Source organism: Calonectris borealis, chromosome 1, assembly GCF_964195595.1.
Source record: "Calonectris borealis chromosome 1, bCalBor7.hap1.2, whole genome shotgun sequence".
Classification (NCBI taxonomy): Eukaryota; Metazoa; Chordata; class Aves; order Procellariiformes; family Procellariidae; genus Calonectris; species Calonectris borealis.
Window position 1 is genome coordinate 84,701,788 of NC_134312.1, and position 140,045 is coordinate 84,841,832.

Here is a 140,045-nt window from a genome sequence, read left to right on the forward strand (position 1 = left end):
AGGGCAGCTGCATTGATGGACAGAGGCAAGAAATGATTAGAATAATATCAAATTAGGTTTTTCAGCTACCAGTGTTGTTGCACTTTTACAGGCATCTTTTAATGGTGGTGTTTATGTTGGTGCAGAATGGTCTACATTTGGTGCTGTTTCCACCTCTTTAAAACCAAGGTGAGCTAAATCAGTGCAGGCCCTTTACATGTATACATGTCACATTAGGACAGGTTTTCATTAACATCCCTTGCCATGGTTTCAGTCTGCCATCAAGTCAGAATAGCGACTATACATGGGGAAGGTCAGAAGAAAATTCAAGTGATCTGGTTGAAGTCAGCTGAACCTACAGGAGAGACAGTGATTTATATCAATGCAGTTGCAGTAATGCCTAAATCTTTGTTTGTTCAAATTCCTTTAATGTCAACAGTAGAATAAAATATAAATGAGTATTTAAAAGATAAGTCAACCTTTACAGTCCCTGTGAAGGTATAGCAAATGGAGGGATAAAAACTGGAAAGGTGGTGCTTCCTAATTTTCCCCACAATATAAACTCTTATCAATTTGTCTGCTAACGTGTAACATCATTTGCATTTCTTCTACTCAGTGCAGTTGCTATTCTCCTTTCTTACATCCTTTCAGAAGCAGTGTAAGTGCTGTCAATGCTGACACTGAGAAGGACTTCAACAGTTTGTATATTTTGGATGTAGCCGGTTTAAAAAAATACCTTGACAATAGAGCTTTTTCTAAATGTTACAGAATCTAAAGCAAATCACTTTTAAAGTTGCCACTTTTGTCCCCTTCCTCGATTATGTTTAAAAGCTTATAGGGTATCCTATTTTTTAATATAATATAATATAATAAAATATAATATAATATAATATGTAATATTTAATATAATATAATAAATATATCATTTTTATTTTATTTTAAATTGCTATTCATGTCCCCAGGCTCTCTATGTGCACATGAAACATCCTCTCTATGCATGCACCTGTACACCTACCTCCCTCTGATGCCATTTTAAACTGAAAGGGCATGTCTGATTCAGGCACTGTGAGCTGTCCCGATTTCATTACATCTTGTAATATCCAGTACTCTCCATAGCCCCTCTACTGGATTCACAAGGTTGTACGATGATCTCAGAGCGACGTAGATCTCAGCGCTGCAACATTTGAACATCAGAGTAGCCCCTTCAGGGTGTGATTTTTGAAGCTGATCTGCGCAGGGGGGAGGGCTGGGGGTGTACCACTCGTGGTTTTGGACTGTTAGGGTAGGCAAAACTACCAACATCTGTTCCAACTTGGAGGACTATTAAGTGTCAATAAAATGGTACAAAAGGCTGGGCCCCAAGTGAGACAGATAGCATAGTGATGGGAAAGCTCGGCTGTGACTTGATCCCCACCGGACCGGCTCTGGTGAACCTCTCTGCGTAGGTGTAAGACATCCCTCTGCTTCCCAGCAGTGACTTCTTTAGCCAGCTCTGGTTACTGCTCCGGTGCACGATCGCCACGCTGAGACAGGAGCATTAACCCTGCTGACTTTGCTCCAGGGTTTGTGATGTCCAGAAGAGAAGGGAGAAGAGGAGGAGGAATCTGTCACATCTTTACTGGCGTTCAACTCGTGGCCACAGCCTCGTCCGTATGGAAAACTTGTGCCAGTTTAATTAAAGATGGTGTTTCTACGTGGTCCAAAGTCTATATGGACACACGTAACTGGCCTTTCAGGAGGGATTTATATATTTGTTAAGCTTAAAGTGTTACCTGTCTCCCTAAGAGAGCGGTCTTGGAAAAGGTGCCCTGAGAGAAGCCGTATTTGCGCTCAGCTGCTTGGAGAAAGGGGAGTGCCAAAGGACATGTGAAACAGCCAGGAAGAATCGGCCCTGAGACAGTACAAAGGACCAGAAAGGAAGGATGTTTGTGATAGTAAGAAGCTACAGAAAGAGCAGCGAAGGAAACCCCAAAGCACAGCGAGGGAAGAAGGAAGGTCCTGACAACTTCTCACCGTAGCCTTCTTGGCCATGAGAAGCCTGAAGCATGTGGCCAAATCACCAACCAAACAGCAAAGAGCTCACTGACTGCCTCTTCTCGTGCTCAATTCTTCACAAATGTTGAACTGATTTGAAGGAGTTGAGCAGGTATTAATTAGAGTTTCATGGATTCCCTTAGGGTATTTTGTGACTGCCAGACTGCCTGCCCTCTAAGCACTGCCTTGTTGATTTGGAAATAAAGAGGTGAAGAATTCCTTATTCTTGTAGATTGGACAACAGAAAGCATGACCATCAGTCAAAAAGAGATGGATCTTGTCCAGGCTCCTGCACTTCGCAGTGTTCCCACTTCTAATGGGTTGGATACAAAGTCAGATGTGAACCTCCCAAAACTGGGGACAGATGGAGCAGGCCTTGACCGCATGTCCCTGCCCACTGAGGACCTCAGCAACACCAGCGGAACAACTGCAGGATAGTGTCAGACCTCAGGTATTAATGGAGCCCATCAGCAGTGTGAGTCCCAAGAAAATTCATTTCAGCCCCAATTCACATGGCTAGTAGTGCTGCATTATTGAAATGATACATTCAAACATCTTACAGCAGTTCATTAATTTCTCATGACTCAGATGTAACTGAAGGCCCAGTTACCATGAGGATATGTGAAGGCCAGGGAGACAAAGAGAGAGAGGGAAAGAAAACAGCTGGCATTTAAATGCCTCTCCAAGACCTTTACAAATAATATGCCCCAAGATCACTTACCTGTCTGCTGAGATGCAGTAATCTCTGGGGTGAAATGCACCAGGAGATTTTAATTTCTAGGAAGGCTGATTTTGTATCTCATCCAAAATACCACGCTGCCATCGCTATAGCATCCCTGGTAACGTAATGCGATCAGTACCAACTTGGAAGGAAGAGAACTTTTTGCTGAATCACTGTCACTGCTTCTGATCTTGGGTAAAGGCACTGGGGTCAGCGCAGCTTAAGGGAATATATGTATGGAAGTGTTTGCTTTATGAGTCACCCACGCTATTTACTGCGGCACAGTTCTCCCTCACACCATACTGTGGCACCGATACCTGACTTTTTAGAGGGAAGAGTGCTTCACCTTGAGTCATCTGCTGTAGCTGTCCCTAAGTTACCCTCTGCTGGAGAACGACGCTTGCGTGCAAAGCAGAAGACAGCAACGTGAATGAGAAGCGAAGGTGCAGAACAATGTTAATTATTCATATCTGCCTGCCATGAGGGCTGGCCAACTATCTTTGTCAATGTCATGGGGTAAGGATGGGGAAAAAAATAACAAGATTCTTTTCCGTCCCAAAAAGCACAACGGTTAAAGAGTTGTGGATCCAGTGCACTGACAAACAGGAGAGCTAAGAGGAGAGCCTTCATAACAGACCAGGGCCTGCAGACACAGAGCCACATCTCTTAAAAGATTGTGCTTGGACTGCAAGAGGAAAAATGGGGCTTCTCATGCTGGTGTGCTGCAGCTCCCTCCCGTGTCCACAGCGAGCAAGAGCAGCAGGATGCCTCCAGTTATTTCCCTGCGGTTTGTCTGGTATGTAAAATACTGAACTGCTTCCCAGCCAGCGATTCCATCACCAAGAGCATCCCCCCCATCCGCACCAAGCTCTCCAAATGGAGGGGTGCTGCTAGCACAAGTGGCCTACCCGCACTGAGCAGCTGGAGGAGGACACAGTCTTCCAGTTTGAAAAAAGGATTTAAAGCTCAAAAGCAATCAGAAGAAACCTTGTCCAGGACTAGAGGTGAACCCTGCACTCTGTGGGAGATGGTGATACATCAGCGCATTGCTAGACCAAAACATACGGCATCAATGAAAGTTTCCAAATAAATGTGTTCAGAATGCACAAGGTCTTCAAGATACTTTAGTTATCCAGTGAAGCAGTAACAGAGGCTTGCACGACAACACAAAGGCACAGAAGAAAACAAAACCCAAACCAAGCTCTGTGGAAAGGTATAGCCCAAACATACTGCTGTGTGGACTTCCAGAAAAAGCCAAGGATCTGAGAGGATTCCTCAAACCGGGGTGTGGTTTTAACTTCCATCACTTTCTTTTGGTTGTTTAATCACCCTTTGAGCCTCCCCACTGGACTGAGCTTTAGCCAGTCCCTGAAAACAGGCATGGTGGTGCCTCGCTCCAGTGAAACAGAGTGATGGTGCTTCAGTGAGGGCTGCCCTGGCGAGGAGGGAAATGCCTAGCTTTCCCCATCCCCTCTACCCATCCTCAGGTACCACCCACCGCCGGTGCTGCCCCCACGAGTCTTGGGAGGACCAGAAAAAAGAAGAAGCAGTCATTCTGTCTTTTTTTCTTGAGCACTGCCACAACCGATGCTCAGCCACTGTTAGGTAGGAAGGGGGTGGCTTCAGTTATGTCGCGTGCGGGTAACACTCTTGGGGGTCTATCATGGCAGCAAAACATAGTGAGGATTTCCTTAGTAACTGCCTACAAGGCATTATCGGGTTTTATTCCTAGTCTGCAATTTGTTGAGAACAAACAAGGGTTACCTAGCTACCTGTATAAGCCTTAGGGGACACAGCTTTCCCCTACAAGATTTCTGTCTTTCATTGCTCTATGAGGGAGGGAGCTCGGGTCATTTCCTAGCTTTCTCCTTGGCTTCAGGACTGAGATTGTCTTGAAGCTCATACAAGGGGCACCGTCCAGCCAGTGCCTCCTCAGACCCAGAGAAGTAATTCCAGGAGCAGCAAAGGGAAAAGAAGTCTCCGAGAAAGCAACAGGACACAGGAGATCCTGGGGCTGTTGGAGGAAGGGTTAGGGGAGAGTGGCTTTTCCAGTGGGCTGATTCATAAGCAAGGGGTCAGATCTCATTCTTCCTCTTCCTTTCTCAGTTTATGTCTCTCCCATTTCCCTACTTTTTTTTTTTTCTTTTTTTGCACACGTTTTCCTTATTCCCCAGCTTTCTCAGACTGACCAGAACGGCAACGGCGTTGCAGAACGGACCCCGTGCCGCGGTGCCTGTTCCCCGTCTCCCCCCCCGCACATGAGCCCGGCCCTGGGGGAAGCCCCGTCCCCAGCCCCAGCCCCGTCCCCGTCCCCGTCCCCGTCCCCGTCCCCGTCCCCGTCCCGCCGGGAGGCGCCGGGCCCCCCTCCCCGCCCCGGCGCGGGGCCGCGGGGTGATGTCATCACTGTTGCTGCCAGCCGATTGGCTGCCTGCCAGCCCGCCATCTGCCCGCGGCCGGCGGGGCGCCGGTGCCCGCTCCCCCCCCCTCCCCCGCCCCGCTCCGGCCCTCCCCGGTGCCGCTGCCCGCTGCCGCTGCCCGCGCTCGCCTCCTGCCGCAGGCCAGGCCGCCCGCACCCCCGCCCGTCCGGAGCGCCACGCCCGGCGCGGAGAGACCCCCGCAGTCGTGGCGGCTGGAGGAGCATCGCCTTGCAGGGCGTGCCGGGTGGGCCGTGTGCCCGGAGCGTGGCAGTCCGCGGGAGTACCGGGGGGAGGCGAGGGTCCGTCCCGGCACCGTGGCGAGCCGAGCGTGTCCTTTAGGCAAAGAGGGATGCGGGCTCCGCGGCGTCCGTGTGCGAGAGGCAGGCGGGAAACGGGTCAGGAAAGAGGAGCAGAGGGCCGGGGTGGGAAGAGGCAGGCGCCGGGGGGGAACGCGGCTAGATGTGGCGGCGCAAGGAGGAGGAGAGGGGCTGCGTAGGAGGGTGAAGCGAAACGGGACACGAACGTGTAACGTAGACGCAAGAATCCGTCCCTGGTGCTGGGCCATCCGGGGGGAATGGGAGGAGCGGGCTCCCTTCGGAGGATAATAAACTCTGGAATGAGGGTGTGGGCTGCTGCTCCTCGCTCCCCCCCCTCATTCCAGATGCATGATGACACCACGTCCCATCATCTCGCTGGCTTCTCCTTTTTCTTTCTTTCTTTTTTTTTTTTCCCCCAAAAAATCGTATTTTGAAGACAACCAAAAGTAGAACGTGTTCTGGGTGTGGCTGCATGTGATTTACCCAATAGCCAAAGTGGGGGGGATCGCTAAAGGGGAGAGACGGAGCGTCTGCTGCTGAAGGGAGTGGAGACCGAGGGCTGCAGTAAGTGATGGGGACCCTATCTCTTCTCTCAGTGCTCCTCAAGATAATTTAAAAGTAGAAGAGAGTGGAGGGAGATAACAAGGGGAAACTTTTCTTTGCATGCTGGAGGTGCGTGGAGGGGGGCTTAGCCAACTGGATGAGAAAAGAGAGAGAGACTGGAGAAAGGAGGTGGACAGAGAAAGAAAGCAGATGGAGTTATGTGTTCAGTCCAAAATGTTTCAGAAACACCTGGAAAACTGTCCAGATTAGGAGAGAGAGAGGTGGGAGGGAGGCTGGGAAGACCAAATTGTTTTGAGAGGGAAACGGAGGCAGAAAGCAACGAGTTTCTGTGCGGTAGGGGAGGGTATCTCTGTTCCTGCCTTAGCTTTCCTCTGAGTCCTCTCTCCTCCACTCTACAGGGATGAAGACCTCTGGAGCCTGTATACTGTTGTGTCTCTTAGCACTCTCCTTGTCCCCAGCTGGTGAGTCCTTCTGCCAGGGGGAGGATTTCTTCTCCACCCCGGCCCCGCGGAGTTTCCTACACAGGCTAATGTGCAATGACCTGAGGAGAAAGACAGAGACATGTAGATGGACGGTGAAGGGGGAAGGACCAAACAGGAAAGGCAAGGTGGATATAGGGTTGTAAGGAAAAATTTAGGAACTGGGGACTGGTTCCCATATGTGTCCACTCTCCAGTAAGTACTGGGAGTCGCAAGAGACAGGGGTCCACAGCCCCCACTGCAGGGATGTTTGGGTAAGCAAAACAGCCAGGTCGAGTTGAGAAAGAGGGTTAGCTGTGCTTTGTGCTTACTTAGACTGCTGTACCACCTGTGTTTGCATCATCTGCAGAGCATTTCCCAGTGCTCCACAGAACTTGTTCTGTCACAGCTGTGAAACATTTGCTGTCACTAGCGGTTCCTGCTGGAATGGCCCCATTCCAGGCCACTCGGCTGCCGGGAGGTTTTGTAGCTTTTTGTATGGCTGTTTTGGGAAACCTAGCCTCCATAGTTCAAACCACTCTCTGCTTTCGTTGAGGTTGTTGTTGTTCTGTTTTGTTGCTCCACTTCTTTGTTTGCTTGGAGTTACTTTGGCAAAAATTCAGGTGGGATCAAATTTGTTTAAAAAAAATACCAACACAAAAAGAACAAAACAAGAGGGCAGCATCAGACATTATAGTTGGAAGACTCAGCAAAAGAAGATTAATTCCAGTGAATGGAAAAAGCTTTGCCCGGGAAAGACTGTATGTAGGAGACAGATGACTGCACCTATCACATTCAAGTTAGGTCATTCCAGTCTACTTTCCTCGGTCCTCCCCTCATGCTGAAGCCTGATTCTCCTCCCAATAGCACTTTTTCCTGTAAAGGTGCACAGTAGAGGATGTCATGTTTGTGACTGTGAAGCAGGGAGGTGAGGCATCCAAGAGATGAGCTTGTTGGTGGCCTACGAAGTTAGAGGCAGAAAAAAAAGGCTGTGGTTTTTATGATGCATGAAGGAAGCCTGAAAGAAATATTTCTTACTTTTGTGTATTTTGTTCTAGCATTTCTGCGTTTTTTTGTTTTAACTTGGAAAACAACAGGAGTCACTAGCTGGTTTCTCATTGTCTCTTTTGTTTTTGGGTGAGCTACAGATTCGGTGAATTAGGGTTGCGGTTTTCTCAGATCTCAAAGAGGAATTTATTGCAACTTGGACAGTAAAGTCCAATCATTTATAAAGCATATGAACTGGGTACCATAGCAAATATAAATTGAAGTGATTGAAAATCTGATAAGAAAGTCCCTTCTTTTGTCTCCTCTCCTCATATACAGGGGTTTCACTTCACTTCTGTCCTGTTGTTTTAGAATTATCTTCTAAATTAGTTTTCTAGTTATCATCTCCTATGGAGGGGGAAAAAAAAAAGCTAGTAAGAGCTGACTTTTCAATGTTAGAAAAACAGAGGGGAGCCTTTTTCCATATGACTCCTGTTTTAAATCTGGCACTGCTGGCCCCTGCAGTGGTTTCAGAATTTGTGTCCTTCCTTTTGTATCAGAAACAATTAAGAAAGCATTCAATATAATTTTTCTCCTCTACTTGTTACCATTAAGAGATTAGCCAGAACAGGGGAAGTTTTGGGCAGCACTACGTTGTGCACTTAAGTTATTATAGATGTCTGGCTCTCCCTGGGTCAGCCACCAGCAGCTGAGCCCTTGCTGGCAGCTGGGTGGGGAAGGGAATAGCTGGGTCCAGCGACTCCTGTAATGCTGCAGAGCGGGATTATATAGGGGTCCCAAGAGTCCCTCTGCAGCCTGCAAGTAACTGCTCTTGGAATGAGGAAGAACTAATACTAAAGCTCCAGACCTGATAGTTTTTACTCAGGCAGTGCTCCCATTAACGGAAAGCTAAAGGCTGAGTTCATAAGACGTAGCAGGGCGTACTGTTTTTTGGGCTGGTCCTGCACACATCCCTGCAGTGCCCCAGATCACTGGGTTTTTCCTGCCAACTCCTTCCTTCATCCCACCCCAGTTATGCAGACATTTCCCTCCTCTGTGGCTAGCAGGAAATATTTTCCTATTCCTGGCTGCTGTAGGAAGCAGCTCTCTCACCCTTTATATTTGGACAAATGAACAGTCTAGCTCAGTTTCAATTTCTCCTCTTCCACACAGCACGCACAGCCAAGCCTTCATCGTTCTCCCTCTCCAGTGTGCTCAGGAGCTGAGTATGCTCTGTGCTCCATAGTCAGGCAGGATGATGGACCAGATAATTATTTGCCTAAGGAGCTACAAGAACTGCAATCTGTTTCTTACCGTGCCAATGACTTAATCTGTGACCCCAAGCAAATAATTTCCATGACTCAGTTTGCTCTTTTATAAAATGGAGATAGGGATTTTGACTAACCTCCCGAGCAGGGAGGCAACGTGCAGTTTGTTTTCAAAATGCATCAAATGGGGTTTCAGAAATGTAAAGTCCAGTAGCAGATCTGGAGGTATTTACTATCTTGTCCCTGTGCCTACCCTTTAACCCTGGTGGAAGCAGCAGGGATAGGATCAGGACCTGCTGTATGTACAAGCCTTGAAAGAACAAACCCAGCCAGCAGTGGAGGCTGAGGCAGAGGGGAGAGCATTTCTCCTTTCAGCAGAGGGCAGTGGTGTCTCCTGGACAGATAAGCATCTCACAAACATTTCACAAAGCCTGCCGACTGTCGAAATCCCTCTCTCTGTCCTTTTTTCACTGCCCTCTCTTCTTTTGCAGACTGGTTTCCATGGATCGTCAATGGGCAAGAACTGGAAAGTGCAACTGGTAAGTATTACATTAGTACGCATGTTATGTGCTAAAGACTGCTCATGTGACCCAGTTGTCCTGTGTAGTTACAGCCTGTTTAATTGCAAATGCTGTTCTTTGTTTCTTTGCCTCTGACATTGTGAGCTTGCCTTTCAGTGAAGATTAAAGAAGACCTCCAAGACAACCTGCTAAGTGTTGCGTGTTCTTTACAAATAATTCACTAGCGTTGGGGTCCTGAATGCTTAGCTGAAGCGCATGAAGTTATGTTCACAGTCAAGGGTTCTGGGAGATCCACGAGAGCTGATAACTCTTCAGCCATGAGATGCTCGGGGAACTCTACTGCTGCTCGGGAAAATCCCAAGAAAAAGGGTGCACAAGTGGCATGGTGCTTTAGCAAGTGAGGCCACTGAGAAAGGATATTGACTGGTCTTCATACTGGCTGTGTTGTTGGGGGTGAATTGCTTTATCCCTCTGGACCTTTTTCCATTTCTGTGGCATGATAAGTTAAACATATGTTTGCATCATACTTCAGCACCCAGAAGAACCACAAGGGCCTTTTCTTCAAACAGAAGCCCCTGGCTAAGCCATCAGACATCTCCCAGCTATGCTCCTGTCATGTGCAATACCTGGGGCTTCCCAGAAAACTATTCAGAAGCCAGGCTAAAATGTAACCACCAGGCTTCCCTTTCCTTCACACTTTATCCCTCCATCACACCTATCCCAGCTCTGCCATCATTTGCCTTTTAAAGAAACCCATCTGCTGATGAATTTCTGCAGTCAAGGCTAGGTTCTGGAGTTGCCTCCCTCCTCCTCTGCAGTGGGTGCCTCAGCTGTCTGTCCTACTGCTGCGGGAGCTATCAGCACCTTCATTTCAGACCTCTTTCTTTTCCATCGAGATGCCCACAGTGGCCATATTTGAGAAGTCAGAATAGGAATCCAGAGTTCAGTAAGGGTTGATGCAACATGTGCACTAAGAAATCCAGTCACTGAAAAGGGGGGCAGATGCGGGTGGGATGGGGGTACTGTGTTTGTTTATGTATTTACTGGATTGGATCCCACTGTCTCATGAGCCTACCATGGCAGCCAAGGTAATTCAAGCTAGCTATGTAAGGCACCACAAAGTAAAGACAAGCTCTCTCAAGGACATTCTCTTTTTTCCAGGTGAAGTTAGCACCGACTCTCTTATCAGCACCTCTGGTAAGCTCCTATCTCTTGGCAACTTCAGGCTCCCTCTCCCCTTTTCACCTTTACTCTGGCCTACATAGCCCCAGAAATTACCCATTATGCTCAGAAACTCCTCCATTTTTGACATCCAGCAGTGCTCTTCCAGTGTTTACGGCTATCTGGGAGTCCTTTCTGTGCTCTGTGCAGGGAGATGAATTTTGGGGTGGGTTAATGGCCTGTTCTCCAAGGAAATGCCAATCTCACCAGGGCTCTCCAAAGCTGTTTGCACTGCAGGAAGCCATGAAACCCGAAGCTCACGCAGCCTGGGCTTCCAGAGAAGGTTGCAGGAAGGAAGAGAGTAAATGATGAGGGAGAGAAATTGGTCAGGTTCACCAGTTAACTGGGCAGCACTGGGACACGGTTGTGTCTGTGTCTGCTGACAGCTAGCGGCCATGCTTGAGTGCTCAGGAGACAGAGGTGGCAAAAAACCTGAAAGATGGTAATAAAGGAAACTCTGAACAGTGGTGGGATGGGGAGGTGGAAATATTCGTCTTTTAGTACCGTCTTCCCTGCCGTGCCTGCAGCTATGTCACTGGGGGGCAGCAAAATGTATACAAAAGATAGGGTGGATGGAGGACACTTGAAGATGAGCACTTGTAGCATGCTATGTGCCTCCTTAGAGAGCCAAACGTTGCTGTGGAGGTAGCCCCGGGGGAAGGGCACAGAGCTGATGGGAGTGTAGGCATTTACAACACAGGCTAATCCTGCCGACTCACAATGGGGAATGGAGGAGGAAGCCAGAGGCTCAAGAGGGAGCCTCCCCACTTTTTCCATATGAGTCCTGTTTCAAATCCAGCACCCCTGGCCTCGGCGATGGTTTCTCTCTCTGCTGGGGCAGTCTCTCAAACACATCCCTCTGAGGTGGGGGGGACCAGGCAGGGCAGGGAGAGGGAGAACACATCTGGTCGACGATACGGTTCAAAAGACAAAGGAGAGGCAGCAGCGCTTGGCTGTTGCTGGGAAGTGTGCTGTGCAGGAGAGCTCATCTGAGAGTGGTGTCCTGTTCTCCAGGACAGCAGTTCCATGGTCTCTCCTCTGCCATGTGACTCTGCTCATCAGCTGGCTGGAGTATTGTGAGTCAAGCTGACCAGCTATCATGGGACAACACTGGAGGAGAAAAGTGGAAGCCCAATATCGTATATGCAAGGTGTATGATCTTCCTGGTGGGGATGGGAGGTGAAAGCAACCTGTGTCAGTCTCGTGTTCAGTGTGTGAGACCTGACAGTCTGTAGGAGGGTAGATAAGACTTGGTGTCCAGACCAAACTGGCGGTGGCTAACCTACATCTAAACCTGAAAAGACTAAATGTGAAGCCTTTACAGCAGACTTTGGCTTCAAATGCTTATTGTTGAGGGATCAAGAAGAAACTCTTCAGAAAGGATGTGCCATGGGACCCATCTCTGCTCTACAGCATCCCATCAGCTCTAGGACACCCGGCATATTCGCAGGGAAAGCCTGCAGTTACTCTGACAAGTCAGATAACAACATCACATAGCGTTGTCTATGAACCAGATGTGGGATGGCTACTGGTCAGGAGTGGGGAGCCATCGGTAGAACTGTGGGAGGGGGAAAAAGGCTGAAAGCTCAAATTAAGATCTTTCAGAACATCTTCTCTTTTTCCAGCTGCAGCTGTCACACCACCTGTGCTTCTTAGTCCTGGTGAGTTTATTCTCATTTCACAGCCAAATGTTGTGGACCCCCCTTCCCTCTCCTTGCCCAGTCCCTTGCACACCCAGAATCCTGCCTTCTCTGACTGCCCCTAACCATAGCCCAGATGCCCAAAAGACTCCTCTCTATGCCCATCTGTTTTGTCTGTGCTTCTGGCTGACACTGTGGCACGTGAACAGGAGAAGTGGAAGTCCTCTATAACTGTTGATGAAAACTTGAGCCTGGCAGTCAGTCCTCCGAGTTCCTTTCCAATTTGTCACTGGGTAAATAATAAAATGTACCGATTTACTGCAGGTGGGCTGCTTTATCAGAGGGAACAACAAACCAACCTCCTTTTGACCCCTTGTCATGGACATTAAAGAACCAGCGGTCTGGGAATGCTGTTTCTTAAAGGAGTCACTGTTCCTTAGTAAGAGGCAGTCAGAGGCTCCTTCGCTGCTTGCCTAGATGGACGGCAATTACAGCAACTAAATACGTCTACTTGACCTTTTGAATTATAAGTCAAGATGCCCTTACAGTGTCATTTTGAACAGTAGTGGTAATGCTTTTTGGTAAAGCTGGGACAGATTTTTAGCATTGTTGGCTGGGTAGCTGGCACTAGATTCATACTGGATTTGTACCTTCTCTTATGGTTTCATGTCAGTAACAATGAAAACTTTTTCCACATTAAAAGTTACAATGGAGGGCTCTTGAAAGAGCTTTCCTGTTACTTGATGTCTAGGAAGCTGATGTCTAGGAAGGAATAATGGTAAATCACACTAACTTTGCTACCCTCTGTCTTCCAGTTCAGTCTGACAGCGAAACTACGACAGCTTCGTCAGGTATGTTTAAGTTTGCTGCCTGCACCCCCTCCCAGACCCGCTTTCACCCACCCTGTTACCTCTCCAGGCAGGTGCTGGCTGAGCACTGAGCTTTGTCTCCTCGGAAATTCCCTTTACCCTGTTCCTTGAGTTAGAAGTACTGGAGAATGACGGTAGTGGGAGATGAAGTCTTCCCCTGGGTGGCATGTCCGAGAGGGGAGGAACCGGCAGATCACCAGACCAGATACGCTAGGTCAATATTCTGTCATTGTCAGTGGCCAAGACCTGGCATTTCAGAAGGAAATGCAAGAAAACCCATCATAGTTAGCTACGGGGTTGATTGTCCAGAAAAGAAAGAAACTAGATTTGTGTCCTGAAGTGTGAGATTGCAGATCTATTAGAAACATGTGTCTTAAACATGCAACTACAATTTACATTTTGTTTATTTGTGTCTGTCCCCTTTACAGCATGTGCCTTCTGTATTGAGGATTCCCAGTGGGCTTGTTTTGCATTTCACTCAGCTTTCCCTTACTTTTGTCTTATGAGGCAAGGGGATCAGAAATTTCCTCTTCTCTCAGAGGAGAGTGGAAAATAGAGGCTAGGGGCCTTCCCTAGAAGCCTGGAGGACAGTACCTAGTGATTAAGTTATATGTGTGCACCTGCCAATGATGCACCGGATTGCACCTCTGTGTGTATGTGTGTGTGTTCCCAGATTGTCGTGAAGAAAAGTTCCCTTGCACACGCCTGTATTCTGTTCACAAACCAGTAAAGCAGTGTATCAGCTACCTCTGTGTTACAAGGTAAGAAACCAGCAGTCCCTAAGAAAAACCCTAGAAACTCTCCAGAAACAGCATGTCCAGTTCAGCAATTGTTTCCTGTGAAGACTAGAGGTTCCCTCAGGGAACCAGTTGGTGAGATTAATCCTATCCTCAGTGTGTCCTTTTAGTGTGATTAATTAATAGCTATTCATTAATAACTATTAATTAATTAATAACTATTACCTGTGCAGCACTAAGGAGCTATACTGTAATCTGTATTTAAGATATTTGGCCATTTCATGAAGTCTTGACAAAGATTACTTTCCTATTGACAACAGCCTTATTCTAGACTAACTAATCCTAAAAAATTAGAATTTGCCTCCTCATCAGTGAATATACATGTTTATTGCCTGTATCCTTTTTTTGTTTCTTTGGGTCCCTGTGCCTTTCGCTCCTGTCCTTGGCATGTTCCTGGTGATCCCTCAGCGTGCGTCGCATGTACATAATAAACAAGGAGGTGTGCTCTCGCATTGTCTGCAAGGAGAATGAGGTCATGCAAGGTGAGTGATAGCACAAGCTAGCCTAGAAGAATAGCTGCAGCCATTTGATAGAGTCTCCAAGCTAACCAATTACCCAACCCCAATCCATATGTGGTAGTTTCCTTGGACTTGGTTTGGGGGAGCTCTAATGCAATGCAGCCTTGCATCCAGTACGCACCATGAAAAACACTGGGAGGCAGATATCGTACTACCAAGAAGAATGAGAGATCTGCCTTCCTCGATCTTGATCACACTCTGCTAGCCCCAGACACACCCTTACTCAAAGTTGCATTCCTTTGAGGTTAAAGAGTAACTCTCAGTATTTCTATTCATGAATAAAAACAGGATCCAGTCTAGATTTCTTAACGCAGTTTTTGTTGCAGCAAAATACAAGTGATTTTAATATGTATTGTACATGAATAAAGCAAGAAGGAAATGAATAAAAGCCTAAGGACTTGTTCACTTGCCTCATGTCTATGAGGATTCAGCAGTTCCAACAATTTCTGTAGATGCAGTGAAGGATGTACCTCTAACTATTCTGGTGGTGAAGAATTTGAAGGAAGCTTTGATTATCTGTCAACCTGTGTGTGTCTGCTATGTCTTCAGATGAGATCTGTCGCCAGCTGGCTGGCCTTCCTTCTCGACGTCTCCGCCGATCTGGGCAACCCCCGCATCTCCCTTGCAGACAACTCCTGGAGCAGCAGCGCAGCAGGCCTGATGCTCTGTGAGCTACCAACAGTAGGAGAGAAAAAGGAAGGGAGAGAAGAGAAATCATCATCTACTACCTACAACCCAAGACAAGTCCTTCTCGTTTGTGATTTCCCCACCATTTCCTTGCTTCTCTGCCTTCCCCCACATCCTCTTCTTCAGGTGCTGCAGTACACAGAGTCCCCTCTCTGCTAGTCTGTCATGGTGGCTGTTGTCATCTTCTAAATCTGTTGCTGAGGATGTGGGATGCTCCCCTCTTTTCTCTCCAACTCTGTTTGGCAGGCCACGAACTGCTCATTTCCCAGAGGTCCTTATAAATGTGCTGCATCTTCTCTTGCTTTGCCCCTGCAGAGAGACAGACATGGGGACAGGACGTAGTCCTCTCCAACGGTACAGATGCCCTAAGCTGCGTCTTATGCCCTAGGACTCCTGGCCTAGGTTTCTGGCATGGCATCAGTGTGAGTTCGGATATGGTTAGTCAGCCTGGGCCTCTCCAGTCCTCCTGAGCCACTGAGTTTGCTGTGTGATAGCACAGCGTCCTCCTGTGTCTGCTGGCCTCAGAGAAGTGACAGAACTGGGAGATGAGCTGTCCTCAACCCAATGCAAACCTCATTGTCCCTGTATGGCAGCAGATCATTTATAACTACCTCTGGGAAGTTCTTTGTCTCAAGCCCATTGCCTCCCTCACACACAACTGCTACCAAAAGGAAGAATTCTGGATTTAGTATGGCATTATATTTTTCTCAAGAAGATTATGTTGGAACAGAGTGCTGCCTCTTCCTTTCCCTCCTCTCCTCTCCCCCATTCTGTCCCTCCCTTCCCATTGAAGAAATCTCTTGATGCCCATTCCAGGCAAGTTCCAGGGAGCAGTAAGTATGGCTGCCTCTGCTTCTAAGCCCAAGAGAGCCCACGAGGAACCTGTGTGTTCTCACAGTACTGAGAACTTGCAATGAATTAGCTTGTCCTGGTGACTTGTCTTGGTCTGGCTACCTCCACACTCTCCAGCTGCTGAGCCTGCTTTCAGTATCTCTACTTGAGTTCCTACCTCCTGTCCTGGGAGCTCCTGCACAAAGCAGAAAGGAGTCACAAATTGGAATGGGATGCGGGAGAAGAATCGTTATCTGGGATCCCTGGGTTTTCCTGCAGGTTCTCTGGCTGTGCTGACCTGCACAGAGCCAGGTGCTGGTGGGGAGGTAAACATATCTGCAGGTATAAGCGCTTATAGAGGCAGGCCAACCTGGGGAAAAGAATTCCCTCTGGTAGCACTGGATGTCTGTGGTCTGCTCGAGAACTTTGTTTTCCAGATACATGGAGGACATTGCCAGGTATATGGGCAGTTTTCACTATGCGACTGGGTAGGGTAAGTGGGGAAGAGCTGTCTGAAGTGTATTAATCACTCTATGTGACTCTTAGTGGCATGATTCTGTGGGGCACCGGAGCTGAACAGCTTAGCTCACCGCAGCTTAACACCAGCAAGACCCTTTCTCTAGGACCTCTAGGCGTTGTTCCCAACTAACAGAATGCCAGTTTGCTAGAGTAGGCATTCACCCCTCTCACATCATATGCTCTGCTGCTGAACTGAGTACCGTTCAGCCTTGCGGGAGCACTGGTCTGCTGCACAGAGCCAGGGTCACACAATATAGGGGACAGTTTGCTGTCGTTTGCAGATGTCTCCAAAAAAAAGAGCAAAACAATGGCAGATTTCTGCTGTATGCAGCAAGAAGCTGGTTACATCCTCTGTGTAGGGGAAGACTCCCTGTGCAGACACAGATTTGTTCCATATAAGGACAAAATTGGCCATAGATGGGCTAAATCTCTCTATATTAATCCAGTATATGGGAGAAAGAATTTGAAGTTATGCGGTGACTAGAATTTCATCCTATCTATAGGGGCATCGCACCCCTGCACAGAGGATGATGCTCCTCTCGAGTACTGGAGGCTCATGAGACTAGGGATGGAGGAGGAATTTCTCTGTACTGAGAGTGTGCACGTTTCTGTAGAGAGGAGGGCACTGAGAGCTTGATCTCAAAGACATTCAAGCCACTGGCAGCCGCCGTCTTCTATGCTGGGACGCCTGTGGAATTTGCCTGTGTGGAGGAAGGTAGGATGGAGATGAGGTGTTAGAGGGAGCTCTTGGAAATTGGACTAGGCCAAGTCTCTGCTCTGTATTTAGAGTTGAATGTAAGCTGATATAGATATATAACTGTATAACATAGCTACTGTACAGTATATAGAAATTTAACATTCATACAGTTTGGGGAATGGTTAGAAGCCTTTCTGTTGCTTGCTTTCTGCAGGGACAGGAAGAGGTGCTCCTCTCCAGGAGAACACTGTTTTAATGCTAGAGTCCATATAATGCACACAAAAATATTAAAAGAAAATTTATTTCCTGTTATTCTTGGCAATTCTCATGTGTTTGGGTTTATTTGTCTCTAGCTGTATTTTTTCCAGATTTGTGAGCAGACTTGACTCCAGCCCAAATCTGTCATTTGGACCTCTTTACTCCCTGCTAGCCCAGTCCTCCGCTGCCACCGTCCCTTCACTTGTGAATCACAGGGCTTCCTGGGGAGGTCATCATTTTTTTGAGAGAGATACAGAAAATTATCTTCAGCATTTTTTTTCCATGGATAGCTGTGCTAGATTTTCCTGACAGTTGATAGCTGCTGAGCACAGGGATAACTCCTCCCAGGCCATGAGATTTGTGCTGAGAACACATCTTCTCACTGTGCAGGTGCCATGACCTCCTGGTGGAGAATTGCCATCTCCAAGTAAAATGGTAAGATGGCTGAAATTAGAGAAGAGCTGTGATAAATCATCTCATAAGCAAAGAAGAATTTGTTCCCTAGAGCCATTTAACTCAGTAATGGGAATAACTGAAAGACTACATTAAAAATTACACATCTAGGTCAAAAGGATTAGGAAAATTTCTCTTTCATTGAATTTCTGACTTTTGCATAGATTCATCAGGCACTGGCTGTACATCATATTTTGGTTGAAAAGATGGAGCACTCAGAGCATGGGCGACCTTAAGCAGTGTCTTCATGTGCAAGCAGTCAAGTCTGCATTTAGATGGTATTTCTAGAACAAAAGTGGCTGTGGCCCAAATTACCCATTAAACTGCCTCTGACAGTGTCCCATAGTTCTTCAGGACTAAACCACACAATGCAGGTTATTGCACAACACTACCCCCTAGAATCAATGCTCCTTCCCGGCTAACGCTGCGTGTCCCTACCTCAGACTTATAATGAAAACAGCCTCAGCCCGCGTGACTGTAAATGTTGCTCCCGTCTACACGGGCCTGACCCTGCTCTGACTCATGAGCTCTTGGCCTTTGCAGTGCCCCTCTATCGGCACGTTCCACCAGCTGTGTGAGCAGAGCACAACATACGCCGTCGACTTTTTGTAATTCGGTTTATTCTTCCCTTTCCTTACAGTACTGGAGTCCACAGACAGGCTTCCCCATCTTCATTAGCAGTTATCCCACACACGGATTTACCTCCCCTGCCATTCCAGCCCGAATTGTCATGGTGCTGCGTTGCTGGTCTCTGGACATTGCCTTCTCTTGTAAGCTGGGGAAATGGTTTTAAATATAGCTCCAGCTAGGTCTGTTTCTCATGAAGTTGGACTAGCCACAAAGCAAGCTGCCAGAGTCCCATTTTAGAAGCATGATCTAGAGTTTGTGGCCGATTTTCATAATCTCTTCTGACCTGGAGCGGGAGTTAGATGGCCTGCAGTCGCTTCCCACACAATGGTTGTTCTTGCTCATTTCGCTGTCACGGCTCCTGAGAACCCATCAGTGTTGCCAGTTTGAAGGCTGCTGTTTCAAGGCCAGTGCTCTGATGCCTGGTCTCCAGTTTGAAGCTGGAGTCCCCGCAGGGGAGCTGGCCACACCGAGGGTTTCCGCTGCACCTGGAAAGCAAGGGATGTTCCACCTTCCCGTCTCTCCTTCTCCTCTTTGTTCTCTGTTTTCCTCATCTCTTATCTTTCTTCTCTCTTCACATGTTCATCTCGGAGCAAGAAACACGGTGAGGAGGACAGTGGGGCTGAAGTGGGGAGGGAGGAAGGGTCCTCGATGAGGTGACACATGGCATTGCCAAGTGGGGCTGTGGGTGGTGCTTGGCCCATGCCGGCTCCCCTTTTCTCTTGCCCCCTGATTCTCACGTGCTGTGGCTCCCTCAGCTGCCAAGATCGGGATTTTCTGAAGGGAAGGACCTGCCAGTCAGAGCAGGGAGGGGAGAATGGCACCTCAGGTCAACTTGTGCACTGTGGGAACAGCAACTGCATGCCGTGAGGTGGTGGCCCTGGTTGCAGAAACAAGGCGAGGAGGAAGGGGAGTCCTGCGGGAAAGCACGGGAAGGCCGTTGGAAGCAGCTGCCATGTCACCTGGGAGCTCCATGTTGCCTGGATCTTGTCCACAAGAACCTGCAGCACGAACAAAACGTGTTGTCATCAGGCCTCTCAGCTTGGAGGGATCCCTCAAGAGCATACTGCTGGCTGGGGTGTGGGCTTGTCCTTCACAGGGGGGAGCGGTGCTTGCAACCCATCCAAAAAGAGCACCTCTATTACATAAAGAGTAGCTGGGTTGAAACCAAAAGAGATTTCAGTTTAAAATTAAAAAAAGTTGGCTTTTTTTAAAAAAAAATAAGATTTTAAAGGTGCACCATCCCATAACATTTACTCCTGGCACCAGATGGTCTGGCATTGTTTGACAGTGTACATTTGTCCAGTTGTGAACAGCCCCTTGACTGGGGCACAGGAAATCTGAATTTCATTTCTGGATCTCCTCTTCACCTCCTGCTCTCTGATCTTCAGCATATTGCTTCGTTTCTCTCTGTCCCTGCCATCCTTAGCCCTTGTAATGTAGCAAGCTGGAATCAACTCCCACAAAATAGACAGCTGGATTTTAGTCCATTAAAAAAAAAAAATTTAAAAAGTGTGTGAATCATCATGAATAAATTTGATTGTCTACTTTTGCTATTAATGTAAATGATTCTTTCAAATAAAAATGTTTTCAATAATATAAATTATATCGGTTAAAATGCAAGCTGCATGTACTTGTTGCTACTGTGTTGAAGTATATAAAAAAAATGAATTGGTGAAAGTCATCAGCAGAGCAAAGCTTCATTTAATGAATAAATTTCTCTTTCAGAATACTGTTTCGGGCATTTTACTAAGATTACAATTTCCATACAAATACAGCTTGTCATAAATGAGACATTAACAAAAAGTTGTAATAAATAAACATGTCATTCAATGTGCCTAAGTAATAAGTAATGTGAGAACTCACCTGCTTAAATATAAGAATAAATGTACATGAAGCCGTGCATTTTTTTAAATAATGCTCCTTATTGAGATAGTATACCTTCCCAGTTAAGATCATAGATAAAATTACATTGAAAGTTAGCAAACAGAGCTAACTTCAAAGCTAATCAGATTGCTCAGAGCCTTATCCAGCTGAATTTTGAAAAAGTCTACAAGGATGGAGAATCCACAACCTGTTCCAGTGCTGCACCACACTTAAGATGGAGAATATTTTACTGATGTCAGATCAGAAATTCCTTTGTTGCAGCTTTCGTCTGTTGCCTCTATTCTTTTTGCTGTGCATCTCTGAGCAGACTCTGTCTCCATCTCCCCTACAATACTGCTGCAGAAAATTGAAGAAAATAGCAAGAAGAAACATTTAATTCATACAAAGCCTGAGTTTTATTGCAAAACAAGGAATTTTAATGATTACAATTAATTATCTTCCTTTGGGGAAACTGTGTTAAAAATGCAAAACATGATGAAAATCAATGGTTCAATTAAAGGATTTACACTCTGTGTGCCTGAAGCAGGACACTTTGTCTGCACCTACTTCTCGTGCACTGCCTTCTCAGCCTGAGGCCACTTTCGATTTCTCTGCCTTGGGTTTGGTAGCCTTGGGTTTCACGGTTTTGCCCTTAGCTGGATCTTTGCCTTTTTTGGTCTGTCAGCGCTCATATTCTCTAAGCTCTTGCCTGCTTTCTTGGCCATGGTGGCTGCCAGTTTCTTGGCTTGCCGTGGGATTTCCTTCACAGCCACAGCTAATCTGGGCTTCTTGGCAGTGCTGGTCAAGGGTCAGGTGGTTCTTGGCCTTTGCTGCCTTCTTGGCACCTTCCTCTAGGCTTGTTGAGTTTAAGGGAGCTAGAAGTACCAAGTCCTCTTGTGCTGCCTTCGTCCAGGCTCCTGAGGCCCAGCTGTTGTCCTTCTGTACTGTGTAGACTTCAGTTCCCTTTCAGAGTGGTGAGAGAAAGTTCTTTTGTGTTTCTTGGAGACAGACATCGCCCTCATAATCAGTCCCCCTGGAGACTGGGGGCTTGCCGGGTTTGGATCCTCCTGCCACCTTCTCTGGCTTCTTAGAGAATGCCTTAGAGGCTGGAGCAGCAGTGGCATGTGCAGCAGCAGCAGTTGCTTCCAACATGATAGCCAGCACAGCCTACCAACGTGACGTCTTGACCAAGGTTTTGGTTTCACGTTGATGCACATGTCAGCATGCCACCTCTTGTATTGGGTGCCTTGTACCTACAAAGCCCTTCCATGCTGACGGCATTCCTGTGGGGCTTACTGCTCTGACCGTTCCCTTGCAGCACCAAGGTCAGATGGTATTAGAAACACACCCACTAGAAAATGCTTACACCTCACTGTGTCTCTTGTCTGGTACCCAAATAGCACAGATCAGCTGGAGCAAGCTGCGTTGGCCATTATTATGGATTGACAAACAAAACCTCTTTTCTTCCACAGCCTAGACTTAGCCTCCAGCCTGGTCCTTGTTGTGGAGGAAGGGTTCAAAAGAGTTTCTTTTCTGCCTGGTGCAGTGTGAATGTAGTCATTCCTGAGATTCCCCACACCGTGGTCACAGGTAATTTTCTCATCAGCTCTGCTTGAGCCCAGCACCCAGCCCAACACCATTTCTCTTAACTCCACTGTCCATCAGCTGGTATCTTTGTAGTTTCCCTTTGGTTTAGTTTAGGAAAGGCATCTGAACTCTCCATAGTCTCTGCAAGCCGCTTTGCCATTTCTGTTCCCTGACAGTGCCCAGGGGCACTGCTTCAGGGTAGATTTTTGCCTCTCCAGCCTGTGAGCTTTTTTGGTCTTGTCACCAGTTTTCCAAATCAGGATGGGACCAAGCTAGCCACCTTAAAATAAATGTGCCTGTGCCCTACCCTACCTGTACCTGCACAGAAATGATAGAAGAGATGAGTGGACACGGTGTCCCCTCGTTGAGTATAGACTGAGCAAAGGGAAATTAACTGGTTGCGTATGTGAATGCAAGAGCTGTATATTTTAGCGAGATACAGTTGTTTTGGGGCCACATCTGAGTGGGAAGCAGAAGCAATGCTACAAGCATTGTCTAAAACTAACGGACACCAGTGAATTAAAATTTCTGATAATAATAATTCATAATCAGTAGTTTCCCAGGGTCTTTGTTTCCCCTTCAGATTCTTCCTCTTCTTTCTCTCCTCTGTTTTCCGGGAGCTTCTACCAGACCTTTCCTCCAAGCAGAACCCATGCTTTTGGCTGGAACATGAAAGGGTATTTTTAAACTCTATGAAACTTGCTGGGAATTTCTCAGACTCTTGGATACCCTCCCCTGCCTGGGCAGCTAGCTCAAGTGTGTCACAACTCTGACCTCACTGCTTACAGCAGAAACTTGGGAGCCTCCCATGTGGTCATGGCTAAAGAAATAACTGATGCTAACAGTCAGCGCAGCAAGGCATGGCAGTGCATTAGCAAGGAAGGAAGACAGCAGAGATGTCACAGCAAAGGAGGAGATCCTCATCATGCAACCAGAATCACTTTTCACCCCCTTCTCCCTCTCTTCCTTGGCCTCAGGATGGGTCTCCCATTCCACCCCCGTTGCCAAGAGCACTGGGCCCCCTGGAATAGCATCAGGGTGTCAGGGGCAGACCCTAATTCTACTGTCTGACACTTTGGCATTAAGGAGTAGAGGTTAATGGTGGCATCCCACAAACCTTCTGAATGTGGCCAGTGATAAGAGCATAGGAGCAGCTCTGAACTCTGGGGGGAGGAAAACAAGAAGTAGCAAGGCTATCTTGAATCTTCTGAAAATGCTTGCTTTGTTGATAAGAAAACTTCATAAGATGCAAGAACACTGCTCATGAGGACCTCCAGCCAAAGAAAGCTTGTACAACTGCAGGGAACTCAACACATGACTGCAAGCCAAGGAACGTGCAACCTGCTGCTCTTTAGTGAGCTCCCAAGCACTTCTGTCCCAGCCTCTCCAGCAAAGGACTTCTCCAAAGACAACACGGAAATTAAAATCAGGATTTACCACCCAGGCCCCAGGTGCAAGCCCTTTTTGCACTGAGTAGCATGAGCTGCAGCAACTGCACAAACAGGAGCTAGTAACAGGCAGCTTTGGTCTGTGAAACCATAACCACAGCTAGAAGGCGAGTCTCATTGTGAAAAACTGTGGTGCAAAACTGAGTTTCTCCCCGTGACTAGCAGATGATTGCAGAGATACGGAGCCAGTGACTTCCATCAAGGAGGGGGAAGATGGGAGCAGGGTCTGGGGTGCCCAGACTAGGGGACTGAGCTATAGAACGGAGTAACATTGGAATGCAGCCTGCAGCTCCCTGTGCAAAAAGAGGGTGTTCTCCAGGTCTGCGCAGCACGGAGGCAGAAGCCAAGCCAGATGGGCAGGGCGCGCTGGAGGCTGGAGCTGCATGCACTGCTATGGGAAGCAGCAAGGGTGCAAGCAGCTCTGGTGGGTGCTTTCCCATCCCCAGCTCTCAGTACGGGGAAGGCGCATTCTGCTTTGATCGCAGACTCTCTGTTTTTCTTAGTGTAAATGAGATAAGCTGCCAACCGTGTCACGGCCTCAAGCTAGAGAAGGCACTTGACATTTAGTGCAAGTACTTGGACTTTGGTCACATTTCTTACCTGCATTCGTGATGGGGAAGCCATTCACCAGGTCTCAAACCCCTCAACCCAACCCAGCCCCTTTCCTCCCTTCCTGCTGGTGATCCCAGCAAGTGTCAGTCACTGGTAGCAAGGGATGGAACTGCTGCTGTCTAGAGACATGGTGGAGGGAATTAATAAAGGTGGGGAGAGAAAAAATTGTGGGGTCACAGAGGCAGGATTAAGGGTCATTAGTTCCTATAAGGAGCCCCAGGCTGGGCTAGCAGAGAGCTGCAGGGCAGGAATGAGAGGCTCTCACAGGACTGTGGTTGAAAAACGTGTACTCAATTCAATAGTTTCACCCTAATTTGCCTCATCCCACAGCACCAAAACAAGCTCAACAGTGGAACAAAAATAAACTGCGAGTCGAGTCAATTCTCCAGGTAAAGGTTTTGCAGTGCAAGCCTGGAAAGCCAAATTACTAGTAAAATGCATAATAATGTATAATCTTAGTGCACACCCAGCAACAAGATGCCCTCAATTCTGCATCAGTGGCATCATCTCCAATCCTGCAGCATACAGCAGTGCACAGCGCAAGGGTCCAGGTTTCATAAACCCACCCTCCCAGTGGCACTCCCACACGTCCTGAGCTCCTGCTTTCCTTCCTTCCCACTTCCCTCTCATGACCTGGGATCCCTGCTCTTGTCTAGATGCAGCCTCAGTGACGCTCACCCCGAAGTGCTTTAGATTTGCATTTGCAACCCCCCATCATACACCCCCCTCTGGGTGATGTCCACTCCAGGCAGACCTCATACACCTCCTCACAGCTTTCAGGTATCTCCGCGGTGCTGCATATTCCGCACCACGAAAGGCAGTGCTTTATCATGCAACTGCTGAAACCTTCTCCCTGGGCATGGCATCCACAGCTGTGTCACAAGATGAGTTGGCAGCTCTAGGGACAAGGCCCTTTGCCCCATGTCCTAGACAGCAAGCTGCCTCTACATCTAGTGCGGATTTTTTTTACACCACGGACTGGAGTAATGGGAGTGGTCTGCCTGGCAGGGGTGCCTGAGCAAGTGCGTTACCTATGTGTTGGGTCTGTCGTTCAAAATAGGGTGATGAATCTTTGTGGAACGAGCACAGAATATAATGTGATGTGCTTATAATAAAGAAGCACTTTAATATACGCTTATGCTTGATATATGCTTATATTAAATAAGCGTATTTTTTATATATATATGTGCTTATAATAAATAAGCACATCAGCTTATTTATTTGCCTGTGTCTAACTGCAAGGAACTCTACCATTCCCCTGCTCGAGGTCTCTGTGCAAGTCAGTGTCCGTGGTGCATCAGCACTTGTTGAGCAGAGAAAGTTTTGCTGCTTGAGGTTTTCACTTGAGGCAAGGGGAAGCAGGTGTCTGCGTTTCTTGTGTTCAGCGTAAGAACCAACCAACTGGTGATGTCGGCGCTTGTTTCAAAATGCAATTTCTGAGCAAAGGGTGAATGGAAAAAATAAATATGTATTTATATCAGTACACACCAACACACGACTTCCTGTTGACTAAACAAGCAACCTCTCCTCTGCTTCGGGGCTAGGTAATTACTTTTAATTATTCACCACATTTTTGCTCTCTGATTTCTTAGCAGTTTGCTTTCTGAATCTTTAGTAACAGTAATGGTGATATTTCTCCTCCGCCCTTACACCTGACCATTGCTCTTCAGCCTGCTGTTATTTCTCTCTCGTTGTTCTCACTTCAAGAGAGGGAACAGAGCTCCGAGCACACAGTAAACTGAAGGGATGCTAGGACATCCTTCTGTGATCCTGATAAGCTGGAGCAGTGTCTCTTGCTAGATAACCCTCCAAACACACCAGCGCAGGGACCCTTTCTAGCCTTCCCCACCGGTCTTTAGCCGACCCGGGGTTTGATCAGAAACAGAGATGGAGTCATCTTCAGGAAAATTGTTTTTCTCTCCCACTCCCAGTCCCCTCTCCAAATAAGTTTGCATTGAGCAGAAAGGAAGGAAAACCAGAGTGGTCAGCATCTCTCCTCCTGTATTAGCTCCCAGCCAAAAAGGTCCCACCACATGTTAAAGATTTGGCAATTTACAGCCAGGGAGGAAGCTGGACTAGCAGCTAGATCAGGGATCAGCAACATTTCCATGGTTTTCCAAACTATTTTATTTTCAACCAGAGCAGAGAAGACATCTGCTAATGAGCAAGATCGTGCCTTGGCAAGAGACTGCAGCTCGTGCTTTAGGCAGAACTGCATAGGAGCTGAGGGTCCCTCTCGAAATGTCGCCCTAGACTTGCTATGAGACACTAAAAACACATCCACACCAAGATGTTTCTGCTCTGGGGATTAGAGCTAGAGGCAGAGAATCGCTGCCACTGACTTTGTGCACTCACACCTCCAGTGTGAGGGAAGCTACTGGTCTAAACGAAGGTCATTAGAAAGCCTACATCAGTATTTAGACTTGAAAGCCGTGCCAAAGAGTGACATAAATATACATTCATTCGTTCTTTCTTTTTTATCTCTGTGGAGAGCAAAGAGGTTCTCAACATTTAAGGAAAGAGCTGATGTTTTAAACATGGAAGAATGAATTCCATTTACAGGCAGGACCAGAGAAAGGATCTAGTTAAACGTTTTATGAGACTTGACACGTTAAACCTTTGAGAAAATCATTATGCACAAATTTAATTTATGGGGAAGACCAGGCTGGCCATGAAGATATTTCTTGACTCCTTTCAGAGCAGAAAATGTTATGTAAAATCTTCTGCAAGCTTTTGGCTATGGAAATTAGAAGCCAGAACAAGAATAAAGCTGAAACTACCTTAATTTATCTGATGAAACACAAACAGTTGTGATCTCTAAGAAGCAAATTTCCCGGGGTGTGTTGCGCTTTTTTTCTTTTTTTTTTTTTTAATGTCCTGTGTAACAAACATCCTCCTTTCATTATTAAAAGGAAGAACTAGTATGAAAGGGGGACAAAATGACTCTTGGTCTGGCCTAGGAGATTTGTCACAAGGTGATGCTAGGGCAAAGGCTGAAAGGGGACAGCTGTTTCATTAGCAGAGGTGTCCTCTTTGACTCTGTTAAGTAGGACAGGGATTTGCCAGGATTGCAGGCTCTTCTTGCTTTGGTCAAACACTAGGAGCCAGATCCTCAGAGAGGATAATTGCCACAACTCTTGAGACCAATGCAGCTGCCAAAATGAGGATTTGTTGAGCGTGTGCCCTACCCAGACATTTCCCCAAGGAGTAGGGCAGCCCAGCCCTGGACCTTCCAAGAGTGCTCCTCCTTTTCCTGAAGTGTGCCATGCCAGCCGCTCTCACAGACAAGTCCTGTCAACGTGCTGGGCTTGAGAGTCATCTGCTCTGTTCTGGCAACTCATCTCTCCTTTTCATGTTTTTGCATATGCTGGTTTCACACAGTCCTAGCATGCTGAAAGCCAGTAAAATTAATAAGGAAAGTAAATGAAGCAGAGAAAAAACGAAGAACTACCCTAGCGTGAGGTAAACAAAAGCCCTGTTTCTCAACCGTAGCACTGACCGTGCCCCGCTTGAGGCAGAAACGGAGCAGAATATCGCCTGGCTGCCTCCTCAGCACCCTGCCCGGCCGAAGCCGCTGCCCCATCCCGTGGCTGTCCTTCAGCCCTGCAGAGGGGATGGGTGCCCGGGCAGGTGCTGCGGGGCCGTGGTGGGGCAGAGCCCGGGCGGCAGAGAGCCGTGTTGGCGGAGCGAAGCCTGTGCATCCTGAGCGTGAGCCCGGGCGTGATGGCGTACGACCGCAGGCCTGCCGGGCGCAGCCGTCGGACGGAGGGTCCCGGCAGCCACCCTGCTGCCGGCAGATCGCAGCGCCGGTGCGAGCTGGAACAGCAGGATCAGGCCCTGAGTCTTTCCCCACCAGTCCTTCGCGTACAGATTTGCAATGCAGGTTCGCCACCGCTCCTGGCGTGTCGACGCGGCTCAGGCGCCCGTGGCCATGTTCAGGTGCCGAAGTGGGGCCAGGAGCCCCCCGCCAAACGCCGGGCTCTCTCTGGAGCGAGGTCCCCCTTACTCTCTTCTTCGGCTTCGGTGTTGCCCCATGCTGCCACACAGCTGCCGGGCCTTTCAGGGGGACACGGAGGAGCAGGGGAAGCCTGCCAACAATTTGGTGTTCCCTGAGCTCCTTCCAGCTGGGCGGCTGCGGGGCGCTGCGCAGAGCTCCCTCCGCGGCGGGGCAGGGCAGGGTCACCATCTTCGCTGCGCAGCTGCGTGACCCGAGGCCCGGAGGGATGGTGTGGTTTTGCCCACATTCACGTTAGTGGTACACAAGATCCCAGGCCCCCCTCTAACCACTAGACAATGCTTCCTGCCTCGTTATGTTATTGATATTAATTCAGAATAATTTTGCAGGCGGGGAGGGCCCAATGGGGAGTGCAGCGGGGGGAGGCGGCCAATGGGTGCCGAGCATCTTTCAGAACTGATGCCCCTTCTTTGCTCTGCAGCTCCTGCAGCTCCAGAGACCTTTCTAACTCCTCCCTCAACCACACCCCGATGAAACCCAGCAGGGGGTAGATAGGGGTGAATGGGGAGGGGACACACGGGGCAGTCCACGTTTCTGTACATCAAGTCAGAGGGCTGCACAGACGGAGCCTGCGAGACAACCTCCCTGCAATCCCATCACCTGAGAGAGACCCTGGCAGTCATGGACAGGTAAAATGAGTGCCTGCGGTTTCTTGCTTATATAAGAAACGAGGGTCTTTCCCTTACAATTATCTGCTCTCCATTTGGTGCTCACTGTCCCGTTCCCTTTCCCCATCTGACTCAGTGATCTAGCTCCCCACCCCGTCCTGCTCTTGCACCTTGCATCTCTGTGTCTGTCATTCTTTCTCTTTGACTGTCTGCCACTCTGTACTCTTTTCCCTTTCTGTCATTTCTCTTTCTCGTGACTATTCTCTGTTCCTTTTCATTCTTTTTCTTTTCTAGAAACAAAAAATGATAACAGAAAGATGAACATTCAGATGCTATCCGCCGCTTAAACACCTCAATCCCTGCCCACTCTTCTCTCCTTATCCACCTATTCTTTCTCTTGCACCAGGTTTCTGTCTTACTCTGTTTCTGCTGCTCACACCCTTGTGCTCATAAGCACAGACTGTTCCAGCATTGGATTCCTCTACTTGCACTGCAATTACTCTGCAAGCTAATTATCACTAATCACTCTCCACAATTGCATATCATTCACACACTCAGGGGCCTTCCCTCTGATTTGAGGATTGGCTTCATGAATCTTTATTTGAGGAGAAGGTCTCTGTTCAGTCTACTTCTTCAGTGCCCACATATAATCACAGCTCCTGTGTCCTGCTGCTTTCCCTTGAGCTATCCTATAGCTATAGGAGTTGCACATGTATCCAGCACTTTGTACCTAACTGCAAATTTGCTCAGTTCTTCCCCACAACATCTGTTCATTCATTCTTCTTCTTCTTGTACCAGTCGTGTTCTGAAATCCTCCCTAGCAAAAAAACCCTGGGACGGTGAACTCCAGAGAGAAGGAAAATCAGGAACTGATGTTAATGAATATTTCTAGTTGAACAAATGGCTTCTGTGATTCAAAATTTTCTTGACTTTGTGCTGACACTGAAAAATAACACAAGTGATCATAATTTTATTTTCCTGGGTTTTGGGGTCATTTCTTGTTCTTCACCCTTATTTGCATCCACATGCTTCTCTGCGGGGGCAAAACCATTGCATAGAGAAAAATGGGAAGAAGTGAGAAAAGGGAAAGTTAGAAGAAGAATCAGAAACATTTTGAAAGCGAATGTTTTTGCCCAAAACTTGACAAAAAAGAGAAAAGGGAAAGCCTGTTTTCCCTAAACTTTTTGATGTGTTGAAAAGCATTTTTCCTTGTGGGCTTTGATGAAACATCAACATAATCGTCATTGTTTTTCACCTCTTTCTATGGTTCTTCGACTAGCAATTGCAGTTTTCACTGTTCCTCTGCTCTGTTTTCTGCTGTTGTGGCACACCCCAGGTAAGAGCTTTGCAACCCTCTGGCCTATCATACCTGCTCATTTCCCATGTGATTGTCTGAGCTCCAGATGGGATCATCTGGACAACCTGAGGAGCTGTCACACATGGAAGGGGTGTCCCCTCTCCAGCACCTCTGTTACGGAGGGAAGTCTTCCCCACATCCCTGCAATGGAGGGAGAAGCCTGAGGTGAACCCTGGTTGACGGTTTTGTCAGCGGACCAATACGTGTGTGTTAGGGAATATACACACATGTTCATACGTGTTTGTACAAAGCCAGGGAAACAGGGTGAATCTAAGGTGGTAGAAAGTGGGGTGGCTCTAAGTGTGAGAAATAACTCAAAACTGCTGATGAAGAACATACAGTGCAAGAGAGAAAAGTGGGTAGGGGACACTCACCCAACGTGACCTGCCAGAGGAAGGGGTGATGAAATGCAGTGGGATCAGTTTGTGCTCTACTCCTGACACAACCTGCAAGCCCAGCAGAGCAAGACTGGGCCAGTGCTTACAGGACAGACCTCCAAGAACTGCCTGAGGCTGTGTTGGGCTGAATAAAATGCTTAGTAGGGATGCTTTGCTCTCTGAGTGTGTGCAGGACTCTGCAGAGCCTTGTCTTCTCTATGGACTTTCTCCTAGCAGGAGACAAGGCACAGCTCCCATGTGATCTGCTTCTCTAGGAGCATGTCTATGAAGAGTGGCATAACTGAGTATGTGTGTGCTTGCTCTTTCTGTGTGAGCAGGACAGGTATTTTTGCATTGCAGGCTGAGGGCCACATGGCAGGAAAGAGGATGTGTGCAGGTGGCTTGCCTATCTGTGGGACAATCAGGGTGGCAAGGGTGCTTGAGGGAAGAATGTGCCTCTCTGGTGATGCGGTGTGAGGTGCAATAGGGAGTGCTACAGGAGAGCAAAGCTCGTGCACTGGGTAACAAGAGGCAAGAGGATGTGCATGATTGTATGAATGAGCACCTGTGGTGCAGTGGCCATGTGTGAGGGCGCACAACGGAGAGAAGCTCCTGGAGGAGCAGAGAGGATGCCACTGTTAGCTGGAGATTAAGTGCTCTGCGGTGCTCAGGCTTTATGGTGACGTTGGCAAACAGATGGAGGGTGTTTGTATAAGAAACTTTTCCTTGCTTAGACTCTCAGATTTAAATCAGATTTAAACTCCTGACAAACCCAAATTCCCCTTTCCTACACCTCACTGGAGACGTGCCCCAGAAATCCCAGCTCGGTATCATTTAAACTGACCCCATCTCCCTGCTGAGCATCAGCTTATCAGAGGGAAAAGATGACAAAGGACGTGATTATTTTTAACCCATTCACTTCTGTTTTGCATTGCTGTGGGGGAGGTGAGTATCTCACCTCGATGAACACAGCTGTTCTCAGTTGCCGATGTCCCTCCACTTGGCAGTGAGGCTGTTAGGTATGGCTCATGACTAGCTTACCCTCCCCGTGCTCCTGCTGCCTCTGCCCAGCGGGATCCCTGGGCATGGGAGCAGGACCCCACCAATCTCAATGTTTGTCTAATGTGGGAACGGTACCTGTGTCTGGAGAGGCGTCAGCGTGCCTACCCCATGACGTGTTCTCAGCTGCTGTATGGCACCTTACCCGAGCCCCTAGCCCTGCGCACTTTCAACCATGCTCTTCTTTTGGGCAATGCTGGGAAAAGACTCTGTCCAGTCTTCTATAAAGAGGCTCTAATTTGATCCATCCCTTGCCCCAGTGGCTTTTCAGGGTTTCGTACAGCAGAAATATTTCTTAGTGACTCAACTCCAGACCCTCTCATCTTCCCACCTTCATTCTTCTCCCTCACTGGTGTCCACCTTTTGGATATTTGCAGATATTTTCGCACTCTTCCCAGCCATAGTTGCTGTTTGACTAACCACTGCTAATTCACTTACTGTTTCCACTCACAAGGTCACCTGCTTCATCCCCACAGTCACGTCTGCACCCTTTCCTTAACATATTGCATGCAAATTACTGATGCTTTTCTCGTACTAAGAGGCCTGGACATGAGAAGGGTATATTTTTGGTGCTGAGGCCTCAACAAAGACATGGCCAACTGCTGGCTCCAGGATGGGGCTAATGTAAATTCTCTCTTGTCTTCTCCTGTAGCCTCCTGATGAAAAGGAAACTCTTCCTCTACAACTTCAAGAACCTGCGCTGGGCCAAGGGCCGGCGTGAAACCTACCTCTGCTATGTTGTGAAGCGCCGTGACAGTGCCACATCGTGCTCCCTGGACTTTGGATACCTGCGCAATAAGGTACAGGGAACACCTTGGCATCCTGTTCCTATATCCGTGCTGATGTGCATGCAGCTCCAGTTTGCCTGGGGCAGCAGGGCAAGGAGGGCTGCGACAGCAACGCAGGCACGGGCACATGTGTCCACGAGCATGGACACTGCACATGGTACACACTATTTGGGGATGCAGCCTCCAGGTACACCTGTACTTTATGCTATCCCCAAGCGTGTTACCAGCCAGACATCCATACTCCCTGCTGCTTTACCAGTCTACCTACTTTTCTGCTTAGCTCCCACCCATTCCTCTTGTCGTACATCCCTACACATCAGTGCGTCCCAGAGCTTTTCCACTTACATACCACTGTGCCATCTCCCTCTGTGCGCTGACCTAGGACCTGCCCCCCACCTTGTTTCTCCTCCCCTCACATCCCATCCAGCTCAAACCTCCCTCCTCACCCCTCTTACGCCCTGCTTCCCCCCCGCCTCACGCCTTGCCCCTCTCCCTCTTTCACAAGATGGGCTGTCACGTGGAGGTGCTCTTCCTGCGCTACATCTCAGCCTGGGACCTGGACCCGGGCCGCTGCTACCGTATCACCTGGTTCACCTCCTGGAGCCCCTGTTACGACTGCGCCCGACACGTGGCTGACTTCCTGCGCGCCTACCCCAACCTGACCCTCCGCATCTTCACGGCACGCCTCTACTTCTGCGAGGACCGCAAGGCAGAGCCTGAGGGGCTGAGGCGCCTGCACAGGGCGGGGGCCCAGATTGCCATCATGACCTTCAAAGGTGAGATGTGCAGGCGAGAAAGAGATGATGGAAAGCTATGGGGGGTTAGGAGACCCAGGAGGGCGGGAGAAGCTAGGACAAGGAGCCAGAGAAGATGATGGCAGGATGTGATGATTTAGTGATCCTAGGAGAAGTCAGTGTCCTCTCTGGGGCAGTCTTGAGCACTCTGTAACTCCCCTGTGCCTTGCACAGATTACTTCTACTGCTGGAACACGTTTGTGGAGAACAGGGAAAAGACATTCAAGGCCTGGGAAGGGCTGCATGAAAACTCTGTCCATCTGTCCAGGAAACTTCGACGGATCCTCCTGGTGAGGGCCAATTCTCTTCTCTTTCCAGTGCCTCTTCCCCTCAGCTTCCTCCTCTCTTCCTCGTTGTAGTTCATCTCTGCTCTTGCTGCCCATCTCTGCCATGTGCCATTTCATTCATTCGTGTGTCTTCACCTTCCACATCCCTCGTGCCTCTCTCGTGCCCAACTTCCTTCATATCTCCTCTCCTCATTCTCTTCTCCTTCTTCCACCTCTCATCCCATCTCCTGCCATTCCTTCCTCCTTCCCCATCTTCATAGGTTCCTGCTCACTTGACAACTGACCTACCATTTATATTTTGTTCTGCAGCCACTGTACGAAGTAGATGATCTGCGAGATGCCTTTAAAACTCTGGGACTTTGAAGTAAATGTCATCAGCAATAAGAAGACTTCACAAACACTTGTTCTTTGATTTCCAACTCTGTCCCTTACAACAGATCTTTCTCTTCTTCCCTCTTTACATCTCTTTTCCTTACAGCCCTGTGTCCAGAGATAAGACTATCCTTACTTTTTCATTTCCAAGGAGAATTAGGCTGATCTTCTGAAGACACATTCCCTAGACTCACACCTCATCCATTGCTAGCTGGGAATAGTCAGGACTGCGATGACATTGCCAGAGAGCGATTTGCCCTCCCTCGGTCCCTGCAGAGCTAATTCAGGTGGTTCACTAAATGGAGTTCTGGGTTTAGCCTTGCCCAGGTGGGAGCAGACAGCTTGCAAAGCTGTTTGTACGACTGTGTTCTCACTGGCACCGCACTCATCTGCACATTTCACGAGGGCTTCAGGGAGCACATGTCTTGGCTCTTACAGCTGCACTACACTGAGCTGCTCTGTGTCCTCCCTGTGAATCGGTGTATTTGTCCTTCTGGATGTGGGTAGGAAGTTGAAAACCATCACCATTCAAGTGACTATAGCCTATGTCCTAACAGCAAAATCAGCCAGTTGTTGGAAAGCTCGACTGAGGGTATTGAAGTGAGCCCTGGACAGCCCAGGTAGCTTAGCCTGAAGCCTCACTCGAAGCCAGCAGGTCTTCTAAGTGGATTGTGTGCAGGCCCAGGCCCTGTAGTGCCTCCTGTCCAGAAAGGAGGGAACTTCAGTAGCCATGGGTCCAGGTTTTGTGCCCTAGGAGAGGTTGAAACTAGACAGTAAAAGCCTAAAATGAAAGCAACATTTTCAAGTGCAAACTGAGCAAGACATTTCCCATACAAAAATAGGAAGGCCACTCAACTCCTATTAACTATATGTTGAGAGCCATGGCAGCTCGAGGTCAGTACTGATCGGTGTGTGGACCTCTCACCCAGCCAGGAAAGGAGCCACCAAGGCACTTCACCACTGCAATGTTTTTCCAGCGTACATCTACTGGAAAACACACTTCATTTCCACATTGTATTGTCCCTTAGACTTAATTTTTCATTCATGTAGGTTGAGGTTGTGTCTTTTTAGGCAGTGTATTGGCATCTACATCAGTCACCATCTGTTTCTTGACATACCTCAGGGAGGAGCACCACAGCTTTCACTACTGGAGTACTTTTCATCCACTGAACATTTCCTCCTAGATCAATCCTGCAATATGCTCCTTCCCCAGGCAGCTGTCCTCTGCTGGAGGCACCTTAACAGTCCCACAGTCTCCTGTTTTTTCAGGCCTTTTACTGCCCATAATATGGCTAGATATGGCTAGTTGGTGACTGGACTGAGAGCTGACCAGAAAAAACACCTGGCATGAGCAAAGCTATACAGCCTGGAGATAGATATCTTTTGTAGGGGGCAAAATCAAAGCATCCTCCTGCCTGGCAATCACTGTGTTTCCATTAGGGGACCCCATCAGCACCTGGTCTTGTGGGCAGTCTTTACCAAGTTGAAGACATGGGTTCATAGTACATGCCTACTCACCACCACCTTCCCACTACCTAAATTACAGATGGATTGTCCTCTGCAGTCTAACCTCTTGAGGCTTTGCCAAGGCTAAGTGTGTCCCACATTCTGGGGGTGCTCTGTCATTTCCTTCACGATGGCTGCGAGTTCTCTGCTCCATCCTGTTGCTCTTTCTGGGTAAGGCTCCTGTGTCGCTCCTCAAAACACCTCCTCTGGTGATAGGCCAGCCACAGGAGGACAGCAGAGAGCCCTGCTCCCACAGTGCCACCTCCTGCTAGGAAAGGTCACAGCTGGGTGCATCATAAGTTTCCTACAACTTCAGGCTCCTGAGCACTCTCAGCTTGAGGAATTTTGACCAGGAATAGCAATGAGAGTTCTTTGCAAAGCATTAATTTGCAAACATGGTGTTGTATATTTGTTTGATACAGTGCATATTATTTATATAAATAAAGGTCTTACAAATGAGCACCTGGTTTTGTCATTATTTTGGTATCACGTGGGTGAGGGAAGTAAAAGTTGACACAAAGGACTGAAGTGTCATCTATCCTTTCTGATTTCTGGAGAGACAACCTCTGTTGTCTTTATCCTTTTCACTTGTAACTTTGAAGTTGTTAACAGATCAAGGAGGATAAAATGTTCAGGCAATAGATACTTTGGAAATACTACCAAAAATCTGGGATGTAAATGCTAAGTTGTTCAAGATGCTTCTTCATTTAGGGACATGGTTTAGTGGGGACGGTGGTGTTGGGTTGACGGTTGGACTTGATGATCTTAGAGGTCTTTTCCAACCCTAATGATTCTATGATTCTATGATTCTATGATTCGTTCATTACAAGCCTATCGTCCCCATTCATGACTTGTAATTCACCAAAGTGGACACAGAAGAAGTGCTGATTCAACCTAGTTCACAAAACAAGAAGAGAGACAGAGATGGGAAAAGGATCTTTCTCTTCCAACTTTTGGTATTGGCCTGTACAACACCCTTGTCCTTCTGAGTGAAATTGTTGGAGAGCTACTAGAAAAAGTAGCATTTTCTAAAAAAGCAGTTGGAACACTGGATTTTGCTTAAATGCTGTCAAACATTGAGTTGAAGATACGTGTTGAAACATAACAATTGGTGACATTATACAATAAGAGAATAGATGCAACAAGTAGATGCAAAGAAACATGCACTGGATTTAGAATACATCCTAGGTTGCTTCTTCTGAATCTAAAGCAGATTAAATTCTGAGTGGACTGTTTAGATAATCTATGTGATTTAGCTATAGGAATTTAGCTCTGCTGCTACAGAGATCCTTTTTAACTGCACTTTTTCTGTTCTCAAATGCCAATTCCTATTATTTGTTACAAGGTATTCTTTAAATTGGCATTATTAATTAATTGGACCTCAAATGCATTGGGTGTTTCTGCCAAGAATAACTCCCTGGAGGATGACTGTTATGTAGTAACACTACTTTTTCAACCTAAGATTTTTTTACTTGCTTTGTAGACTGTGTATATAGGGAACATTTCACTGCTGTTTACATACTTTTGAGCACCACTTATGTTCACAGCCTATCCCTTATGGTGATGGGCCTGTGGTGCTAGCTGAAAAACCCAGTCTCACTTGGTCCAACGTCACATGGCTTGCAGCGATGAACAAGGCGCATCCGAATAGCTGTACAGCTGCTGCCCCAAGCTGTGCTTTCCACGAGTGTGCCCACCACCCCGTTCTCTTGTTACTCGCACCCTAAGGGCTACAGCCACAATTAATGACAGGATACAAAAGATTCCCAGCAAATCTGGCACGAACGTGAGCTCTCACCAGGCCTGCGCCCCCATGACTGGGTGTGTAATGTTTTGGGTGCTTTTTGTATGCTCAAGCTTTATACACCGTTACCGTAAGCGTACCCTCACGAGGCACAGGAGCTGCTAAAAACCATCCTGCCCATGGGCTGGGGGTAGCTCCTTCATCCTCACTGAACGTCATCCTGCGTGTCTCTGCACCTGCGTGACCTTGTGGCAATCGGACCCTTGGGACACATCCCAGTCTTATGACAACTGACATGTGCTTTATCACCCTGAGCGCTGGGATAAGAGACCACCCGCTCTGTGAAAGTTCCAACTCTGCAGCAGAGCGAGGTACAGGATCAGTCTTTGATAATGGAGGAAACAAGATGAACGGGGCATGGGATGGTTATTGGTACAGTGTGGAAAACCGGGCATGGTTGCCATCTCCTGGTGCACGGGGGTGTTTGGAACCCTTTACGAGGGTGTTGGCCGGAGGGATGTTGTTCCTCGCTGCAAACAGCTCCCGGAGTCCGGCTCTCGACAACCCCCAGAACATGCCCATTGAAGAGCAGGACACTGACATCATTCCCACAGCTGCACACAGCATTACTCCAGGTCAGTACACAGCGTCCTTGGACATCACATTGCAATAATAAGAAACATATTACCATTAAACAATGCAAAGACATGCTCCAGGCCCTTACAAATACAAGGGGGATTTTCAAAGCATGTCTCCCCCCTGCTTGCCCTCTCTCCCTCTCCACATGCTAGTACTTGGAAACCAGGACGAAACCTTGGAAGAAAGGAGCTTCAGGGTCATGGAGTCCAGTCCCCTGCTACTTGCCCCTTCAGGGGTTTTTAGCCTATATGTATTCGTGTCCAACATTGTCCTCTAACTTGAGTAGTTTTTTCTTCCCTCCCTGGTGCTGCCCCTTTGGTGTTTCTATGAGCAGAAATTTCATTATTTAATCACATATGTATTAAATACTTACAGCAATGGAAATCAGATTTGGTTCGCAGAAGAAACGTGGAGGGATTTGGCACAGAAGAGACCATTTGTTCTGACAACGCCAGCAGGGATAAGCAGAGCCTCTGAAGGGGAAGGAGAAAGCGAGCTGCTGCAAGAGCAGAGGTCAGAGCAGAAGGGTAGGTGCCAAAGTATGGCAAGTATTTTGAAGGCTGCCTTTGGCTTTTAAATCTCTCATACACTTTTGTGATAGGCAGGTTTCCCTTCAGGCTTCCAAACCCACATAAGATATAGCTAAAACACCATTGTTGCTGCTGCTGTTGTTATGATTATTAAGCATACCGGTTGAAGGACTGATGTGACTTTCAAAAGTGCAGGGCTAATATTGAGAGAGGTAATCTTCCCACCTAGAAGGGGCCTGTCTCCTCACATGGGTGAGTGCAGGTGGCACCCAAGTTCCAGGGCAGGGAGGATGTTGATGTTTCCATGCTATAATCATGTAATTAATCACAGTTAAGGACTAGCCTACTCTACAAGCTGGAACAATGTTTTTACCAGTCCAGAGGGACAGAAGAAGATGAGAGTAGACCAGCTCTCTTCTGTGGTTGCCTCTACAGGCTAGCAGTGTGGTAGACCCGCCTCCAGGCCCAGTAGGAGCACAGCAGGGATACAGCAGATTGCAAGTTCACTCTGGCAGCTAAAACTGGTGTAAAAAACCTTCACTGGGCTGACTTTGAACTGGCAGGCTTCCAAATGGCCCAGAGAAAGTTTGTCCTCCTGCCTTCAGTGAGAAAGGGCTGAGCCTTTCATGAAGAACCATGCACTCTGGCTAATTCATGAAAGTGAGTCCCTGCACTTCAGATAATTCAGGCACTTCTGTGTAGCTGAATGACTTGGTATTGCCCAGAGCTGACATTAGCGGTAGCAGAACTGTGACCCATGACAGCGATGGGGGTGCCAGAGATCTCTGCCTTATTACGTCCCAGTGCTCAGCTGTAGGAAGAGATGATCCCCAGCCAGATGTGACTAGGGGAGGTGGGGGCACCAGCCTGTGACACTGTTCACTTCAGAGTCCAGGCTCCACTAGGAGTACGGCACCATCGCTCACGCTGCCCTGTTCATCATTTCTGCTTTATCACGTGTCCTCTTGCTCCCTTAGTGATAGTCCTACACATTACAGGACCATCACCACTGCAAAGTTCTTGCCTAGGATTGGACTAGGATTGCTGCTGAGCGAATGGGCACATCTCTGGTTCACTCCTCTGACCCAGACTCACTTCTACTGGGGCAGGGCCACAGGACCCTGAGCACACTCCAGCTGGAGTTGTTACAGCCTCCATAAAATGCTGTCTCCACTTTCAGCTGTCATCAAGATCCTGCTTCATTTCCTCTCCCAGAACAGCAGTGTAGCTGCTTACACTTCAGAAAGGGCTATTGAGTACTCAGAAACCACATTTGGCCTAGGAAGAGCTGAAGAGAGCTGGAGCCTGGGAGTGTGTCAGGCGAGAAGTATTACTTCTTCCCACTTTGTTCTTCTCTTTCCTAGTATTCCACTTTCAGGAACCCGTTGTTGCTGTGTTTCTCCTTTAGGACTTCTAGCAAGACTGATTAGCCCTCTGAGAAGGAGGAACAAACAAACAAGAAGTTGGACAGAAAACCAGATAATTACAGGGGACAACAAATGAAAACATTTATTTTGGGAGTAAGAGTCAGAGAGTCAAACTGTAACTATAGGGAGCTGAAAAGGGACATAAAAAAGCACATCCCTGTGCAGGCATCCACTGCTCCCTAAGGAGCCAGTGGACACTTGCCAATGTTGCTTTGAGATAGGATGATGGAACAGGAGTAGGCCCAACAGTTTCCAGGATGTGTGTCCAAAAATCATCAGCTTGCATACCCATCTCATATTCTTGCTAGTGCTGACGTACTGTTATTAATCCCAAGGCATTCCTCACAACCTGAAGAGAATCACACCTACTGCACCACCTGTCCGAGAGAAGCTGCACTGGATAATGCTGCAGAGACCTATGTTAAACGAAACTGAGGAGCCTAGTGGGATCTCATTTTCTTCCTCCTTCATCGATCATTTTGTCCTCTGTTGTTCTGCTGTATATCCTGATTTCTCCCTTGCTTTTCTCCCTTGGCCACCACCCCATCCTCATCCAAGGTTCTCTGCCCTGGGGCTAAACAGATGAGTATTAACTGAAGTTCAAAGCAAGAATAAGGTACCTCTTGGTGTGCCAGGAATAACCCCTCTGTCCTGCAGTAAAGGCACTGTCCTCTACCTTGCCTGCAGGAAAACTATTTCATGGTAATAGTTCACTGAGATGGGCCTTGGACTGTCAGGAACAAAGTTGGAGGATTCACAGCAGGGTCTGTACTCACCTTCAGATGACTGCAGGAAAAAGCAACTAATTTGGAGCCGGTTACCATACTGCTGTTATAGGGTTAAGATCAACTTTGAGCTGGTATATATTATTCCTTACTGGACTACTGGTCCTTTCTCATGTAGAACGATGTGGTTGACACAGCCCTAGCTTCTGGACCATCTAATCCCCTTCACATAGTGCTACTTACAGAAGACTCCTGTTCTCTTTCTTGGGTCTTCTCAAACGAATTCTCTCCCATCAACCCATCTTCCCCTCTTAATTCAAATTCACATCTCATTTAATCTCCAGGCAATGTCATCATCCTACTCCAAAGACCTGAGCCATCCAACCTGCCATCTTCATCCAGAGTTGGAGTTTTAGGTACACTGAGGTCCGACCTTTCCAAAGTCAAAATCTGACTGCATATTTATTCTAAGGTACAGAAACGTAGGAACACCTGCCAGCATTTTTAGATTATTTCATGTGAACTAGCAATGTGTCAGTAATTTCCACACTGCTATGAGTAAAGCCTTCTCTGTGCGATGCTAAGCTGAGAGCAAGATTCTATGGTGCTAAAGTATTTATGGCAAGAGACATGGACGGGCCTTCAGGTCTGGCAGATTTTCTTAACACTTAGGGTTTCCGTTTTGTGCTGGTTATGGACGCTACACGTTGTTGTATAGCTTTGTGCTGTTGTACTTTCTAGATTCTCAGATGGGATTCAGCTAACTTCTGTAGCATAATGAAGTTTCAAAGCAAGACACAAATGGAGATGTTTAAAGATATATACGTTGATCAGGCTCAAATCCAGTTGCCACATTCCACAGCAGACCAGTAACTTACAAGTTATGTTGATGAGTGGTTATGGACCCCAGTGTACTCAACTACATGTTGATCAAGTGATTTGATTTCTCCCTAAGGAAACAAAGAGTTAACACTAGAATGGCCAGAAAGAAGGCATGGGACTGCAGCCAGTGGACCTGGACAGGGGGAAGAAAACTTTAGCCACACTGTACATTGCTTGGAGTAATTTTATTTGGTTAACATAGCAGACACTCCCCAGCAGCTGCGCTCAGCTTTAGATACTCTCTTAGACAGCAGGAGCTGGAGCTGCTTCCTCAGCCTGTAACTTTTCTGCCTGTCTTGATTGTATGCTAAACATCTGGAGACGTTGGCGTGTCCAAAGAATGCTATAAGCATTAATCAACTAGAAGAGATAGGCATAGCTCCCACCAGCCCCTGCCTTATTCTTCAAATAATCATTTGGGCTTGCATGTTGCAGATCCCAGCAGCAGCACATTCCCCAGTGGGATCACACAATGGGCCTCCTGCTTGGAGAGGTTAGGTATCATGAAACATGGAGCTCCCAACATGATTCATTCAGATGTTCTGCATTATTTATAGTGCAAACTGGAAACTGCTGCAAGGCCAAACACACCTGTATCTTCTTTTTGGCTTCTGCTTGTAGAGATAGCTCAAAGCTTTCAATACCTCCTACCTCACCATTCCACTCAGTGCTTCCAGCTGGAAAAGCAGAGATTTTTTACTCCAGTTTGCAATGAACAGCTAGGACTCCAGAGTGTGGAATTACAAGGGAAGGATATGTGCCCAGGAACTGAACAAGAAAAGCAAAGTTTCCACAGAGTTGATGTTTTCCCCTTTATTCTGTTGTTTCTACAGTTATAAAAACAGGGAGAATAAAACCTTAAAATGAAGCAATATAATCCTTAGTAATATAATTGTATTATATTGTAATAAAAGCAGTAATATAGTAATAATAATATTACATAAATAGCATGAAGTATTTTCTGAAACATACACACAGAGCCATAAAAATGATCTTCATAAGAAATTCTCAAAACCAGAATGCATTGCTCTGATTGCTTCTTTGGAACAGATCAGAGCAAGAAAAATGTTACTCACTGGCCTCTCAGGAGGGTACTTGCAGAATAATCTGATTGCAGAATCAGCAGACATGAAAGGCCTGATCCTGGGGCATGGTCCCCATCCCCATTGGACTCTCTGGAAGCCTTGTAAAGACCCAGAATACTGTGTCCTGGCTGCCGGGCTGCATCATCTGAACTTCCTGATGGCTTCTCACATGCTCCTTCTGCAGTGTCGAATACTTAGCAATGCCCAGCCAGTTAATAAAGAGTCTTCTCTGGTGACAGTATGAAGCTCATAGTTCAAGGCTGTAGTGGGGAAGACTGCCGGGGACTGGCTTTTCCCGTCTTGTAAATAATGTTATGATGCACAAAGTGAGCTTGAAAGCATGCTGCTGATGCTTGTTAGTATTCAAAGTTTTCCAACAACGGAGGAAGCCCCTATCAGGGAGAAAGAAATATGAACATTAAAAATCAGATGACAAAAGCTTAAGTTGTCTCTTCAACATGATCCAGAGTTTGAAAACACAGCATCTAGTCCAAGATATTGCTCTGAACTACCTTCAGCATGTCAGATAATCTCCCTTAGGACACAGCTTTCCAAACAACAAACAAGGTAGTATTACACCTCTGTGCTCAGGGGTCTTGGTCGGCCCCAAGAACTGTGTCAGCTGGCAATGGTCAATCAGACTTATCTGAACATGCACAATTAGTACAATGGGACTGGGTGTTCACATGGGCTGAGCGCATAGACCAACCTTACCTTTCCTTCAGTGGAGAGTTGGTGGTTAGTCAGAACTACTGATAATGGGCCCTATTCACCTTCATTTTAGGGGTGGCTTGAGTTTGGCTGAGACAGCGAAACAGTTGAGCAAGTGCCTGACTTTCAGCATGAGTGTCCCAGTGCAAGCTCCCTAGCCACCAGGACTCTGCAGTAATCAACAAGGTTGCCAGGGACACAGGGAGGGACAGGACATTTGTTAACTGGCTCTTTAAAACCAAGACCTGAAGGGCATATTCACCTCGTAGTGCTGCCCAGGGAACTGTGCTGAGTCAGCTGTAGGTTGTCAGTACTCACAAGCATTTAGCAGACAGCTCTGTTCAGCTCCCTGGTGAGCATCACACTATGCATTTGATTGTGCATAGGGTGCTAAATTATTTAATCATCTCAGACATTAGGAGACTCAGGAAGGCTGAAAGCCAAGGGAAAAATATCTCCTAAACGTTATATTGCATTAACTACTTTGTTAGATCAGCTGACTGACTGGATAATGACACTGACTGTGTATCCTGTCAACTGAATGTCTTAGACAGTTAGAATTAGAAGGTAAGGTCCTGAGGTATTAAAAGACATATGTAAAGTTTGGGGTGGATGGAACTGAAATGGATGGAACTGAAATGAAGTCTAATGTGTACCTTTTCCTCAGTCAGAAATAAAACAAGGCATTTATTATATCCTACAAACAGGTTAGTTTTTCTCCTCCTAGACTTTTTCCTGTCTGTATTATGTAGCTCTGTGCATCCCTTCCTCTTATCTCCTGCCATTCATTCTCCTAGCCCCCATTCTACATATAGAGACCAGTTCAAGCAAGAACTGGCTTGCCCCACAAAGGGTGGCTGAGCCAGGAAGTTAACTCCAGTCCTGGTCTTCTCTCCTGTTCAGTAGACCACCTTCTCTTTCTTGTATAGTAGGATAACAGGCCATACAAATAACTTCTGCAGTTGTATGGATTGCAAGAAATAGGGAATGCAGATCTCAGTCATATGATACTTCTATGTGTAAGCTCTGATCCTGGAAGTGAATCCACCCATCTGGGCTTTTGAACGTGCTCAGAACTTAACTAAAACCAGTGGCCCTGTCCTGAGAGGCAAAAAGAGTGTACTTCAATCATGTTTACACAGCTGAATGAGCTTTTGGGATCAAATAGCTCCAGTAAGCTGCAAGCTAATGAACTTGTAGCTGATCCGTGTAAAGGATCAGCTAATTTATCCTTTCCTTAGTAAAAAACCTGAGGTAATTGCTAAATCTCTTCTCTACTCCTGGCCACAAAGGCACAATGTAGCAGCATAGTCCTTGGCAATCTCTTGCCCACTTGGCCCTCTGTTCATGCAGCACCAAGCCCATGCTTATTTTTCCTACTATCATTTCTGCTAACACCATTGCCAGGATCCTCCAAGCCTCCTTTTCCTAGGATTTTGCATTACTTTTCACTCTCAGCATTTTCTTAAAGCGTCTACTAACCAAAATGATATGACGGAGCTCTATCCAATTCAGAAAGATGTATGAAGCGAATCTCCAGGGCCAATAATAATCTTCTCCATGTTGGTATGCAACAAATCTTTTCCACGAGTAACTGTAATCTGAGAAGAGAGATATCCAGTCACTCTTGATGAAAGGCGTGCCCAGTTCTTTCTTCCTGACTATGTCAGTGAGTCACTTCTTTCTCAGTAAGACAACGGTAAAGGGCAGGAGAAAGATATTCATCTGAGGGTATTCATGCAAGGGACCAACAATGACTTGCAACTACACAAATAAGTTAGTGGAAAGGGGAACCAAAACTCTACAAATAGTAATACGTCTAAAAAGGGGAATTGCCAGAGAGAGAGAGATCACTATGGTGGCTTGGGCAACCCCTATCACAGATAGCACATCAGGGCATAAAGCCAGAACATGTTGGCCAAGGGAGAAGGAATCAGTGAGTGGCAGGCTGCTTCTTTGGGAGGGACTGAAAAGGGAAGTGGCACATGCAATCAGGGCTGTTCAGGCATGCCTTTTGGCAGCCTTGTGGCTGATCACAGCAGCTTCAGGTAAAATAGAAAACTTGTTGCTTCAGTCATGAATCTGTCTGACTTATCTCAATGATCAGGGAAAACCTGGAGTGAACACCCTAACATTTAGCAGTTTCATATTGATCTTAGTGTTGATAGGATGGCCAGAGCTTCTGTCAATGCTCTGGTGGTATAACCCCAGAGACGAGTTCCCCAGATAAGCAATAATGTCCTTTAAGATTACATTTGACCTGGTAGGTTTTGTAGCTGAAGTGAAGCACACTTCAGTAGTAAGTATCCAGGCAGGTATGTGTGATTCATCTCTTCAAATGTACATTCCTTTCTGTGAGTTACTTGTCTGGACTATTTTTACAGTCAAACATCAACAGGCAAGCAAGATATACCTACAAAAAGACACACAGGCAAGACACAATTGTCCTCTGTGATGCATCATCTGAAAGTCTCCTTTAGATACGTCTCCTTCTCTTCCCCAGCTGGGAAATCAATTACTTGCTGCAGCTGGCAAGGTGATCTGCATATATGTGCTAGGAGGGACAGGTTCTATCTTACGCTCGGGATTTTTCACTGCATATAAAGGAGGTATGGATGGCTAGAGAAAGACATATCTCTCCTTGTTCAGATTTGGCAAGAGGAAATGACTATGGTGGTCCTGCTGCACTATGGGATTGGGGAAGAAATAAGGCAGAAGAGAGTGGCATTTTTGCACTCACTAGTCCTCCTCAATGCCAGTCATCACCACTATTACAAAGCACAACTGCTGAGAGTGCACATAATCTCAGAACTTTCAATACACACCTAGACAAAGCCAAAGAGTATTTGGGTTACCTGCAAGATTCATGATACGTATAATGACTCCATTCATTGCCAGGTTCCTGAGACCTTGCTGGTTACGGATATCCAGGTGCCTGAATAGCTTGGCTGCATATATTTCCAAGGTCACATTGGGATGTACCCTCAGGAACTCCAGAATTTTTCTGGAGCATTTCCCACAGGGGGTGATAGGTAGGATCCAGGTGATGGAGCAAGAAACTGATGGCATGGCCTTGAAACAATTTTCCAAGAAGTTGACTTCAGCATGTTGGGTAGAATTGTTTGAGCACCAGCTCCTCCAGATGGTACCTGTGCTCCACCTGATTTCATACAGTAGGTACACCACCTTTGGATATTGGTTAGGCAAAAAATTTCTTTTGAAGTCATTTGGCTGTATCTTCGACCTGCGACAAAAGTACCAGCAGTACTATGATCCCAACACTTCAATGATGTTTGGTCCCATTGTGCATTGCCTGCTCTCAACATCAGCCAAGCCTCCCACTCTCAGCCTTTCCCATCTCAAATGAGCATCTTGAAGAATGTTGCAATCTAATGATCTAAATCTGGAATTTGATGAAGGCTCCAGAATTATTCCCCTAGAGTGGCCCCGGTGAAACACCCACACACCTCCTTGAGAGTTGTTGGGAGGGTAAGCAATCCCATCACCACTCTGAGAACAGCACTGGTCAAAGCAGTGAAACAACTGGAAAAGAAGATCAGAGAAAGGGATGGTAAAAGGAAAACAAGGCACAAGGCTTCTTAGCTTTGCTTGTCTCTGGAAGTTGCCATGGGGCACAGGCAGCACACAGTGATAGAACTGTATCTCTTACCTTTGGTTGTTCTCTCTGGGTGCAGGATCTATATAGAAAAGACTTGTGAGTTATTTGCAATAGTAAATCAGAAAACAAAATTTCCTCTACACCTCCTGTCCTGGCCCCTTTCAGTCTATACGCTCCGTGCCAAATCTCTTTTATCTAAAAGGACTTAATAAGTAATCCCTGCACAGCAGGGTAACCCCTCTGGGATGCAGGAGTGGTGGATTTCTCCCTGGGAGCTAAACTTGATGGTTGTTTAAACTATGCTGTACATGAACCCTTGCTCACTTTAACACATTAGGGTTGACTGTGATCTCACTCAAGTTTAACTTCACTGATTTCAGCATCTGCTTTTTCCTGACTAATCGAAGAGCAGAATCAAATCTCTTCTCCCTTTGTGTCTTTCAAACCGCTTCTACTAGGCAAAACTTGAGCTATTTTCCTGTTGGTACTCATGTCAATCTAGACAAAAACATTTTCACAGCCAATGGTTCTTTCTTTTCTTAGTATGAAACTGTTTCAAAAGCTGAAAAAATATCAGTGTCAAGGAAAAAGATCAGAAAGGAGGGTGATTTCTGATTAACAAATACCTGTGGAGTGGTACCACAGACCTGCCTGAATATATACATTTTGTCTCTCGTGGTGGCAAAGAAGTTTGACCCTATGACTCATTAAACCCTTCCCAGCTGAGGGTGTAGATGAAAACAATTGCAGGTGATCAAGGCTAGTTATTTCTTTTGTAAAAGTCCATCCATAGCAAACTTAAGGATCTAAGAACCCTCATTTTATTGAAGGAAAGAATTAATTTACTTAGGATGAAGATACTAAAGGCACTTTTCCATAGCTCTTAGCTCTTTAAGATGAGGAATTATGAAATATACACAGTGAAATTACATACACAGGAATCAAATAGTTTTCAGCATCAACAGAGACCTGATCAGTTCCTTGCACAGCCTTATTGCACTGATTCTTTAAAAGGCATTTTGTAGCTGTTTATTGCATTGCAAACAGAATAGGTAAAAAGATAAGCCAATAATTTGCTCCATTCTTAATTGCCTTTGAGATCTCTTTCCACATTAAGAGGTCTTTTGGAATTTGAATTCTTTCTGCCTAATGCCACATCAGGGTTAACAAAATTATATTAACATTTTGAAACTGGAACTAAGACTTAAGATGCGGTAATGCATTCAAAGAGATAAAAAAAACAAATCCACAAATGTCTCCTGTGTATCTTCCTGTGCCAACACACACATTTGTCTGTACTCACCAGTTCCTCAGATACAACTACAACAAATATCTACACTGAATATGGAGAAATAGCCCTGCTTTTCACATACATGTACTTACCGCTATCAGTGACAGCAGCCATGGATTTTTCTGTGTTTGTCTGTTGCCCCTTGGGTGATGGATGTCCCTTTATTAGTCTTACATTTGTTTCAGTTTCTATTCCCGAAGAGTGAACTTTGGGCATTAGTAATGTTAGTTACATGACTATTTCCTCCCGGTGTCCACTGGGTGAAACTGAAAGCAAGTTCCTGGCAGCAAAAGACTGCAAAAGAGGGTGAGTCCCATTCAGAAATGGACCTGGGGGTGTAGGCAAGGTTGCCTGCCAGAAACTGGAATTAACAGGTGAGCCATTTTTTTGCAGTGCAGAACAGAAATTATATCTCTTTACTACTACTAGCCCCAGAATAGAAAAGCAACTCTTCTCTAGTCACCCCAATGCACCAAGAGAGAAAGAGCATCTACACAAATGGCATCAAGTCACACAGCTCTGGCATGGCAGATAACTTTTCTGGCACCAGCTATCATCAGAAAGTTGAGCAGAACCCGGTGGAGAGAGGGAAACAGAAGACGTCATCTGCAAAAGCTTGTGATTTTATGGATCACCAGCAGGTGGTGATGGTTACTGCCATTTCCCTTCATGGGACCATTCTGTGGAGTTCCAAGGACCACTCATTGAACCTGGGTCCTCAGGTAAGCAAGGAAGACCCTGTGAGGACACATCTACAGCTGTGGTCAGCAACTGGGCAGACACTCTCAGGCTAACTCTAAGCAAGCTGCCCAGCATCCAGGAGAGCTATGGCAGTGGACATCTTGTTGTGAGGGGACACCCAGATATTTATGAAACTTCACAACTGAGAAGAGCTCTGTACTCACGTGGGCACCCTGAGAGCAAGACCTGAGCCAGCTGGTGAGTATCTGCAGACGCTATTGGTCATGACAGATCAGTTCCCTGAGGTAAAAAGAATAGGCTTTTTCCAGTGCCCTGAGAAATCTGCTCAGCATTATGAGCTGGGCATCACCTTCCTGTGATCTGTCCTGTAACTCACACAAGATGCAGCAAAAAGTTTTTCCAATTTAATCTGAAAAATGAGTGTAACAGTGCTAGTTGCTAGTGAGAAGCTTTCCTCTGACTGGCACACCCAAAACTGGCTTACACAGCAAAGCGATTACAAAAGAATTCTTCATATGGCTTAGCTAGAGATGACTGTGCTGAATCAGTCGCTACCACTTACAGTTTCCTCTGGTTTTGTGACACAATTATTTTGTGGCCTGATGCAAGCTGCAGAAATGGATCCCTGGTGAGCCATCGTCCAGTAATGTGCACTCCCTGAGGACAAAGCCATTGCCTTCCTCAATGCCAAGTCTGACTTGGGATTGTAAAGCTAGGGGAGTGATTTATTTGTATCCTCTGAGGCCAGCCCTCAATATTCTATTGTCAAAAAATATTCAATTTCCTGCAAGGACAGAACAAACAGAAGTGAACGTGAATGGTGGAGTACAGAGGGAGGAGGGATTCAGGCACTGGCAAGGCCCTCTGTGAAGGAGAAGGCTAATCATGGCAGGTTATCGGGCAGCGCAGTGCCGACACAGCATCTGCCTTCAGGGCCTCTTCTGCTGCTACGTCACCACTCACTTCACAGCACAGAATTGTTCCCTGGTGGCTGCATTAGTTCATACCTTAAGAAGAGTGAATGGGATCAACTCAGACGCTCAGAGACTTCTTGAAACAAATAAAAAAGCATTTGACTAATGTGGTTTTGAGTTCATGGACATGATACTCAGTAAGGCCAGAAAAGCATTGATACTATAAAATTCTCTTCATTTCCTTCTCTCTGCGGTATATATTTACAAATATGCAGTTGTAAATTAGGCTTTGAGATGCTTAGTCTGATCTGCAAGAAATGGCTTGATTAGCAGCGGTGCTCAGTAGCAGTAGTTCCTGGTATAAAACCAGCAATGCGCCACAGAAATCAGAGAGAGAAAAAACGAGTCTAAGCAGAAGCAGGGAATTTGCAATGCAACATTTCCAGGTGTCTCCAGGAAGCTGAATGTGCTCTATGAGATGGTGGAAAACCAAAAGAAAAAAAAAAGGAAATGCCATTCTGTCGTTCCTGCCAGCCTAATGTGAGGAGAGGAATCCCTTCCAAATCTGGCAGTTGGTTTAACCCTAGCAAAATCAGAAAGACAAGGTTACCACACAAGTGAATTTTCATGCTTCTAGGAGACCTTGCACATCCTATCTACGGGGACCAAACTTCAGTGCTTCAGAGGATGATGATAACCTCCAGAAGGGTCGTATGTCTGGGTGGGAAAACTGTTTCTTGGCCTTTATGAGCAAACAGCAGTAATCCTGTATGCCTTTAAGTTGCTATGCGTCTGTAGCAAGGGTCATATATATGGGTAGGACCTCATACTACTCAAACAGCCATGACCAAAATATTTTTTTGTATTTCTCATGCTGTCAATTATCTCCCCTTATAGAAGTTGCTTAAGATAATGTTGGAGATAAATGCGAAGGTGGTTTGTAATGCTCAGCTACTGGTAACATCCGAATATATCTCACCCACTCCAGCAAATGGATTTTTTTAAAAATAACCACCACCTTCATATGCATATCTCCTGAACATAAATGCATTTTTGAAGAACATACACAGCAAAGGGTACACAGAATGGTGGACATACACTCACTCATGACTCCTTTAGCCACCAGGTTCCTTAGACCTTCACGATAATATTCCCTTTGGTGGTAGTAGAGCCGTGCTGTATACATATGACCAGATTCACCGGGGGTAATCATCTAGCAACTTCACACTTTCTTCAGAACACTATGCAGAGGGACTCCAGGATATACACTAGGTGGACAGAGCTAGCTTTCTACAGATGTCTTTGTAATGGTAAATTTTGTGTTAGTTCAAATGTTCTGCTGCTGGCATATTTGACAGTAAAAGGAAAATCCACTGTATGTTTGTTTGGATTTAATGGAGTTTTCTCAGTAGATATCTACATTTTTATGGAAAGAAAAAACACACAGAGCCTTTTGAGATTTACTCTGTGAACTTCAAACTTAAAAAAGGGCTAAAACGTGTCTCTGTGTGTGTATGAATATATATGTATGAATACACACTCACACAGATATTTACATATATATGTATGCATAATAATGCAATAATCGATGCAAAAACCAGCTTGTAGATACACAAATACACATCATTAGCAGCATATGAGTTTACAACTCTGACCGATAAGCACACCCTACTATGGCCTTTTTATCTCTCCCAGCACCTTCGCTTTCCTTTCCTCTGCAGGTCACACAGCATCATCATACTTTACTGAGACTCTTGTTCAGTTTCCATACGTGGAAACTGAAATGTAAAAGATTAAGAAAACTGATGACGCCCTGCTACTACTGGGTGAGGTTTATGAGTCTGACTGTGAACAATGAAGTGGAATGGCAGCCAGTGAGGCTGCGTGGGCAGAGCCCTGACCCAGGCAAGGAGAACAGGTGGTTAGTGGGAAGGACTTACCTGTGTCCTTACTTCAGTATTCATTTTTTTTAGTTAAACAAAACACCCCAACATCCTTGTAATATAATTCTTTCACATTAACTGGTGAGGCTATAGAAATCAGAGGAGTGGATCAAATATGAGGAGTCAGCGTGAGAAAAGAAAAGCTGCAAGTGAACATATCTGTATTTTGGACTATGATTTTCTACTCTAAGCAGTCCTTCTACACTCATCTCACACTACTTTCCATCACAGAAGTTCGATATATTTATCTTTCTGATTTTGCCTCTTTTCTAAATCTTTGTTTCAATGCATGTGCTGTGTCAAAGCACTCGGCAGAACAGTAAGTATCCCAAACCCAGTGGACATCAGGGTGTCCATACTCCATTTGAGAGGCTGAGTCTGGCATACAGACATCACAACTGGCAGGTTTTTAAATAGCAAGGGGGGCAACAAAACCAGATGAACTTCACTTGAGAGAAAGCAATGGTTCATCTGTTCCCTTCCTATCCGTCATACTGGAGAGAGTGTTCAGAGCAGCTCTAGGAACTTCCAGCGCTGAGCTTTTCTTTTCCAAGCACTCAGGTATTGCTCAATGGCGACCATATGGTTAAACTCTCCCCAAAATTCATGTGTAAGCTGTAGCTCCCGTGGGAGGTAAAACCTCCATCAAAAGCAGAAAACACCCGCCAGAACCAGGCATTACAACCATTGAGCACCATCAAGGATGGAGTTAATTTTCTTCATAGCAGCCTGTATAGAGCTGTGGTTTAGCCTGATCACCAAAACAGTGTTGATAACACACCAACACTTTAGCTGTTGCTGAACAGCGCTTGCACAGCATCAAGGCTTTCTCTGTTTCTGACTTTGCTCCCAGGTGAGTAGGCCAGGGGTGGGCAAAATGCTGGGAGGCAACACAGCTGGGACAACTGACCCGAACTGACCACAGGGATCTTTCATGTCATCTAACAGTATGCTCAACAATAAAACTTGGGGAGATTTTTTTCTGAAGTTGCTGTGGCTTGGAGACTGCCTCGTCATCAGTCGGCTGGTGGTGAGTGATTGCCTTTGCATCATTTGGGGTGTCTTTTCTTTTTTTCCCCTTCTATCTTTATCTTGATGCATGAGATTTCTCGCTTTTGCCCTTCCAATTTTCTCCCCCATCCCATGGGGCGGGGGGAGGGGAGAGCAAGCAGCTGTGTGGTGCTTAGCTGCCTGCCAGGGTTAACCCACCTCACCATCTCATGTCCACAGGTAGGCTAGAAATCCACCCTACTTGGGTATCCACAGGTAAGCTGCTAAAGAGGTATTGTAAGAAGTCTTCAGAAGACTCCAGAGATATGGGGTTGCTCTGCCAGGATCTTCATGATTCAGGCCCTATATTACTATGTAAATAGTCTTTCCACCACAGCTAACACTCTTTCTCCTGTCACTGGCATGGAGTAGGACTGTGAGATAGGAACCTGTGTGTTTAAGCAGCAGTAAGTGCTTTATGATATTCCTCATAGCAGAGGCAGGACAATATTCAGGGAACCATCTATCAGTACTCTTGACAGCTTTGAACTTGCACAGTCACGGCATGTGGTGCAGGTCCAGGGGACACCTGGTACAGCTGTGAGATAACGCTCCAAGGGAAGAGATTTAGGGAATGCAGCTGAAGCACTGGGTCCCAGCTACCTTTTCGCAGCCTGAAGCTTAGGCCAGTCAGCAGTACCAGCAGTTGCTTAGGCCACTGCCACAGTGATGGTTATGGATTGTGTTCATTGCATGAGTAGATCTTAAGAGCAGTGAGGGATTAAAAGGTGGATATGGGGCTAAGCAGTGTTTGTGAGCAGCAGATGGCAGAAGTGGAAAACAAATAGATGGGAATCAAGATGTAGTACGGAACTATGAGGGTGGGAGGGCAGACCTTATATTAAAAAATCCAGCTGAGCTGTCATGGTTCGCTCAGATTTGGAGGCTAACACAGTTACTGCTTGTCGTGTAAGACAGGCAGGGCTGCAAGATGGGGAACATATCCATCTGCACCTCCTTTGCCACAGCCTGCTGCCCAGTCCACAATCCCCCTTCATCAGAGGCACTTAAACTGAGACCCTCTGCCTCCCACCACCATGGCTAAGGATCAAGGATGAACAGAGACTTCATTTGGCGGGAAAACTGCTCTTGGTTTAACCAGACCCGTGGTAGCAATGGATGCAGCGTAAACAAGGCAATGCCAGTGCAAAGCACTGTGGCTCTGCATCACGTCTCTGGGGCTGCAGATCTGGAAGCAGAGCTGAGCCAGGGTACCAAAGCCACTTTGGGAAGGTAAAGCTTTGGCTGCTCCCTGTTCAGAGCTCTGGGATGCCACCAAGTGACCATCCACATGCACAGGTGGGGTGGCACATACAGAGCATGCTGGCATAGGAGCTCTGATCTGCTGAAGGAAAAGTCCAAGCCAAAACAATGATGGAGCTCCAACCCCTTCAGCACCTGACAGATTTGAGCCTCAGCAGGGATGCTGCAGGGAGAGAGACAACAGCTAGCAGCACCTTTGTCCAGTTAGGAAACAGACTGTGAGGAGAGCAGTCATCACATTGTGTTGCAGGACACTGGCTTGGGCTGGAGGTGGAGAAGATGTGAACAGACCAGGTAGCCAGAATGGGGTGCTGGATGAGGCCTTATTCTGCATATCATCTATAACGCCTAAATGACTGAGTTTAAGCACAAATCTCCGTCCATAGGAGACTAAAATGTCACACACCTCAAGCAGGGAACAGAAAGGCCACAGTGCATAAGGGACTAGCAGTGACCATAGAGGTGCCGCTTGGGACTGGGATTCAGGCCCTGCTGTTTCTCTGTACAGGAGAACTACAAGACATCCAAGTACAAAACATCACCCCTCAGCTCCCAGATCTTCTTCCCATCGTCATATGCATGTGCCACATGGTTAAATGGCAGTGCTCCAGCCAGCTATGGCAGCAACAAGAGTATTCTCCTGTTTCATGACTTGGCTTTTGTCTCTGCCAGTTCAAGAGAGACGGCTTCTGATTTCTAAGTTACTATTGAGACATATTGCTCAGCTGCATCATTGATATTTGGCCTACCAGGACTCATTTGGTATGTTTATTTTTACTATTACATTAGATACAGCATTTGGTATTTCATTTCCTTGTTCTCACACACACACCCCCTGGGGAGAACTGAACTGAATGTGGGGTCTCTTCTTGCTTACTGTTTGACCACAGACTGATTTGCTAGGCAAATGTGACTCAAAAAGAGTGGCTTGAAATAAAAATTTCATCATAGCGTTACAGATAAGCAGAATATAGAAAACTGACCAGATAGCCAGAGCTACTGTTTTCTGTGACCAAGTCACAGCAGCTCTTGCCAGACACTGCCAGGGCGCAGCTAGGGCCAGCTACTCCCTGAGGGATGAGGAGTCAAGTCAAGCAAGATAAAGCAAACAGCAAGGAAGGAGCCTTGCGCCTTGCTAGGGCACATTCCAGTGTACCCAGAAAAGGAGAGCAGGGCAGGCCCAGGGCTAGCAGCCAGGATCAACTAGGAGTCCAGATTTTCAGGCAGGTTCATGCTGATGAGGCAGATCCTAAGTCCTAGGTCAACCTGGGAAGTCAATCCTTAGGTCAGGATCAGGTCCTGTGATGGCAACCATGGTCACATACAGACACAGTGATCACTGGACTGGTCCATAGAGTTGAGACAGGTTTGAGGTCAATCCAGGAAATCAGTTCACAGGTCAGGAAACAGATCAAGAGGATCCATGGCTGACCATGGGCATGGACATAGGCATGGGTGTGAGAGATGGAGACAAGCACACCTACGCCATAGCTCAGGCAGGGACTAATAGCGCAGGCTTGAGCTTAAATTGAGTTCCTGGGCCATCTATGGTCAGTGTGTCAGTGGAAGTCCCAAGTGAGGGTGGTCAAGGCAATTAAGGTTTTTTTAATGCCCTCAGGGCCCTGAGAAACACAGACCATAACAATTGCCTTCAGTTTTTATTGTGAAAACAATTTGGGGTTCTTGCTTGCCTGTGACATAGGAATGTCACAGCCTTTCTTTGGCCGAGAGCTGGTTACAATGCAAACAGGGGCTGAGTGCGGTAAGCCAAGGCCAACAGGATAAAGTAAACAAGAGCTAAGCATAATGAGCCTTGGCATGGATGGTGGACCAACAAGCAAAGAACCATCCCCAAAGCTGTTGGGAAAGTATATTGTGATATCATTTGACTGGCAGCCTGTGCCAACAACTAGCCACAAAGACCTTCAGCAGTAGATATTGAGGGGGGACACTTGGTCCACTTGATAAATTGAGCTTAGCAGTTTCACATTGTCTGTGTTTCTTTTCCCCCCATAACAACTTGTGTGATCAATTTTCTCTGCCTCTTGAAAGCATCCTGAAGTTGTAAGATGTAAAGACCCATATCTAAACAAGAGGACGCATCTACCAAAGTGGACATTATTTAATTGAGGAGTGCTGCCATTTTGTGAGTTACAGGTTGTCATCTTTTAGTTTCCATAAGCCAGATTCTCTTTAGGCTAGACTGGTCCAAAACCCTGGGTAATTCTATTGACTACATTAAAAGATTAGCAAAACAAATGAGATAAGAATCAGACCCAATCATAGCTTTAGAGTTTAATGACTAAAATGACAGCAGTAAACTGTACCTCTGCACAGTACAGAGAAGCAAACAACCAGACAGAGGAGCAAACAAACCAGCTTGACTATTGCAAGGGATACAGCTGCATTCCTATAGTTCTTTGTGCGGCCTAATGTGCCTTGCTCTTCAAAGAGTTTCCAGTGGATGCATCTAGTGGTCCAGTTCCAGGATGGGCTTGTGGATAAAAATACTTTCTTACTTCTTTTAGCCAGCTGAGTGAAGCTGCTGAAATGCAATGACCACGGATACTGTAATTATCATTCCATAGTCACACTACTTGGTGGATGGAGGATTTGCTTCTGTTGAATGGAGCATCTGTGGACTTTTTAAGTTGCTCTTTTAAGATCAAGTGCCACTGTCAGTTACATGTTATAGCTCCCACTGAGCCAGTGGAAAATTCTCTAGGCTAGCACAGTCTTTCAAATGCAGAGATGTGTTTCAGTAATTAATTATGAGACATTAGTATAGCAAGAACTGACACTTATTTTGATTTGTTGATCAGTTTAAAAGAGAGACAAGTACTTATTTATATGGCAAGCTGTGAACTTCTGGAACCTGCTGCCCCAGTAAACTGTGGCCACAGATGGCAGGACAGGGTCAAAAGACATCTGAGAAATTCATGGTAACAAATCCATAAACAGACACTAAAGGGAAGGTGTAGGGTTCCCAACCACAGTCATTGAGGGTATTGAGGTAGTGTGACTGGATCATAATGAACCACAGATAGTGGCCAGCCTTGTCTGGGTTCTCCCTAAAAAGCATCTCCTCCTGCCGCTACAAAATACAGTGTCTGGACTATGCGTTCTTCCCCGATGGGACATTTTCTGTGTTTTTAGGTTCACTTTTGTTCCTTTTCCAGCATGAGGTAGGAGACAAGGCTAGCTGAGAGGACAGCAAGTCTCCAGAGAGGTCCCTTTTGGCACCCTGACCTTCTCTTGCCAGAGATTCATTTTTCAAGAGTCAAAGGAATAGCCTGTTTTCATCAAAATGCCTCAGTTGAAGTAAGTTACAGTGAATTAATCAACTTTTGGGTGCTAATTTAGCAGTCCTCTTTAAGTACCCTTTTCCCATCAGCCTGTGCACCACTGGGCCACATCAGAGGAAGAAAAACGTTAGCAGATTATTGGGTCTGGGACACTGTTCCCCATTCTGGCTGCTACCTGCCTCCATTTCCACATCCAGAAGTTTCTCATCAGGGATATTTAGCACTGTCCAGTATACTCAAGACTCCCAGTGACAAGCTGTCTGTCCAGGATATTGGTGGCTTTTAGAAACTGAGGAATATTAGCAACATTTTATGATTGTTATCTTCTATATACAAGCAGTAAGGCAGCTGGCCATCTTCTGTGGGTGGAATCTCTTAGTAGAGGATGAGAGATAACATTGTTCTGTTACTTGTTGAGGTCGGTCACCTCACAGATAGGGATGTAGACAAAGCAGAGACATTTAATACCTTCTTCACCTCTGTCTTTAACACGGATGATGGGCCCTGGGAACCCCCAGAGCCCTGTGTTGGAAGACCATGACTGGGAGATGATAAAGTCCCAGCCAACCCCAAACTTGTTCGAGACTTGCTGCTCCAGCTGGATGCACATAGATCTATGGGGCCCGATGGGATTTGTCCCAGGGTGCTGAAAGAACTCACTGATGTCATCGTGGGACCTCTCTCCATTATTTTTTAATGGTCTTGGGAGGCTGGAGAGGTCCCAGTTGACTGGAAGCTGGCAAATGTTGTTCCAATTTTCAAGAAGGGTAAGAGGGAAGACCCTGGTAATTACAGACCTGTCAGTCTTACTTCAGTGCCTGGTAAAATTATGGAGAAGGTTATTCTGGGAGTTACTGAAAAACACTTGAGAGGCAACGCAGTCATTGGTCATAGCCAGCACGGGTTCATGAGGGGCAAGTCCTGCTTAACCAACTTAATTTCTTTTTATGACAAGGTCACCCATCTAGTTGACCAAGCAAAGCCAGTAGATGTAGTGGTTTTGGATTTTAGCAAAGCTTCTGACACTGTCTCTCACAGTATTCTTCTGGATAAAATGTCCAGCACACAGCTAGACAAGTCCATAATAGGCTGGGTGAGCAATTGGCTGACGGGTCAGGCTCAAAACTTATAGTAAATGGGGTTACATCAGGCTGGCAACCAGTTACCAGGGGGTTCCCCAGAGCTCAATTTTAGGGCCAGTGCTCTTTAATGTTTTTATAAATGATCTGGACATGGGAATCGAATGTACATTAAGTAAGTTTGCCAACGACACTAAACTAGGAGAAGCTGTGGCCTCCCTGAAGGGTAGAGGAGCTTTATAGAGAGATCTGGATAGACTCGAGAGCTGGGCAATCACCAACTGTATGAAATTTAACAAGAGCAAGTGCCAGATTCTTCACCTGGGACACGGTAATCCTGGTGCTGATCTCCTCTCTCTGGTGACCAGCGATAGAACAGGAGGAAATGGAATGAAGCTGAGTCAGGGGAAGTTCAGCTTGGACATTAGGAAAAGGTTCTTCACTGAGAGGGTGATCAGTCACTGGAACAGACTCCCCAGGGAAGTGGTCACGTCACCAAGCCTGTCAGAATTCAAGGAGCATGTGGATAACGCTTTTAGTCATATGCTTTAGTTTTAGGTAGTTCTGCAAGCAGCAGGGAGTTGGACTCGATGATCCTTATGAGTCCCTTCCAGCTTGAAATATTCTGTAATTCTATGATTCTATGAATGGAAGATCCTGAAACGAAAATAAAAATATGACATTTAGATCCTTTAACAGTTTCACTTTAGACTTGCTGTGATTTGAAATGGACATAGCAGGAGAAGTCCATTACTTGTAATAGCCCAGGGTATTTCTTTTCCACAGATGCCATATAAAAGGGATTTCCCAGATGTTCAATGACCTACTTAACCATAGATTTCTTTCACTCTGTTTCACTAAAAATAGCATTTGTCAGAAAACTCTAATACATTGAAATAAAAATGCTGCAGAACTTCTATTAGTTTTGCTAGATTTTTTTTTGTACACGGTCCTTCCAGGTCAAGGATGTGGACCTCTTCATTCTAGCAGGGTCTCTTGTCTCCAGGGGCACAAACTTTCAGCACCATTGGTGAACACACTCTCTCTTCTCTCTCCTGGCTTTCAGGAGGTCTGGCACAAAACAAAAACAAAGGTTGGATTTTTCCGGGGGACAGACATTCTGTTTTGAACAGCTTTTCTCATCTCGCAGAAACTTTACCCTTCGGACCAGTCAGGGAAGTTGCTGAATCAAACCTGGAAGGGACTTTAATGAAGTACATAGGGGCCCAGTGACTGGGAGGAGATGTCAGACCGCTGCAGATATTGACAGAAAGTGGCTGACTATCATCATTCAGTGAACAGAAACCCATGCTCAGATCCAGATTAGAAAGGAATCTGGTGGAGGGTTTCTGGGATGAGACTGGAGTTTCAGCTGATAATCAAGGGATTGCCCACTTTGGAGCCTGAAGGAGAAAAGCTGCACTCTTAGCCTTTGCTTGGTAATATGATGGAGGAAAATCCACAGTGCTTCTCTCCCAATGGGACAGGATGGTTTCTATGATTTTACTATATTACTTTTTCCAAAAGCATGCTGCAGCACTCTTTAAACTCCAAGTAGATAGAACAGCTTCTTTCCTGCTCTTTACAGCTCAGTGAGCCTAGACTGCAAATCATTTCATGTGGTTCCCCCTATCCCTCAGAGTCTACTAACCTTCAAAACATCGTTGAGCTTCAAAAGATTCTTAGTTATCGCTGATTGAAAGCCCACAGTCCAGGAATCATCATCAGCATCTCCCTGGATAAAGTTTTCCCAGCAGTAATTATAGTCTGGAGAAATGGAAGCAAGATGACTAACCTGAGTTTATTCAGATACCAGAAAAGCTCAGGGAACAAGACTTTTTAACCTCTTCCTTGTGCCCATGACACAGAGACAGCTTGGCCGTGGACAGACCAGCTGCCGGATGATGTCCACTCCATATTTGGAACCAATGCCATTCTCTCTGCGCATTTTTTTTTCCCCTCTCTTGTCAGCGGAGGGCCCCTTCAGCCACCCTTATCCCAGAAGCTGGATTTAGTCCCCTAGGACAAGGGAGAAGCAGCCTATCTCCTATTCCCTCAGGAGTGACAGAAGGATGGTGTCTATAAACAAGGGAGAATTTTCATACAGGTCTGGTTGCTAAGAGTCCTGTTCCCCTTCTCCTGCAATATTTGAACATCTTTTTTTGGATGCGACACTCAGTCACTGAATGGTGATGGATGTGCCCCCAAAGAAGCTGGGCAGGACACTGGGCACAGAAACAAGCCCATACCAGATTCACCCATGCACAAAGTTCACCAGTTCACCCCTTCCCAGTCCCACAAATTACGGGAAACCTTGCCTTCAATTTCCATGACAGCAATGGTCACTCCCGCCAAGCTCACAAGTTTCTTCAGACCCTGGCGATTTTTTTCATCTTCTATGGAATAAAGCCGTGCTACATATATGTTTATCTTCACATTTGAGTGCATCTTTAAGAAATTCAGTATTTTATGGCAGCATTTCGCACAGGGGCTCCAGGACAAGTACCAGGTGATGGAACAGTTGACATAATTATTGGATCTTCTCATCTTAAAGATCTTCTCCAGGAAGTAGACTTCAGCATGGTAATAATGTTCATTTCTGACCCAGTGTATCCAATGCTTGCCATCCTCACCCCACTGCAGTTTGCATAGTAGATACGTCTCCCATGGAGCCTTATGGGGGTCAAAATGATACTTTAACACCTTCTTAGATATATACATGCTGAAACAGAAGAGAAACTTCAAGGAATCACTGGTTACAACTTTGTTTTCGGTAGTTCTCCAGTACACAAAAAAAGGGGGAGGGTGGAGGAAATGAGAGGAGAACTGAGAAGGGCAAAACATGAGAGAGCAATGCAAGGTAAATGGAGAGGTAGGCACCACAGCAGGGTAAAGGAACCAAACTCTGAACCACCTAATCCTCCCTTTGTCTGCCACTTCATGCAGAACTTTCACCTCCTCACCCCTCCCTATGGCTATCCTCTTCCTCATCAGCGTGAGGATTTCTAAAAGCTTTCCATATCTCTTTATGCGTCAGACATTTTTCCAGGGCTCCTATGTAGCCCTTTTCAATGTAGGGAGCCATTGTGAATTTTGTAAAAACTAAAAAAAAAAAAGAAAGAAAATAAATCCACTGATAAATTATGAATCTGAGTATTTCTCCTTATTGGATTCTCTTGCTGTTTGTATTTTCATAAGGATTAGAACAGTCAGCACAATCCTACATGAGAGAAGGAAAAAGAAGTGCTCTATACAACAAGATGCAGTTCCCAAGAATGACATCTGTTGACAGATAGTCCATCTCTTAGATCCGGATCTATTCAGTTCAGAACAGACCTCTAAATATTGTCAGTTCAGTAACTATACAAAGACTGCTAGTGTTGGTCGTGAATGTATCCTTTATATCAGTTCATCTAATTCTTACAGAAGGTATCTTTACGGTTTTGGAAAGCAGTGTTACAATAGATTACAGAGATCTGATTTGTTCAAAAGTATCTGTAGTTGTTGACATCTGATTATAACATGCAGACAAGTTAAAATTTTCACGTCTTACTTAAACTGATCTTAAGCACCCTCTTGCCTGTGTCTTGACCATAAAATATTGCACTTTGGATAAGCTATTGCAGTGGGTGTCCCGTGCATATTTTCAGGGACATAAGCCATTTCCTTAGAACAATCTTGCAATACACTAATCTTCAAGATATAGCCACCTTAAAGATATGTTAAACCAAGTGAAATGTATTGTGTAATCAACTTAATGCAATATAAACAAAAGTCTGCATTCTTATAAAAATCTGCTACAGCTATAACTTGCTATTTTTAAAATAATGGATTAATGCAAATTTAAACAGCTCTAACAGAAGGACAGACAAGAAATTTTAAAAACATCATAAAACGTTCCCATGCTATAGAATATATACATAATCCCAACACCTATTCCCTTTTCTCCCCAAACCAGATAAGAAAATACTTAAAATAAGTTGTGAGTTTACAGATAAATTGCCCAAAGCCATGCAATCACTTTAATTTTTTTACTTTTATAGCTATCACAAACAGTCCTTGCTGTTCAGCATTATTATGTACGGTACACATATACACAGGGAGCCTAACTCAAAAAAATCAAGCACTTAATAGCTGGTTCCTTGATACAAATATGAGACAAAATTAAGAGTTAACAAATAAAAAAAAAATTTAAAAGTCCTAAAACATTTTTAATATTCTTTCTAAATTTGGTTCATCAATCTTATGAAAGTGAACTTGTAACCCTTTCAGAATTTAAGAGCTGGAGAGAAATAGACCAACTGTAAAGACTGACTGAGTATTTGAAAGGTGGATTGCACTCAAAAATGTTTAGAGGAGTTAGGGGAGAAAATGGCAGAGGGATGACAGCCAACATAACTGTCTCCTAGACTTTATTTTCTTTTCCATTAGTATGCAGCTGCTATGTAAATGTGCATTAAACCTTGAAAACATATTTACTGATGACAAATATCTTTTAAAATGTGTTATTTATACTTTTCTATTGTCCCGTCATCTGTAACTTGAACAGGAATGCAATCAGTTTATTTTAAAATGTACTAGTTTTATGAAAACAGCTCCTAAACCTAATACCTCTCTTATTAAAACTTTGTGTAATAAACTGCACTATTATAGATATTTAATAATTTTCCTTCCTTCCTCTAACACTTTTTATTAGGAACTATTTAAAATTCTGCTCATAGCAAGATAATAATAGTAATAATGATAGTACCTAAAAATGTACAAGCATAGATGTGTCAAAACTTCTTTAATCTGCCTTTTCCCTCCATTGCTAATGCTTTGCACAGCCGATGCACTTCTTTACTAAACTTTGCATTAAAACTTTTTTTCCCCCTCTATTGGACAGAAAATGTCTGGTCTGACACTTCCTGTTTATTTTGTGGCACAACAGCCTTTTCAAGACCTCGAAACAGTCAATTCTCTTTATGATTCTCTTGCTGCCCAGCATTGGACTGAGCCAGCTCCCACCTTAGCCCTTCCTCAACCCACACCCATCCTTCACTCGTTTTTATCGGCGCCTTTTGTTCCCTGCCATTTTATGGCTCCCACGAAAGTTTTATGCCGGCGGGAACTTGCCCAACAGGCTCAGACTTCGGTGCAGCCCCCTCGCCCGCTGCAGTTACACCGGGGACCAGGGCTCCCACTCGGGTACGCTGGCACGAGTGTCACCCTCGCCCTTCCCCAAGCAAGGCAGATACTTTGCACAGACAGAAAGCAAACCCCTGGGGCGACAAAGCGAGGGGTCCCCTTGGGGTGGAGCAACACAGAGCTGAAGCTGGAGTGGTTTTTTTTTTTTTGGTCAGCAATTTTTTTTTTACCCTCTCAGCCTTTTCTTGTACATGGCTTCTCCTCTCCCCGTGAACCCTCCGGCTCCGCTCTTTTGCTTTGGTGCTGTCCTCCTTTCTGTTTCTGTTCCTGCAGACCAGGGCTCTGTGCCCAGCCGAGGAAGGAGCACACCCCCAGGCTCCGCTGGCTCCGGGTGATGTAAGAGGAAAGGGAAAAAAATGGTTTGACTGCGGTTGCTACCACATAATGACACGTCTTTACAAGCCTGCCCTTAGCGGCACTCTTTCCTCACCCCGCAGCCGGGGAGTGAGGGCTGATACATGCTTCCGGTTACAAACGTTATAATTGGACGACCCCTTTGAAGCCCGCTTGTGAGTTTGGGAAGGATGATAACACTTCGTTGGCAGAAAAATGAGATTTACTCTTCTGTGCAGGAAGCTCCTCCCAGCGGTGCAGCTGCGCTGCGTGGCACGCAGGCCTTTCCTCCCCAGCCCCGAAGCTCCGCTCGGCCTCACGCCTCGCGAGGTCTTTCCGTGCTGTCAGAGCTTTGTCAAGGACGAGGTGCTCACAGATACCTCTGATGAGAGACTTTGCTCGCAGGGTGTCAGCAAAGCTTACTCACTTTCCCTGCCAAACCCAGAAGGTGGAGAGTTCCCCCCGTGGAGGAAGAGAGGGGACCGTGCATTGGGAGCCTTGCAGAAGACGTGGCGTTCGAGGAGCTGGTGATCTCGAACAGGCCATGTCTGCTCTCTTGGGCCTTGGGCTTAGGGGTTGAGACACCCGTGTGTGACTCATGTAATCTGTAATTTATATACACAGGCCTGTGCTGCGCTGTGCTGCACGTGCAGCGTGGCCTTCAGGCCGAGCCACGCTGCACAAACCCCTCGGCCGCGGGATAAACTTACCTGGCGGATTGTAACAGAGGAGCCTGCAGGCAGCTCCTGCGTGGTACCAGCAATTACGCCACCGGCCTGGCCCTGCCCTTATCTACACGGGCAGCAGGAAGTTCGAACATCCTTTAGGAACAGAACTGTGTTCCTGTAAGAAAGTGCGTAGTAGCTCAGAAGACCAAAAAGGGGGAGCTTCCCTTCAGGGACAGGATCTGCGCCGTGTGCCATGGGGAAATCCATCCGGGGTCTGCCCAGCGCTGCGTGAACGCGGGGTGCCCAGCATCTGAAGGGATGTTAGATTTACTCGCTGCCTATATTCCTCTTCTTATTCTGTCTTATTAGAACAGCTGTTTTATTTAGCTATTTGTTGTCAGGCCTTTCTTATTGAGATCCAGTACCATCTCTCTTGCACACAGGCGATCCTGGCCAGGCCACTGAGATGCGCACAGCTTGGTGCAGGTGAGTATATGGATAAGACAGTGCGAGGGGGCAAAATCCATTTATTTTGAGATTTGTGAAATAAAATCACATTCCCCTTCCTTAAGATCTTTCTGAGTTTTGTTATACTAATTTCCTATGGAGACATTTAGGAAAGATAGTAGCTCCCAAGTCCCACAGAGTTACTGCTGTTCACCTAACCACCATGCTAGAAGAACACAGTGCAGCTCAGCAACTTTGCCAGCCCCCTTCTGAAAAGCGGGGAGGGGGGGAGGTCCGCAACTTTGCCAGCCCCCTTTTGCCAAGGCAAAACTAGCAAGACTCACAATCCAAGGGTGACACCGAGGAGCAGCTACAATTACCAGTGACTCAGAAGCTCATGTTCTGCTTGCAGATTAACTGCGCTGTGGATGCAGACAGCTTAGCTGGCTCCATGCAAAGTCTGGCTGGGTTCGTTAGCTGAGGCCCAGCACTGCCTGCTCAGGTCTGGAAACATTACAAATACTTTCACAGGAAACCAAGTCTAAGCTAACAAGGACCAGAGAGAGCTCTGCAGAGACTCTGCAGACATGTTTCTGAGAGTAGGAGCCCAGGGAACAGGGGGCAATGACATCCGAGTGACTCCTCATAGACCCATGAAGGGACCAGCTCTCCCTCCAGCTGAGCTATGCCTCACTCTGCGTGCCGGCAGCCCTCTGTGGTTTAGGAGGTGAGGTTACCTCAGGCTCAACACTGCTTGGATACACAGAGCCAGCTTTGGACTAGTACAGTGACAGAGCTATTTGGCCCTCCAGGAACTGGCCTTGGGGTTTTTTCCATTGCCTGGGATATCCCAAAACTGCATGAGTTGACAGTACGAGGATTTTGGTTTCCATTTCTCTTTTCATGGAGTACCTGAAGAAAATGGCTGAGCCTTGTCTCTTCTGAGGGACAAGGAGCTTCAGTGGTTTCAGGGCTGATGCTGGAGCTGGTGCCAGATGTTGACACCAGCTTGTCAAACTCTCTTGGCTTGAGTGCTGGCTGCCTCAGAAACTGCCTCTCTCCATGAGGGACAAAGTGAGCACTGTGGGCTGTTGGCTAACCAATGCACACCACCCTAACCTGATGGGCAAATTTTGTGTGCGTCTTGGAAGAGGCTGTAAAGACATGCATGACCAGTGTGTTCATTTTGACATGATTGTTTGTGCATGTATCATAAGTATCTGTGGCAACAGTGCGTCTTTCTGAAAGCTGAAAAGGATCACAGATACTATCGGGAAAGGTTTGCTAGGAATGCGAGGAATGCTAGGAATTGCGAGGTATTAAATATGCTACTTCTGTCATAAAAAAAAAAACACAAATGGAAGTTCGTGGTGGAAATTCATGAAGATCAAGGTTGTGATAAACACACCTACCTTTGACCGAAAAACTTACAATACTAAGGAATAGGCCTCTTTGGAGATTTCAGATTGAGACGCAGAACACTTTTAAGATAAGATGGTGATACTCAGCCTGTAATGGACTGCGTGGAGATTTGATGAGAAAGTTTCCTGCAGGATAATGTGCAGTATGCATTTGTTTACATGATCCATTCCAGTGACCCTGCTCTGACAGCAATAAACATCACCTGAGATGAAGTCAAGAGATGGGATGGTACTTTCCTAAACTGCAGCAGCTCTGTTCACTAGAATATGCCTGTCAACAACTTCCTCCAAAGATGTAAGCAGTATGTGATGGGCTGACACTAAGCAATGCCTATATCTCTTCTCCAGAAGCCATTTCCCATTCTATATATTACTTCACCTCTAGCGCCACAAACCATATTGCTTGTATCTGTGACCCCTGAAAACCCTTAGTAGACAGACACACACTCATTGCAAGAGCTATAATTTCTCAGGATTAGTAAATTTACTTGATTATTTAATTGATTCTCAGTCACATACTCTCCATCATGCAACCAATGTGAATGACACAGGGGTATAAAACTAACACAGCTTGAGACACAAGAACATGGCATTTTCTAGGTCAGGTCCTCTTCCAGTCTTCCAGGCTTCCTCATGTCTGCTCCAGGCTTCCTCATCTCCCGTGTGCCGCAACAGCAATATGGCGTGCTGATCTGGATTTCCTGCAGCTTGGGGAAAGAGATGTTTTTGCTATGCTGTGGTGACTTCACATCATGTTGTCAAGCCACAGGTTAACCTTCTGGCAACAAAAGGCTGGATGTTGAGGGCTTCCAGTTTCCAAACACCAGGGCTTGAACTGCCTCCTCCTGCTGCTGCAGTGTCCTAGGACTGGATGAAAATGACATGCTACACTGCTGAGATAATGTTAGCCCTCCCACCACAGAGTGGGATGTCTTTACTTACCCTCGTGTCACGGGATGGGGGTTGCCCTCAGAAACACCAGTCCCTTTCTGGAAAGCTGCCCAAACATCTGCTCTGTGCAACAGGAGTGCATCCTTGCAATGCACAGAACGAGCCATGCTCGGTACCACCTGGAGCACCAGCTTCACACATGCAGGGCATATGCTGGTACAAAATCACAGCTCGGGGGAGTCGTCAGAGCCCTGTCAGAATGTGGCTGTGGGCCCACACCTGAGCTAGAACGAATCTGCAGCACCTACCGATGACCACCAGCACTGCCTGGGTCTGGCATTAATGGTCAGGAGTCTGCCAGGTAACTAATAAGTATTATTAATTACAGGGTTCTGACAGGGTTGTAGAGGAAGCAAGTTAGGTAATTAGATTGGTAGACACCCAATGAAGAAAAGAAGAAAACTGGTGACTTTGATTGATGTGTCCACAGTCATTTTGCCTTTTGAGCACTCTGGCTGTATTTGTTATCTCGGTGAAAGATTGGATACCACGATGAAAAACATCATGTGAGATCATCAGCAGGTAGGTAACTCAACCAGGAATACAAAACATCTTGTTCTGACAGCTCAACCATGGGACATATGAGTCATAATGTTTTAGTTCAATTTACCTCATTCAGTATGAGATATTTATATTTATCTTTATATTTATCTTTATTACTCAATGAAATAGAAACCATAACATAACTGCATTTTTTGTGATTCACTTTCCTCTTTTAAAAGCTTGCAGTGTGTCAGGGAATATTTCCTACACATATATTGGATGTTGGTTCCCCAGTAGCTGGGCCTCTCTGTCTCCCACATCTGTTTGTGAACTTGTTAAGGAGCCTTTATCACCTCCCAGAGTTGAATAGGATAGGAGAATCCTGGTACAAGCCAGGAGCTTTATAGGAAACAATTGTCACCAAAACCAGTGTACCACAAAACTACAGCATGCCCTAGCACTTCTCTCTATAGCCTCTTGGATGTTGTTGACCTTTGCTGTCAGGTTCTCATCTTTCCTTACAGCTCAGCCCCTCTAGCCTCAGACCTGTGTCACAGCCACTCATCTGACATTATATATATGTCCAGGCCCCTGGGACAAAGAACAGGAGGGACAGTTCAGAGCTCAAAAAACAAGAGGCAAATAAATACCCCAGAAAAAAATTACTGATCCCTGTTGTTAAGCTTGTTTCCTTGTTTTATAAGGCACATGCTGCCCAAATGATTTTCAGAGGATTTGAATTGGATGATAATGGGGGCAGACAGTGAAATAGCTTCTGTTTTGAAAGCTAGTGTTTGAAGAAAGAAAAAGAGAATGGGAAAAGTAATTTCCTGATTTCAGGCCTGAGCAGTGCAATAGCATAAAGGATATCCCTCTCTCTTTAAAGGAGATCTCTCTTTTCTGCATCATCTATGTGTCATCCAAACGCTTCTCACTGCCAAGAGACTCCCCTGAACGGTGACACTGCCCACCTCAATTAGCTGGTCGAGAAAACTCGTCCCATAAAGAGGGAACGTGAGTCAGACGGAGGCAAAGCAAGCCAGGCTGGGATACAACACATCTGTGCAGCTCTAGTTGTCCATTTGCAAGGTCCTTTCATTACCAGAGGAATTTCTTGGAGACACTTGTGATAAAAGGAGCCAGTCCACCCCTCAGCACTACCCAGCTTCCTCCATGCCACCCCAGAGGCAGCAGGCAGTTGCCTACACATCCGTGGCTCGGCAGTATGAGGGATGGGCCAGCAGAGCTGAGGAGACTCGGGCAGGATTGGCCCCTGCTATTGCCTGTGGGACAGCCTGCACTAGGCACAGCCGGTGGGAAATCTGCCCCCGCGTGCTGGGGCCATCGTTGCTCCTATCCCCAACCTGAAAATGCCCCATCTCATTCCAGCCCATGGACAGTCCTTTGCTGCACCAACACCAATAGCTCTGGGGAAACCCTGCCTGCCCTGTGGTTCAACCCTAATGTCTGCAGACTTCTTCTCAGAGACAAACACACAAGCATCGCAAGGGCAATGTAGCTAGGCAGTGGAACTTATCTCTGTCCCCAAGTCAGCCCTGCGTCCATCTCCTCTCTTCAATCTGTGTATCTCCAGAAGGAAAATTCAAGCTGCAGCAGCAGGTAGTAGATGAGTGAAAGGAGAGATGGGGATAAAGAGGTTCTCTAAGGGTATGGTGGCTGTGCAGGGGGTGGTAGGGCCAAGGGTTTTGGCAAAAGCCCATGGCAAGGGAAAAAATCCCAATTCAGGTGAAATCTACTGTGAGACAGGGAATGAGGAAAACTTCATTTTCTTCTCTCTGGCCCCAGTATGTCCTGGGTTTAGCCTTAGAAAGATACAACATGAGCCAGGACAGCTTTATCTTGAATTCAAGCAACAGACGGTGTCTATACTGGGATTTTGTAGTCATGCCTGAATGAGAAGGAGCAGGGTGAGCTGTGAAATGGGCTCAAATCCAAATCCCAAAACAACAGCCAAAGTTGCTTTATTGGGCTTGCATCATATCTTTGCAGATGGTTTGAAGCAGGATAGCTCCACTTACTACAGCACAAATTGTTCATAGGGCTGCAGCAGGACTATCCCTGGCTGTTTGTTATCGCTGTTCTGCTGCCAGCTACCACTCTTGCGGTTCTGTTATTGGGAAAGACAGGATGAATGGTCTCCTCCATAGATTTTTTAATGTTTAATTCTAATCCACTCAGTTCTGCAAGAGGTAGTAAAAGAGCTTGGAGAGCAGCTCTGCAAAGGAACAGATGGATTTGGGCCAAAAATAACCAGGCACGCAAGCAAACCAAAATGGAAAGCTGCAATGTGATATGAAACAAGGTATCACAAACTTGGGAAATTCCATTTTGCCAGAAATACCTTTTCTGACTGACTTCAGCCAAGCTTGAAGACAGCTGGCCAGAAATCGGTGGTTCTGTTTCCTGAAAAGCATCACCCTGATGAGATGTTTTTATTCTGACTCACAACACAAACAGGGTCCCTCCTTCCCTTCCCTCCCAGTCTCACTGGTTTCTCACCCACATACTGATAGCCTGTGGCATGCGTAGCTGGGATGCCACAGAGCCAGGTTTAAAAAGAGGTATGAACCTGAGTCTCACCCAGGAGTGGCTACCCAATTAATCTCCTTCTTTTCAGCCTGGAGAACCCTTGCCAAAGAAAAAAAAAAAAAAATTGAAACCCAAAACTTTCCACAGAAACCTTTTTATTCTGTCCAAGCAACCTTTCCCTATGAAAGCCAAATAATCCTGGCCAGCTCAGCTCTCATTCCTGCACGCACTGCTGTGTCTCCAAGTTAGAAACCAGCTCAAAGGGCTGCAGGAACAGATTGTCCTTAACTGAGGAGAACAAAAGCTAGGACTAAGCACACACGGGTGGGATTTACATTTTGACAGCTTCATCTTCAGAAGGCTGAGGCTTTTCTTAAACATAGGATCGGACTCTGCTGCTGTAGCAAGTACAGCTCCTACCTTTTCTTCTCCTGCTGTCCCCCACCCCTACTGGGGCAGGAGGGCACAGTTCCCTGATGTGAGTCTCTGAGTTTTAAATAAGGGGTAAGGGGTGAGCACTGTCGAAGCCAAAGGGACTGCTGAGCTGGCTAGTGTCCATGGCACACTGAAAACAGTATGGATATTCAACATGATAGTGTGGGAAAGTTCTCCTGCCCTCAACAGTGAGTGGCCACGAACTCCTAAACCTCACTGTGCCACAGCCACAGCACCTTTGCTTTGTTGGTGCTAGTGGATACTCTCATCTCCTCCAGTCTGGGATCCTGTCATCCTTACCATCAGGCAGGAAAGGAGTACATGTGAGGCTGTGCGGCAGCAGACCAGATAGGTGGATAGGGCTTTCTTCCGAGGCACAACACATTTTGACACAAATAAAGGGCATCTGCACCCATGCAAACATTGAAACAGCTGGAAGTTGGAGATTAAAAAACTATTGTTACTTTGGCCCCTGTGAGCATGCAAAGAAGCCTGATGCAATCTGACTGTGCTTTAGGAAGCAGAGTTGGAAAGCAGATGAAGCTGCCAGGTTGATACCATCCCCTGGTTTCCTTGGAGAGATTGCCACCATGCCAGAGAGGCTGTCTCAGCAGCATGGTTGGTGGAAAGTTCTCAGCACTGATGTCCTTGACAGTGCCCTCAGTGGTGCCAATACCACGCACGCTGAGAGCACCTAACTATCCCCACAACATAAATGGACAATAGTGAAGGAGGATCACGAAACAGAATAAGAGAATTCTCCCTCTCCATTAAAAAAAAAAAAAAAAAAAAGCATTAATAAAAAGAAAACAGAGCAGAAAGGGGCAAAGCAGAGGTCTGGTCTACACTGGTATGGTGCCTGCATCCTTGTAGCTGATGGCAGCTACTGTTGCAGTCATATTGGTGCAAGCAACGGGTGCATCAAAATCAACTCTATCAAGAGCTATGTTTGTCTTCAAATCAAGTTTGCTTTGGTTACTGGCCAGAGACTGCTGCATGTCACATAGAAGCAAGGAAACAGAGCAAGGAGATACAGAGTCATGAAGCAAAAAAATACAGGGACACGAGAATTTAAAATGGCAGGCCATCTGGAGAACAAAAATGAACAGGAAAAAATGCATGAGAGAAATAAAAGCAAATAAGAGAGAGAACAAGAATAAGCAGAAGAACCTGAGGGGAGATCAGAGATGGGCCAAGCACAGGATACTCCTCTGGAACGTTGCACTTCCATCCGGTCTGTGCGAGGGGAAGGAAACGCTGGATACCCTGTGCTACGAGGCTCATTCATCCCATGCGCAGGGAAGACAGACCAGAAGAGCATGACAGGTGGTGGAGGGGAAGGACATCCTTCTCCTAGCTCAGCTGAAGCCTTTAATCTTTACCAGCCTGGCTTCTGGCATATGCCCCAGCCCTGTTAGCAACAACATCATCCTAAAGCAGGGGAAGTTCAGCTTCATTTCTTATAGTCTGCTTGATTCCCAGGCTAATGAACCCTCCAGGAGCTCAGGCCACGTACCCTCGTGGTTTAGACCCTAGAGATTAAGATCTTCAGAACCCATTTTAGCTGAAGGGCTTGTTTGCACAGGAAATTTCCCCCAGTTGTGTCCTTTATCTTACAGGCATCTGCCTAGTGGAAACTCTAGTGCACAAGTCACTTACCTGCAGCACAGGTAGCAAAACCAGCACCCACGGAGAATTTGAATGGCCTGCAGCCAAGCCAGCAGCTGGTAACTGTGTGATGCTGAAAGAAACACAAATAAAGAGTAGTGAGTCTCAACTGCCACTGAGAACAGAACAGCTGAGTCAACACCTCTGCAAGATTTCTAGTGGCACGTTCAGTCTTTCCTTTGCAAAAAGACAGAGTCTGGTACGTCACCCTAGAAAGGATGCTGGTCTCTCCCTGTGCAAACAAGCAAAGATGTGCATTTTGCACCAATTAAGCTCGGCCCAGCTTGCAGCCAGTTAAGTTGATACCAATGCAAATACTAATTTATAGAGGTTGTATCTGGGACTTGCTGTCCAAAACACAGGCACAGGTGAGCGCTGTGAGCCTGAAGAGAAATCAAGCCAGGGAAGAGCAAAAAGGCACAAGAACCGTTGTGCAGGGGGGAAGCTATGTTTTCAAGCTTTTATTTTGGATGCAGAATGACTAAACAGAATTTCCTGGATTTATGTGCTGTCATGGCAGATATCACTGTATATCCTGTTCAGGTTCACAACACTCTCTGGATGTCTTGTGAAGGTACCTGAAATTGTCCTCTCAGGAATAGCCTTCAGGAGCCAATCCTCTTAGGAAGGAATAGGCAAAACAAGAGGAGAATAAAGGAAGAAAGCTCATGTCACTAAATTCTCCAAGATTTTACTCATGTGATAATGGCGGACAATGCTATGAGAGAAAATGCACAGCATCACCCCTTCCAAGGAGAGGGACTTCTTCATCTGGATGATGTTTCCCCATTTGTCCTGTCCCTCAGCTGCAGCTCAGCTCTTGTTTTGAGGCCTGGAAAGAGTTGTTTGTGTGTGGGAAGAGAGGCCCAAGTTTGTAAAAGACCTCTGCAGTTCAAGCCTGTCTCACCCTATGTATGGAGCAGCCGTTACGGAGAGCTGTGTCCGTGGTGCCTTGCTGCCGTGTTCATAGCAAGCCGGTGACCAAGAGGAATTTCTCAGTCGCTGAGGGAGGGAGCAGTTTTCCTTCATGAAGCTGCCAGCTTGAGATCTCCTGGAGACTGTCACTGAGAGATGGGAAGAAGGGAGGCAGGACAAACGCTCCCAGCGTATCTCCGCCCTGTGTCTCAAAAGGCGCCGGGGCACCAGGGCGAGCCCACCATTAGACCGAGCTCTCTGCATCCACTCTCACTCGATACCACCTTGCCCTGCCCGGGAGGGGCGGTAGTTTGGGGGGTAACCTACCCCATCTCAGCTCCCCGCCCCTGCCTTGTCCAGTCCTTCCGCCCCCTCGGGAGACCGCCAGCTGCCAGTCCCCTCACCGGCTTTGCTTCCAGCCCCTGCCCACCTCACTCGCCATATACTCAGCGACGCTAGAAACGCCCTCGCCTCCTCTGGGGCCCTGGAGCAGCCCAGCGGGCCGACCTCCCCCAGCACCCCGCGGCTCAGCGGGCCGGCGGCGGCGGGAGGGGCAGGAGAAGGGGGGCGGGGGCGGGGGCGGGAGCCGCTCCCGCCTAGGCGGCGGCTGTCTGCTGCCCCTCGGTGGCCGCCTGAGAGTGAAGCAGGGGAGAGCCGGGGGGACCGAGTTCAGCCTCCCCGCGACCTGTCCCAGAACCCTGCTAGTCCCGGGCCGGAGGCTGCTCTGGCTTCCCAGAAGCGACCTGTCTGCAAAACTCTGGCCTCAGGGACTTTCTCCACCCGTTCCCCATCCCTGTGTCCCAGGACCGGCTCTCCCTCACATCAGGGCCCCAGTCACCGAGTCTGGATGGGCTCCAAGCCGCAGGGCTGGTCTGCGGACATGGTTATATCTTCTTCTTTTCAGGTGTGAGACGGAGCTGATTGCATAAAACAGAAACCCCCGAGGACCCTGCTAACTCGGGTCAATGCAGTTATTTGGACTAATGTGAAGTGACTCACTCTCTGCCTAAAACGGCATTCCCTCGGAGGTTTGAAGGGATTCGAGTGCCGCAGTGCCCCAGCCCAGGAAAGGCCAGGATGCCGCTCTCCCTGGGCAGCAGCACAAGGCAGCAGCACACGAGGGAAGTGCCACAGCTCCCTGCGGCTGTCTTTTGGGATAGGGAGTAGCCAACTTCCACGCTGCCCTCCTGGTGGGGGGCATCCTTCCCAGCAACCCAGCAAAGGCCTGTGGGAGAAGCTGTCTTGTATGTGATGAACCCAAAGAGCCTCCTGCCCCACTCCGTGCGGTGCCTATGGCTGGGGCACAGAAAACAGCAGTGTCACAGGCTGTATACTCTTTCCCTAAATACAAACAGCAGTCTAGGCAGGAGGCACTGCCAGCTTGTGATCCTCAGGCCAGATCTTCACCTCTTCTCAGCCTAAGAATGCAAGGTGTCAAAGACACGTGAATCACCTGATGCTTGCTCCAGGCCTGGCAAGACTGCTGGGCCACCACAAAGCCTTGTGCCTCAGTTTCCCAGCATGTGGGGAAAACAACAAAAAATAGCAATAGCAGTTACCCACTGTTATGTGCACTGCTGAGGGTGGGGTGGGGAGGTGGGCAGTGACCTGTTTGTGGGAAGTGATTAATTAGGATTGTATTTTCCTTTTGTCAGCTATACTGAGGAGATGATATTGTGTTATTTTCAATCCTTCCCCTAACCTGATTATTGACGTCATGCCAAGCCAGGCCATGGGTAGACCTTTTTGCCACAGAACTACCCAGTGTAATTGCATTGCATTTGCTTGCAGTTTGGACACGACTCCTTCAGGTCACTGCCAGAGTATCTAACCAGCATCTCAGCTGGGTTTTGCAGCTTCTTAGCTTCAAACTGTCCAAACGTCATCATTATCCATAACCAAAACACAGAGTTCAGTGCTGGCTTGGAGATATACCCTAGAACAAGGGTCCCTGTGGTAAGGTAAGGTCTTTCCCTGATATGAAAAGCTGCCTGGAGCCGAGTCTGCTGATGAACATGGATTTGTGATGGATCCAGCGCAGTGGGATGGTGGACATCCCTCAGTTAGCCTGGACATTTACTGTATTCTAAGTACACCACTTCCTAAAATACTGGATCAGAGGAGCTGGCCAGTTATCCTTCTTCTGACAACTCATATGCAGAGAAACCCTCCTCTCCTCCCAACATCAGTTAGCAAACAGTGTTAGCAGCCTCCAAAGTCAATTGACTACAGCACAAGGACAGGGCTGGGGAGTGGTTCCCCCACCCCAGTTGACCTGCTTTTTCTTTGTCTCTGACCCATGTTTTCTAACTGAGGCTGCACCCTACTTACCAAACTGCCCAGTTCATGGTCTCCTCGATGTACTCAGCAGCCTCAGACCAGCATACAGAGATTCCTTTAAGGCTCTGAAGTCAACAGCCGGCATCTACTGGTGTCAGCAGTTCCACTTTACTGGTACAGGGGAGCTCTTTAACCCTGTGAAAATCTAGTCTAAGCAGGAGGCAGAGTTATCTCTGGAGTCGTAGTAACGCTGTGCTACAACATACCCCGATCTCACCACTTTGCTTTCCAAGTAGAAGGTGCACTTCTCCAACACACACCTCAAATACAAACAGCTGTGAGCACATTATGAACAAGCCCTAAACCAAGCCAGCTAACCCAAAGTGAAATCCTCCACAACACATGCAGTCCTCTCCCTGCGGAGAGGATGAGAAAGAGACAAAGAACCGCATGTGGCAGATCTGAGTCAGGGCACTGCAGACTCCACCGGAAAATGCTCAGACACCATAACGATGAAGGCAATCTAGGAACCTAGACGGAATAGACTGGTTTTCTGTTCTCTTTTTCTCTTTCCTCCCCTCTACTTAATGTGGCCCACCTTTTTCTCCCTGTGTTTATCCTTATTCCTTTGTCCAGGAATGCATGTATTGACACATTTAAATAAAGGGTCAGATTACGCACTCAGGTACACTGTTACAAGCACAGAAAAATTTCAAATCTCAGTGCCGTCTAAGCCGATGTGAAACTGTCTTTGACTATCATGGGACCAGAATCCATCCCTGCTGAGAAATCCTCCCGGTTACGCAGAGGGAACAGAAATCATCACCTGGCCCACTGGGCTAATTCCCTCTCTTTTGGCCTTAACTTCGGGAGGTTGCAACCAGATGTTCATGTGTTTCACCATAGGGGAGGTTTTAAAGCTAGGAAGAGGATGTTGCATAGAACAGCCTGATTCTGAGCATTTTCTTTTCCTCCTGTTTCCTGGTGCTACAGCAGATTGCTGTTAAGCAGGCTGCCAGCAGCCCTTGGCATTTCCATGACTGCATCATTCAGCGCTGCGAGGGACAGGTTCAGGTGCTCCAAGCAGCTCTCTCAAGCCACTGGAATGTCAGTACATGAATGACACATGCAGAGGACAGGCGTTGAAGCCCGTGACTTGTGTACACTGATTCTCTGGGGATCAAATCACAGGAGTGCAACAGGGGCTGGCCTTCATCACTGAGATGTGCTGGGGAACATGCTGTTCGATAGCCTGCGCTGGCTGCAGGGCAGCGCTGCTGCCATGTCCCCATGGGTGCAGCTGGTGGACAGATCAGAGATCAGACCTCCAGCTGGGGCCAGCACATGTCTTCGCAGAGCAGATGTGTACTGATAGAAACTGAGATCTTCAGCGGTTTGTGTCAACGTGCTGTCTGTGAACTGCAGTGGCTGAGGAGAGATGAACTACATCTGGCTTGGCCATTTCTGCTGCAGAGGTGGGGAAATCTGGTGGGTGCGGTAAGTGAAGAGAGACAGCTGAGGTGTTACCATGTCAGAGGACCCTGCTGGATCACAAGTCAACACCTGCACCTTTGCACCAAAGCCATGCAACATTCTGCAAGGTTACTTTGCATCTGCAGGCACTTTGACACTATTATTAGGCTGTTTACAACTATAGCAAAGCAATTTAGTCGTGAGTGGGGTTAAGAGAAGGTGTTCTCAGGCCTGTCTTAGCCCCAAAGTTTGCATGGAGGACACAACTGGGATTAGAACAGGAATTTTTAGCAAAATGTTCCCAACGCAGACAGTAATGGCTGCTCCTCCTCCTTCATGACTAAGCTCTGCTGGGGAAGAATTTTTATTTTGTCACAGCAGAATCTGGGGGACTGGCGTTCTTTCACTGTATTATTCTGTGGCTTTTTCTGACCTTGCAGCCTGGGAAGAGATGCAGTCAATAATACAGTCTCTTTGATTCTTTCTTTGCTGCCCTAAAAGATGTACTTTCACAGCCTAATTTGAGCTGGTTCTCCATGGACAATCTGAAGGAGACAAAGTACAGATAATTTTTACCTTTACGCCAGTAGTTGATGTCAATGCTATATTCCCCTCCTCAGCCTCCAGCCTTCACTGGATTCAATTCCTAGACAAATGACATCCAGTTAAAAAAGCTACAGCCTCTCACTGTTCGTCTCTTCTTTGTCTCTTTTTCTTTCCATCTCAGCCAAGTCAGCCATCTAAATATTGTTAGACAAAAGCAGGTAAATCTTTTTCTTCCGTCAGTCCCAGACAACATCCACTTGCAGATCCCATTCCACAGCCCTGGGCTTCACCGGCTCTACCATTCAGATGTAGAGCAGGTGCCAGCCAGCGAGGCTCAGGCTCTAACACTTGCTAATCACTGATGAATGCATGTGCAAGAGCCAGTCTTGGAGAAAAGGAGAGGGTGGACAGGTGGGGGTAAGGGCCAGGCAACGTGGGGATCCCTGTCTCAACCCCTGGCAGATTTGAAAGATGAGCACCCTTTTCCCTAATCCCAGTCTTCCCTGTAATTAGACACTTGCCTCACATGTGACCTGCTCTCATGGAGACTTTCTGGGGTTTAAAAAATCCAGAGGCACAGAATGGGCACGGTGACCTGCCTGAAAAGTACGTGCTAACTTGGAAGAGCTTGCTTAGTGGAATGTATTAGCAGCACTTCGGGACTGTGTGCCGGCTTACGACCTGCACAAGTGTAATTAGCCATCCACTTGGCACATAATCCTCATTAGTTCTGTTCTGATATGCATTAATAATGGTGAAATACATGGGATCAGCCTCAGGTGAGAGATGTGGAAGAAAGCAGGTGCCACAACACATAGTGAACTTGAGAGACCCTTCAATAGGCATAGAATCTAGCTACCACTTCAGTGCCCTGCTTGAACCAAAGGCTCTGGCAGCTACGGATTTTGCAGAGACTTTTCCCCCTGGGTGAGTTGTAGGAAACTGTCCCCATCAGAATGGGGAAGATGAGCAAAGAAGCCTCAGGAAAAAAACCCTTCTGTTTCATTTCAAATTTCGTAAGCGGTGTGTGTTTGGGGAACAAAAGGCAAACTGCCTGATACAGAGCATCCTTTCGGAGGGGAATGTGGGAGGTGACTCATGCGTTGAGGCTACATAGGGCCTTCGTACACTGAGAAACACAGGACTTGCTGTTCCCCTCTGGTGGTGGAAACGGCAGAAAGCATTTGAACACAGCTATCTCTATGCTGTTTGCTTTTAATAAGAGGACGTCTAACAGAGCCTGTAGGAACAACCACACAAAAGGAAGAGGGGAGAATTCGAACAGAGGACGCTTGGTTTTTGCCCAATACGCACAATCTCTCCGTGTTCCCCAGGGCTTTGCACAACCCTGGCTCTAACCTGTGCTGCTCGCAAATCTTCCCTTGGGGACACTATTCCATATTCCAGCTGATGAGCACTGGTAGGGAATGCTTCTTGATATGAGTGCTTACAACTACAGCACTCCAGCATCATGTGCATGGCAGGCACGGATGAAGCGTCGGTAAAGAAAGAACAGACCCATCAAACCCTAGAAATTTGGGTTGGCTTGCTAGCCTGCTTCCCACCTGTTTTTTAACACTCAGCTTTCCTGCCTTTTCAGGGAGTCGCTTTGGTTTTGTACCATGGCTCCTCTGTCCCAGTCTGCCTCTCCGCTGCTAACAAAGGGCCACATCATCCAGTAATTCTCAGGTGATTGAGAGACTGGGTTGTTAGTGGGAGGGAGAAGCTTTATCCTTTTCTCGACCTGCTCCCTTAAAGAGTCAAGAGAAAGGAAAACTGTATTTTAATATGAATGAGCGTCTAATTTTTGTTATTCTTTCTTGATCGCCTTCCTTCCACAAACATGACATCTTGGGTCCAGACTGTGAGCTGTGACCACGCTACAGGGGGTAGGCTGTCCGGAGCCGAGTGCTGGGCGAGTACTGAGGGCTGCAGGGCAGGAGTGTTTTCATACACCTAACTTGAGGACTGTTCAATTAAAAAAAAAAAAAAAAAAACAACAACAACAACAACAAAAAAACCCAACAAAATCGAAGGTGCCTGCTTGGGAGAAAAGCCAGACAAGTTCAACAGAATACAAGGGAGGGATTGCTACCTGCCTTCCTCAACCACTCACGTCCCTGGCAGAGGATGATGGCTCCCAGGGAAACCTCTGAGGGGCAACGGGGCTCAGGCTGTTCACTAATACCAAGTCTGCACCCTGCCACCTCGCTGAGCCCCATGAACATGAGCAGAATGACACAGCGACACTCAGTGACACTTCACAGTGTTCACCAAAACACAGATGACCTGCGTTTGAGCTAGCTACAGGAGGACAGAAGAGCACCTAATCTACATAAAATTTGAGACAACCTCTACCGCCATAACATTAACCTGATGAAAATGAGTTTAGCAATGCTCTGAGGTAGGAACCCATAGCATTTCTGACCCAGTGGTATAAGCTTCAGAGCTGGATTTACAGTATCATCCAGCTGCTGCTTCCCCAGCTCCAGTCTATGTAAACCAGTGTGTTTGCATCACTGCAGTGCAAGGTTGATCTCCAGCCCTCTGAAGGTAGTGATGCTACTGACACTAATGGGGAATCCCTTATAAGGAGAACTTGCTGGATGAAAACGTCTTTGAGCAACAGTCCTGTCTCACCTGTGCTTAGGCCAAGAGGCCAAGACTGTTTTTAGACCTGAGCTTCTATCTCTGCTGCTGAAGGACTACAGAAAAGGCTTGTTAGGGCATGCTTCAGTGAGTGGCTACATTCGCTTCCATATACTCAATGAGCCAGCTTATGCTTACTCACCTGATTAATGCTCCACAGTATTAGGCACGTAATGAATTGAGAACTGCAAAAGAGGGGGGCGGCCACAGCATGAAGGGAGCGGGGGACACAGTCTTGGGCCAAAACACAAATTGTTGCTGCTATTTGGCCCTGTTGGGAAGAACAGGACTTGACTAGATCTGAACTGTGTTGCTGTTCCAGCTGAAAACAGCTCCCAAAGAAACATGAGTGGATACTTGCATCTGCTCTATGAGTCATTCCCAACAGGTATTTTTTAAAAGCATATCAGCTCTAGACATTCATGGGCAGCATATCCAGTTTGCAGGCTGGTGGTGCCACAGGGCAGATGCCCCAGACCTAGCACCCTGGGGAGCTTCTCAAACGTCCACATCATGCTTCCCATAGCATCCTCTGTGCCTGCATGACTTCTGGATTTACCTTCCCAAGATGTTTTAATGTGTATCATTTATTTGGGAGGGGAGGGAAATAACTGGATTTCTTTTCCTAAATAAATTCTGACTTTAGATTATATGGTTTTATACACTCACACAAGTCTTGTTTCCTTCACAAAGACGTTAAAAAATATATGTTTGGTTACCTGATTAGAGGTATGTTTGGGGAGAGGGAGCAAATTATCCTCACTGGAAAGGGATATATGGAAAAGAAAAGAGATTTGGTGGTTAAAGCATAAAAACAAAGGGAATGGAAGACAAGTGGAATGAGAAAATCCAAAGATGAACAAAGACAGAAAAAAAAAAAAAAAAGAAAAAGGAGAGTGGAAATGAAATCAGTTCCATGCACACTACAAAGCAGGTCTGTCTCTGGGAGGGAATCTGATCTATATGTGAAAACTGATCTATATATGAAAATTGCAAACTATGAGCAGTTCTGGTGCGTTTCCAAACGCAGATACACACACAATTCCCCGAGGGAGGATTTGCTGGCGGAGGCGGTGTTACTCCGGCTGTAAAATGCTAATCCCTCTGCCGCGGGTGTCCCTCGCAAGCCGTGTCCCCTCCGATGACTCGGGGGTTCCTGCAGGCTGTGAGACGGCCGGCAGTGCCTCCTGGAGCCCTCCAGCGCCGGGCTGCAGCTCTCCAGCCTGGTGCCCTTGCCGATAGTGCGGTATCAGTACAGAAAATGATGTGCGCGCTGCACATCAGCGCCTGGAGCTGTCATTGCCGGGAGACAACCAAACACAAGGGCTTTGGTTTGTAGACACAGCCCTCCCACACCACCCCGCCCCGACCCCGCAACCCTGCGTTTTTCTCCGTCTTTGCTAACGGGCTGGGTTTGGTGAACTCGGAGAGTCCTCGCGGGGAGCACGCGTGTCCCGCCCGGGGCAGCCCTGTCCGCAGCGGAACGTGGGGACCGGCGGCCCTCGCCCCCACAACGAGCAGCACGATGGCTTCGCGTCCGAGGGGGAATCCTTTTCCGTGCGTGCATCAGCGGGGCTGTCGGCGACAAGCAAGCGACCTGCCCCAACCCCCCAACCCGAGGGCAGGAGGAGCGCCCCGGGGCGGCTGCAGCCCCCCGGCTGGCACGGCTTGCTTCGGGGCGAGAAGCGGGCTCTGGCTCTAGCTCTGCGTTTCACCCCTCTCGCCCGAATATAATCGCTTTCCCCCGCGTTCCTAATCGTCTCTCTGTCTGGATCCTGTCCGGATTCTAACTGAGAAACGAAATCACCGTTAATTAGGAGGTGATCACAGGAGGGCCCGGCAAGGACCCCTCCAGGCGAGCAGCGCCGCAGCGTTACCTGGGCCGCCTGGGCTCGGGGCACCAGCCGGGGCTCGTTTCTCGTGATGACTCAGGAGGGGAGGAGGAGATATATGGAAGTCAAGGGAGGCCCCTCTCTGTCATCTCCAAAAGATGTTTAACAGTGCAACAGGTTAGTAGCTACTCCCCTGCCTTTCTATACAGGTAGGTGCCTGAGCCCTTGTTTCTTTGCACTAGGGAGATGGGGAATTTGCTCAATGCGTCACATGCCCTCATTTGTACTTCTTCCAGGTGGTTTTCTAGGTTTTGTAACTCCCGGGCTGTGAGATCCTCCCAATAAGCTTTTAATTTCCTTAAAGGAAGCAGTAATAGTTGGGGGGCAGAGGAGTTTATCTTTCCCCAAGCAGACCGGAGACCTTGGCTTCAAATCCTTAAGATCTATAAGGCTCCTTTAGAGCTGCACTGCTCTCGTTTCCTTTGGGATCTGACTGGGCGATTCCCACCTCTCCCTGGTGCGTAGCAAAAATAAGCTTTTTTTTTTAAGCTTCTTTCGAAAGCAAAAACAAACAAAAAAGATGTCAAGTGGCTAAGGAAAGAAGCTTGAAAAAGGTGAAGTGCCATTTCTCTGTGCCCCTGCCAAACAGGCCTGCCCGTCTCGGCCTGGGCTAGCCGCTGGAGAAGCAGCTTGTCTTTCTTTGAGCCCTCTTCCCTGCAATACAGACACCGCTCTGTAGCGCCGTCCCCCCTGCCCCCAGTCTGTCTTCGCTTGCGGGGAGGTGGAGGGCTTATCTCTTTGCAATGATGGTTGCGATCTGCAATGCAGACACTCAGAGTCTCCGCATGCCCCGGGGCAGGCTCCGGGTTCCCCTCCATTCTTTGCCTTTGGGTGGGGACCGGCGAGGAGGCGGAGGTGGGGAGAAAGAGTGTTAAATGTGGGGGTGGGGGGTGTCTGCCAAGCCCTGTCCAGCTCACCGGGCGGCCCTGCTCAGGCCTTCTGGCCCCGGGGGGGAAACCAGGCTCTTCCTCCCACCCCCCAGCAGGGAGGGGTGTGCTGACAGCAACGGCCTGACACCCACCGCGGCACCCAGGAGCCAAGTTGGGAAGCGGGGCCTGGTGTCCTTGCCCTCCCCCACTCCCTGAATACCCCCAAAGCCCCTCCCCTCCAATCAACTGACTTTTAACATGACAATGGCCATGACAATCCCTTCTAGCCAAGGCCAGGCTGGGAGGACATAAAGCATCCCCCCACCTCCGCCTAATGGGGTACCTGCCTGCAGCCTCCACCGCCAGCTCGCCGCCTGCTCGGGGCTGGGGGTCCCGGCCCGGCCATGAGTGCCCACCTGGCCATGCCGCCCTATCTGCCCTACCCCGGCGCGGTGAGGTATGGGGACTATTACTGGCTCTCTCCAGGGAGCATGGACAGCGTGCCCGCCGAGGAGGCTCCGGCGGCGGACGCCCTCCCCTTCCCCGCGGCGGAGAAGACGCCCAGCCACCCAGGTACGCGCCCCGGCCCGGCCGACCCCGGGGAGCGATCGGGCTGCCCTCGGCTGGGGGGTGGTTGTGTCCCTTGTCCCTCCTGCCCCGGGGGTAAGGGGGGATGCTAGTGCTGCCGGCGGCCCCCCGCCCCGGCGAGGATGCGACGGGCGCTGCTCCGCGGCTGCCCCGCGGGAAGCGGCGGCGGGAGCCGGGCGCGGCTGCCAGCGGCCCCTGTGTCCAGACGGGACGAGGCAGAGGTGCGAGCAGAGAGGGGTCTCGGTTCCACTGCTCCGAGGGTGCCTGTGCCCACCTCTCCGCGCCGCGTTGCCTGCGGCTGCGGAGCCCCTGCAAGTCCCCAGGGCACCCGCAATCTTAAATTCTCCTGAGAAGCTGGACCTCGAAGTCTCTGAGTCTCCTCCACCTGACCCTGCTCACCCCAGTTCTCTCTTTTCTCCTCAGATGTCTCTCCGGCTTCCTCCAGCTCTGGGACACTCATCCAGTACACGCCCGACTCTGCCACTAGCCCCACTGCAGAGCGCCCTTCTCCCCATCCCTCTTTCCAGAAGGTCAAGGAGGAAGGTGAGGGTGTGGTGAAGAAGGGCAAGAGCCGCACAGCCTTCTCCCAGGAGCAGCTGCAAATCCTGCACCAGCGGTTCCAGAGCCAGAAGTACCTCAGCCCCCAGCAGATCCGGGAGCTGGCTGCAGCCCTGGGGCTCACCTACAAGCAGGTGAGCATGCTCTGAGCAGCTGAGTCGTATCCCTGGGAAATGATCTTGCAAGCAGGTTTTTTTTGGTGGTTTTCCTTTTTTCTTAGACCCCAGAGATGAGTTTCTTTCCTGGTCTTGTTTATGCCATTGCTTACGTGAGAGAGCAGAGGGTGTGAAAACTTATGACTCAGTCTTCCTCTTATATTTGGTTCCAGCACTATCCACCCACTCCGTGCAGGTGTTTGAAAGTGCATACAGAGCAGGGCTATGCAGAGTCAGGTTACTGTTCTGTGTGGACATGTGTTGCCTCTGAACGTGAAAAGTCAGATACTTGCACTGCTATGCAAGTTGCCTCTTTTGGTCAGGGTGGCACCTGGGTCTCTCCCTAGAGAGAGGGTCCTTGCCCCACCAGCTACCCGTGTCTGACTGAGGGAATGACTCACTCCTGAGTCAGCACTGATCTTGGCACAGCAGCGAGATGCTGCTGCTGTACAAGCTGCGTTTCTGCGGTTGTCTTGGCCTGTCCTTCGGGTAGGGTTTTTGATGTCATGAAAGATCCCATGGTGATCTGAGGAGTAAGAGTGTTAGTTTTCAAGTCTCAGCTCTGTGATTCTACAGCTACCTGGGTCTGCTGCATATTGTTAGCTGCTGAAATTATGTACAGTATTAGAAGCTAAGCAGAAACTGGGTTGTAGTAGAAGGCAAAACATCTTTAGCTGTGTAGTAAGCTCTGAGAACGAATTTCTAATGCCCTGTGTTCCTTTCCCCATCACTTCTAGGTGAAAACATGGTTTCAGAATCAACGGATGAAATTTAAACGTTGCCAGAAGGAAAGCCAGTGGGTGGAAAAAGGGGTGTATCTACCACAGGTGAGAGAATTCCCCCTTCCAGTTCACCACCAGTCACGGTTCCTCCAGTCTGTGGGGAGAAGTGCACCATGTCCAACCTGCTAACTCACACAATGCACAGGACTCGATATTACCAAGCCAGTTGTATTTCTCGTAATAGGGCTTACAGTGGCATCTATTTTAAGCCTGCCCTGGCACTGAAAGAGCTTTGTTTCCAGTCCACTTAACTCTCAGTTGAGACTAGATAGAAAACAAAATGGCCAAAGAGGGCCAGCAAGGCTACTCATGCTGTTTCTTTCCCCAGCGTGGTGCTCCCAGACGTTTTGAGTTGGAGATTACTAACTTAAGACCTTGTCATCTCTGCTATTATTAGTCTATTGCGAGGACAATGAGTACAAAAAAGACATCGTTGTTTGGCTGGGGGGAGGGGGCAGGGGAGAAAGGAGGACCCATCCAAAAGAATGGGCGCAGCTGGTGCGGTGCTCTGCATTACTGAACAGCCTTCCCTGTCTCTCCTAGAATGGGTTTCATCAGGCTACGTACCTCGATATAACCCCCACGTTTCACCAGGGCTTCCCTGTCAGTGCCAGCAGAAACCTTCAGGCTGTGACCAACGTGCACCAGGCTTACAGCAGTGGCCAGACTTATGGGAATGGGCAGAGCCTGTACTCGTTCGTGGCTGTGGAGGATGAGGGCCTGTTTGGAAAAGGTGGGACAAGCTGCAATACCCAGCAAGCCATGGGTTTATTAAGCCAGCAGATGAACTTCTATCACGGCTACCCTGCCGATATGGATTATGTCAGCCTGCAGTCGGAAGATGCCTACGGCTTCCAGAGTACATCTGACAGTGTCGCATCGTTCTCGAGCTCTCCTGTACGGCATCAGTACCAGGCCCCTTGGCATCCCCTGGGGACCCAGAGTGGCTATGAGTCTTAGGTCTAAGTATTTTTTTTTTTCTCCCTTCTCCTGTTTTCTCTCATGGGGTATCTAGGGTCTTGACTCAGGGACCCAGTTTCTTTTCCTTTCTCTTGCCCCCCTCTCCCCTACTCCTGTTTTAACCATTGGTGGGGCTTAGCACCCTGCTGCCTTGGGCTAGTTTTCTGTTTAAAGGCACCTGTCTGTTCATAGCTAACCCTTGGCAAGGGTGTTTTGTGTGTAGATACATGAAACTCCATTCATGAAGGGGAATGTGCAATGCCACAGCCAGGAGCAGCAGAGGTCGTAAAGGTCTGTTTGCTGGCCAAGTCTCACCTTCCTCTGCTGCCTCTTTAGCAAGTGATGTCTGATCCTTGCCCTGTGTGTCTTGCAGCAGAGCTTTGTGGGAGAAGAAAACCCTGTGCTTCAGCATATTTCTGCTAGAAATACCCTGTTGCCGCCCAGAATCTTTCCTGCTGTCTTGCCTGTTTCTGTTGCTACCTCAGTCAGCTAACTGCTAATCTGCATCCTCTCCTCCCTTACCGAAAAGCTACGTGAGACCATCTGATTTCAGATGACTTGATCCAGTTACTCTCAGCAACTCCTCCTGGAGGGGTCAGCACCTGCCTACCCCTTGCCTGCTGCCCTCCTGTGTACATAGGGCAGTTGAGAGGAGGGGAGGAGCAGAGGAGAGAAAGTGGGGTAGAATATTGCCCATATCTCACGTGGAAACTTTGGTTTCCAAAGCTGCTAACTTACTTGTGCCTGTCAACTCATTTAGGATGGTGTCTCTGGGACTGTCCCCACCCACTTTAGATCTTGCCTTTCTACATCTCTCTGCTGAGATGCTGTTGGCTTGTCCCAACCTGCAAATTGCGGCAGAGGGCAGCCCAAAGTACCATTGTTGGAAGTGTGAGGAGTGGCTGTGTGTGGTCATCTTTGGAGCGGTGAGAGCAGTCTGCTTATCTGTACGTGATGGTCCCCTAGCACTTCACAAACACAGCACCATGCAGTGCAGCTTTCTCTGGGGTAGAGGCAGGCAGCTAGGTAAAGGACTTGGTTATTTTAAAGGTGATGTTTAATGTCACTTATCCTGGAACCTGGATGTTGGGTACGGGGAATCCTGTTGGGTCCCAGAGGAGTTGTCACCCAAGGGGCTAGAGCAGGATGGTTCCCCACTCTCTTTAATCCCAGTTTTAAGAGTGCAAGCTAGCAGGATTTTTGTCCCTTCCCCAAGGCTTAGTTGGATCTCTTCTGTATTATTCTGCTGAAAAGGGCACTGGCTGCCTCATCTGACTTGAGTACCAAGCTCTGGGGGAGGCAAGAAGTTTACAGAAACCTAATTAGACAAAATGAGGAAAACACCAATTAAAATTTTCAGTTTCTTTTTTTAAAAATAATCGAGTCATCCTTTCCCATGTGGAGAAACTGGAAGTCAGCTTCAACTTATTAAACTGACTTTTTTTACAAGATGTGGAATTGCAGAGCCCAGTCTGCCACTGCCCAAAAATACAAAATGGCATGAGCTGGCAAGAGTAAATAAGATGGTAAAAGCATAAATATTTCTGTGGTAGAGTTTTTTTGTGGTTAGTGCACAATTTTTACTGCAACCCTGTCTTCAAATGTCTGCACAAGGGTTGTATGTTGTAGTTAAACTTTTGCTGCAAAGGAGGCGAACTTTTGTTGTTGTTCCAGAATAATTTTTCCCAAAATGTATTTTCTTGCAGTGATCTCAAGCATGTTTTATGTTATGTGCATGTTGTCTTTTATTACTTTGTTTCTGCTTAATGTTCTTGCAAACTTGTTTGAATTGAAAATAAATTACTTTATTTTAACGTTTAAACAGTGTTGCCAGCTTGCATTGGAGCAGCCTGCTATGAGAATGGTTTTTCTGCACAGGTTAGACCAGCAGTACTGAGGAAAAAAGTAATCCTACTGTGTTTCTCCCAGAAGGAGGATCAAGCAACGGTTTAAAAGGATAGGTCACAGAAGTCCATCACCTTTGTTTTTAACAGGCAGGTGTGTTGCCCAGTGCAAGGTGGGGGGCTTCAGGGGTAGGCAACTGGACTGCTGGCTGCTGGCTTGCAGTGATGTGCAGCCCTGTAACATGTTTGTATTAGTCCTTAAACTGCAATGCTTCGAAATAACTATGTAAGTATGAGGGTAGGAGCAAAAGAAAGTGTCTCTTGAGATTGTGTGGCTACCTGCTGCTGCTCCAGAAGACAGAGGACTGGAAGTCCTGCCTCACTGAGGCTGCAGCTCTCTTGGGCTTCTTGTGCTAACCTCAAATGGCAGCAGAAGTTTGTGTATAAGTAACTGAATCCTGCCTCCGGCACTGAAACAAAGACTTATTTTTTTTTCCCTGCTTTGCCCCAAGACTGCATTTATCTCCTCTTGGCAGCTGGGAGTAACATTTTAAAAAGTACTGAAACATGTGAGATGGACATTGGGACTGAAGCAGTGCATCAGCAGCCACCAATTTAGAGACTCTGTGAACCTCTTTCTGCTCAGTGAGCTTTGGTTCATCAGAGCCTTGCTGTCCTTATATACCTCTTTCTTTGAACAACTGTGCAACTTGCATGCAGCCAAGGCCTGCAAGTGTCCATGGACAGAGCACTAATGGAACAAAGCAGCTGTCTGTGTTCAACGGCTGGTGCTACTGCTGTGTCAGCAGAGCCAAGCGCCTTTTAATAGCCATAGTTTAAACAAGCAAAAATGATCTGTTTGGATTTAATCCCAGGTTCCTTAAACTACAGTACACCACCAAAGCTTTTCATCTGTCTGAAAGGGGTAGTTCAAAAGGTATTCCCACTGAGCAGAATTAGCTAAACTGGCAGCTGACTGCTCAGGCTCAAACTGCCACAGGTCCCTTGCTGATCAGAACATGCTTGTGTGGGTGCCAAAGCATGTCTGCTTTCCTTTTGCAATACTGTAATGCTCTGCTTCCTAGGGTGAGGTGGAATGTGTGGAGGAAGGAGAGGGAGTGGAGGTTTGAGCCTGTAGAGGAGGAAGAAAGGCAGGCTGAGTTGTCCATGCGTGGGTTGCCAACCCTCAACAGTAGAAAAACTTAAATCTGGCCTGGAAGAGGAGGGAAATACCAGGTTCACATGGTTTCCTGTATTACAAAACAGAGATTCTTTCTCATCCTGACTTGAATCTCATGTCCCAACATCAGTTTGGATGAATTCTGGATAATGCTCTAATAGTAGTGTTAATTTCAACAATTCCCTTGAATAAACAAAGTTGAACCATATACCTATAAAAGTTATAGATACTAAAGCCTTGCCTTTCAGCTTTAAAATTGGCAACTTCCAGGGTTTTTTGGTGTTTTTTTTTGTTGTGGTGGTGGTGGTGGTGTTGGTTTTTTAGCATCCAAACTTAAGCTCTAAAGAAATACACAAGGTGTGTGGGTCTTTGCAGAATGATTGCAGAGGATGCTTGCTACAGATTACCTGTGTTGCTTGGGCATGTTTCTCTTCCATGTTTCTGCCACAAGTGTAAGGAGGTAGCCAGAGCTCTGCTGGCAGATGTCTTCCTGCAGAAACAGATATTGTTGCTAAAATAGCCCTGGGACTGAGATGACTTGCTCTGCATGCTGTGGTTTGTGTTACTGCATTTACCATGGGACCATTCTGCAGAAATGGAGCGTTCCTTCACGGGTGTGTTATTCCACTGTTTGCTGAGCCTGAGTTGCACACAGGTTTGGCAAGGACATGTAGTTGCAGAGCTGGAGGGAACATGCAGAGTGGCTCTCATTGGAATTTTGGTGGGTGGGCTGGAAAGGACTGCTAGTAGATCAGGAAAGGCTTCTAGAAGCTGCAGAATGAAGTAGGACTCTGTCTTTCCACAGTGCTGGAGATCTGTTACCTTGACATGCCTGAGTCACCCCACCATGTGAAACAGCTGCACAGGTAATTGCAGCACTACTACCAAAACAGTGGAGCTGCAACTATTCCCTCCAGACTCCTCCCTCCAAAAGGGGTTTATATCAGTTCCTCAACGGAACTCAAAGGAAAGTAAGTGCATGTCAGCAAAAGCCCTTTCTGCTGGGATACATTACATCTCTGTTAAGACTGCTGCTTCTTGTGACTGTGCTACGTAACAGTGATGTCTGCACACTGCAAACATGATTCGCCTCACCAGCAAACCTTTTTAGGATCAAGCTGTAAGCTCATGTGGAGCTCTCTATATGTATTATAGCTTGTGGGAATATACTGCACTTTCACGGTATCTCTGCAGCGTCAATATTCCAGTTTGTCAACGCTGCAGGTGTATCTCCAGTAGTGCAGAGAATCACATCCAAACAGAAGCACAGACTATGTAGACCAGGATTTATTCTCTAGTTTACTGGGTTCCAGCCTTTGCTGGCCCACAGGTAAAATACCAAGCAAGCAGAGTGGTGCAAGCAACCTTATTCCTCGCTCTCTCTGTCAATGTGGCCTGCAGCGATGTTTTACAAGCTACACATTTCTTCTGAGTGGCCCATGAGCAAGGGCTCACAGCCCCAGTTGTCTCTCCAGTGCAGATAAAAGGCATGATCTTTGCTTTAATAGGCTCTTCCCTACAGGCATCTGTAAACATTATATTTAGTTATCTAACTACACTGCATGACTCAAATGCTGAGCTAACAGGGTTTTGGAAATTTTCAGTAAAGGATTGCCACATATCTCTTGCTTGGCCCATCATTGGTGGCCAGCAGCATCTTGGCTGATACTGAGCAGTCAAGAGGCATGAATGACCCAAAATCATGGCACTGGTCTTACACACACAAAAAAAAAAAAAAAGTTTTTCCTTTCCTGTGAGGGTCATGTTATCTGCACGCTGTCCAAAGTTTTGAAAAGCACCCTCAGGTCGTATCTGTGAATCTCTTTCATAACCAGGCTAGAATTAATTTGTCATGCTTAATGGAAGTCCATCTGCTCACAGAGAGGGTGTGTCTCTAGCAGCTGGGCTGTGTCTGAATCATTAAATCTTTTACAAATTACAACATCGGGACTGCTGCCTTGGGTGAGCCCCAAGATCCATCCAGGTCATTGATAGATACTAGGGAAAGACCAGAAGAGAAAGCAAGTCCCCAGTGTCCTCTCTGGCTGGCGGTGGCTGAGGGACTGCCTGTAACAGGATCTGCATTCCTGATGTTATTTCACAGAGCATTGGGAATGCAGCTCCTGATACAGCAGACATTAATGAACTCCCTTCCTGGAAGTTGCTTACTTGCCTGTTTGAATTGCTGCAGGCTTTTGGTCTCCAGAACCACTTGTGGCAATAAGCTGTGTCTTTGAATGGTGGCCTCTGAAAAATTTTATGGGTCCCTTGAGGAAACTGCAAGATTTAGTAGTGTTTGTTAGCACAGCTTTGCTGAAGGTCAATAGTAGGAAGATCGCAGCTGTTGCTCTTACAGCCAGCATCCTTCTGCAAGCCAGTCCCAGAGACTTCACACCAAGATCCTGCCTGTCCTAAAGCATCCCTGAAGGAACAGGGCATGACAAATTACTCCTTTTCCAGAGTATTATTAGTGAGGAGCAGTCACAAGCTCAACTTTTTCACCTACAGCAGCCTTTGATGCGGTGGCTTGGAAAGGTTCCAGATAATATTCAGGTTAGTAGCAGCGCTGTGGGCTCCAGAGGAGCTGAAAAAACTCCTCCCACTCATATGAGAGCCCTGATAATTGCTGCTATTGTAGTCCACCTTCAGATGTTAACCAGCACCTTTCTCAATCGATCCCCACCCCTCTGATGGTGCAGTGGTTGCAAGAACATGTCTTTCCCAAGCTTAGGCACTTGCTGCGTGTAGGGCATGTGTTTGGGCTGTGCTTTAAAATGGATCTCCAAAATGATATGATTTAGAAATTTGCCCTCCAGAAAGCTTTATTTTTCCCCAAATCATGCTGGTCATACAGTTTACAGTACAGCTTTATAAACAGTGTAGCCGAACAACCAAAGAGTCAAAGAGTGGCTGCATGAGGGAGTGGGGGTGGCAACAAACTGCTGCGGGGCACAGGGACAAGAACCAGCTTTGCCAACAGAAGACCATGCCTCTTACTACACCAGTTGCAGACATCAATTGCCTTCATTTTATGCTCTTTTTTTTTAACCATGACAGTTACTTGCATTAAGATAAAGTCATTGTCATCATCAAAGAGTGATAGAAAAACTGTGACTCAATAACAGGGGCTCTGTTATTAGATATACTTCGATACACACATCTGTTTTTAGATACTTAGAGACTTATACAGTATTAAGTTTAGAAATGATGGTACCTCTATGTTTCAGCCAGTCCCGGTATTAAATATTGTTGTGTAGGGGAAATTCTTAAGGTGGGTGGTAGTTACTCACTTCGTCTTTGACTCTAGGTATCTGGCATTGCCAAAAGTCATGAAGCTGATCCACACAGAAAAATCTCTCTTTATAGTTTCAGAGTCAAATCAGTAATAACAATGGCATAAGGTTGCTATGGCTATTTATGTTCCATCTGGATTTCATATTGCAATGCTCTATTACAGTGGAAAAAAGATACAGAAAAAATACATAATCCATCTTTAAAAATATTTTATTATTTGCCAAATTGAATGCACTGTTTGGTTTTCTTGAGGGGAGGCACAGAAGGATACAGACTAGAACAAAGGGTTTATTTATCATTTTGATGCTTACAAGATCATCTTACCAGCCTTTCTGCAAGCTACTTGTCACATCTCCCTTCACTAGACACTTTATCAATTTTATACCTTGTGGCTCACCTACAGAACTGGTGGTCTAACTATCAGATGGATGCCTGGCGTGTGACAATAACTTCTCCAACTTCAGTGAAAGGTACGTGACCAGCACCTCTCCATACAGCCCATGGCTTCATGTGTTATGTATACACAACTGCACAATGATATGTATAGATGAGATCCCCAAAGGAATCTGTGCCTTCTCTGAGACAAGTTACAATAATTTAGAAGATCCAGGGGACAATCTAGGTAGCCAGATCTTGGTCTTGCTATAAGGGAACTTGGTTGTCTGTGCCAGTAAAGAAGGGTGTGGGGGTGTGTGTGCATGTGTAAGGGCATACGAATGAAGGGCTGCATGTACACATATGGGCGAACAGGTATCTGCATGTCTGTGTGCCTGTACATGCTTGCAGGCACATATTTGGATGCTGAAACAGGTTCTAGCTACATGATGCCCCTGAGTGGGAGAGCAATTGAATAACAAAGGGAGAGATGAGAACAAGGTTTGATTCCCAGGTGCCCAAGTACCCCACATCCACAGTGCTTAGGAATGATAGAGATGGTGGCCAGCAGTGGTTGGGAAAGGAGCCCCAAAGGTGGCCGAGTGGTGAAAGTTACAGCCGTCACCTGTCTTTGCGCCCAGATATTCCACGCTGCCAGGACAGCTGTGGTAAAAGTCTACTTTGTGCTGGGCAATGAAGCCCACTGTCTGCTGGACGCTGCAGGTGCCCCCACCTTTGCCAAAGACTCCTCCATCCTCGCTGGTCACAATTGTGTAAGCGTTCTGCCCTGCTCCGTAGTGCTGACGGGGGGGAGGCATGGTTTGGATGTTGCTGGCTGCGGTGATGGGGTAGCCCTGGTGGAATTTGGGGTGCACGTCCAGGTAAGCACTTGGCTGGAAGCCACTCTGAAAGGGAAAGACAGTGAGTCAGAACACATAGCTTCTCCACTGGTGCCCACAGGCCTGACACGCACTGGGGCTCTGTCCCTTCACATTTCATGTTGTCTCTTGATCAGCAGCACTGGCATGGGAGGGCAAGCCCATAGCTCAGGGGTGGATACACAGTCATGTGTGTGTATATATATATATATATATATGAGGAAAACATTTTTCCTCTGGAAGCATTTCAGTGGCATAGTCAGCCCATTGCTAGGCTACCTACAGAACATGGAGAGTTGTGCCAAGTCTGTGCATCTGCACTGAACAAACCAGAAGGCAGGGTATGCTGATACTTGATGCTTAAGTTGCTCCTGTGGAGGAAATATATCACAGGCCTTATCTGCCCAGATAAATGCTGAGCCACGTGCTATGTTCTTACTTGTGTGAGGCACTGAGCCCGTTCAGTCCACAGGCTATGCTTCTGGCACCTTTTCAGTTTCATCCTCCGGTTCTGGAACCAAGTCTTCACCTGGGTGGGGAAGGGAGAGCAGAGAAAAGATCAGCAAAGGAGAGGGAAGAGCAAACGTTATCAGATTTACAAGCAGCAAAGAGTGACCAGATGGCATAGATATATGGGCAGCAGCAGATAAAGCCCTTTCAGAGCTCCCTGGGGTTGCTGCCAAGGGGAGATGTCTGTCTAGCAGCCTCAGCAGGTGGCTAGTGCATCTGCATGGTGGGGGGAGGGAGCAGCATTATGGCCACGGGACAGTTATAGCTGTGACAAATCGACTCATTTCAATCATGGAGATGAATGACTGGTACAAATTAGACCCACCCAGGTCTCTACAAGCCTCCTGCGCTACAGGCAAACTTGTAAGACGCTGTTTCTGCACGCTTGTGAGAGGAGAAGGGAGGGGCTTGCTCCTTGCACCCAGCAGCTCCCAAATTCAAAGCTCCTTGCTGGGGTGAATTCCAGAGCCGTTTCCCCCCAGGGCTGTGTCTGCGCTGTGAGAGCAGCCTTTGCAGGGATGTGGATTGAAGGAAAGAAGGGATTGCCCCACCCGTCTTGTTCCTGACAGAACCAGTTCAGTGTGTGCGTGTGTATGTGTGCACCTACAATGCACATACAACTTTTTTAGTCCCAGGGCATCCCCGGGCATCCAGGTCATCATGCCCAGCTCTGAGATTCAAATTCCAGGAAGATTTTGGACACGTAACTGCAAGCACTTGTGCCCCCTCTGCTTTAGGAAAGCATCATTTGAGCCAGCACCAGTTCACTACACGCAACCTAACTGGAGATCAGCAGAGGCCCTGAAGGGCTGCGATGTATGAACCTAGCAGTACCCACATGGAGGGGGGAGCGGGTGTCAAGCGGCCAGGCAGTGCTGAGTGTGGGACATTATTAGATATTGGACAAGATCAGCCCTGGGAAATGTTAGCAATAGCTTTCAACATGTTGCAGCCCTGGAGAACTGATGCATGCCAGGGTTTCTGTGAAGTTCACCAGCGCATGAAAAAAGTCTGTGAAGTTCTGTCAAGCCCAGGGTAGAGGCTGTGTTTGCAATTCTACTACAAGCATTGGCAACAGTACCCTTAACTGACCCCTCACTGGGGAGGCCCCAATGAGGTGCCACCGACTCTCTGTCCCCCAGAAGCGCTTCTGATCTCTGGGCATGAAAAGGCAGGGGAGCAACTGTTAGCTGGCACCTTTGCCTCTACTCTCTGCTGGGGACTCATCTCTCTATCCTGTCACTGCCTTATGTGACCGTTCAGCCGCTGCGTGGCAGATATACCATGGGTCAAATTCTCCGTGTTCACCTGCTTGTAGGTGAGCCCCAGGGCAGCAGCCAGCTCCCGGATCTGCTGGGGGCTGAGGTACTTCTGGCTCTGGAACCGCTGGTGTAGGGTTTGCAGCTGCTCCTTGGAGAAAGCCGTCCGGCTCTTGGCCTTCCTCACCCCCTCCCTGCCATCTTCTCTGCCCTTCTGAGACTTAGCCGTAGGCTGTGGGGATGAGGATGCTGAATGTGGGCTGGTGGCTGAATCTGGTGTGAATTGGCTGAAATTCCCAGAACTGGACGAAGCTGGGGATACTTCTAGAAATAAAAAGACAATGGGAAAAGGTATAAGACATAATGCACAGCTGTATGGGTATGAGCATGCTCCCTGCCTGCCATAGAGCTCTTTGCCTACCAGACAGGGGGTTTCTTGAAGCAAAGGCTTGTGTCACCCTCCTTCCTTCATGGATCTGTGAACACAGACAAGCCCACTGACCACATGCCACAGACCATCCCACTGCTGGAAATGTGTAGAGGTAGAGGGACCTATCTGGCTGAGGGGGGCTTCTGGCGAGAGAAGAATGAAGGAGAGAAATTTGACATGGAAGTGGGGAGGGAGAGAGGAAAGGTGGATGTGTGACAGGTGAGAAGAGCCAGTAATCCTGTACCAGGGACATGGGGGACAAAACTCAAGAGCGCAGAGGAATGTGTCCAAGCCCCTTCTCATTTGTCCCAGTACATGTCTTAAGGGGTCTCTGCTGAGGACAAAGTTGAGATAAAGATCTAAAGGAAAAACTTCCTAAACAGTCTGGGCTACTAGTCCAGACAAAAGCTGCCAAGATGCAAAGTCATTCAGGCTGCCTGAATAGGAAAATGCTAACAAGAGAGATTACCCCAGCACTGTTCTGTCAGGTGCCTGGTTGCTGGCATCTGTGAGAGGCTGAGACCTTCTCAGGCCAGCCCTGGCTGAAGGGCTGTGATGCCAGTCTTCCCCCTTTCCCACAACTGCAATGATAAATCTGTCCATCCCTCCTTCCTCCAGCTGCTCCTCTGCAAACCCTTCTGCATGGTCCATCCCCTCTCCTACTACTGACATTTCAGAAAGGGGTGCAGTGAATGGGGCAGTGCCATTTTCAGTACACACCTTCTGACTACTGAGCCCAACCAATAGCTCCTAATCTCCTTCCTAGTCACCCTGAGAGCTGTGACTCTGAAGCCCACTGAGATACCCTCCTCAACCTCCTGAATGCATGTCCAATGCAAAGTACTGATGCCCTCCTGAGGAATGGGCTCCCCATCCACCCTACCAAACCCTTCCTTCTTCTCTCCTAAGCTGAGAGGCTACTAAGCAATCATTCGAAAGCCTTGAGGTGTTGCTGGGCCTCAGAAAGGTGGCCATGTCTGCGGTATCTTTTCCCTTGTTACCCTCCTGACAGAGGCACATCTGTCTTTGTAGTGCTTGTCACTCTAGGGTTGCCTGCTCTTATAGACCTGCTCTTGGCTATTTCCAATCCCTAGGAGATGGTAACCAGCCAGAGCACGGGCTGTGTGGGGAGGCAGATGTGTAGTGGGGCAGGTTTCTGGTGCTGGGGAGCAGGGCCATGAGGATTACAAAGGGATTCTGCCTACAAGGAGAAAGGGGCTGTCAACAGAAGAGGTGCAAAGGCCTGAGATGTTATGCGCATGGGGGTAGACTGCAGAGCCTGAGAGGAAGCTGAGCATCTGCGACCTGGATGCACGGGAAGCTAAAATTTCGCGTGGGACCCCAGAATGCTTGGCTCCTGCAGGCTGTGCAGTAAAAACCTTATGGGTAGGAAGTGAGCATGCTGAGAATGTGGGCTTGGAAAATAGGAAAGTCTTCTTTTAGACAGGAGCCATGGCAAGACGCCATAGAGCTAAAGCTCCCACACGTTCCTGCTCGGCCTGTCATCCCAAACCCCCATGTCGTTTACCACCTGCAGCTTGAGCTCAAGACAAAGGAGCTCCCTCTCCCATGAGAAGAGAGTGAAGGAAAGAGGAAGCAAGAAACACAAACAGCAGTGCAACAGACATAAACATGAAAACCTAAGACAGACCCACTCTCACAAGCCCTTGACATCTGTAGGCCTTTGCTTCCACGACTGGGCTCTCTCTGTAGAGAGAGGCACCAGAGGAGAGTGTTTGAATACGGGTTTTAAGTCTATATACCAGGCCCATTGGGGGCACGAATGAGTCAACCTGCTTGCTGTCTTTCTGGTGCAGGCAGCAGGCAGAGAACCTAAGCCTTTCTCCAAACTACATGCCAAGTAGCCACATGCCAAGTAGCCACCAGTTACTCTGCCCGAGCCTGTAGCTCGCTATAGCATCTGACAGCTTGAAACCGGCACTCCAAAAGCTCGCTCTCCTCCCACCCATTAACCGTACAAGAGCTTTACCCCGCTGACCATACAATGGGGCTGGGCGAAAACCTCCTTTCATCAGCTATTCTGTTGCCACTCACTGGAGTGGGAGAGGAATGGCAGGGGCAGAAAATGCCACCACAGTAGGGCCTGGGTCTTTTTTGCAAAGAGGGAAAGGCAAGGCAACAAGAGCATGGAAAGGAGAGGGAAATAGAGAGAGGAAACCGGCAAACTAAAAGAAGCAGAGAGTAACAACGCTGCATTTAAAGGGAGCAGATTTCCCAGCACAGTGATTCAGAGCACGCCTTGGCTCAAGTTTAATGAGCACATGAAGGGCACAAGGAGTTTGTGAGGGGATAAGGGATACCACAAGCAGAATTACCTTCAGGATTTGTTTCTCTCCATAGCACACATGACAGCACTTGACTAAAAGGAGGCCCAGACATTCCTGCCCCGAGAGCCATGAACTTCCATGACACCATGTTGTCACATTGCCCTTCAGCCTGGAGCACAGACCTGCCAGTGCCTGGACTCTGGCAGTCTCTGTTGAGGTTTCAGAAACTGGTTCACAGTCACCAAAGAAAAGTAGCATGGAAAAGTGGTGTGACTGCCCAAGGTCACCCATCCTCCTTGCCAACCACATTGCACTTTGCCCAGCTCACACGTTAGGAAACCAAGGCAGGGAGAGAGAAGAATTTGCTCAAGGTCGTTAAGCGAGTGGGTGACCTGGGACCACAGGTATCCTGGGGATCAGCTCTAGGACTTAGCTGAAATGCCTTACCTGCCGTCTGCCTCTTCCCTCCTGCCTCCGGAGACTGACCGGCACTGGTGGCTCCTGCTGGCCCAGCCGAAGCGGGGACATGTCCTGCCTCCCCCTCCGAGTTCCAGTAAAACTCCAGGTACCCCATGCCAGTCCCGCTGGGGTAAGCCTGGTAGGGGGGCAGAGCCAAGTGTGCACACATGGGGGGCAGATGAAGGGGTGGTTCCCCCACCTTCCAATAGATGCCACCTCCACTTGGGGGGCAGGTCTCACCAGCAAGCTGAGGTAGCCCCGAAGTGTAGATAGGGCGTTACCTTTATAGCTGGCTATACCCTGCCTGGGACTGCAATATCCACCATCCTCTGCTCCTTGAGGTTCTTTGTCATGTTAAAGAGGCTGATTGGCGGGGTGGGGACAGAGCAGGGTGGAGGGGGGGAGAGAAAGCCACACATGGCATCAGGGCTAAAATATGTCCCCTCTGAATTCTTCCTGTTCCGCAGGTTCCTCAGTCACACCTGAGCAGGGGTATGATCCAGAGCCCCAGGAAACCTCCTGCTTGCTTCTTTGGGCTCAGCTCAAATCGCCCTGTCACAAAATAATCCCATGAGCGCCGATGTCCTGTAGAAGAGAGCTGTTCACTGCACTGGGAGAACAAACCCCAACCAATCTCTACCACATGAGAGTGGATGGTAGGTAGATCTGGTGTTGAGCTGCACAGTACCATGCTGAGCAAGCCCTGGCTCCAGGTTATGGGGAGGGTTCTGAGACCTTTGCTTCGTGGCTTTTGTCACATTGACACCCCTACAAGACCCACACACATCCTCCCGACCTAGCAGCACTTCCCACACTCTTGGTGCAGACGTCAGAGATGGAGAAAGGGGGACCTCGGGGCTAGAAACTACATTTTTTTGAAACTGAGAAGGAATTTCCTTCACACAGGCATTTGAGGGAGCCAGCTGAAAATGTGTCTGGCCCATCTTCCACCTGTCTGTTCCAGAGCAAGCTCAGAAACACCGGACAAGGCACATGCAACACCAGATCTCATTTTGCAGAGCAGACTCAGAAATCTCAGCTGACTGGTCTACAGAGGGACAATCAGCAGAGACTTTGTCATTGTGGAAGTAGGAAAAGATTTGGTGCAGATGAGATCCACAGCTAACATATTTGCTCCCCCGTGACCTTTCAAAGACACATTTCATTTGCATAGTCTTGGTTGTGGCCTTTGCCAGGCTGTCCCAGGCTGTCTGAAATAAAGAAGATGAAGTATTTCCTTTAAGGCAGGGTTAGCTGACATTTGCTGACATATGGCCCACCCAAGGGGACAGGCACCTGCAGAGCTGTTCATTAAATAACTAGAGCTAAGTGAGTGAGCCACAGAATTCAGTTACGGGCCTGCAGGTTGGTCTGCTCTATGGACTTGCTCCAATTCCTTCCTCTCAGGAGGTTTTGCTCGGCCTGTGTTTAGGAAGATTTTAGTAGTTTCATCTCGAGAGATGTTGTGAGTCTCTAGCTAACGTCTGTATTTCTCAATGCACAGACATAAGCCGCCGAGTTAATTCAAATATTTCTTGCTAGAACCAGCCCTGCCTTGGCACTAGGACACGTGCGTGTCTCATGTCAGAAGCTCAGAGCTGAGGGTGCAGATCCACAGAAGTATAAAATGATTTAATCTGGACTGTCCCTACACCCCTCTGTGCCTCATTGCTCCACAGGTGCTTGTCGCTGCCTTCTTCCCAAGCCTGTGCTAGCACGCAGTACCTGCCCAACAAGCCAGAGCGGGGAACCTGCTTGCTGTGAGAGTGTTCAAGTATCAGCAGGGAGAAGAAACAGGCACGTGGGGGTGAGCAAGACCATAGGAAATAGGATTTAGATCAGTTTAAAAGGATGTAGAGCTCCACTTCTACCAGCATTTCTGCTGCTGCTCTGTGTCCCATGGCAGGTCCCAGCTTCCCTGTCTGTAGAGCAGAGGCAACTTGGGAGCATTCTGAGAACCCTGCATGGGAAGCCAAAAGGAACTTCAGGACTGGCCTGTGAGTGAACCTGAAAATCAACACTTGATTGCTCTTGAGCCGTCATGGGCAGACTATTCAACTCACTTGCCACACCACAGCACGATTCTGCTGCTTTGGGACCATCTACTTTCCCATGAGGTGCAGACTGGAGGGAACTAAGGGCCTGGCTAGGGTCTCTTTAACTTGACGTTCAGTATTATGTTTTCTTGTTTGCATGAAACATTTTTCTATGCCTACAAACTGACCTCTCTCTGCACAAGAAATGCAGTTTTAAATATGAAAGTCACTTGAAAAACTTAAAGCAGAAAAGGGCTTTTGAGCACATCTTCTCCAATAGAATCCCAAGAACATCCTGAAGATGGCAATTACTCTGCAACAGCCTCTGGTGGTTTGGGCTCACGCCTCACTTCCAAATTATTCCATGTTTCAGAGCTGCAGTGCCACAAGAGCTCGGATGACAGTCCCTCATATCTGCCCTCAGTCCCTAGCTAATTAAGCAAAGGGAGAGACATCAATGACATGAGCTGTACAAAGCTTGGGATCCCACTGGGCAGCTCCAGTGCCACCGGTCAAGGAGAATGACATGTACTCCTTTCTATTCTTGTCTGGCCTGTTACTGTATGTTGGTGTTCAAGTTTTCATGGCCTTAGGTGCAGTTAGAAAATGAAAACAAGGTAGTAGGCCTGGAGGATATCAACATATCTTCTAAGACTGTTTAATCGGAAGACCTGGCAGAAAACATGGCAAAGATCTGGGGTGCTGGCATTAGTGGCAGTGGGTATCTGTGGCTTCACTGTACTTGTTGGGAGTCTCACTGGCTGACGACTTCACACCCGATCTCCTTGATTTCAGCTACTTCTGAAGGTGTCTGGGACCTTTCTTGCAAAGTGCCCAGAGGCCATAATAAAGTAGCATAGTCACCTGCACTACAAAGTCCCGCTGGGCAGAAGCCGGGGAGGAGGGTGGTGCTGCCCCTGGGAGCAGAGCCGCCCGCCCGACTGGACCAGTGAGTGGGGCAGCACAGCGGGAGTCACTTCCCCGGGGCGGGAGGGGGACTGGGAGGCAGAGGAGCTGAAGGAACCTCAGGCTCACCCCCCATGGTTTCAGAGCAGCACCATCTCTTATCTCCCCCGCACAGCACCTGACACAGCCCGTGGCACAGGGAGCAGCGCCCTAAAACCAGCACTGCAGGCAGCTGACAGATGTGGCTCGGCATCAAGCTGAGCCAGGAGCCTGCTTGGTTTGGTACTGTGTTATTCCAGGCTGGGCCCAGCTACTCACTATTATCCCACAGTGATCTCCTTGAGAGCCTTCCCAGGCTCACGCTCTCGGCTCAGAGGGCTTTCTAGTATCTTAACTTTTATCTGTTCTTCTGTACCATGAAGCTGAAAGCACACTCCAATAAAAAGAGGGTAAATTCTTCACAGGCACGTTAGTAACGTGATCCTTCAGCAGCAGCTAAGTCCTTTGCTTTCTCTGAGATGGCACTGAGCTGTGCAACAGTCACAACAAATTAAACAGTAGCTTGTAAATGTCCAGGTTTCCTCCACAAAGGCAGTGAGGTAGGAAGACCAGTAGTTAGAGTGACCAGGAGGAAAGAGGAAAAATCCTAATTCTCTGTCCCCACGCCCTCCACGATGTGGTTGTAGCTCATGTTGACCTATCCAAGATAGCCACAAACTAGTGAACACAGCTGCTGCTGAGAGGGTAAATCCAGTGACATGGAAGGCAGGAGAGGCTGCAGAAACAACCTTGAAAACTAGGCTGGGATTATGGACATCATTCAGAAGATGCACAAGCAGAGCAGAAGATGATGAACACGCTCATGGAAATGGTTTTTATAACTAGCTCCTTTCACAGGCACAGTCCATGTGGTTGTGACAACGTGATTTTCTTATGACAATCCCTGCCTAGCCATGTTTTGTCACTGCCCCAATGTCTTCTACACCTTTCATAGGTGACCTCAGCAAATTCATCCTTCTAGGTAACAGCTTTTGATTTTCTTGGGTTTTTTTTTTTTGCTTCTGCTTTTCACTGGGGTTTTAGGTAATAAATTACCTTTCAGACCTCTTCATTTGTCACTTGCTGTTTTTTCTCCTAAAAGAGGAATCAGACAGGGTCAAACGGGAAAGCTCAGATCTGGATGGACCTTACTCTGAGATGTCTGTGTTCTGGCAAAATGTCCCATGACAGCTAACACGCAAACAAGGCTTGCCGTGTTCAGCGTGGATGTAACTGAGCAAGAACTCAAAGCTAAAGCTGACAGCATCCTGACTAGGCTCAGATGTTCAGTCACAGCTTGAGCGCTTGTGGCTCACCTCTTGTTGGTGAGCCTGCCCAACGGCCTCTTCAGTGAAGATACAGCTGATGCCACCAACGGGAGTATTGCTACATCTGCATTCGGTTTTAGCTGGCCGAGCTGTGGCAGTTTGGGCTGCAATAGTTTAGAAGTCCTTATCGCTACCACTATACCAGGAAAATGGCAAGTTTCTTGGAGGCTCGGTCTCACCAGACCCCACTCGGGGGGGCGTGTGGGGAGTACCTCTCCCCAGGGGGACCTGTGCTGGCAGGCTCACTTGCTGCTAGCAGCAGGCCAGCACCTGGCAACCCCTCTGGAGGCTTTCTGGGCTGTACAGTCACTTTCTGCGACTAGTCATATTGGCAAAAAAGCTGGCTTTTAAAAAAAATATGCTTTCAGTCTTAAACTTGTTGAATGTGGTTTTGGTTAAGTATTCAAAGATAGTTAGTGCGGTTGTTTTAAGAAAAAGGCTTTGACAGTCTCGTTTTATAGTATTTCTCCTTTCTTTGAAGCCTTAAACAAATGCCCTGCTCTGTTTGAAGATTTGCAGGGGTTTTGTGATTGACATTGATAGTAATGGCTTAATCTAAAGACATTTTTAAAAGCAAAAAAGTGGAAAAGTAATACAGTTTGAATGATAGGAAGCAAAGTAGCTAAAACATTCCCACATTACAACATTCCCACTCTGTCTTTATTTGTAACTTGAACTTGAATTTACTTCTCTAAAAGCACCATATTTTTCTCCAGAGACTTTTCTTTTTTGGTGATTGATCATTTTCTACATTTCTTCTTTGCTTTGTGTGAGACTGTGCTGTAATCTAGTCAGATCCGTGTGTTTGCCTGTTCTCACAATGGCCTTGTCCTCCTTGCAAATACTGTTAATGAGTCTGTACCAGAAAAGGAGGTTTTTTCCCCCCTAACACATTCTGTTTTGCTGTTGAGGATAGGCAGTGGAAAGGAAAACTCATGAACATGCTGCTGCTTTTTTTTTTTTTTAGATGTGTGTCGTGCTGGGCTGAAAAATTTCTGAAAGGGGTAAAATAGATTCTGAAAGGGGTAAAAAAGATAGGTGAAAATATAACCAAGTTTCAGTTGGGTAATAAAAAAGAAAAAGGAAAAGGATTCCCTTTCTCTTCTTAGGCTATTCTGGGCCTAGAGCTAAATAGGGTCAGAGCTGGTACTTCACTGTGCATAGCAGCCATCCAGAGCCACAAAGAAGTAAGTTAAGACCTCTCAGGGCTGGAAGATATAAGGGGAGCTATAGCAACACCTACCTAAAAAAGACTGGGGGAGGGGCTAGGAAGTCTGCAAACCTTAAATAACATTCATCAGTATTTCCTAGCTGTCTTCAATTTTTCTTTCTGTAAATATAATTTCTTAAATGTAATTTAATATAGGGACCTACAGAGATGTGGTCCCTATGTGACCCCCCCAACTTGTTCCTAGGCAAAAGTTCCAAAGAATTCCACTTAAGCCCGATTTGCAAAACTGTGGGTCCCCATGGCCTCTCTTCCAGCTCAGCTGTCAATACCAGAGAATCCATCCCACTCATCCAGCCCTTTGATATTAGGCTTGTGACCAAGATGTTTGAGGGAGGCTAAGCTCAGGCTAGGTTTTCCATGCTCCTTTCATGGTTTTCACTCATCCTGCTTCATGACCAGTGGATCAGTGCACAGTCTCATAAAGGAACAATGAAAGAGTCCTCAATATCTTGTGAGCATGTGGCACACAAGTAGAGGATGAGCTGGTAGGGAAATCTGCCCACAGAACAAGGCAGGAGGAAGAGAAAACTGCGTTGGGACACCTCTGCAGGGGTATAAGATACAGAGAGAGCAGGTGATGGATTTTGGCAGGTGGAAGAAAGTTGGAGGTTTCTCAGCTGCATTAAATGCAGACAAAAGCTCTCTTAAGGGGCTTATAGGTGCTGGAGCATCAAACCTTACAGACTCTTTGACATATCTAAGAGTGGGAGAAGAATGCAATGTGCTCCTTTTCCAGTCACCGGTTCTGATATCTGGGATTCCACCAGCCCCAATGTGCCAGGAATTAAGTCTCCCCAGACAAACAGAGATAACATAGCAGAGCTCTGATCAAGGGACTGATATCAAAGGAGCAAATCTCTCAGCCCCAGGGATGAATCATCAGAGCAGTTTATTCCAACCTTTTCTCCTCCTTTCAAGTATCAGGTTCAATTGCAGCAACAGCAGCACAAAAGGCTTCGTCATTCTAGGTGCTGCAAAGACAGGGAAAACACAACCAGGAGGAATGGAATTCACAGGTGATACAAGGCTGGGAGGGTGTTGCAAATACCACAGAGAACAAAGTAATGCAAAAGGAACCTATCTCACTTGGGCAGGGAGGAAGAAGGAAAGATGGGGGCTAGTCATGCACCTGGGGAGAAAGAATCCCAAAGGTAAGTAATCAAAGGGAGATGTCTAGAAAGCACAGCATGAAGAAAAAAAAAAAAAGACCGGCAAAAGAGATGCATGTTTGCCAGCTGAGCTATACCAAATTCAGGCAACAGCAATACTATTTTGCAGGCATGCAAGCACTTGACAAATATCCATATAATCTCATTTTCAAGGATGGGGAAACTGAGGCACCTCATGGGCTCAGTAAAAGGCCTGTTATTGTGCAGCACTGGCCACACCTTGGCTGGGCAGAAACACCAGGTTGTCAGTGCAGAAAACTTTTGTCTTAGAGCTAAAAGGCTCTAAGTATTATGGACAGTTACGGTGAGATTATGCGAAGACAGTTACATTCTGGTTTGTGTGCCCTGCAAAATGAGGGGGATGAGGAGGAGAGGGAGGCCCCAGGGAAGAGCAGCAGGCACAGGAGTGTTATAAAACACAGCTTCTCTCTGCCAAGTGAGTATCAAACCAGAATTGCAACATCTCATCCTCTCTGCTTCTCAGCAATCTGTGTATCTAATCTCTGTGTACGCGCAGGGGGAGATCTGTTTTGTCTGAAGGCATTCCCGCTGCCAGCTCCACTCAGGTTGCGCTTCCCACAAAGCAGGTGAGGACAGGTGAAAAGGGCTGAACTGGCAGACACAATGCCAGAGACGGGGCTGTGATGAAAGTAAATAAGGTTGTGTGTCACTTCAGCTCTGCCAGTTCTTCACAATCATCTCACCTGCTGCAACAGAGACGAGCCGGAGGGCCAAGCCAGGTCTGGTCCTCTGCCTCACCACCATTAGTAACAGTTATGTCCGATGATCCTCCGGCAGGCTTTACCGGGGCATCAGTCACATCATTGCTGGATCTTAATAAGCAACACAGGGGGTCTGCTTCCCCCCTGTGAGCCGTGTTAGCTCCGCAGGGCAAACAGGAGCAAGACTGTCAACTCTGTAGAAAAACCAGTTGATGTCTGAAGCCTGTAGCTCTGGCTCAGGTGCACACCAGGAGCCACAGAAGTGCTGCTGAGCCATAGGCTGGTTTGGGTTGTGGTTTGGGAGCTTGGGGGGGAAGGAAGGGGTTGCATATTTTGTGGGGTGGTGGCATGGCATTCACGTTTCAGAGTAGCCCTGTGCTTTGACATGTCAAGATTTACCTCTTTGAGCTATCCGTTGCTCTAAAAAATTGTTACTGATAATTACATTGCAGATGAATCTAAGCTTTGCAAGGAGAATTGGGGAGTGGGGGTGGATGACAGCTATTTATATGGGCTATTTGCTAAGGGTGAGGCACCTGGAAAACATACATGCTGCTAGTGTGTTGCCACAATCAGGCATGTTTCCATGCTGCGGACAGGGTAACACAGAGTCAGCACCCTCCAGTGAGGCGGCACTTGGCAGCTTGCGTTTCCCTCTGGGCACTGTGCTCTAGCAGGAATGAGAGACCTCAGGAGCAAGGAAGCAATTCATGGCCCACAGGTAATCAGTTTTGGAGAGGTAATATTAACTCATTTAGAGAGAGTGGGAGGCTGGTGACCTGTGGAAATCTCCGCATGAAAAAAAGCAGGAGAGAGGTTGTGATATTCTTTTGGAACCCAGGTGAGGAAATAGCTTTTGCTCACAGCCGAAGAGGCATGTGGCAAAAGTCACCTGAGCTCACCACAGAAAGCAGAACCCTCGGGTTTCTCGTAGCCCCGGGCTCGGGAGCTTTACTGGAGCGGTGCCCAAGGAGCTATGGGCTGCAGAGCCACCTGGGTGGCACGGCCATGCAATGAGCTGCAGGGCCAGCACAGCACGCACCTCCGCCTCCAGCAGCAGCCCTGCCGGCAGCCCCACCAGGCATTTCCCTCTCCAGCACAGCAGAAGCCATCGTAAGGTGACCTTGCACTAGGGCGGGACTTGAAGTATGCAAGGATGGCAATAGGAGCATCCACCGGGCCATGGTCCCTGTGAGACAAGGCTTGGATTTGAGCTCAGCAGGTGCCCTGTGTCATGCAGAGTTTGAGATGGGATTAATGCAAGTTTAGTCACTGCCCAGGATAACGTGCCTCAAATCTCCACGCCCTCCCCCAAAGCTTTGTCCACAGGGCTGTACAGCTTGAAGAAAACCTGAGGCAGGGGAAGGACAGCAGCATTAAGTGGAGCTTAAAGAATGGCTGTTCAAGGGGAGATGGGGAAGAGCTAAGGGGAAGCAGAAAAGTGAGGAAGAGCAGGAGGAACAGGCTGAAACATCAAGGGAAAATACAGAGAATCCCAAAAGTGTGAAGGGGTGTAACACCGGGTCGCCCTCAAGTCTGTAGGCAGACCCTGCAGCACACAGGACGAGGCAGAAGGAGCTACAGGAGAAATGGGGCCATCAGAAAGCAGAGGGAAAATGCCACGTGAGGTTCAGGGGCACAAGAAAGGCCTTGAGGTATGAGAGAAAACCCAGAGCTGGCCAGGTAATGAAAGCCCACCTCCATCCACACTTTCAGTCTCCTCATCTCTGCCCTTCCTAAAGCTGAGAGATGTCAACTTGGCGAAAACGGGCAGTGATCACCCCAAAGGTGTTCTGGGCATGCAAAGTAGGTTCAGAGACAGATATATCAGAGAGCCTATGAGGAACAAGAAGAACCACTATGAGCTGGAAGGAGGAGAGGAGGTTAGCAAACTTTCAGCTACTTCCAAGGCCCTGGGAGATCATGGAAAGAAGAAGGGCCCTGTTGGTGCCAAGAAGCATGCATCATGTCCAGCTTATAGTGACTCTAGTGGTGCTTGTGGGATTGGGGAAAAGACTCTGCTCCACCAAATGGAAGGAGAGCCTCCACCACCCTCACTGTGCTGTTTCGTCCCTTTTTTTGGTGGTAGGTGGGCCCCTGATGGAGAGAAGTAACCTAAGACAGCGTTAGCAAGGAGCATGTAGTCTTTTCAATTCTGGTAATAGAGGCTTCCACATGGAAAGACACGATCTCAGGTCTCTGGCTGCTGCTGGTGGGGAGTTTGGCACCGCATTGCACTCTTCCTGTAAGTCACCACATACATCAGAGGTGAACCGCAGGCTCGGCAGCAATTTTGTGGCCCCCTTTGTCACAGAGAAACCCCAGGGTGTGGTGTGGGGGCTAGGTCATCACTGGAGCTGGGCGAAAACCTTGATTCTCTCTGCTGCAAGGCCGGGCATGTGTGCATGGCTGTATGATTACAGTGATTCAGCTTTTGCCTTACTTTCCCTGCAGGAGAAAGGAGAATGCGGATCTGCAAGCTGTGATCAAGGCTCTCAGAAGGCTTCCCTAGAGTTGGCTGGGTGTGTGGACACTTTGCACCTTTTCATTACAGTACTGTGGAGAATCAAGCATACTGTACATGTGCAACTGAAGTGCACACACAGATCACACATCAGATACGTGGTCATCATGGCTACGCTCCAGAACCTTTCCGGGAGCACCCAGCTCTGAGAGCCTGGGAGCAGGGGACACGTCACCTTTGGCTCCCAGACCTTCTCAGTCAGGCGGCACCTCCTGCAGCCCTTTGCACTGGCCCCAGGCAGAGCGCACCCTTCCCTCGCACCCCTCTGGCACCACCTCGCCCTTCCACGCCAGGCAGCCTAAGGGGATGAGGAACCACAAGCCGTGCTGTGCCTCCGCAGCGCCCTTGGTGTGGGGGCACCGCACAAGCGAAAACGCCCGGTGTCTGCGCATCTGGTGCCAAGCGAGTGCATTTGGGTGTGACCATTCCTGTGTCCCTTTTGGCCGCCGGTCTGGCGAGAGCTTCCAGGGAACTGAATTGTGTCCCACCCGCTCTCCTGCACCACTTCGGGTTGCAGTGGCTGCTTCTGGCTCCCAAGAGCTGTTGGCATTTCCAGGCACCTTTCCCTCCCTCCCAACCCTCTCAGCAGAGTTCACTCCTTTAAGGCTTCCCACCAGCTTTAGATTTTCTCCGTCTCTCCTTTTAAAGTGTTATTAATTCAGCCTGACCCTTCCTTAAGCAGGAGAAAATGTGCTCTCTCAGTGCTGTTTAGTTAACAAAAGGTTAAGGCCCAGCCGAGGAAAAAAAAACCAAAACTATCTTTTCATGAGCCACCACTGTACAGTAAATCTTTGCAAAAGCTGAATTCCTAGCCAGCCCTAGCGTCTGTGCTTTGGCTGCTCTGTCCTCACACACACAGCCAGGCAGGAGGTGGACTTTCCATAACCAAGGAAAAATGTATCTCTCTGATTACTTCTACTTCTTTTTTTTTTCTTCTTCTTTTTTTTTCCCTTTTTTTTTTTGTTTTTTTGGCTTCAATTACACTAGGAAAAAGAAATCAGACTTGCTCACACAGCAAAATTGCCCTAGGCAATGTGTTTGGAAACACTGAAGCCTTCTGCTAATACAATGCTTTTAACTTTTTTTGTTGTTCTGACCAAAGCATTACAACATACACCGTTACCTACGAGCTATATAAGACCAGTGTGAATGTGGTTCTTGTGTCAGAACAAGAAAAAAGTCAAACAGACAAGCTGGTGTGATGCTGCTCCATTACTCCCAGAAAGTTTTGTCTGTGGCATGAAATAAGGAAGCTAGAAAGCATTTCTTTCAACGCTTCTGCACTGACAGTTTTTCTGAGACGGATGAGCCCCTGCAGATTTCAGTGCAGTGGTGGTACCTGTCCACACTGGGCTTTGCTGACGTTTGTCTTGGCCGGTGCTGTTTGTCAGGACCCTGTCTTGCATTACCTAATGCAGTTAGGAATATATCTTTGCTTTGTGTTTATGGAAAGGCTACTCTGCTAACTTTAGTCTGGATGAGCCAGCTGTGTTTTGTATGCCCATCCGTTCTTCCCGGCTGTGGCACTTAATAGGTTCTGAGCATTTATCAGTTTGCCCTGAGCCCTTTATACAGGTAGCCCTGAATGATAGCTGACAATAAATGCTGTGTGAAAAGTGTGTGTTTTGGTCATCTTTCTCTTTAGGTTCATGTGAAAAATCTCATTCTGCAGACAATCGGGCATCCTGATTTCTAGTCTGCAGGATATGAGTAACTTTCTGCAGAGGTTGATTGCTCATATCCTGTGGGGCAGTTGTAATCTAGCCTATATGGAGGGTAAGATACAGTCTTGAAGGTGTTGCTTTCATAACCCAGTGAAAATATAGCTATGGTGTGCTTAGTGTAAATTTTCAAAGGCCACCCATCATCTCCCACAACACCCAGCTCTCTTATCGGTGACGGTTGTTAAAACTTGACAGTGCTGAATTTATCAAATCAAGTACAATTTCTGTGGCAACATGACACAACTACATGGCTGAAGAACTCCGCTGTGATGTAGCTGGAGATAGGACCAGGACAGGTCCTTTAGGAAGCCCCCAGTTAAAAAGAACCACAGCCAAGAAGTATGTCATGCCTGTGTGCAGGAACTCATTGAGAAACATGTGGAAAGACCCAGATAATATTTGTCCTTCTCCCTCCAGCAGTGACCATCAACCTGAGTGTAGTTTGACGATGTCAAGATTTAATTTAGGTGGGCATGAACTTTGCTCACCAACTTCCCTAGGGTCATCGTTTTGTTCATTAAAATACCCAGGTGCAAGAAGGGGAAGTGGTTTGCTCAAGATCCCTCAGCCGGTCAGCAGCAGAATGAAATGCGAGCTTCTCGGCTCAAAGCCCCTGCTCTGACCAGGAGATGGCACTGCCAGCTTTTCTGCCTGAAGCTGGCGAGATTTTTGCGCAACCACATAGCACGGCCAGCAGTTCCAGTTCGACCCCTGCATGCCAACCACCACCCCATGATAAGACCTAGGTGATCTACCCTGTTCTGTTTGCTAAACTTTCGCCCTGATTGTCCCTTCTTCCAAAGAGGTTGCTCAGGTCAAAAGCCCAGAGAAGAAAACGCACATTGGCACAACATCTTGCTGCACCCAAAATACCCAGCCACCACTCCTCTCCCTATCTACGTCAGCCCCTTCCCTGTCCCTGTTTTCCCCTGCCTCTCACCTCAGACCTGTCAGAAGTGCGTAGACGCTCCAAACAAGTGCTGTGTCATGTAGTATTGCTGTCTGCTTTTAACCAGCAGGCTCAGCACTGCACTTGCATATCCAATATATTTGCAAGCACACTGGTGTTTCCCTACCCTTCTCATCAACAGCTGTCAAGCTCTGCTTTATCCACAGGCTAAAGAGGCCCACAGCACATTGAGTCCTGTTTCTAGCTTCTGAAACAAGATTAGCCTTCAGTATATCCCTTACTGCAAAGCTGTCTGTATTTTTTTGTTCATTGCCACCACCTCAGTACGCTTGGCAGCCATCTCTTTGTACCCACAGAGCACTGTTGGATGGGCATGGAAGACCTGTTTTGGTTGGAGCATGGTGACAAAAAGACAAAGACTGCTGGGCAACAGCGAATGCTGAGCTACACATTCTTGGAGGATATAGGCTAGCGTTTATTTACTTCTTCTGCTTCGCAGCTGCCTGCTCCCAATCCACCTTGTAGTCATGATGCCATGACTAAAAAGGCGGTCTCCTGCTGAGACACGTAATAGCTAGCTAACACTACCTGGTAGCGCTCCACCTCGCTTCATTCTGCTCCCCTCACAGCCACGCGGCTTTCAAGGATTCTCACATATGAGGTCTTTTCAATCACTTTTGCCTTCAGAGACCTGACCACTCTTCACTGTTTACTTCTTCCCTCTCCTTAACACACACAGCTTCCTCCTGTCTCCTGCTTTAACTGCTAGAAACGCTGCCAGCAAGTGACATGCTCTGGGTATATAATAATTGTCCTGGCTAGTTCACTACAGTGACCACCTCCTGCCTGCTCTAGGACTCCTTTCTGGAGTCACTCACTGTCTCTGCCAGGCCTTCTGCTGCATCACCTCTGAGTGCTTCACTCCATTCCATCCTTCCTTGGCTTCCTCTTGTTCTGTTCCCTAAACATCACTTTCAACTTCATCCCAGCTCCACCAGCTCCGTGCTGCCTCTCTGAGCCTGATGCATTCTTTTGACTGCTCTGAGACAGGGAGAAGTGCTCGCTGGGCTTTGTCCTTCAGCATGGACAGCCTCCCTTTTGTCCACGTTCACATAACAGCAGGGAAGGAAGGTAGGCAACTGTCTGTGTCCCAGAGATCCGTCGTTCCAGTTGTGCCATCAGTCACTCCTCCACTGATTTGCAGCATCAGAAAGTTGTAAAAAGACAGTGACACAGCAGCAGCCGCCGTTTGCCCCGGCCTAACATCTTGGTGGGTACAGGGAGATGAGGAATGAAAAACAGCATCTTCCATTTTGTTGTGCAGGGAGTCTAGGAATTTTGGACGAAAGCTATCCTGGCTAAGGAAGGAGTTTCACAATGGATTCAAATGCAAAAACCATGTATGCAAGAGGTGGAAAAAAAGGATAGCTATGGAGGAGGAGGAAGGAAGCACTGCTTAGGTACTGAAGGACAAAATCAGAAAGGCCTCTCAGAGCCCAGCTGGAGCAAAAACTTGCATGGGATAGGATGGGTGACAAGAAGAATTCTATAATTATCCTAGCAGCCAGTCCAGGGAAAATACAGGTCTGCTGAGGAATGGAGGATAAACTAGTGATGGATCCTGCAGCCTTAGAAGAGGCTGAGGTACTCAAAGCCTTCCTTGCAACAGCCTGTAGAAGCAAAACCTGCTCCCAGATCTCCAAACATCTCATAATGGTTTGGAAAGTTGAGGGACAGCCAGGAGTGGGGCAGCACAGGTTCAGTACTACTTAGGGAGCCTGGATGTATCACAGTGCATGGGATTGGATAGGATACACTTCAAAGGTGCTGGGATACATCTGAAGCTGCTGAAAGAATTGCATGATGTGATGATGGGCTGCAGTCTTTCATCTGTCATCCCTGACAGCTGGAAAAAGGGCAATATTGTGCCCAACTGGACAGAAAGCAAACAGGATGACCTGGGGAATTCCAGACCAGCCATCCTTACCTCAGTAGCACGTCCTGCTGGCGCCCAGCGCCAAACGTGCAAGGGACAAGAATGTGATCAGGAAAGGTTAATACTGATTTACCGAGGGAAAACTGACTGCCTTTTAAAATGAAAGGACCGGCTATATGGATTAGGGGGGAGAGATTGGTGTGGTATACTTTGACTTGAGTTACACTGTAAGTACTGTCTCCCACAGCATACTCCTTTGGAAGGAGGAGGAGGTATGGCAGCAAACCACTGCTCAGCATACTGGGAAATGGGAAGATGTAAAATATCCCAGTGAAGGAGAATGACACTACCAGTAGACTAGCTCTTCCTCATTCCAAGTGGGTGTCCTGGCAATGTGACATTGCCCAAAGAGTGCCCTGGGCAACCCGTCACACTCTTCAACGCTGACAGAGGGTAGAATACATCAGAAAGACTAAGCGCAGCACCTACACCAGCTGATTGTCCATTAAAACATTCTGTAGTGCTGAAGGTTGAACTGGAGGCAGAGGAAAAGCTAGATAGACTGTACAAAGCCATAACCAACTGACCAAATATTAGCAGATTTCTCCCAACCTTGTCTTAAGCAATATTTGGAAATGGAAGAAGCATCCCACATCTATTGCCACCACATACTTCTGATGTTCTGCTGATGCACATCCACTAAATGTTGTTTTTCTTGAGCTTGTAATTTTAGGGATGCATTTGTCCATGAAACATTTGGCAGCTCCATGAGGTCAGAGGATATGTCAATGGAGAATTCATAACCAGGGAGACAGAGTGAGGAAGAAAGGCTTCACACTAGCTTCAGCCCATGCATAATGGTCACAGGCTATTCCTTAAGAAAAATCCAACAATGCAACTATCTAGGCACAAGCTTCTGGGTCCACTAGCCTGTTATGGTACAGTGATGGCCATGGTGGGGCAGCCAGCAGGATGCTTCAGTGCGGAAAGCAGGAACTAAGATAGCAGGCCATACAGGTTGACTAGCATTTTTCTGTGTACTGGGGTGTGGAACAGGCTAGAGCAATACTAGAAGAGGTGGGTCAGACACTGTGAGGTAGAAGGGCAAAGGGCAGCATGCCAATATCTGCAGGTTAGTATGGATCTGGAATGACCGGAGATGGGACTCCATAGTAGCTACTGGTCCATTTTCTGACCCACGTGACAGGGTGCTTCAGAGAATAAGGCATTGTTGTTTCCTTACAGCAAAGAAACCCTATGCTCAGATTTCTGTTCCAGTCCACTGAGAATGAGGAGCTGGCATTAAAAGCACAGACAGGAAATATGGAGAGGAGGGAGCTTATGGCTCCCAGTTCTAGGGTGATCAAGGTAAAATGGAAAATCCCAGGTAGCAGGAATATTTTGGAGGAACATTCGATTTTAAAAGGCAAATAGGGAGAAGGAGACAGAGCAGGGTGATGTCCACAGTGTTGAGACCTCCCCACAATTCACTCATAAAACCCTACCACCTGTCCCTCTTAAGCTTCCCTTCCAGAAACACCATTTTTCTTCATGATCAGCACAGATCTAGCTGCTGAGAACTCACGTCCAGTCCCTCCTCACCTCCTGAGACACTGTTCCCTCTCTTCCCATGAGACTACTGGTCACACCACAGCCACCTACAGCATTGAACCCTAACAGTGCGGCGTTGGCACTGAGGCTGGGAGGGATGGTAACAGGCCACGTGCAGCTGGTCTTTGTGTCTCTCAGTGTGATTGATTCCTCTGTTGTCTCGTTTACCTCCTCCAAGAGGACATGGGCACCTCTCAGTCTCCAGAGTTCTGTAAGAAAAGAGATATAAAAACAGTTCTGAGAGTTTCATACCTGTCTGTCAAGGTTTCTTTGTGGATCAAGGGGGCAGACAGAGCAACATAATTTCAGATGATGTTATTTCAAAAAACTGGGAGAGATGGAAAGTCTGGTTTAAACACTCCAGCTACCTTGGCCTGCACTTTTAATGCCCTACCCTGTGTAAGTAATCAAGCACACTGTATGTGTGCAACCAAAGTGTTCACACCCACAAACCATACAAAAGGGTTTTTTTTATCTCAGAAGAAAGACTTGGCCTCTAATATGTGCGTAAACTGGGTTTTGCAGTGTTGATGGGAAACCACTTCAAACATGGTTATCATGGCTACGCTCCAGAACCTTTCTGGGAGCACCCAGCTCTGAGAGCCTGGGAGCAGGGGACACGTCACCTTTGGCTCCCAGACCTTCTCAGTCAGGCGGCACCTCCTGCAGCCCTTTGCACTGGCACCAGGCAGAGTGCAACCCCCTTCCCTCGCGCCCCTCTGGCACCACCTCGCCCTTCCACGCCAGGCAGCCTAAGGGGATGAGGAACCACAAGCCGTGCTGTGCCTCCACAGCGCCCTTGGTGTGGGGGCACCGCACCAGCGAAAACGCCCGGTGTCTGCGCATCTGGTGCCAAGCGAGTGCATTTGGGTGTGACCATTCGTGTGTCCCTTTTGGCCGCCGGTCTGGCAAGAGCTTCCAGGGAACTGAATTGTGTCCCACCCGCTCTCCTGCACCACTTCGGGTTGCAGTGGCTGCTTCTGGCTCCCAAGAGCTGTTGGCATTTCCAGGCACCTTTCCCTCCCTCCCAACCCTCTCAGCAGAGTTCACTCCTTTAAGGCTTCCCACCAGCTTTAGATTTTCTCCGTCTCTCCTTTTAAAGTGTTATTAATTCAGTCTGACCCTTCCTTAAGCAGGAGAAAATGTGCTCTCTCAGCGCTGTTTAGTTAACAAAAGGTTAAGGCCCAGCCGAGGAAAAAAAACCCAAAACTATCTTTTCATGAGCCACCACTGTGCACTAAATCTTTGCAAAAGCTGAATTCCTAGCCAGCCCTAGCGTCTGTGCTTTGGCTGCTCTGTCCTCACACACACAGCCAGGCAGGAGGTGGACTTTCCATAACCAAGGAAAAATGTATCTCTCTGTTTACTTCTACTTCTTTTTTTTTTTCTTCTTCTTCTTTTTGTTCCCTTTTTTTTTTGGTATTTTTTGGCTTTAATTACACTAGGAAAAATAAATCAAACTTGCTTACACAGCAAAATTGCCCTAGGCAATGTGTTTGGAAACACTGAAGCCTTCTGCTAATACAATGCTTTTAACTTTTTTTGTTGTTCTGACCAAAGCATTACAACATACACCGTTACCTATGAGCTATATAAGACCAGTGTGAATGTGGTTTTTGTGTCAGAACGAGAAAAAAGTCAAACAGACAAGCTGGTGTGATGCTGCTCCATTACTCCCAGAAAGTTTTGTCTGTGGCATGAAATAAGGAAGCTAGAAAGCATTTCTTTCAACGCTTCTGCACTGACAGTTTTTCTGAGACGGATGAGCCCCTGCAGATTTCAGTGCAGTGGTGGTACCTGTCCACACTGGGCTTTGCTGACGTTTGTCTTGGCCGGTGCTGTTTGTCAGGACCCTGTCTTGCATTACCTAACACGGTTAGGAATATGCCTTTATGGAAAGGCTGCTTCTGATACGCTGCTCTGCTAACTTCAGTCTGGATAAACCAGCTGTATTTTGCTGCCCATCATTTTTCCCTGGCTGTGGCACTAGATAGGCATTTTTAATGCCCTCCTTCAAACAAGCAGAACCCCAAATTTGTGGACCAAGAGATGAGGTCCCACTGCTAGGTCGGCTGTGGTTCTGAAATAGGTATTTGTTTCAGCTGCAAAGGTTCTCATGGGCATTCATGGTGGAGAGGACACCTGTATTTCCCTTTCCCTCAAGAACCGATGACCTCTTGCCTGTGAGTCATAAGCTACCAGAGTCCTACGAGGCTTCATGTTATTTGGCATGTAGCTCAAGGGCCCGTACTTTGGTGCTGTGGCTGTCGCCTTTTTACCACACGTCCTCTTTGGTCTTTCTCTTCCTCACTCTCTCACCTGCGTCTGTCAAAGTTCACACTCCTCTCTCTCAGGCCCTGTTCTGCCTTCTCACACCTCTGAATGCCTCACCTTCCTTCCAGATCTCAGGGGTTTTTTAGCTTGCATCTTATTCCTCCTTTCCTTGGAGGTCGGCAACCCACCGTTCTCTTTTTACTGATTGCTTCAGTACATCCTCATAACCTTCACTGTTTCCCTCGTGTATTCAGCCTCCTATGGGCTCTTCCATACATTGTAAACTTCTCCAGCCACACTGCTGCATACATATCCCTCCACACCTTCACCACTGCTCCCGGCTTTCATCCTTTCCTGGCTCTGCATCCCTGTGCTTTCCTCAGTGGAAGATTATCCTGGTGAGTCTGTCCTAAACCTTGTGAACTCTTTAGGTCATAGACTTGCATCATAGCCTAGACTCAAAGCAGAGCTATGAGGTTAAGACATGTCACTGAGAGCTTTGATCCATATCAGAGAGAGCACTTTGAAAGAAATAAGCAAAGCAGAGGGGAACAAAGATAGTCCAGACCCCAAAGTATTTAATGTATGAATACAAGTTAAAAACAAGATAATATGCAGTCTGGGTGACAATAGCAGTTGGTGACAGGAATATAAAGGAAGCAATAAACATCTGAGCACTTGATGGCAAATTTGTTCATGATGGAGAAGAGAAGAAAACAGGATGAAACAGAGACCAGAGCAGAGATGAAAGACTGGGTGATGTTTGATCAGGTTGATCATTGCGTGGATGACCAGTTCATGATCTGCAGTGATCCCACCCGGCATGCCACAGGGACTGGTGCACATTGTGACTGCCTTACACAAATCCATGTGACCATTTGCTAAACAAAAAATGGTTGTGCAACACAAGCAGAAAACAGACTTAGCAGGTCAGTCATGTGTCTATCAGACGTGCTGAAGCTGCGTCTCATGGAGAAGGAAAAGACAATTCTTGTAAACACTGTGTATTTCGGTGGGGTATAGCAGAGAAACAAGGTTTACCACAGCAAGTGAATAGTTTTAAAAGTTACACAGCCTGCCTCCACTAGATATGGCACACTTTTAAGTAGCACCAATTAAACTGTGTTAGCAATATATTTTAGGAAACAAAATAATTTTCTTTCCTACCCTAAGCAAGCCTAATTTCCCGGAGTGCTGTCTCCTCCCAGCAGCATACTATGAAGACAACTGTCTCTTGTCTGGTATCTCACGTTGTAAAGACAGGACCAGGCTAAAGCGTAAGCATGACAGGCTAGAGCCATGTACCCCAGGTTTTCCAATAAGCGTTTCACGTGTCTTCAAAGAGTCCTTTTCAAAGTGAAAAAAGCCTTGGAACTGTGTCCTTGGTCTGGTCTGCAGAAAGCCTGAAAAAAACCAATCAGAGAGGTGTAAAGTTTCTGTGCAACTCAATGTGTGTTTGATCGACCTGCTGGCAGGACCTTTCTCGTTAAGTGTACAGCAGGAGAAAAGGTTGTAGTGAGTCACCTCCTGCTGTTGCTCCATCGTGGCCCCATCACAATGGCGTCGGCAGAGTGTCCACATCTTCCTTCCCCTGAAATGAAACCGATGATGGTGCAGTCCCCCACCAAAGTAGCAAATGTCCCTTTTTTGAGGGCTACTGTTTGAGGGCTACTTAGCAGCTTTGCTTGGAAGTAAGACTGCAGCATTGCTTGGACTCTCACTCGGCTACCTTCCCAAAGGAGAAGCATCCCCATGGTCTCCCCAGATACTGAGATGTCTGGAACTTAAAAAGAGCACAAAATCAGATATAAAGATCTGTGCACAGGGCACGCAGCAGTGAAATTTACCTCCAATAAAATGTTTTTTCACATTTCTTCTTACAGAAATGAATTGCTTTTCTTGTCTGGTACACAAATATGTTCATTAGAAATAACACATGCAAAAAGTGACAAATGTTGGCAGTGATGTTGTGACACTCCTTATCATGCTCCAGCCTGTAAAATGACACTGAAACCTTTGATGTGGTTGATGTCACTTGTGACTCTTGGGGGATCTTGTCTTGTCCACTCAGCAGTGGTTTCTCTCCTAGAAGGGTTCTCCAGTGATCTAGTTACTCATACACATCCCAGGACCTTCTGGTTCCACACATCAAGACTTTCCATGCCATTTGGGATTTTTCTGGTGATAACACCTCTGCCAAGCGCTGCTCAGATGGAAATGCACTGGAATGGAGATGGAATCCAGAGTGGTCCTGACCTGGCATGAACTCCACCTCTGCCAATAGTATGACATCTGAGAAGCTACTGAGAAGCTCACAGGTTTTGTAATGTAAGCTGCTGGGCAAAAAGAGGGGAAGTGGCAAAGGGAGAGGAGTTCCTCCAAGACTTATTCTCAGATTAAATGTTCACTTCCTTCAGTTATCACATTCTCTTTTTGTACTCCCCTGCTGCCTTCCTCCCTTCCATTTCAAGTCCAGTTAGGGATGGGATGCAGAGACTTGGGGTGTTCTGCTTCCCACCAGCTCCGAGTATACCCAAGAGGTAATGTGGGGATATTAGCAGGAAAAAAGCCCGCTGCAGCTAAACCTTAATCTCACACACTGATTTTCAGAGGCCTGTGCAATGCTTTGAAGGTCTCTGCAGTGCCACTTGCACACAGCAAGCCAGAACAAAGTTCTGAGGGTAGTCTCAAAGACATACCTGTCCAAGCTAGCTCTGCCACTCCTGCCACCCCTCTCAGAGTCGAATGACATTTTTGTGTGGGATTGTGGTGGCCGTAAGAAAGAACTGCCTACATGCTCACTTGAACATGATGAACAGTTTCAACTGAAAACAACCCATCTTCACGCATTCAAACTATTTAATTGCAAACAGCTTTTCCTTTTGAAGCGTCCTTACAATTTTCAGAAATAAAATAACTGCATCTACAACGAAGACTCATTCCCCAACCAAAAGTTTATCAAAAACTACACAAAACTTTAATTTAGTGCTCAATGAATCATGTGCTTTGGCCCTGAATGATTTTGCTCTCTGATTCCCATTTTGACACGAAAACAGAAACGTTAAGAGTTAAGTTTGACCTAGATATGCTTATGAGTTTGGACGGCTGGGTTTTCTTTTTTTCAGCTCAGCCACAGTGTTGAAAAACAATCATACACAGCTTAGCCCAGAGCACTCCCCCGCTCTGAGGTTGGTTGGATGGCAAACTGCAAAACACAGGCATGGGCTATGAACATGCAGCAGTCAGTCACGTCAAGTTTCAGAAAGCCCGTACTGGCTCTGTGTTATGCTGAGCTTTTTCAGACTTTACATTATGCCCTACTGTTTCCTGGTTACTTTTGCAGTCTGCTGACTCTGGAGTTGTATTAGCCTGATTCTTCCTCTAGGGTGCCTTGCGTTCTGTCATCCTTTCCTTCCTCTCACTTTCCTCCATCCTCTTTCTCTGAAGGGTATTTTATCTCCTTAACTTTTTGATGAACTGTTCTCATAGTTTCTGCCTGTGAAACACAGGTAGACTTGTAAGATGGTTGTAGGACAGGAAGAAGACTGAACTAGGACAAGAGCTTGTTGCCTCATGGCAATAGGTGGGTGCCCAGTCCTCCCAAGGCAAGAGAGTCACGGGTGAGAGCACCCCACAGACATGCCAGTGGGTCAGGAATGCCACGGCCCCTGGGGTAAGGGAGCAGCCCCTGGGGACTGGCCTCTCTCCAGGCGGTAGGGTTTCCTCTTCACCACCCTGCTACTTTCAGGCACCCAGTACTGAGCATACGCAGGCAAGATTTCTGAGGAGGACATTAAGGTCACTTGCCAGACAGAGGGAGCAAAGCGTCATTTACAGGGGGAAGGGCTCCCTCTTCACCTTCATGGCAGAGAAGTTGAGGACCACTCTCAGAAGGGGGCAGGGGCAGAAGTCTCAGGTGTTTTAGCCCTGGGCAGGATTTCTAACCTCCAGCCTCTCCCCTCCAGTGACCAAGAAATACTGGGAAAGGATTCAGATGCAAACAAAAGCCAGAGGAGCCTATCTTTTTAGTTTAAAAACTCTTGAGGAATAGTAGTAAGGGAAATTATTAAGGTGATATGCATGGAGGCTGAGAGAAATGGTCATTTCCACTAGAATAAAACAGCAAATGCAGGGTGCTGGGCTAGCCAGAAAGGTTGCAGGGCAGAAGTTGGGGACATTCCAGGATGTAGTCCCAGGCTGTGATAAAGGAGTAAGAAACAGAAGACCTACAGGGTAAAATCCAAAACAGATACTTAGTTCTATAATTTTTATTTTAAAAACAGGAAACAACCACATTAATAAGCATATAAAACCCATCCAAAATATACACAATGCTGTTACAGAAAAAAACCCAAAGAGATACATGTGAGAAAGACCTACACATTTCGGTCCAAGCCAACACACATCTCTGATGCACAGTATGGAATGCTTTTATGCATAGCCGTAGGGGGAATTTCCTAACATATAGATGCCCATATAGAAATTTCATGTCTGGAAGTGCTGGAGGGTCAAAGGAAGGGGACAAAAATCTGTATAACTGAGTCAAAATGTCAAAGTTTGGAAAGAAGTCATATATAATACTTCTGAGAATAAATATCTGGCACAGAAGCCCGATAGAAAGCTAGGGAAAACTGGATGTAATAGGATTGCATTGTGCAAAGCTGGTGTATTTAAAATGAAGTCACAGGAAGTATTTCACAGCAGCAAATTTTACTGATGTTTGCAACTGTTTCTCATTAGGGAAGGTAGAAATGTCATCACTCTAGTTACTGACAATGCCAGATACACGCCCCCAGAACATACATCAATGGGAACTGCTCTGAAGCAAATACGTTGTCAAGAAAGGTTGGGCTACCCATGCTACAACAATTTTGCTGAATTCCTACCTTTCTGAGCCTTTCTTCCTTTTACTCACCTTGGAATCTGTGGGCCTGCCTCTCTTCTAGGATATCCAGCAATGAACTCCAGCATGAGTTTGCAGGTAGACCCGAGTCTGATCAAGTCTGAAAACGCCGATCTTAGAGCAGTTTAAATTGGTACCTCTGTGCTACCTTTAGATAGCTTGCGCAGGTCTGGACAGACATGGGCCTGGAGCCTCTCTTGACAGAGCACTGCAGTCAGTGAAGCAAAGCTCCCACCCCTTGATTGCAAGTATGCCATATGTGCTACTTTTTGCCTTCCTGAACTGAACTGTGCTAGCTCGGCAGCAAGGGCAGGTGTATGCATACTCTCGATTGCCTAGCAGTGTGACAAGCAGGGAGACCAATATTTACTGTTGTACAATTATTGTCTCCCATATCCCTTTGAAGAGGCACTGTTACAGAGCTGTACACATCTACACAGCATGCTGCACACTGGTGAGCATCACAACATGCAGATCTTCCAGAGAGGACACATGGGGCAAAAACATTGGGCCTGCAACCAACCAGTGGACTGAGCACTACAGACCCATCACACTGCTAGGCTAGCAAGTTCCCGTAGCTCTGGTCTCTAGTCCTGCATCTCTACCTTCATGAACTTACATGCGCCATAACTGACCACACCTGTGTCCAGAAGGGTCATGCTACATGCCTGTCTAATATTTCTAAGAACAATTGCTAAGAAAATACAGCTTTGGAAAATAATTTTTATCCTCGCATACCTTTAAGTAACAATCTGCAGATTTCAGACTTTGACCTACTAGAATACAGCAGAGAAGCCAAAAAAAAAAAAAATCAAGAGAAGGCTGGAAAAGTTACTTTCTGGTTTGTAATCACCACGCTCAATCGTCCCATACAATGCTTAACCATGACTGAAAATATAAACTAACAACACCCATTTGCTGCAATACCACTTTCCAATCAACACTTGGGAACAATATTTAAAATTGCCACCCAAAAAATCCCAAATAACAGAGATTTTGGTGGTCAAACAAACATACCTCTTCTCACTAGTATGCAATTCTTTGAATTTCTTTCCAGAGGGCACAAATAACTTAAAGGTGATGTGCATAATTGGCTCTGTTGTACATACCATCCAAAATGCCCAATCTCCTGTTTAGTACCACATTTCTCCTTTACAGTCTTATTGCACCTCAAGTCTACAGCATCTTTTGTTAGAATAGCTATTTCTCTTAAACATCTTCAATTTCATTATCTGTACATTTTTGTACACCATTAAAAAAATAAATATTTACAAAGTGACATACAAATAAATAAACTTAAGTAAAAGTATGCTTTCAGTCTGTCTATACAAAAAAATAAAAGAGCAGGAAAAAATATGCATGTAACTTGGTCCCCTTTTTCCTGAGGCTGAAAAAAGTGCACACCGGATAGGAAAAAGCAAGGAGATGGCTTTTTGGTAGGCTTGTTAAATTCCAGTGTAACACTGCGCGCACACACACACACAGAGTAGACTCAAAGGACCGGGGACTTGTTTAGTGGGTCACTTCAACTCACTACAAAAATAGTAATTAGATTCAAATACGTAATGGTCACTGCGTGCATAAGTATGTTAACCCCAAATAGCAATTATAGGTGAGAAAAGCAAAAATATTGCCAGCTTTCCTCTGTTCTCCTGACGTTTGTGACAGGGAAGATGAGATTATTTTTGCGAGCGCCAGATGCCTTCCAGTACTTGAAAATGGGATCACCCATATCAGATTTGCTTAATGCTGGTAAGCCTGGCAGAATGGGCGAGTATATGGGTGCAAAGAAGAAAATAGCAGCAACTGAGGGGGGGGGAAAAAATGTCCCAGTTCTCATGGTTTTCTTTGCTTATTCCTTTAATGACTCTTTAAGCATGTAAGAGTCGAAGAAGGGATGTGTCATGAATCTTAGGCAACTTCTTTGTCAGGTATGCTGTTCAGCTCCACCATGGGGTTCTTCTCTACAGGTGATGTGGGGCTGGCTTCTGCTCGTCCTTCAAAGCCCCTGGAGATGTCTTCAAAAGTCCTGCCCTTGGTCTCTGGCACTTTGAAGAATGTGAAGACAAAGAAGATGACCAGGAAAACAAGGAAGATGAGGAAGACATAGGAGCCACATAGTTTCTGCAGGGAGGACAAAAGTAGGAGTTTTTAATTTGAAAAGCTCATAAACCTAAATACAAGGTCAGCAAGGACCTGCTGTTGACAGGTCAAAATTCTAACACCTTTCTCCAACAATGCCCTTACTGACTTTTTCTCAACACAGTATTTTTTAAAATGAAAACAGGTTCCTGTGGGCTTTTGAAATGCTTTAATGTTCCTGGGGGCGACCGAAATGGAGGCTTTTAAAGGGAAAGCCTTGATGTGTTAATTAAGATGGCTCTTCCAACTATTTATAAGCTACAAGCAATTAAGACAGCAGAATGTGAGGTCAGCCACAACACTCTCAACCTTCAGTTAACAATCAGAACACAGAATCAGGGACCTCTGGAAGACTGACCAGCCCTCTGCTCAAAGCAGGGACAACTTCAAGGAGAGATCAGGTTGTTAAGGGTCATATAGTAATGTTTTGAAGTCTCCGAGGATGGAGATTCCACAACTACTCTGGACACCTATTCCAAAGCTGCAGCACTCTCAGTGCTTTGCAAACTGGGTCCTTACCTCTGCATAGGGGAAGAGCATTCCCACCAAGAAATTAGAGGTCCAGTTGGAACAACCAGCCACTGCCATGGCTGCAGGCCGTGGGCCCTGGCTGAAGAGTTCTGCCACAATGAACCAGGGGATAGGGCCAGGGCCAATCTCAAAAAGAGCCACAAAGCCAAAAGTGGCAACAATGCTGATGTATCTGATCCACTTCACAATGTCCTGCAAGGGAACAAAACATGACCAGCTGCAATTTGAGGCAAACATAGCATAGCACAATGCTATCTCCAGTGTCGCAACGTTCTCAGCTGCATTGTGAACTCTGTGGCACAGTTTCCGCAGTTAGGAAGTTGCGCTCTCCACTGCATACTCAGCTCTAGCCCCAGCTGTACCTGCCTACAGGGCAGAATTGCAGGGCAAGGCAGATGCATAGTCTTACAGGTCCCCTGCTGGGGCCAGCCTGGAGAAGAACACCAATTACTCACCTTCAGAGCTAAAGCGACAGTCATAAGAATAGCACACACAGCCATGCCACCCAAACCAACTAAATGGAGGGTCCTGCGCCCTGCACGCTCCACCAGGAACAGCTGGAAACATGGCAGAAGGAGAAAAAAAAAAAAATCCATGACTTTGGCAGCAAGAGCAGAAGAGGCTCCCTTGCTCAGTGTGCCCTGCACCTTTCTTTTATCTGCCTGTAGCCCTCAGTGCCAGTGGTGATCTCAGTGTGCAGGTTACCAGGCTGCTCCATCCTCGGCACAAGTTTTTCCTCTCTGGTTCTTGCTACTGCCTTCTCTTATCATTCTTTTCCCCCATGCACTCCTTTTCAACCCTCCCTTTCTTCTAAAAGGATAACAATACCTCTTTCTCCCCTCCTCTCTTCCCACAATGCTTTTAATGCATTCTTTTCTTTGCTCTTATAGGCCATTGCCTAGCCCAACACTTTGCCACAGCCTGGCTACTTGTCTTCAGTCACATCTCCCAAAAAAGCCCAGGCAGACATGTTACCTCTCACCATAAGGCCCTGTTCCACTTACCGACACAACAGTGAAGACTGTGTTCACCACACCAGCTCCAATGGTGGCATACACAGGCTGTGTGATACCAGCTCTTTCAAAAATCCCTGTAGAATAATAGAATACCTGGGAAGAGAAGCAAAAGTTGGACACCGTCACAATTCCAGTGTTTGAGAGCATGCCTCTTGTTCCCTGCCTAATGGCTTGCAGGCCCAACAGGGAGTTTCTAAGAAGCACTCAACAGTATAAAACAGCATGCTTCCAGTCAAGGTTCATTCACTTGATGCAAGGCTGCAACGTCTTGCCGGGGTGTGTATGGGAAAAGTGAAAGCCAATATAATCTCTACTTTCCATCTTAGCAATCTCTGCAGTTATCACAAAACACAGTGACCTCCAGTCAAGGCGCAAAAAGGGGTTTTTGGAAGCACAGCTCTCTCAACACTAGTGGCAAGTGTTGCCAGAGACCAGGGAGGCCCAGCGGATGGGACAGGAAGATAACTCACAGCATTGATGCCTGAGAGCTGTTGGGAGAGCTGTAGCATGATGGCAATGATAATGGCTTGACGGTAGTTTGGAGAACGGAAGAGCTCAGGCACAGTTGCTTTCTTTTCCTGGGACATTTTAGCACTCTCTTCTTTCATCTCCAGGATGTCTTGAGACACATCTTGTGTACCACGGAGCTTCTGGAGAACTGGAGGGAGGAATCAAAAAGTGCCAGGTATAATACACCCATGGCCAGTAGGTTCCCCACACCCTGCCCTGCTGTTTCAGGGAGGGCACACTGGGAAGACTGGACCATCTGCCAGTCAGCGTTTGGGCCTGCTGCGTGGGAAAGACCGAGCCTCTACATAGAGCCTTGCTCATCTTTTCAACCCAGACATCGGGGTGCTCTGATCAGCATGGAAACCAGGCCCAGGTCCTGCTCATGTTGCTTGATCTCCAGACTTACATTTGCTCCCTAATTCTGTTCACACGCTTGCCCTCTGCAGTAGGAGATGGAAACACCCTCCAAGCTCCTTGTTAAGTATCAGCCTATTTCCTGCCTTTCAGGAGGAGCTGGCAGAGCTGCAGCAGCTGGCCCTGCTATATGCCGCCAGGCCAGGTGCCTCTCCTCACATCTTAATTCCACCTGGAGTCTCTTTTGGGAGGCCAGGTTTTTCACACTTCCTGGCACTAGCACGACCTAAAGGATGGGAGGGTAGGCCTGGTGCCCTCCGGGAGTCACATCCTGATCCACCACAGGCTCCACAGTCAGTCCTGACCTCCCACTCAAGTTCAGTGCAGGCTGGGAGCCAGAATACAGCCCTGCCCCTTCAGAGATGAGTTCTTACCTGCTTGCGCTTTCTCTTCCTGCATCTTGTTGATCAATAGGAAACGGGGGCTCTCAGGGCAGAAAAGAAGAGCCACGCACTGCAGGATTGCTGGGAGGATCGTGAACCCCAAAAGCAGTGGCCAAAGTGCTTCAGTCCCCATGATTTCCTCCAGGCCAAAGATCTAGACCAAGAATTGGAGAGAAATCAAGTGATTTAAATACTCCGATTCCTCATCTCCACACCAGTAAGTATGACAGAAACACATACCGCACCTGATGGCAAGTGCAGCCCACCTCGCCCTGCCCCAGCCCCCTTTCCCCTGAGGGCAGGATCAGGTTGTGTCAGGCCTACCTGGGCCACCAGGATGCCTACAACAATGCCCAGCTGGTTGAGGGTCCCAAAGGCTCCACGGAGGCTGGTGGGCGAGACCTCACTGATGTACATGGGCACAAAGCCAGTGCAGAGACCACAGAAGAGGCCAATAATGAAGCGACCAATGATCAGCATTTCCACTGACTTTGCTATCTTAGAGAAGGCCATGAGAATGCCACCAGCAAAGGCTAAGATGTTCACCAGCAGCATGGAGTTCCTCCTGCCAGGGTAAAGATGTCAAGACTGAGCTTAAACTGGCAATACATCTGGAAAATCATTGGGAGAGGGGTAAAGCTACCCATGACCCCCCATCTCAGGGGTGGGAGAGCAGAGTAATTTCCGTTTAGCTCCTGCCTTGGCCTGCAACCCTTTCTTTCTTTTTGCAGCCCATACATTCTTGTTTCCTCCCCAGCCGCCGCCGCCTCCTCCTCCTCCTCCCCTCTGCGCTCTTCCTCCCAACACTCCATAGAAGGGAAAAATTCTCTAATGGCTTGGATCCCTCTTCCCAACTTACCTGCCAAATCTGTTGACGAACAGGCTGACTGAGAAGGAGCCAATCATACCTCCTACCGAGAAGATGGCCACAGAAAGGGACCACAGAGAGGTGAGCAGCTCTGAGGAGACAGCCACCCCACTCCGTTCTGACAAGGTTCTGTTGAAGAACCTCCGGATGATCTGCAAGAGAAACCAGGTGGGGAAAGAGTTACAATCCAGTGGGAGGCATTTTGCACTGGGGAGAAGGGAGATTACTTCTGAGGTCTTCCTTCTGTTTTCATGGAGGAAAGAAGCAAGAATAGATCCTAAAAATTCAGTAGGCAGCAACAAGTCGTACAAGGGAAAGGTGAGGATGCAGAAAGAGGAACTTTCATTGAGAAGTTCAGTATATCAGTAGCAGTATGATGAGGGAGAGATTGCTTCACTGAACGTGGAGGGGTGGGCCAGTGATGACTGAGGAAAACAGGCTTATCTTCTGAATGTTTCTGGATAATGTGAGCACTGGTGGTGCTTGGGGGGTGGGTGTGAGACAGTTGGGAGTGAGGGAGCAAGAAAACATGATCAGAGAATGGAAGGCAACATTTCTGGCAATACCAGAACTCTGGCAGCAGGGATGGGCTTTCTGGGATGGAAATAGTTTAAGAGACACAGAAAGTTTCACTGAGGTAAGCCTGAAAGGTTGCAGCATTATGTAAAACAATCCTTCGTTGTCCCATGGGGATGTGACAGGGCTGTGTTGCTGATTTCCAAGGCATCCTCTTTGATAATGAGGGAAATTCTGCAAGGGCTGAGGGGGACATGGCCTCAGAGCATCTGCCCCCAGCAGATGGCAGCAGGACATTAGCTAGGGAGGACACCCCCCCCACCTCCCGCTCCCCCACCCCCCGCCCAGTGTGTGATGTGACATCTATTCCCGGAGACAGAGTGGATGTGGTATTGGTGACTCAGTTCCTGAGAGAGAGGAACCATCTTATAGTTGCAAGAAAACCACATTTCTCGTTTTCTTCATCTCTTCTCTTCTTTCTTAGGCTACAGTCATGAGATGATTTGGTCAGTGTCCCAGTCACAACCCTTTTACAAGCACCAAATCTACACTTAACACAAGGAATGAATAAACAAATGAAGAAGCCCGAGATAGTCCTGAGATAAACTAAGCTAGAGCAACTGTAATCCCTACCAACCATCAACCGTTTTCTGCACGCTGCCCTCTACATTCTTTCTGCCATGGCTGGTTTATTCTGACTCAAAACTGAAGGGGCTCACATTCCTCCATGCACCAAATATAGACCCACCAGGAAATGGTAGATGGATCCCTCCTGCCCTAGTCAACCCTCTGCACTCCTAATTAAGAGAACTAACCTCTCTGCTTGCTCTCTCCTCCCTTCCCGTCCATTGTTGTAGTGGAGAGGGGGTTTTGAATGTCTTCTTTCCTTGACTTCATAAACCAGAACCAAGTTGTTAGCTGCTCAGGAGACAGCTCCTCTTATTTTTACACCTTTGTCTTCTCATCAGCCCCTCACTCATACCATCTCCCCAACTCATTCTCCCTCTCACCTTCTCAGGAGCATTGATGACACCAGTGTTGTACCCAAACTGGAGAGATCCAATGGCAGCAATGGAAACAGCACAGATAAGGGGTGCTGTGATTTTCTGTGGAAAAGAGAGAGAAAACAATTATTTAGTTAATTTGGTTATTCGTGCTTTATACACAACTTCAGTTTCTCTTCAGCATAAACAGCAGCTGCAGCTTATAGGTGCCATGTGCAAGTGTGCCAAGGGCAGGGAATGGGCTTTTATCCAGCAAGGGGGGTACCGGTAACAGAGACCCTGGAAAGGGACTAGAAGTAGGAGGGCCTCTCAGGACCTCCCCTTTATTATCTCCTAACCTTCATCAACTATTCTCAGTTCATTAGTAATGAATACACTGGCTGCATGAGTGGCTGTTATTTTGGGTTGATCTGCTTTACAGAAAAGCTTTTGCTGATCTCTGGCATGTCATGAAACAAGGGTCTAACTCTTCCCCATGCCAACTGACAAGTTCCCATAAATTGAGTCTCAGATCTGCCCGTGAGCTATACTGGCAGTCACTCCTAACAGTTAAAACATGCACTCTTCAGCAACAGGCCTGCTTTTCCCAGGCTAGAGCTTCCCAACCCTGCCCCAGGGCACCTGGCACAGCAGCCTCTGGCAGCCTGCCTCACAGAGGCGGTGGCAGTGCTGCCAAACTTCCCGTTTATTTTTCTTGATGCTGTGGCAATACTTGGTATTTTAAATGAAGCACATTCCCTGGAATTTGAGTATATGCGAATCTCTATTAAAATAAAATAACTGCTGAGCCCTCAGAGCCATAGAGGAAGCTTGAAGGTCCAACCTCAGAAGTCCCACAGACAGAAATTTAAGTATCAGTGAAAAGCATCTGACATTTTCTACATTTTTAAAGCTTGTGGCATTTAAGCCCGCTCTGTGTTAGGGAGGCGCGGGGGAGCAGGTGACTCAGAAGTTGGCACTTAGATGGCCAGTGCTTAAGTTGGCACAATTTGGAAAGATCATGTTTCTGTCTCAGGAGGGATTGGAAGCTTTTCCAAAAATATTAACAGTCCCTTTTCCAAGGTTTTCCAATTATTGTCCTAAGGCTGGCAGGGGAGAGAAAAGTACTCCGTGGGGCATGCTGTCACAGCTCTTCCAGTCTCGTTTTCTAGCTCAGCTCCAGGAGCAAGAGCTCCCAAGGCTACCCAAAATTTTTGCCAATAATCTTCTGCCAGTGCTCACACCACCTTTACCAATCTTTCAAGCCAAGCATGTAGGTGCCTCTGGCCTGCACAACCCTTATGCAGCTACAAGTTAGGCCCCAGTAAACAGAAACCGGGGAAATTACTCTCAGGCATGGTTTCCCCCACCTACATCATGTAAATGTCTCAGGCTGAGCTCTCTTCCTGCCGAGGTTAGTGAAGGAGACAAAGGGGACAAGGGTCCTTTTCTTGCAGGGGGCAGATGATTCCCGAGGTAGCATTCACACCTGAACACACCCTAGGCGGTCTAGGCTTCTTCTCCCTGCCACCCTGTGACCGCTCCCCTCATTTTTGTTGCAAGGAAGTTTGGCACAGAACCAAAAGGACACAGCTCTTTCAAAGCACCTGGATGCCTAAAAAAGACATCTAAGCAATTTTAGGACTCCAGGCCAGGTCATCCCTAGTCAGCAGGTATAGCAAAGCTGAGGACAAAACCCAGCTCTCTACATTTTCACAGTGACTCAACACAAGAGCATCTTTCCCCCCAGGGCTCTGCTTTATCATGGCTTGCAGTGGTCACCGATGGCCTTTTTCTTCTGGGTGCAGTAGGGACCACAGGGTACCTGCTTTGTGGGTACCCCTTACGTACATGGTACGTACATAAGCTATAAGGAAGTTAGTTCTTCTAACTCTTCATACTCCCTTCTCCTGGCTATTGCCTGCTATTCATCTCTTACCCAGTCTCATACCACCAAGACATCACATGGCCTGACCCATCCCCTCCAACGAGCCAGACTGTGATCTAATGTATGGATCATTTGTTACTGGTGGAAGTGCCTCACTTCCCAAAAGGCAAACAGGGAGCTCAGAAATAGTACAGCTACACCCCCCCCTACCCAAAGGCACAAGGCTGAGGTCTGTACACCGGCAAGGAATTCAAACCACCACCCCTCCCTCCAACACAGGCATCAGCAGCGTTCATTATCCAGGAGATACTTCTCACCAGCCCCCCTTTCCTTCACTGAGTGGAACTTCAGAGCAGCACAACTTGTTGAACCCAGCTAAAGCGGCCTCTCAGCCCTCCTGAGTCGACCTTGATCAGATGCTCTCCTTTCTTCTGCCTCATCTTCTCACACCACCCGCACCTCCCATCAATAGGGCTGTGAGGGCCCCGGGCTTCCCCGATTCTGCTGTTCCTGTGTAACTGTAATCCCCTGGCATCCTGCACCGGGTTCAGCTGGATATTTGCTGTCTCTCTCTTTCCTCATGCCTGCCTGCTTTTCTCCCCTGATGCTTTCAAACACACGCAGTCATTAGCGCACTCCACTGGTGCACGCCTCACTCGTAGCTGCAGATGAGCTATGATGCCGACAAAGGCTCTGTTCTCCGCTCTCCAAAGGAGAAAGGAGGAAAGGTTATGCTTTGCTTTCTTCTTGAAATTTAAAAATAGCTTTATTATAATAAGCCATACCACCACCACCAAAAAAATGCCTTTAAGAGTAATCCCCCTTTTAGCATCATGAATCCTGGGACAAACAAGCGCTGCCCTGCCAGCAAAATAAAACTCGTGATCAATACAATAAAACACGGATAGCATCATGTGGATCATCAGGCCACACGCACGAAAACAAATCAATCTTACGACCTGCAACAGCCCCTCCCAAACAGCCTGTGCCCCCCCCTCGCAGACGGGTCTTTTCCCGAGTCACCGGCTAAAGGGCCGCAGCTGCGGCCTGCCAGCACCACCACCGCATCCACCTTCACCACCACCAACAGGCACCCGCCGGCAGCAGAAAACGAGGCGGCGATGAATCCCGACCACCCTCCAGTCGCGACCACATCCCCCCCATCCTCGGCCCTCCGCCGAAGCGCCCGGAGACCCGAGCGGCAGCTGCCCGCCGGCCACCACCTCGCACCGGCCGCAGCGCTGTCGCGGCGGGGGAAGGAAGAAATCCGCGCTCCCTCCCTACCTTTTTGGCATCCATCGTCGTCGGCGAACGGCAAACGACTGGCGAGGAACGGCTCCCGGCCAACGGCTGCCGCTCCCCCACCTAACGGAACGCGCGAGGCGGCGGCTCCGCTCCCCGCCCACGCACCGCGACCGCGCCCGCCCCGAGCCCTGCGCGAGCCCACGCGGCGGCCCCGCTGAAGCCTGCGGATTTATGGCCTCTGTCATGGGAGGGGGCCGGTGGGCGGGGCCGGGGAGGAGCTCCCCCGCATCCCTAATGGCGGGGCGAGGCGGGGGGGGGAACCCAAAACAGTACTCGCAGCTCTCACCGCTTTCTGACTTAAAATCGACACCAGCCGCCTTCCGGCAGCGTGCGTGCCGGGCGGCCGGGCGGCCATGGAGCCCGGCGAGCCGGGGAGGGCGGGCGGGGGGCCGGGGGGCAGTCCGCGGCTCCGGCTGCCCAGCTCCGGAGAGAGCCTCGGGGAAAGGCCACAGAGCGTGGAGGAGAAGAGTGTTTACCACGCTTTTGATGCCAGGCAAATGTTAGCTAATGATAGAACACTGGTGGCTTGCGTGAAGGCAGCCGCAGGACGTAAAGCTGTTTTCCATCTGTAGTTTTAAACTGCGCGGCGGGCAGGCGCGGGGGCAGGCGGCCGCGCAAATAGCACCGGCAGAAGCCTGAGGCAAATGCCGTGCTCCGCGGATGCTCTTCCCACCTCCCAAAGCTGTGGATGAGGCACAGTCCTGGATAACTGGGTTTGGGGAATTTTCTGTTTGGTTCGTTGTTTTCTTTTGTGTTGGGTTTTTTTTTAAATATATTTTTCCTACAAAGCTAGAATCTATGGGGGCAAAGCTGAAGTTGTGACCCTGCAGCTGCATTTAGTCCCAAACTTCTACCCTCTCAACCAAACTGCGCTACTGTGCTTCATAGTCATTTGCTGTCCATCCTTCGGTCGAACAATTGCCAAACTCTTCCAGGAGAGCCTTGAAGAGCTGTGCTTTGAATCTCGGGCAAAACCGCTGTCAAACAATAAAAGTCTCCACTGAATTAAGAATCTGCCAAGCATTTTGACTCCAGAAAACGGCAACAGCTCAGAGCTGGGGCTGGGGGCAAGAGCAGGGGGAGAAAGCTGACTTACACCGTTTTCTCATCATTCGGAAAATTATCTTGGGACCAGCCATCACTTTCGTCACCAGATTCTGGGGAACTGGAACGATCACATTTTAATTTCACTTCTGCTGTTTATTTGGCGTGGTCAGCTGACCACACATAACTGGAAATTAACCGGTCAAATGGGGTGACACTTTCCCTCACTCCCTTCACGGGTATTTATGTGTTGTTGTTAAAATCTTATTCCCGACAGAAAAACAGCTGTTTAGAAGGGCGAGGGAAGCCTGCGCGCTCCTCTTTCTTAGGCTATGTGATACAAGCTGCTCCGCACACCCACAAAGGAGCACAGAGAGACAACGGCAGGAGGAGGAGCCCCAATAACACCCTGCCCCAGCTGCTCCCAGGCCCATCACAGCAGCCATCAGCACATCAAAGGCCCCATTTTCACACCCCCGGAGGAGCACAGGGGCACAATGGCGGGTGGCAACCCAAATTAAGGGCTCGGAGGAAGGGACACCCTGCCTGGGCCCGCCCCTCCCCGGGCTGTCCCAGGACAGCCATCAGCCCCATTGTCCAGGTGTGAAACCCATCACGAAGAGTCAACGGCTGGAGCACCTTTCAGGCTGGGGGAGGGACGGACACATTATAGGATGCAGGGGAAGAGCATTTTGGGATTGCACAGGACTTACTATGGGATGTTTAGGGGAGGAATCAAAGGGGGGAGAGGGGGGGGATAAGGAGAAAAAAAGGCCAGTTGCATGTAAACTGTTGGCTGGCCAGCACACTTGTCCAGCCTTGCCCTGCAGTTGATAAGCACGGTCTTGCCTATCTTGGTATTATCTTCTATTTCTAATTCTTTTCCTGGGTGAGGTGGGATGGTGTGTATGGGGTCTGAGTGCCAGGTCACAGGCCCGTGTGCCCGTGGTGCAGCGAGTGCGGGTGTGCAGGTGCGGCACTAATGAAGATCCAGCCGGACCAGCTGGCAAGCAGGTGAAGTGGCCTGGGAGCCAGGGGCTGTGTGTAAGGGAGGAGCGGCCTATCAGAGGGACCAGGACAGTCCCAGCCAGTTGCCGGAGAGACTGTGGGGTCTGGGGCTCCATAGGGGTGAGACCCACTGGTGTCTCATCTCTAAGGGTGAGGCCATGGCACGTTGACTACTGGAGGGACCAGGGGAGTCCTGGCCAGCCATGAACACATACATGTGTGTGCGTGAGTGATGGGGTCTGTACCAGCAACAGGAGTGGGGCTGCAGCCTTGCGGTCTCATATGCCCAGGTGCCAGCAACTGGGGAGACTGGGATCTGGGGGCAGACTGAGTGTCTGAGCCCAGCTCCTTTGAGGATCCACCTTATACACGTGTATATATGTATATATATATGTATATTTCTCACTATTGGGCCTCCATCCTGCTCAGTCTGGGAGGAGAACAGGATGAGGCCATTGGTGCTGTTTGTGTTTGTGTAAATGCTCTGTGTGTCTGTGTAGATCTGTGTGGCGGCCGTGTATATATGCATATATATGTGGAGTATATGTGTGTTTTTATGCATGTGCGTACAGGGAATACATGCTCAGCCTTGCTACTGGTTGTACCTGAGAGCAAGAGCCTTGCCTCCGTAAGGCTGCCGGATCCAGCCCTAATTCCCTAACACTCTTTGTTTGACTAATCTTGGCTCACATTTGTTTTTCTTTTTCCTAGCTTATTTTCCATTTGTTTGCAAACATAGCAAACTCCACCTTGAATCTGATCACCCAGCTGTCTCAAACCCTGGCATTAGCTCTGGAAATATTCATTTACTGGTTAGTGTGGGAAGCTCCCATATTTGGGGAGGCTCTAAGCATATCCAAATTTCAGAGGCAATCTTCAGACTGCGCAAAGCATTCTTCTGAAATGGCCTCATTCCTAGTTTATTCTTGACCCACATGACTCTCTTGTAAGTGCTGAGCAATCCAAACTTCAAGATTAGATTAAATACACACACAGCTACCAGTCCAACTCAGAAGCAATAAGAGTTTAGCTGAAACTTAAATCTCTAACACATGATGCAGAACACAGTGGGTGGCACTGCCTTATCTTTACAGAGCCAGTGGAGTAAACAGCAGTAAAAAAGAGACACAAACTCAAAATGCATCACCGAAAACCAAATTTCCCTAAGGAATGTGGGCAAAATACCCCAGCCTCCCATTTCAGTTAGTTTTGTCCCATCTGCATTCATCTGCTGCTGCTCAAATATTTAAATTTGAAGTTTGCATCACAGCCTGTTCCTCCTAAATATCAGTTTTGTTTCTGTCCTAAGACACACACCTACCTCCCACATCACAGATAATTCTTCTGAAGATCAGCTGTTGGGGGAAGTACCTTAATACCTCCTTAGCAGAGCTATCTGATACTGCACCAACAAAAACTATCCACCTAGTCTTTTTGTGAATATGATACTTGTGTATTATGCAAAGTGCATTAACTGCACTAGGATGGAGGCCCACAGCAGGTTGCCAGTGGCCAGCCAGACATAAGATTTCTAAGGGAAGGTCCAGGCAGAACCAGCCCCAGGTAGAACTTGATGCTGGCTGCCCCACATTAAACACCAGAATCCTAACCATGGAGCTATGGGGATTGGGAAAGGCTCATCTTTTGCTTAACAAGCTTTTTTCTTTCTAGCTTTGAGAACATTTGCATGTCTAAACTAGTGCATGCCAACTAATGTTTCATTTCCAGGGAACTTACATTTTCTGAGGAAAGCTGTTTTAATCAGAGAATACCTACTTAGCATGAAGCAAGAGCCCCAACAACGGGCAAGCCTGTTCTTATCTTCATTTTTCCCAGAGGCTGGAACTGGCAAGAGACCCCACAGAAACACCTTACTGTGGCTTTTTGAGAACGTCAGCGGAGCTCCAGCAGGTACAGTTCTCTGGCAAACACATTTCGTATACACAAGGCCTTGGCTCAGGGGACAAATGGGGAGAAGGCACGAGAAATCAAGTGCTAAAAAAAAAATAAAATTTTTGATCCTGTCCATGCCTCCACAACCTCACGGGAGCAGAGACTGATCAACAAGGACTGATCAACCACAGAGTCATCACTCTGCTGTCCAAGCTCCTGGCAAACTATATTTCACCTTACACTAGCTGCTTTGTCATACCTGCCCAACTTTCAGCTTGGCGGTGCTGCCCCATGCGATGAAGCTCTTTCCAGGCTCTCTTTCCCCTCCAAGTTTAGTGAATCCTTTCTATGTTTCTTATTATTTTGCCTGGAGAACAAATTCTTCAGAGATAAGAGGAACAGGGACAAGGAGGATTATTATGCAGTGTTTGCCTTGAGAGATGATTTTGTGCTTTTCTGTTTGTTGTGTTTACAACAAAAGAGCACTCAGAACAAAGGAGAGAGAATGAAAGCCAGCATGGGCCAGATGCTTCCCCCACAAGCCATGAGTAACTTCCATTGTTGAGAGGAGCTGAGAAGGAGTGGGGAAAAGGAGGAAAGATAAAAGAGAGAAATAAGACGATGGGTGGGGAGTAGGTTGGCCTGTAGACAACAGGAGGTTAAGAGAGTGAGAAGAGAACCAATGGAGAGACAGAAGGCAAAAACAAAAGAGAGGAAAAGGCATAATGAGGTGAAGAAAGCAAGCACTAAAGCAGATTAGAAGGGCAAGGCAGAGGACTAAAAGAGAAAAGGAAGGAAAAGGCAGCACCAAAGTACCAGAGGAAAAGCGATAACAGGTGAACAGAGAGAAAAGATGAACGCAGAGAGAGGTACAGGAGGAAATTGCAGAATTACCCAACTAGGAGAGCAGGGACACAGCACTGGAGAGATCATGGCATTAAACTAAAGTCACCTTTAACCTCTGCCCTCTACCACAGTGAAGGTTGGAGCTAATGTGAATCTGAAAACATTCCTAATTAACCTAGTCGATTAATCAAATGACTGAAGTCAAAAGTGTTTAATACTTTAACAATCACTTGCAAAGGGGAAGTAACCTTTGTAAAAAAAAAAAGAATAGTTCTGCAGAAACCAACACGCTGGAGAGGAAACCACAAGCATCGTATTGAAAATGCTGTTTCCTGCACCTATCTCGGTGCTACGCCAGAGATGTGACAACCCCCAGAAAGTCATCTAAGGCTTCCTAGTCCCGCTTCCCATAACCCTTCAGGCCTTGTCCTCTTCTTTTGCTCTAATTGGAAAAAGACTCCTGCCCAGCATCTAGGCCACAAACCTACTTTTTTCTGATAGATGTTGCCTGGGCAACCGGGTTCTCTAGGAAAAAGAGGAGCTATATATCTGTGCATTTGCCTTTTTCTTATTTATTTTGTTTTATTCTGAAGTTGGTCCACATTTAAGAATAGCAATAATGAAGTATATGCATGTGACTCATGGAGAATGCTGTAAACATGTTGTTTCCATAAGCAGCTGCCCTTCGTACGATCTCTCTCAGTTTCTGCCTCCTTTTCTCTGGAACGTACAGGCAACAGGTGAACTACATTCGAAACTGCCCCTAAGCCCCTGTCCCAGTCCCGGACTGGGATGTTGCAGCGGCTGGGGAGGTGGAGGCACCAGCAGAGCTATGCTGGGAGCTCAGGGGTGAGCTAGCAGGAGGCTGCAAGGCAGGAGCGAGAGGGTTTGACCAAAATCTCTCTTGTGAGTTTTTTTTTATGTATCAGCCACTGCATCTCACCATGGTTTTCTCCACCCTGAGTAAGAAACTGAATTTGAAGGGCAACCTGGCTAATGAAGTTCAATTAAAAACCATCAGCAACTAAGAAGTCCAATTAAAAACCACCAACCAAAAAAAATTGTACCGAGGAGTAAAATTACAAAGTGAATTTCCTAGCGAAGTCCTGAGCGGCAGCATAGCAATAGGAAAATACACCCGGTTCAGGAGAGCGGTTGGGCTGGGGGTCGGTTCATGAAGAGGCCTGGAGAGGAACAGAAGGTATGGGATAGAGGGAATTAGGGTTGCCGTTCAGTTGAGACCTCAGATGACCGTTCCCTCCTTTTCCCAAGGGCTGAACAGCACATGCAAAAGGAGGGGGTTGTTTTTGATGAGTCTTCACAATTTTACTTCATATTTCTTGAGAAATTACTACATTCAGATGGAAAAAGTGTTATTTCTTAAGGAGGGGAAACAATTTTTCTCTGGAAGACATAAAAAGGATCCCTCTTTGGTACGTGCGGGGCAGCGCGCCAGCCCGACGCAAGGATGATGGGAAGTTTGATGAATTCAGCTAGGCAACGTTCTCTAGCTGCTTAACCAGCTGCAGTGTTTCAGTCATACAGATACCGATCAGAAAGCACAGGCTTCCCCACAGCAGCATTTTGTGCCTAGCCTGGTCAATCCAGCACCCGTGCAACAGATGCTGGGGCACGCTGCCTGCTGGCACATGGAGCCAGTCTGGGCCTGCACACCATGGCATGGGGTGGAGGTGTTTCACCAGTGTAAGCTACCTTATCTCATGTCCCCATTTAAGTGTACTTCTCACACCCCAACATTAGTAAGAGAAAACTACATGCACAGCCAACACATACACATACAGTATGCAGAGTCGAACCCACCCACTATACATACACACTCCCCAGCAAATACACACATTAGACATACATATATTGACACAGCATCTCAGACACAGAAACCCACTGACACATAACAGGGCACAAGCAGAGCTGCGGATTCACAAACACCACTTCTGGGGGCATTTCTCATTGAGCCACGTTCTGCTCCCAGGTACCCGGCCTGAATCACACTACGGTTTCCAGCAATGACGTGAAGGGTTGTAGCCTGGGGTGGGAGAGGGAGCAGAGACTGTGAAAACGGCTCACTGAGATCACATGTGATTACAGCAGCAGGATTCACAAGAAAGAAACAAAGCCCCTGGCTGACCCATCTCTGCTCCCCTCACTGCTGTAATCTAAAATCAGCTGCTGTTTGCTGTTGAGCTGGAAACACTCAGGCAGCAGGATTTGAGCCTCTCCCCCTCCCTAGGCGGGCTTGTTGCACCTCGTGGGCCAACAATAGCTAAGCCAGTCTAGCGCACAGGGGTTTATCACTCCTCTCCCAGCAGGAGATGCTCTGAGCGGCCCTGTGGCAGTGCTTCCCTCTCCCCCTCCACGTACACCACCCCACGCTTGCTGCTCAGTAGCAAGGAGCACAAGAACCAGCCCACGCAGGATGAGAAAGAGGGCAACGTGAAGAGCGCTCCAAAACACTGCACACGGCTCCTGTGCTGAGATCCAGGTGGAGCAGATGAGGAAAGATAAGATTAAACCCATCTTTGGGAAGAGCTGCCTTATGAAGCCAGTCCCGCTCTGCATCGCCAGCAGGGTCAGCTGGAAGAAAGAGGACAGGAGGAATCCCGGCATGCAGCCTCATCAGCCCATCCTGGCAGTTCTGCCCTGCTCCCCCTTGGAAACAGGGTGCCAGCAAGCCAGGGCGGGCATCTCCTCTAAGCCGCTTCCTCAGGTTATACAGAGTCTTTTCAGGGGAAGACCATGCATTTCCCAATTTATGCACTCTGTCTCTTCCCCAGCCCCTTTCCTCACCCTCCAGTGATGCCGCCCTGCTCAGGCAAACCTGTCTGGCTCTTGCATTGCTCTCTCTGGGTGCTCCACACACCCTTCGTCCTCCCTCAGGATCACTCCTGCACCCTTTCACCGCTCACTTCCACTCCCACACACACGTGTATCTACTTGCCCGTGGCCCTCCTCATCTTTTTGAAAACTAGAGTGGTTACATTCAGCTAGCTTAGCTGCGCAAGGATGCTGTGTACGCAGCTGCTTAGGTTGCGCCAAGGGAGGTTTAGTTTGGACATTAGGAAAAATTTCTTT

At 47.6% G+C, this 140,045-nt stretch overlaps 7 protein-coding genes and 1 long non-coding RNA gene across 11 annotated transcripts; 3 read left to right on the forward strand and 5 right to left on the reverse strand.

Annotated features, from left to right (window-relative positions):
* Window positions 1–5,814: 5,814 nt before the first annotated feature.
* On the forward strand, window positions 5,815–15,729 carry MFAP5 (microfibril associated protein 5). The gene is made up of 9 exons (XM_075163469.1): window positions 5,815–6,032; window positions 6,431–6,493; window positions 9,237–9,284; window positions 10,428–10,463; window positions 12,113–12,148; window positions 12,943–12,978; window positions 13,670–13,757; window positions 14,202–14,275; window positions 14,861–15,729. Exons 2-9 carry the CDS (start codon window positions 6,433–6,435, stop codon window positions 14,980–14,982), a joined length of 501 nt encoding a protein of 166 aa, XP_075019570.1. The 5' UTR covers window positions 5,815–6,032; window positions 6,431–6,432; the 3' UTR covers window positions 14,983–15,729.
* An 11,890-nt stretch (window positions 15,730–27,619) lies between these two features.
* Window positions 27,620–33,544, forward strand: AICDA (activation induced cytidine deaminase). The gene is made up of 5 exons (XM_075156971.1): window positions 27,620–27,760; window positions 31,951–32,112; window positions 32,606–32,876; window positions 33,069–33,184; window positions 33,491–33,544. The coding sequence occupies exons 1-5, from the start codon at window positions 27,620–27,622 to the stop codon at window positions 33,542–33,544; spliced, it is 744 nt and encodes a 247-aa protein (XP_075013072.1).
* A 5,966-nt stretch (window positions 33,545–39,510) lies between these two features.
* Window positions 39,511–58,380, reverse strand: LOC142088294 (C->U-editing enzyme APOBEC-1-like). Of its 3 annotated transcripts, XM_075163481.1 has the most exons (6): window positions 58,290–58,380; window positions 47,805–48,006; window positions 46,473–46,500; window positions 45,658–46,046; window positions 44,285–44,403; window positions 39,513–42,483 (listed from the first exon to the last, which is right to left on the reverse strand). In XM_075163481.1, exons 2-6 carry the CDS (start codon window positions 47,926–47,928, stop codon window positions 42,448–42,450), a joined length of 696 nt encoding a protein of 231 aa, XP_075019582.1. In that variant the 5' UTR covers window positions 47,929–48,006; window positions 58,290–58,380; the 3' UTR covers window positions 39,513–42,447. The 3 variants fall into 3 exon arrangements, with proteins under 3 accessions (XP_075019603.1, XP_075019582.1, XP_075019592.1); XM_075163502.1 differs by lacking the exon at window positions 44,285–44,403 and having other exon boundaries at window positions 39,511–42,483; XM_075163491.1 differs by lacking the exons at window positions 39,513–42,483; window positions 44,285–44,403 and adding an exon at window positions 44,423–45,215.
* A 120-nt stretch (window positions 58,381–58,500) lies between these two features.
* LOC142088298 (C->U-editing enzyme APOBEC-1-like) lies at window positions 58,501–63,690 on the reverse strand. 2 transcript variants are annotated; one of them, XM_075163517.1, is made up of 4 exons: window positions 63,326–63,688; window positions 60,287–60,690; window positions 59,620–59,735; window positions 58,501–58,625 (listed from the first exon to the last, which is right to left on the reverse strand). In XM_075163517.1, exons 1-4 carry the CDS (start codon window positions 63,346–63,348, stop codon window positions 58,602–58,604), a joined length of 567 nt encoding a protein of 188 aa, XP_075019618.1. In that variant the 5' UTR covers window positions 63,349–63,688; the 3' UTR covers window positions 58,501–58,601. The 2 variants fall into 2 exon arrangements, with proteins under 2 accessions (XP_075019618.1, XP_075019626.1); XM_075163525.1 differs by lacking the exon at window positions 58,501–58,625 and adding an exon at window positions 58,632–59,039 and having other exon boundaries at window positions 63,326–63,690.
* Window positions 63,691–64,523: 833 nt separating this feature from the next.
* Window positions 64,524–73,556, reverse strand: LOC142088307 (uncharacterized). Its single transcript, XR_012675819.1, has 3 exons — window positions 73,019–73,556; window positions 72,103–72,184; window positions 64,524–66,731 (listed from the first exon to the last, which is right to left on the reverse strand). It is a non-coding gene; the product is annotated as an uncharacterized LOC142088307 (long non-coding RNA).
* A 9,583-nt stretch (window positions 73,557–83,139) lies between these two features.
* LOC142090378 (homeobox protein NANOG-like) lies at window positions 83,140–86,158 on the forward strand. The gene is made up of 4 exons (XM_075168185.1): window positions 83,140–83,308; window positions 83,747–84,015; window positions 84,774–84,863; window positions 85,362–86,158. Exons 1-4 carry the CDS (start codon window positions 83,140–83,142, stop codon window positions 85,776–85,778), a joined length of 945 nt encoding a protein of 314 aa, XP_075024286.1. The 3' UTR covers window positions 85,779–86,158.
* Window positions 86,159–93,013: 6,855 nt separating this feature from the next.
* On the reverse strand, window positions 93,014–98,464 carry LOC142090430 (homeobox protein NANOG-like). The gene is made up of 4 exons (XM_075168326.1): window positions 98,284–98,464; window positions 95,168–95,442; window positions 93,789–93,878; window positions 93,014–93,376 (listed from the first exon to the last, which is right to left on the reverse strand). The coding sequence occupies exons 1-4, from the start codon at window positions 98,462–98,464 to the stop codon at window positions 93,014–93,016; spliced, it is 909 nt and encodes a 302-aa protein (XP_075024427.1).
* A 22,494-nt stretch (window positions 98,465–120,958) lies between these two features.
* On the reverse strand, window positions 120,959–132,316 carry LOC142088311 (solute carrier family 2, facilitated glucose transporter member 3). The gene is made up of 10 exons (XM_075163546.1): window positions 132,144–132,316; window positions 128,999–129,094; window positions 127,464–127,624; window positions 126,929–127,169; window positions 126,596–126,758; window positions 125,768–125,955; window positions 125,286–125,390; window positions 124,737–124,838; window positions 124,270–124,473; window positions 120,959–123,732 (listed from the first exon to the last, which is right to left on the reverse strand). The coding sequence occupies exons 1-10, from the start codon at window positions 132,156–132,158 to the stop codon at window positions 123,520–123,522; spliced, it is 1,488 nt and encodes a 495-aa protein (XP_075019647.1). The 5' UTR covers window positions 132,159–132,316; the 3' UTR covers window positions 120,959–123,519.
* Window positions 132,317–140,045: the final 7,729 nt, after the last annotated feature.

Excerpts from the sequence above, each read along its gene's own strand:
- MFAP5 (XM_075163469.1), top strand. The coding sequence starts at position 6,433 with ATGAAGACCTCTGGAGCCTGTATACTGTTGTGTCTCTTAGCACTCTCC. Across the intron at positions 9,285-10,427 it reads AGAACTGGAAAGTGCAACTG|GTGAAGTTAGCACCGACTCT; the intron begins GTAAGTATTACA and ends TCTTTTTTCCAG. Across the intron at positions 14,276-14,860 it reads GGAGAATGAGGTCATGCAAG|ATGAGATCTGTCGCCAGCTG; the intron begins GTGAGTGATAGC and ends CTATGTCTTCAG.
- AICDA (XM_075156971.1), top strand. The coding sequence starts at position 27,620 with ATGGCGTACGACCGCAGGCCTGCCGGGCGCAGCCGTCGGACGGAGGGT. Across the intron at positions 32,113-32,605 it reads TTGGATACCTGCGCAATAAG|ATGGGCTGTCACGTGGAGGT; the intron begins GTACAGGGAACA and ends CTCTTTCACAAG. Across the intron at positions 33,185-33,490 it reads AACTTCGACGGATCCTCCTG|CCACTGTACGAAGTAGATGA; the intron begins GTGAGGGCCAAT and ends TTTGTTCTGCAG.
- LOC142088294 (XM_075163481.1), bottom strand. The coding sequence starts at position 47,928 with ATGCCCAAAGTTCACTCTTCGGGAATAGAAACTGAAACAAATGTAAGA. Across the intron at positions 44,404-45,657 it reads ACGTATCATGAATCTTGCAG|ATTACAGTTACTCGTGGAAA; the intron begins GTAACCCAAATA and ends CTCTCTTCTCAG. Across the intron at positions 42,484-44,284 it reads AGCTCCGTCATATCATTTTG|GGGCTTCCTCCGTTGTTGGA; the intron begins GTTAGTAGACGC and ends TCTCCCTGATAG.
- LOC142088298 (XM_075163517.1), bottom strand. The coding sequence starts at position 63,348 with ATGTACAAGAAAAGGCTGAGAGG. Across the intron at positions 60,691-63,325 it reads TACAAGAAAAGGCTGAGAGG|CATGTATATATCTAAGAAGG; the intron begins GTAAAAAAAAAA and ends CTTCTGTTTCAG. Across the intron at positions 59,736-60,286 it reads TGCTGTCATGGAAATTGAAG|ACTATAATTACTGCTGGGAA; the intron begins GCAAGGTTTCCC and ends CCATTTCTCCAG.
- LOC142090378 (XM_075168185.1), top strand. The coding sequence starts at position 83,140 with ATGAGTGCCCACCTGGCCATGCCGCCCTATCTGCCCTACCCCGGCGCG. Across the intron at positions 83,309-83,746 it reads GAAGACGCCCAGCCACCCAG|ATGTCTCTCCGGCTTCCTCC; the intron begins GTACGCGCCCCG and ends TTTTCTCCTCAG. Across the intron at positions 84,016-84,773 it reads TGGGGCTCACCTACAAGCAG|GTGAAAACATGGTTTCAGAA; the intron begins GTGAGCATGCTC and ends CATCACTTCTAG.
- LOC142090430 (XM_075168326.1), bottom strand. The coding sequence starts at position 98,464 with ATGTGTGCACACTTGGCTCTGCCCCCCTACCAGGCTTACCCCAGCGGG. Across the intron at positions 95,443-98,283 it reads AGGGAAGAGGCAGACGGCAG|AAGTATCCCCAGCTTCGTCC; the intron begins GTAAGGCATTTC and ends TTTTATTTCTAG. Across the intron at positions 93,879-95,167 it reads TGGGGCTCACCTACAAGCAG|GTGAAGACTTGGTTCCAGAA; the intron begins GTGAACACGGAG and ends TTCCCCACCCAG.
- LOC142088311 (XM_075163546.1), bottom strand. Across the intron at positions 125,956-126,595 it reads GGAAGAGAAAGCGCAAGCAG|TTCTCCAGAAGCTCCGTGGT; the intron begins GTAAGAACTCAT and ends TCCTCCCTCCAG. Across the intron at positions 123,733-124,269 it reads TGCTCTTCCCCTATGCAGAG|AAACTATGTGGCTCCTATGT; the intron begins GTAAGGACCCAG and ends TCCTCCCTGCAG.